This window comes from Electrona antarctica (assembly GCF_951216825.1).
Source record: "Electrona antarctica genome assembly, chromosome: 18".
Classification (NCBI taxonomy): Eukaryota; Metazoa; Chordata; class Actinopteri; order Myctophiformes; family Myctophidae; genus Electrona; species Electrona antarctica.
Genome location: NC_136799.1, coordinates 15,185,283 through 15,307,178, shown reverse-complemented (window position 1 = coordinate 15,307,178; position 121,896 = coordinate 15,185,283). Strand labels below are relative to the sequence as shown.

Genomic DNA, 121,896 nt, shown 5'->3' with positions numbered 1-121,896 from the left:
TGAAGGGACAGACAGTAGGCTGACAGGAAACGGGAGAGAGATGGGGGAAGACATGCAGTAAAGGCCGTGTCGGGCTCGGGAGTCGAACCCGCGGCACACTGCGACTGGATTACCAGTCGGGTGCCCAGACGGTTACGCCACCGCCTGGGATATTAGAGCTATTTAACACATATTTAATGTTTAACCAAAGAAATCACTTACCCTACTTTTTAATGCTGTGGGGGTTATTTTAAGCTCAGTAGCAGCGAACTCCCCCTCTGATACCCTTCCGTTCTCCTTTGTCTCCCCCTCACTGTCTCTCCATCCCCCCCCCCCCCCCCACCCCCCTCTCTCTCTCTTTGCCTCTCTTTTTCTCTGTATCCTTCTCTTTTTCCAGCTGAGCAGCCCAGCCAGCCAATCGGGATGGAGGGAGATGAGGATGGGGCGGGGCGAGTGCGGGAGCTGCAGGAGCAGCGAATGGCAATACAGAAGAAAACCTTCACCAAATGGATCAATAGTGTCTTCTCCAAGAATGGGGTGAGGAGCAGTGGAGTGGAGATAGAAGAAAGCGGGAAGAAAAATTAATGAGAAATAATATTCGTATGAGTTCAGTCAGACAACTCTATAGTATATCTTTAATGAGCATAAATATGATTATAACTATCATGAGCATATTTTGGCGTCAAGGTTCTGTCTCAGGGACCAATGAATCAAATAGAAACAGAGCCCACAGGTGGTTGCTGGAGTGGCGGCCGTGGGAAAAAACAACAACTTCATAGAGCAAAGATTACAGCAGAAACATAGAGAACAAGCAGGGAGCTTTAAATAGCCTGCTCCAATCAGTTGAAGTGTGCATGTGACTTACTGTACCACCTGAGTTGGTGCTAGTAGTAGTAGTACAAATATATGACTTGATATTTTAAAGGTTTTTTTTTGTGGCTCACGCCTTTATTTCATATTTTTTATGGAGGGACAGACAGTAGGCCTATAGGCTGACAGGAAATGGGGAGAGAGATGGGGGGGTGACATACAGTAAAGGCCGTCGGGATCGGGAGTCGAACCCGCGGCACACTGCAAGACTGGATTACCAGCCAAGGTGCCTGGACCGCTGAGCCACGGCCCAGGCATGACTTATATTTTAACCAACCCAGAGTACAGACAGTCCCTGGTTGGACTGCCTGCCCTGTCGTCATGTTATGGAAACATGTGATCTCTGTTGCTATCTGTACAGGTATACAACTAACTGTGTGTACAGGTAAAGATATGTTCCATGGAGGCTATCAGCAGGTGTCTGTTTAATGTTGTGATCAAAATACAGCCACATGCTGACTTTTATGTGTGTGGTCTGGACTTACTGTACTGTATCCTGTTGCTATAGAGGCCCAGTGTTCATTTCCTCTGCCAGGCGAATGTATTATTTGTGGTGCGTGCCTCCTGGTGGAGATTTGTGCTCCATTAAGCACTCCTTAGCTTGTCTTTGCAACAGAATGCTAAAAATGAACCATCGTTTTCATGCAGGGCATGGGAGTCATATACCACTCGGCTGTAATCAGCTGTCAGTCTGCTGACTTTTTTTTTGCCAGGTGCAAAGCAACCTGGCCTACATTTGCACACGCCTCTACTGACGACCGTAAAGACGACTCTAAACACGATCTAGTCATGATTGGCTGCCTCCTAAGCCAATGGGAGTCTGAACGGCATAAAAACCCATACTCGAGTGGCAACAGCAGCTAATGTTATGAATGAGTGAACCAACAAAAGAACGTCATAAACGAACGAAAACGGGCGCTACAAGAGCTTGTTGCACCTGGCAGTTATAACTGAGTCATTTTCTTGTTTTCAATCAGCCACGCTTTTCTACACACCAATCACAGCTCATTCCCTGAACAAGGCGATCCGTTTAAATGCGGCTCCCCGGATCCCTGCTTTTAAAATGCTGCCACGCGCTGCTGCTGGCAAAGCTTATTGCCTCCACCACCACCCTAGCCTCCACTCAGAGTGTTCCTGACTGATGACAAGATCTCATAAAAAGTACTGCGAGGGATCACAAAACATTTGCAAGGTCAGGCATCCCTCTGTGAAGAGGATGTAAACCTGTATTTGTTTACTTCCCATGAAACTTCAGGGGCTCCGAAGCAAATTTGAAATGTTTTTGTGTGTGAAACAAAGTGTACCGAATACAAATTGTTGTGTGTCAGTTTTTGGCCGAGCGCTGAGGCCTGCTGGTTCAAATCAGCTGTGTTTTCCATTCCCACAATCCCTGGGAGCACTCCGTATGATGCAGCAGATTCTCAGCTGCGAAAGGAATGTGTGTGTGTGTGTGTGTGTGTGTGTGTGTGTGTGTGTGTGTGTGTGTGTGTGTGTGTGTGTGTGTGTGTGTGTGTGCGATGCATATGATGTTGTTTATGGATAGAGAGAGAGAGAGAGAGAGAGAGAGAGAGAGAGAAAGAGAGGGTGTGGCGACACTGGTGAGCAAAGGATGCAGTGGATGATGTGGAAGTGAAGTCAGCCTCGTCTCCAGGACCACCTGCTGCCATTACATCAGCTGTGTGTGTGACTGTGTGTGTGTGTGTGTGTGTGTGTGTGTGTGTGTGTGTGTGTGTGTGTGTGTGTGTGTGTGTGTGTGTGTGTGTGTGTGTGTGTGTGTGTGTGTGTCCTCATCAGCACCACAGGAACCAGACAGAGCGTTTATAGAATTACCTTGGTTTCATTTCCTGTTGCCATGGGAGATAAGCCCATTAGTCAGAGCTCATCACATCCAGCACACTAACAACAATAGAAGAGAATAATTGACAGTGGTAAATTATAAAACAGTAAATATTCTCAGGGTAAATTTAATTCTGAGTGTAAAAAGGGCCCTAAGTGGCCCTCTCCTGTCCTGTTCTCTCCGTTTGCTGTCCTGTCCCGCCGGCCGCCATACCTGTCCCTCCTGTCCTGTCTCTGTTCTGCCCGACCCCAAATAGAAGGTTTTTTTAAAAACCTTTGAAAATGTTGAAAAGTTGTTGCCAATTCTGATCTAAAAGAAGGTCAGTATTATTACTGTATGTCCCGTACTGTCTCTGTCCTCACAATCTGGGAACCCATCTGCAAAACAAAGGGAAAACACTGCCCTCTTGACGTGAGACTACTGTCCTCCTAACACAGTGGTTCTCAACCTGTGGGTCGGGTCCCCACATGATTTTTGGGGCGTCCCCAGATGACAGTGAAGTGACAATTTAAGGACTTTTAAGACCTATACAAATAAATACTACATATACCAGTAAGACGCCCTGAGGGCGAGAAGCGTGCACGGCTGCACGCATCCGCCTCGGTGACGGCAGACTGCTGGATAGAGTAGACTCTGGATCCATTGGAGAATGGAGACTGGTGTTCACATAGAGTAAACTCTGGATCCATTGGAGACTGGTGTTCACATAGAGTAGACTCTGGATCCATTGGAGACTGGTGTTCACATAGAGTAGACTCTGGATCCATTGGAGACTGGTGTTCACATAGAGTAGACTCTGGATCCATTGGAGACTGGTGTTCACATAGAGTAAACTCTGGATCCATTGGAGACTGGTGTTCACATAGAGTAGACTCTGGATCCATTGGAGACTGGTGTTCACATAGAGTAGACTCTGGATCCATTGGAGACTGGTGTTCACATAGAGTAGACTCTGGATCCATTGGAGACTGGTGTTCACATAGAGTAAACTCTGGATCCATTGGAGACTGGTGTTCACATAGAGTAGACTCTGGGTCCATTGGAGACTGGTGTTCACATAGAGTAGACTCTGGGTCCATTGGAGACTGGTGTTCACATAGAGTAGACTCTGGGTCCATTGGAGACTGGTGTTCACATAGAGTAGACTCTGGGTCCATTGGAGACTGGTGTTCACATAGAGTAGACTCTGGATCCATTGGAGAATGGAGACTGGTGTTCACATAGAGTAGACTCTGGGTCCATTGGAGACTGGTATTCACATAGAGTAGACTATGGGTCCATTGGAGACTGGTGTTCACAGGACTGTAGCCTGGAAAGGACACCCCATATGGGATTTTAACAGCTTCCTCTTCCTCCTATTCCACAGTATGGAAAGTTAGAATTGAAACAATATGCAGTATACTGTACAGTATACAGCACATTCTACAAGCATTGTTTTGTATTTCTTGCTTTACTGAGAATAACAGGAAAACCAAGAGGGAGATAGTGTAGGAGAGACAGACAGGAAAGCTGTGAGGGACACAGTGTATAGGACATTGATTCTCAAAGTGTGGTCCAGGGATCCCTAGGGGTCCTTGGGGGTGGGGGGGTTCCAGGGGGGTCCGCAACAAAAGTAAAATCACAATAATTTTAACCACTATATCCATTTATACGTTGGCTATTAAAAAATAACAGATCTACAAGCTTGTACATCTGCTTTATTTTTAATTTTTAAACATACATGTTCTCTTCTGGGGGTTCCTGGCACAAAACCTTTTCAGATGGTGGTCCAAATAGATATCAATTTGGGGGTATTTAAATGACTTGAAAAAGTTCGTAGAACCACTGACAGGCAGCATGGGAAGCTGAGAGGTGTAGGAGAGAACAGGATATATGGCTCTTGGCGAAACTGATCCAAGTCCAACTGGGGTAGATGCGATTCCCCAGAAGGGAGTGGAACACATACTATACTGTGGCATTTCTATAGCTCTGTGAGGAACAATGTGTTCTGACCCAGACCTCTGTATCATCAGGATATCCTCAGCAGGACCAGGGACCTCTGTCTATTAATGTACATTTCTCAGTGTTATGTAACAGACTGGAGCCAGCAGATGACTTTAACAGAAGTTTGTTTTCACACGCAGTATTATCTCAAGAAACCTCTTACCTCCACATTCTAACTATTTGTAGTTTTTTCCCGTGAACGAACGCCTTACTTGATCATACTACACCGCCACATAAAAGTATCAGAAGTATAGGCGTATAGCAGATCCACAAGCTCGAAACGTGATGTGAAGAAACTCGTTTTGAGCTTGTAGATCTACTGCTTTTGCTACTTTTGAATTTGAATCCAGCAAAGTAACAGTTTTGGACATTATGAGGTTTCCACCTCAGAGACAATATTACTATTTCTGACCACATAGCCAGAATGACAGAAATTACAGAATGTTTTAAGTGTATAGTTGCCAATATATAAATATGAATAATATAGTAATATGCATACACACACATGCACACATTGTTTGTGTGCGTGCGTGCGTGCGTGCGTGCGTGCCCATGTGTGTGTGTACAAATCTGTATATCACACTCAAACTGTGGCCATTTCTAGACATCTAGAGATGTTTAGAGATGCTGATTGAGTACCTGCTGTATTTTTAACCACTTGACCCATGGCATCCCTAGTCTGCATGTCATATATAACAGGCGAACATTCTGCAAAAATAGCCGATCTACAAGCTACTGTATAGTCGCATTGTGAGCTTCTAGAGTCTAGCTATTTTCAGTGAAGATTTGGTGTGTGGAGGAAAAGGGAGGGCCAAGAAGTACAGAGCGCTGGGGGACCCATGGTCAATGGAGTATATAGGGTCTAAGTACAGAGCGCTGGGGGACCCATGGTCAATGGAGTATATAGGGTCTAAGTACAGAGCGCTGGGGGACCCATGGTCAATGGAGTATATAGGGTCTAAGTACAGAGCGCTGGGGGACCCATGGTCAATGGAGTATATAGGGTCTAAGTACAGAGCGCTGGGGGACCCATGGTCAATGGAGTATATAGGGTCTAAGTACAGAGCGCTGGGGGACCCATGGTCAATGGAGTATATAGGGTCTAAGTACAGAGCGCTGGGGGACCCATGGTCAATGGAGTATATAGGGTCTAAGTGCAGAAGTACAGAGCGCTGGGGGACCCATGGCCAATGGAGTATATAGGGTCGAAGTGGTTAACGTCACTTTGTGTCGATGACATTAACACCATATGGACCTCACTAGTATACGCCCTCAAATGGAATGTATACACATGCACTTATGTGCACTTATGTTCTGTGTATTTTGCGTGTGTTCTATGTGTGTGTGTGTGTGTGCGTGCGCGTGTGTGTCCACTCCCAGCCATACATTATGTGACTCTTAAGGAGGAGGCCTGCTTAGCTTCACATAATAGTACTCCCATAGGAGCAGAGGAGAGGGAAAATAAGAGAGGGAAGGAGGAGAGGAAGGAGAGAGGAAAAGACATGCATGCGCACGTGTGTGTGTGTGCGTGCACGTGCGTGCGTGCATGTGTGCGCGTGCGTGTGTGAGTTGGTGTGTGTGCATGTGTTTGAGTGTTGAGGGTGTGTCTATGACTCTTAAGTCATTCTAGTCATTCAACTAAGTTTCCCCATAGTGAAAATAAATATGTCATTAAAAAGAAGAAAGAAATATTGCAAAAAATACATTATATGGCCTGGTGTGTGTGCCCGCATGCGTGTCGTGTGTGTGTGTGTGTGTGTGTGTGTGTGTGTGTGTGTGTGTGTGTGTGTGTGTGTGTGTGTGTGTGTGTGTGTGTGTGTGTGTGTGTGTGTGTGTGTGTGTGTGTGTGTGAGAGAGAGAGAGAGATAGAGACAGGCACATGACAGTCAGCTGGCCTGTTGGTTTATTATTGGTCAGAGTAACCTACTGTACCTTGAACCTCGCAGGGCGGGGCAGAATCAGAATCAGCTTTATTGTCATATAACAGGTTAACAGAAGTAAATTGTGGATGAAATTCGTTTTTGTGTTCCCATCATATCGTATCGTTATGTCATAGAAGTAAGAAAGCAGGAAGAGGAAGAGGGGGGGCAAGGAGATCAAACTAAACAGATCAAACACGAAAGGTTATAAAAATACAAATACCTCAATACAAAGCATCTCCAAATCTGAGGCCATGGTTCTCAGCAGGAAACGATGGACTGTGCATTCCATGTAGGGAATGAGACATTACCCCATGATCAGGTGAAGGGTCAGTATCTTGGGGTTTTGTTCACGAGTGAGGGGAGGACGGAGAAGGAGATCAGCCAGAGAATCGGAGCAGCAGGTGTGGTATTGCAGTTGCTGTAGAGAGCTGCGCCAGAAGGTAAAGCTCTCTGTCTACCGACTACCGAGCAATCTTCGTTCCTACTCTCACCTATGGTCATGAAGTGTGGGTCATGACCGAAAGAATAAGGTTGCGAATACAAGCGGCCGAAATGAGTTCAGTCACACGAGAGAGACTCGGAGTAGAGTCGCTGCTTCTTCGCGTGGAAAGGAGCCAGCTTAGGTGGTTCGGGCATCTGGTTAGGATGCATCTCGGGCGTCTCCCTAGAGAGGCCCTCGAGGCACGTCCCACTGGGAGGACACAAGCCCCCAGTGAAGCTCTCCAACGTTGAGGCGCTCGGCCTAGTGGTAAGAGTGGGGACTGCAGGTGGACCCGTGGAGTTATGATGAGGAAACCCTGTGCATCTGGGCTTTAACATAAAGTGCTCGTTTGCATGGGGAAGCAGACGGTTCTTCCGGGTGCTTCAAAACGCCACTGAGCAACTTCCACTGAAATGAATTGCGGGGGGGTGGGGCTATCACTCCGGTTCAGTCTCTATCCTTTTAATACTGTCTGGAGCACTCTGTTGGAGCTGTTGCCCCCGCGACCCGACTACGGATAAGCTGGTTGAAGATGGATGGATGGAAATATTTATCTACACTAGACCTGCCCATGTCGGCCACCGGCCTACTTGGGAACGATGCAACTTGGGAACCTAATGATATACGTTGTCATAGCACCCATTTTAACTGTCAGCCGGTGTCCCACATGGAGATCACATGTGTATGTGCCTGTGTGTGAAGACTGCAAACTGAAAAGTGTACTTGGCAATCAATTCAGCCCACTGGCAGAGCCTGATTGATTGAGCCTCAATTGGCTGAGGCAGAGGCTGGAAATTGCACAGGTGAAAGGAGTTGGCCTCATTAGGCCCACTGGCAGAGCCTGGCCCAGGTGAAAGGAGTTGGCCTCATTAGGCCCACTGGCAGAGCCTGACCAGAGCCTTTTGTGGTGGTTCTGGAGAACTGTGGGTCCAACCGACTCGATACCTGGCACTGCACTCCCTGTGGGGGTGTGGAATGTGTGTGTCGAATGTGAAGTCAGTGGGTCAAACGGTTCTCGAGTTACGTGCATTACAACCGTACACACGTATGCATGCACGCACGTATGCAGAGACGTGGCGCATTTATAGTAGGATATTCACATTGTGCCTGAGATAAGATAAAAGGTGCATGAGCATATATAGCAGGTGTATGATGTGCAATGTGCATAGTACTGTACCTAAAGTTTTACTGAGGTTAGGGTTAGGTTTCTGGTGAGTCGATCTAGAGAATATTTGACGATGGGATTCTCAGATTGCTAGGCCCTAAACCCTAGCCTAAACCTATAACCTCAGTAATACTGTGCCTGCCCGGGAGCCAATCAGACACATGGTAAGGCGGGTCTATCTTAGAAGGTGGAGACACGAAAATCGGTGACCCATGCTTTGCGGTCTGTGGTGATTGCGTAATCATTCTAATCTACCGTATTCAATAGGTCACCACCTTTAGTGTGACACACGAATGGTCTTGTTTTGTTTACATTCCTTGCTCGCACGTGTGCGACATGACAGAGATTGAGAGAAGATGGGGAGTTTATCCTTTAGTATTGTATGAAAGGCCATGGAATTATTCAGTATATTTTTGATTTATTGGTGAGAGAGATAGAACACAGAACCACAACACTCTGGTAGGCTGCACTCTTGTGTTTATGTTGTTTACCAAACATCCTAGCAGCAGGTGGGTTTTAATTTTTAATTGTTGGCAAAAATACTTTTATGAGAAGGTAATCTTGTAAGGTAACGGAATACGTTTTAATGGCGTTATGGCGGTAATCCTGTAAGTTTCCATAAGATACATCTACGAGAGTCTAAATCTTAGCTAGGCTATTAAGCTTTTCAGGATCAATGACCTTTTCTGTATTATTGGGATGTCAAACACTTTTTCCTCTCAAGTCAAAAAGTGTGTGAGGGAACAGTCCAGAAGACAATGTGTGATGTCATGTCTTAACAGACAGAGCACTGATAAATAATTAACACCTCCACCCATCGCCCCCCTGTCTGTCTCTCTCTGTGATGACAGATGTAAGGGTTGCATGATCACAGAAGAATTTCATCAGAGGGAAGATGTCTCAGCCTCTTGAACATTGTGCTGTGTGGTGTGTGGTCCCAAGCGGACCAAAACGTCAACATTTGATTTGCAATTTGACATGTTTGTATCTGAGAAGATAATCTGTTCTCTATCAAATATATTTCCTCATGACTCCCTTGTGTACGTATTGACTGTGGGAGTGAATCATGTGCTTTGTGTGTGTGTGTGTGTGTGTGTGTGCACGCGTGCGTGCGTGCATGTGCATGTGTGTGTCTGTGCCTGTCCCTAACTCAGCACTGACCAAAAACACTCTTGTCCTCGTGTGTGTGTCTGTGCGTGTGTGCGCGCATGTGTGTGTGTGTGCACACGTGCGTGTGTGTGTGTGTGTGTGTGTGTGTGTCCGACCGTGCACGTGTGTGTGTGTGTGTGTGTGTCTATAGGAGACATTAAACCTGACAGATGTTTACACTGAACTGAAGACGGGTGTTGTTCTGGTGCGTCTTCTGGAGCTGATTTCCGGGTCGCCACTTCCTCCTCCCAGCAGAAGAACCCTCCGCGCTCACTGTCTGGCCAACAACAGCATCGCCATTAACTTCCTTAGAACCAAGGTAACGTCCTGTACTTAAACACCAGCTTCCCGTCTCTACATGCCAACTTCCTGTCTCTAGGCCTGGGGTTCCCAAACAGTGGGTCGGGACAGTTTGTGTGTTGCAGAACCATTTTTATGGGCCGCGAGTAAACTGTCCCTTTTTCCCTCTCCTTACCTTCAAAAATGAATAACAAATCAAAGAAATTCCATAAATAAGCAAAGAAAACTTTAAGTAGGCATCTGCTATTTTCACTAGCTTGGGTCCCGGGTAGACATAACATTTCTTGAGATTAAATGCTTGGGAACCACTGCTTTTATTTGATCGTCGACTTGCAGGGTTTCATTTTGACATGCTATGTAGGCTACTGTTGCTGTGTCTATCTATGGGTTTTGTGGCCTATAAACACTATTAATGCAGCAACGCACGGGCAACTGACCAATCATGTTCTTGCTGTCAGATTCGGGTAGATCTGATTGGTCCGGAGAACGTGGTGGATGGGGACAGAACTCTGATCCTGGGTCTGCTCTGGATCATCATCCTCAGGTTCCAGATTGGAGCCATCAACCTTGACGAGGTAGGGATTTAAACCAATGACCTTAAACAAGGTAGAGACCTAAAGTTGACAAATAAACTTGATCACCTTAACTATCACCATTTAGATGAGGTAGAAACTTAACTTGCACCAAACACAGCCAACCACCTGGCACTTAGAAGCTTAGGTAAAGAGAGACTCACACTATCGACATTGAGGAGACTGGAATGTAAATAATATCAACCTTGAGTGCCCTAGACTGCTGCCGTAGTAGCGCTCCAGGCAACCAGGCTACAATGTAGCCTGACAGCGTGTCACAGGCTCGAGTCTCTACACCGATGGCCTTTGCTGCATGTCACTCCCCATCTCTCTCCCCATTTCTGTCAGCCTACAACTGTCCTATCTACAATAAAGGCACAACATAAATAAATATATATATAGCATAATCAACCTTGACTAAAAAATAACTCATACAACCTTGGTATCAGGACCTGAACCTGAACCAAATGCACGTCCGCATGAGTTAGGAAGTTGAACCTACATGTTAGGAAGAAGAGGGAATCCAAACATCAGCAAGATTGTTAGGGTCCAAACTTGGATATGTCTCAATATTTGTCTCTCCTCTCCTCTCCTCTCCTCTCCTCTCCTCTCCTCTCCTCTCCTCTCCTCTCCTCTCCTCTCCTCTCCTCTCCTCTCCTTCCAGACCGACGGTGGGAGCGTAGCTCGTCGATCAGCCAAGGAGGCCCTGTTGATCTGGTGTCAGAGGAAGACTGCTGATTACAGCAACGTGGACGTCCAAAACTTCTCCGGGAGCTGGAGAGATGGACTGGCCTTCAATGCACTCATACACACACACAGGTAGAGGAGCACGCACGCATCATTAATAATATATATAATTATATTTAGGCTTCGATTATCGATTATGTCACATGTCTGCATTGCATTGCTGCATGGCTGAATCACGATGCTTTGCTGAATGGATTATTTTTCACACCACTACAACAAATGCTCTGCACTTCAGGCCTGACCTTTTTGACTACGGTCGTCTCCATGGCGACGACCCCAAGCATAACCTGGGCCACGCCTTCTCGGTGGCAGAGAGAGATTTTGGCATCATGCAGCTGTTGGACGTGGAGGACATGTTGGTCCGCCACCCTGATGAGAAGTCCATCATGACCTACGTGTCGCTCTACTATCACTACTTCAGCAAGATGAAGCACGAGCAGACCAGGCAGAAGAGGATAGTTAAGGTTCGTGGTGAACAGACCAGACGGGGTAACATCCTGGGTAACACTTTTCCAAACCCTAAACATAACCCTAAACTCAGTACTACAGTAAATGTCTTGCCTGTCATATGTACTGCCAGGAAGAGTAAAGAGTTTCTCATTGACAATATTCTAATATAGGACTATTCCACCCTCTGCTGGGCAGTTTGGGAACTACAGTTGCCCCATCAGCATGTACTGTAGTGTAGGCTATGAGTTTGCCCAGCTGTCAATGGCTAGTAGCTGGGACTGTTAAACTTTGCGTGTGCGCATGCGTGTGTGTGTGTGTGTGTGTGTGTGTGTGTGTGTGTGTGTGTGTGTGTGTGTGTGTGTGTCATTTCATACATGCACCAATGTGTATGTGGATGGGCAGCCCAGTGTGCATTTGTGCATTTGTGTCAGTCAGTCACATAACATAATAAAATCTATACACATTAAAATAACATTTAACTTGTGCAATATAATTCATATCAACTACACTATCAGTGGTTCAATCCTGTAAGTTACTTCGTCACATTACTATAGTATTACAGCAGCTTAATGCTGGGCATAGAGATAGAACACGCAGAACAGACAGCCCCATCCACAGGAGATTAACAAACAGATAGCCTCCTGTCCACGCTCTCTAGGTCTGTGCAGGGGGTGGAACTAGAGAATGATCTAAGCTAAGCTAATCACATTACATTACAATCCTACAGACTTGTTGCCGGAAGCAAGCATATATACAGTAGTAGGCTACACTCTCCTTTTTAAACATATAGAGACTGTGCACGGTGCGCATTACTTGATGACAGAAGAAGACAGTAATCCATAGAAGGAGTGATCTAGTAGTTCCTATAGGTCAGGGAAGGGGAGTATTTAATTTATCAATACATTGTACTGTAACTCTGTGCCTTGTGCTGTTTAGGACAAGTACCTACAGTAGCAGGTGGATGTAGACTAGAGCATACACAGCACTTTATAATGTCTTTACTCAGAGAGTGCACATAATTATGTAACATTAGTACACTCTCACTTAAATTAAAGTGAAATTAGTGACTCTAATTTGTAGTCACATTTACCCTCAGGAATTTACAGTAAGGAAGGTGGGTTGATGGAGAAAGGTGGTTTCTCTCATTTACAGTACTATATGTTTGGTTGAATTGACATTTTGGCATAATTTCTAAACTGCCAACTCGGGGTAAAACTCCAGAGAACCGGAAACGGAATGGAGAACGTACGCGAGACCGGGTGTCTGCAGGTACTGCACCTACACAGCACCGGGGAACACGTGCTGCAGTGGCGCGTGAGACCCAACAGTAATTTCCAACAGGCCACTGTAGATCTTTGAAATGTAAGCCAACATCTGTTTTTGGAGTAGAATCCCAACCATCATTGCTGGATTCTGTTTTTAGAATATGATCTGATGATGGTTGGTACCCTGACTCGGGTGGCTAGTAGAGTGGACTAGTATACACCATAGCAAGCACAGGACTACATTTCCCAGCAATATGTGGGGGAGGCCAGTGTTTGGAGGCATGGGCAGGTACAAGGCATTTCCCTGGGTACATGCGGCGGGCCTGCCATTAGGAGGAAGAGGCTCACGCGCTTTAAATCAGGTTTGACCTCACTCTGGTTATTCTGTGTGTGTGTGTGTGTGGTGTGTGCGTGTGTTCGTGTGTGTGTGTGTGAGTGAGTGAGTGTGTGTGTTTAAATATGTGCATTTGTAAGGGATCTTTACTTGTGTAGACTCCTTCCATTAGACCACATATCAGCACTACACACTACAGTAGTACCGAATAAGGTATCTTACTGTTTTTTATTATTTTTTATCCAAATGCTGTGTTGATATTGAAACAAATGTGCATGTACTATCACCTTTTGATATTGAAACCACAACATAGTATATTTTAATAGAACATTCTTCTGTTGAAGTTGTTCTTTGGCTGTGATCTCATCAGAACATCTGGACACCACTCTCTCTCTCTCTTTCTCTCTCTCTCTCTCTTTCTGCCTCTCTCTCTCTGCCTCTCTCTTTCTCTGTCAGATTGTGGATATGATGAGGCAGCTGGATGATATGAAAGTCCAGTATGACAGAATGGTTTCAGACCTACTCCAGTGGATCAGAGCCAAGGTAAGGAATATTGTATTACTACTAATAATATTGAGCGTGTAGATCAACTATTTTCACTACTTTCGTTTAAAAAAGAAAAATTCACAGGGGGGCTGCAGTCATGCAGAGGCTATGGCTATTTGGGGTCCTTGTGGGTTTGGGTACCCCTGAGGGAACCACAGAGTTAGCCCACACCGTATAGTGCTTTTGTAGTTCACCCACCTGATGTCAGAAATGTTATGTTAATAAAGGTTCAATATTTATCATAATAAAAGAGCTTATAAGTTAAAATGTTCTCTTTTTTTAAACATGTTGATTCAACTGACTGAATGAATGAAAAATGTACTTGTTGTCTGACTGACCTATTGGTTTTCTGATTCATTCATTCATTGTAGATAATGGAGCTGAATGACAGAAAATTCCCAAACTCTCTGAAACACATGCAGACTCTGGTTTCTGCTTTTAAGACCTACAGGACTGTTGAGAAACCTCCTAAATACCAGGTCTCACACACACACACACACACACACACACACACACACACACACACACACACACACACACACACACACACACACACACACACACACACACACATTCCCACTAGGCAGAGGAAGAAATGCCACATGAACATTTTCAACTCAGCCTCATGGTGGCGCTATAACTGGCTGAAAAGTGTTTTTACCTCTAACTGGGATAACTTTGTATGCCAACTCCCTAGAGGCCAAGGAAAAACCTTTGCCTGGAATTTTTCACATCTGCTCTTTATAGCGCCGACATATGTAAAACACATTTTCTAATATTACTCCTTTCAAATTTCACGCAAATCGGTACACATGCTCTCCATAGTCATGTGATCAAGACGTGTTTGTTTGATTTCTCAGAATCCACCCTCATTGGCTACAATTGGCTTCTAAACTTTTCAGGAGTAGCCTGCTTTGTACCCGTTTTGTACAAATCGCCACAACTACTGCAGCGTCCGATTGTGGTGAAACTGTGCATGCATATTCCCACTAGGCTTTGGAAGAAATGCCACTTGACAGTTTTCAAATCAGCCTCATGGTGGCGCTACAACAGGCCAAGCCGTGTCTCACACACACACACACACACACACACACACACACACACACACACACACACACACACACACACACACACACACACACACACACACACACGTCACACACACACACACACACACACACACACACACACACACGTTTATATTGCTCCTAAACATTTTGCCAAACATCACACACACACACACACACACACACACACACACACACACACACACACACACACACACACACACACACACACACACACACGTCACACACACACACACACACACACACACACACACACACACACACACACACACACACACACACGTTTATATTGCTCCTAAACATTTTGCCAAACATCACACACACACACTCCTATCCTCCTGGTGGAGACCTGTGCCCAGAAGGGCACTTTTTCTAGTTTATTCATCTTTTCTTTCGCTCTTTCTAGGAGCGTGGTGCGATGGAGGCCCACCTATTCAGTCTGAGGACACAGCTTGCAGCTAACAACCAGAGAGCCTATATGCCTCCAGAAGGTACATAATGCAAGCGCACGCTCGCACACAGTAAATTCGCACAGACAGGAAACTTTTACAGTTGATGTGTGTTGATGATGTTTTTTCATGTGCTTACATGCGATGCGTGCGTGCAGGTAAGACTCTCAGTGACATAGAGAAGAGCTGGGTGTTGTTGGAGAAAGCTGAACATGAGAGAGAGCGTGCCTTGCAGGAGGCGTTACTAAGGCTGGAGCATCTGGAACAACTGGCGCAGAAGTTCGCTAGGAAGGTCAGTCAAGAGACGACCTGACGCTCTTTTCTTTTTTATGGTTTTATGGTTGTGGCTTTCACCTTTATTTTATATATTTTAGAGGGACAGACAGTAGGCTGACAGGAAATGGGGAGAGAGATGGGGGGGTGACATGCAGTAAAGGCCGTCGGGATCGGGAGTCGAACCCACGGCACTCTGCCAGACTGGATTACCAGCCAAGGTGCCTGGACCGCTGAGCCACGGCCCAGACCCAAATGTTTTATCTAAGTAAAAGTATCAATACTGCCATGCAGAAACATTCAAGTAAAATGTAATATGTGGTTTTAGATATTTTAGATTTTAGCAGTGAGCCCAGTGTCTCTGATGTCATGGACACTGGGCTCACTTACTTCCTAGACTACATGTTGTCTCAGTAAGACAGCCCTCCCCCTATCCACAAGGAGGAGCAGTGCACCAAAGCATTATGGGAATTGTAGTCCAGGAAGTGAGCCCAGTGTCCATAACATCAGAGACACTGGGCTCACTGCTAAACATTTTTTTTTGCTTTTTGCAAAAAGGGTGAAATGTCTGTCCTCTGGTCCCCCTGCAGGCAGCTTTGAGGGAGAGTTATCTGGAGGACACAGAGGGGCTGATCAGGAGACAGGAAGTGAGGGGACTGAGCAGTCTGGAGGACGCCCAGGCTGCCTCTCGGCGCGTGGAGGGCCTCGGGACAGACGCCCTGGTCAGGGAGCAACGCTTCACCGCCCTCACAGAGATGGCCCGCACCATAGAGACGGGAAACTACCACAGCAAAGAGGAAGTCATCAGGAGGTGGGGCAACTGGGCAAGACATTCACTGCCAGAACATGCAAGCACAAAAACGAAATAAAAAAATAAATCTTCTGCACTTTAAACTTTAAAACGGGTGTGCTCAAATATGCAACAACTTTAAGCTGCAACTTTTAGAACTTATTTTAATGATTAAAATGTTATTATGTTAAAAGAATATAACTAGAACACCTGCTGTGGTTGGAGGTGAGAAATGTCATTTCAACCCTATTGCCGGGTATTGGTAGTTTAGTACATGCATAATGCTGCATTCACATGGAATCAGGCAAGCGGTAGACGGCAAACCAGACTTCATTTTAGTGGACGGGAGCAGGGCGGTAAATGGCACGGCAGCCCGGCAGCCAGAACCGGTGACGGTAACGGCAGACGGCATCAGTGTTAAAATATTTAATCTTTTTACCGCTCCACGCCGTCCAGCAGGTTTTGCCATTTGCCGCCTACCACTTGCCTGATTTCATGTGAATGCAGCATAAGCCCAATATCTCCCCTGCCCTCTTGGATGCTTTATCAACATTTTGGTCTGATCAGCACAGAAACTGATTAGTACAGTTTCCTGTAACAAAATGTATTGAATATCAACCTTTATCAAATTCACTGTACCTCTTGCAGTATATGAACATGTTCTTCTTGCTAACTATTTATTTTCAGTATATAAAGGGCTATAAAGTAAAGTTATGCAGAAGTTTAGAGTCTGATACATCATTTTCTGTAGATAAATATAGCACCACAGGGCACCACTACTTTATGGCCCTCTGGGGAAGCATCATTTAAAAAGGTTGGTGGTGATGGTCAAGGTTATACATTTGGGAATGAAATCAAAGGATGTTCCTCACAAATATAGTGATACCAGTTTGTGTATGTGTGAACTGTGAATACGTGCGTGTGCGTGTTTTCCAGAGAGCTCAATATCAGACATCGATGGAAGGACCTGCTGAAGCAGTTGGACGAGCATAAGCGGATGCTGGCAAATGCAGTCCAAACGTTCAGTGTCCTCAGAGACATAGAGCTGGTCTCACAGGAGCTCAAAGAACTGCAGGTAGCTCAAAGTAAAGTATGCACACCCTCAGACTTGGATGAAGCTCTCATAACATAATTATGTTATGACTAAGTAGGGTATGAGACACATACTGTAACTGTGAGCGAGTCAACTCAGGCATCCAAGACAATTCAGAATGTTGAACCTTCTATAGTAGTTGGTATTTTCATGCATGGTCCCAGGGGTGCATCCCGTGGTGTATCCAACCATTCCCCACTCACCAGCTAACTGTTTGTACAACTTTGCATGCCGGCTCTCTATTACTGAAAAATATCTACTTCGCAAATGTCACTTCAGCAACTAAATCTCAGGAGATATCATGGTTGAGCAATCTTGCCTGACTTTCTATTTTAAATGGCTTTTCCACTGCATTATTCATTTGAAGGAAATAGGACATTCCAACTTTATGACATGTCTGGCATACAGAATAAGACCACGACATTTGGCCTCCCTACATGGCTTCCTAAAACTCTAACTTGGATTTGCAACCCTGAAATTCTACTCCCACTGAACTGTGCCTCCAGCTTCAATAATGTGTGTGTGTGCATGCCTGTGTACCGTTTGTTATGTTGGCCTTGATTGATTTTATTCCTACAACAGCGAAGCCAAAGGTGGTCAATTTTCCACTCCTATCATCTGTTTCCAGGTCCAGGCTAGCTCTACTGAGCAGGGCAAACAGCTAGCAGAGGTAGAGTCTCTGCTCCAGAGACAAGACCTGCTGGAAGCTCAGATCTCTGCACATGGGGAGACCATCACAGCCCTCAGCAACACCACCAGCAAGGTACAGGACACTCACACATCAGTAGTTTTTCAAAAGTCTACATTTTTATCATAGAAACGAGTAAATCTGACTCAGCCAAACTAAGCTTAAGTGTTCGTTCCAGGGGAAGGCCAGGGAGGGCCAGCAGGTTCAGACCAGAGTGAAAGCCCTGAATGCTCAATACCAAGCTCTGGTTGCCCTCAGCAACAACAGGTATAAGACCAGCCACAATATACCTGTATTATTCACCATCAATCTATCATCACTCACTGCCTGATCATCTCATCTCATCTTGATCTTATCTCATCCCTCTTGCTCTTCTTTTCATCTGTGTCCCATCATCTTCTCTTCCTCCATATCTTCCCTTTTATATGTCACCCCCTCTCTTTTTCTCTCTTCTCCCTCCCTCCCTCCCTCCCTCCCTCCAGGAGGAGACAGTTGGAGGGTCAGTTGAGGCTGTTTGAGTTCCTCCAGGAGTGCGAGGAGCTTGAGGCCTGGGTGTATGAGAGGTGGCTGAGGTTGCAGACGGCGGGCCTGGGGAGAGACCTGAGCCAGATCACACTGGCCTTGCATAAACACAAGGTCAGACTCACACAAGCACAAATACAATCTTTCTGGGTCATTCTCTCCCGTCATTAACCCATTAAGATTCTACAAATGCCTGTACTCACACTTTTTTTCAAACACTTTCAAGATCTTTCAATAATGTTCAAAGATAGCAGATGTACAAGCTTGCTGTGAGTTTGTAGATTTGCTATATATATATTTATTTATTTATTTGTATAATAAATACAAAGTGGGGTTCAAGCATTACACCCCCACCCACCAACCGACCCCCCACAATGCATCAGAACAACAGTTGCATATTATGACTCATGAGCGTTTTTCCAGGCAAATATCGGTTCGTTGCACAAAGAACCAGAGACATAAAGAGAATGTCTGAAAGTTGTGTTGTAATGTTTGAAAAATAAAGACAAAAGATAAATCTACAGTCCTAACTCACCATTTATATGATTTTACATGTTATAACTGACCTGGTTCTCTTCCCAGGTTCTGGAGGCCGAGATCCAGTCCCAGGAAACTGTGTTTCAGGGCGTTGTGGGTCGAGGTCAGGATCTGGGTTCTAAACAGGATCAGGTGGGTCAGCGGGCGGTACAGAAGTGGGTCAAAACCCTGAAGAAACAGTGGAGCCACCTGAGAGATGAGGTTGTGACCCGTCGCAACAAACTACATGCTGCTAACACTATCAAACAGGTCAGTATTAGCTAATATGATCACTACAATCTGGGTTAGTATTTATTTAACGACAGCCTAAATACCATCAAACATATTAGTATTAATTAACATTAACAATTAACATTCGCAAAAACAAAAGCAGAAGATTATACTGTGTACATCTTGCTGTCTTTACAAAGGTTAAAATCTAATTAGACATTGTTATTTATGACAAATGCCAGGTTAATTTGTGACCTGGCATCCGATAGGTTGTATAGTTTCAATGTACGGATTTATTTTTTATATTATACTGTTTAGACTGAGGTTTTGGTTTACGATCATAGATTACTGAGGCACTACACTGTCTCTATACATTTGATGTATGTATTTACATTATACCTACGTACTGTAAGTCACTCCGGAAAATTAACTACAGTGTAACACCATCAAACATGTTAGCATGACACTTCATTCTTATGTTATCTTTCCTGCCCTCAGTATTTTGCTGATGTGACAGAAGCTAACTCCTGGCTGGGGGACAGGAAGCCCCTGCTGACCAGCGAAGATCATGGGAAAGATGAGTCGAGCACAGAAGCTCTGCTCCAGCGCCACCTGCGCTTAGAGAAGGAGATGGCAGCCTACGGCAGTGAGATAAAACGACTGGCAGAGCAGGCTAAGAGCGCTGCACAACAAGCTCACCTTACTGTAAGTGCACTGGCCTCTAATCAGTAGTTACTGACATTCACCTGGTGTACCTGGTCTAGTTAGATTACAATACAATACAATACAATACAATACAATACAATACAATACAATACAATACAATACAATACAATACAATACAATACAATACAATACAATACAATACAATACAATTGGATTTGAATCATTATTACATCACATACATTTTCATACACTTCAGCCCTATATACATTTTGGCCATTTGAAAATTCTCGATCTACAAGCTTGTAGCTTGTAGAACTGCTATAGAGCGCCGAAGTCCTGACGTCACTCACTCATCCCCTGGTTCATGGAAGTAATTTCTCTATGGAGAATAACATGGGCTCATCTGGAGGTCCTTTTCTTGCTGTGCCTTCATAGACCATCCTGCTCCACTTGGCTCTGTACTTGATCTGCTCTTATTTCCTTCTACACCAAGGGCCCTATTTTTGCCAGTGTCCCAAAGTGTGCCCCTTATTGAGCTGAGCTGAGCTGAGCTGAGCTGAGCTGAGCTGAGCTGAGCTGAGCTGAGCTGAGCTGAGCTGAGCTCAACACATGTCGATCTACATCGACATGTTGTGAGCTTGTAAATTGGCTATTTGAACTATTCGAAAATGCTTTTCATAATTGTAAAAAAGGGCAAAGAAGTTTAGGGATAAGGGGGAATGCACCGGCGAAAATAGGGCCTCAATCGCACCAGAAATAGCTGATCTACAAGCCCATGATGCGTCAATGTTCCCCTCCAGAATTTGGGGTGCTAGGGTTGTTAAGAGCCACCCACCTCCACAGACATACAGAGCCAGACAGCTAGATGGACATTACATAACCAGATATAACATTATTTAATCATTATTTTGTTCATAATCCTGGTATGAATGAAGTGCCTTTTCTGTCTCCCTCTTCTGGTGTAGGCTGAGGCTCAGCAGAGTAAGATGGCCCAATACAGTGACTCCTCTGGTGAGGAGGAGGGACCAGGAGCAGTGAAATCACCCAGAGCCAAGAGTGCCTCCATTCAGAGCCAGGAGGTCAAGGCTAAAGTCCGCTTCAGATACAGCAGAGGTACAGCTTTACCTCCCTTCTATCCATGCTATATCCCTTTAATTATTCATAATAATTAATCATTTATTACATTTTATATTACTACTAGAAAATACTGTTCCTGTTCGAGTAGCTCGCTACTCAATGATTATGTATTGACCCACATGACTTCACAGGGGGCGGAATAATAATAAATAGTGAGGATAAACATAGATAACGTTATTGTGGGCCCGCTACTCAAACCCACAATAAATAATTAATATCATTTTATAATGGATGGAAGACAATGGGGATCTGACCTGGCTGAAACCTTGCCTACATTTGGAGTCATACAGTACATCATAAGTATGTCATAGATGACTGACGTCGAACATTTTACTGGTTGTACAGTATTTTATATGGTCCTTCCTTGTTGGCATTTTAAAACACTCCTTCTTTCCTGGTCATCAACACCCCCGAGGATAAATTGAGTATTATACAATAGCTGACATTTAAATGGGTGTCTTTGACTTATTTCGTGGATTCTTTTGGGTTCCTGGCAGCCGCCATCATGGGGATTTCCGAAGGGACCCTTCCCTTGATGCTAAGACTCATGACGACGAAGATGACAAGGGTAGATCTTACTACAATGACTATGAGGGAGATCAGCAAGATGCCTTTGATGATGGGTGTGGGTTTGGCTTCAGCTTTGGACCCAGTGGCATCAGACTCCAGTCGCCTGTGTTCGACCAGGTTTTCAGGGAGATGGACGAAATCTTTTCCCAGCTGGGTCGTTGGGAAGGACAGGCTGGGTCTGGACACTTTGGTGGGCCCAGTATCATGCCACCCCCACCACAGGACAGGCCTGGCGACAATCATGGAGAATCCAGTGGGAATGCTGTGAGAGATTTTATGTTGAAACGTCCCTTCCAAGAAGGGCCCCCATCAAGAGAGCCAGGAAGTGATGGCACCCCTCCCTCTGGGGCCCCACACTTGCCCAGGTCTCCATTCCACGACTGGACCCCGAGGTTCAGACATTCAGATATTTGGAGAGGGAGACCAGGGAGGGATCCAGAGACTGAGAGGAGGGAAGACACCGATCTGGATTCTGCTGTGTCCTCGGGAGGGCTGGATCAGGTCTTGGATCAGATTGTGACCCCGCCCCCTTCGGAGTCACCAAATCAGCCGAGGATTCGTTCCTTCTTCCAATCTGTCACGGTCACCAAGGTGGTGAAACCTGACGGGACTGTAGAGGAAAGGCGAACACACCGAACAGTCAGAGACGGCCAGGAGAACGAGGAAACCACTGTACGTTCAGGAGGCCCTGGGAGCCTGAAACAATCACAGGATCACATTGGTCCTCTTGTTCCAGGTGGTGAAAACCCTTTGTCCGACATGCAGGATGATGGGTTTTTCTCAACGTTCTTTGAGGGTTTCAAGTAACTCCAGACTGCGTGGAACATGAAGATATTTTTGAGCTGAAGGCTGCGTCCGAATGTAGTGGACTTCATATTAGTGAAGATTATACACTATACTTCCTATATGTGGATCCAATAAATAATAAACTCCCAAATGATTGTGGATTTCGAATTATTATAGTTATGATAAATACATAAGCCTAATTATGAGGTTTTTATGTATTTGTCGCAATTCAATACAATTATGTATAGATTTTCTTAAATTCATGGATGAATAAAGGAATGAATGAATAAATAGGTTAATGAAAATACGTTTGCAGGCATTCCGGCCTATGTTTATGATAACATTGGTTATTCTCATAACATAACATATTCAATAACATATTATAATGATTATCAATAAATAAATAAATATGTTCGTACAGCAACTGATTCCTCTATACTGCCATGCACTGTGTGATACAATGAGATACAAGCAAGCTGTAGCGCTGCCTACACTACTAAACATGAAAACATATTGCGCGTGCAATATAAAACATTCATATTATCCATATCATCCAGTAATATGAAAACATAATTGCACCACCTTGACAAATATGAAAACATCATTACATCATTATGAACAGCATTAACCACATGCCCGCTATGCCTATTCTGGCCTGGGGGGAATAAGGCAAAAATAGCCGATCTACAAACATTAGGACAAAAATCTACACTATAGCTGAATATAGGAGGGGCTCAAAAATATGTTCATTTGTCTCACATGCAGGTATTTAGGCCTACGTTTGTGATAAAATAGGTTATTCTCGCAAATTTCAGAAGATGGCCTTTAATAGCCAATAAATATTTTCGTACTGCTTCCTCTCCTACCGCCATGCGCTGTTGTGATAGAATGAGATTAGTAATATTATTGCAAATGAATACACTTGTTTTATTATAAATAAAATAAAATCAATAAAACAATTGCAAATAAATGCACAGAATCATTTGTCTCGAGATCTGTAGCTTTGAGACACGCCAGGCGAGGCAGGGAAGAAAAGAGTACATTTGTATGTGTTGTTTTCTATTGCCGGTTCAACTTCTGCCTCAGCTACGTCAGCTGAGCTGGAGCACATGCATGCATATGCAGTGCACGTGCGCATAGGCGTGCATGTGCGCTCAAGAGCGACTCAGCGAGGCTGCGCAATCAATGCATTTTGGGGTAGATGCACTTCGCTAATATTCCAGATGCATTGTGGTATACTGTACTTGAGTGGTATACTTGAGTCCACTACATGTCTGTTTAAAGCCTCAGTTCCCTGGGAGCGCAACGAGATCGTGACCGTCATCTCCACGGAGCCGGACGGAGACAAGGTCCTGGCCAGAGATGGAAGAGGACACCAGCAAGCCATCCCCAGCACGTACCTCAACCTGCTACCTGCTGCGGTACGGCTCCTTATGTAGACAAGCTTCTATACTCAATACCAACTTTACTGTGTTTGCATGCACACTGATATCGTTGCTGTCGGGCAGAAACCTCCTATCTTCATATTTTAACTTTTTGTGTTTTTTTTGTTGTAAATTAACTGGAGCAGAGCAGGATGGAGACAAAGTCCTTCATACCGCAGCGCCACACAAAAGCATCGAAAGTAGCAGATTGTGACGCGTTTTGAGCTTGTAGATCTGCTACTTTTGCAATTTTTGGATTTGAATGCAACAGTTTTGGACGTATGATGTTTCCACCCGACAGACGATATGCTGATCTTACACAATTTAGGCAATAATACTCTGATTATTGAAATTGTCATGTTTTTTGGGTCTTACAAGCCTTGATGGAGAGAATGTATTGATAAAATAGTTGTGGATTTCATTTTTTCAAATGGATTGACACCTGTTGATGCACAGTAAAACTGAGAACAAATGGATCTGTTACTGGAGCTCATACTGAGCTCCATGTATTTTGTACTTGAAAAACAGATTTTCAATCAATTTGATTCTGTGTCAAAAAATATTTGATTAGGTCTACAGCAAAAAAAGGCTAGGCTTTTTATCTACATCGTCGCTTCTAGTCATCCTGGTTCTCCATACATCTGGCCACGCTCCTGCTTCTTTCTTGAGTACATCCATTATGTTAATGTGGGACTTCCTCGTGACCGGTGCCCGTGTGTTTGTTCCAACAGCACTAATTTGCAGGCTGGCAGCTCTTGGTGTCTTTGGCAGTGTCCTGCTAGTCTCGTACTCTTGCATGGCTTTATTAAATATAGTATAATATAATTAAATATTCAAATATTTTATATCAAATAATGCCGTAATGCCCAAACTAAAACCATACACTCTGAATAGGCCGCTCCCTACCCTGTCTCCCCGGTCGCCAACACCGGCGCGGCAGAGAGCCCAACCAGGAAGCTGAGTCGACCGAGGCGTAGGCGGTCGATGCGTCGTGGGACAGCAGAGATCCAGACCACATGGCTGCCAGACCCACACTACCAGAGAGACACCATAGAAACTACACAGGCCACTCTGGATCAGGACTACAACTCCATGTATAACCTAGTTAAGGTGAGAGGAGTGTAGGTGTAGTGGGAGTGAGCCTTTGAAGGCTAGGTTCATATGTTTACCTGGCATCCTACATAGTTTCAATGTGCAGATTATAATTTTTGAGGGGGGGCCATGCATTGTAACCTGACTCGCCAGATGGGGCAGCAGAGAGTACGCCGTTTTGTGGCCGGAGCATCAAGTCTGCCTGAGAGTTCCCAGATGGGAGCAGGAGGGGGGAACCCAGTGTACTCTCTGCTGCGCCATCTGGCGGAGTCAGGTTACATGCATTGGAGCGCCCCTCCAATGCATGGCTTTCATGGGGCGGCCAAGTCTATGGACTTTTAATGTATGTTTAGAGCCTTTTTAACTAAAACAACATTTACCAGCCAAGTCTATGGACTTTAATGTTTGTTTAGGGCAGTAAATGACAACGTAATTACCTTTTTTGTCTCTGTGTGACACATCTAGGGGCCGCAATCTGCATTCAAAGACTTTCCTATAAGCTTTGTCATTGTTCGATTTGCCTGTCTACTTCCTGGTTGGTTAGTCATTTTGACCGGGTTTCTTTTTTCAACCAATGACAAACCTTCTAGAAACATCTTTGAACGCAGATTGTAGCCCCTAGATGTGTCACAGAGACTACATTTTTGGGGGGTTTTACTCATTGCTGGCTGGCTGAATACAAAAAGAAAGAAAGAAAAAAAGGTCATTACAATTTTGACATATTATTTCTTATAGCTACTTTAATAATGGTGGGCAGAAGGTTAACATCTTAGTGTTGAACAGCCTCTGGGTGTGTGTAAAGGGTTGTGTTAAGTTGTTTGGCTCCTCCTAAGTGAACCGTATTGTGTCTTCAGACCAAGAGGAGGACTCTGGAGGAGATGGTGCGTTTGCATCGCTTCTATAACAGCTGCCACGAGTTTGAATCCTGGATTGATGACAAGGAGAACGTCCTGCACACCTTCAAAACCACCCCTGACAACATAGGAGTGGTACAGGCCAAGTACGAGGTACGGACCGACCGTAGGTTGACCAAATCTGAAACAACTAAATCTTTATATTAATTAAGTTTGGGTCTATACTCCGTTATAACCACATTTATAATGCATTATAATGCTCTCATAATTAAGATATTATAACACTTGTTATGAATGGTAATACTTATGCATAACAAGTTAACAACTTATAACAAGGTTTATGAAGTATTATAACTTATAATAATATAATTAAGTGCTGGTCATAATGCATTATAAACTCAGTGGAACAGCACATTATAACTACCAGGTAACACACTAAGTGTAATGAGCTAATGCACTCATAATGCTTCATAACACTCGTTATGCATATAATGCATAATTATGCATACAAACTTATAACAATGACATTTCACAACTAAGTTAAAGTAGTTATAATGTGCTGTTCCACTGAGCATTATGACCAGCACTTAATAATACGTTATAAACATTGTTATAAGTTGTCATACACTATATTATGGCAAACAAAAAGGTAGGAGCGCACACCAAGAGTAGGGAGGTGCTGACCACGGGAGACAACATTTAAAATAGAAAGGAGAGGTCGCACAAATCGTAGTCCCGATGCCAAAAATACACAAGTTGCCCTCTTCAGGGTATATACACTATATTATGAACATTTATAATGATCGTTATAATGCCTTATAAGCACATTGCAAGCATTATTAATGCAACGATTATAATGCATTATAGAACCCGACCATTAAGTTAAGTGTTACCGAATACTGTAGGCCAGCTTAGTGTTGGCATGGTCTGATACATTACATACATACACTATCTTCCTAAAACAGTCACAAAGACAAACTTCTGTCCAGCCTTTGGGGGATGAATTGCCACAGTCACACCGTGTGTATGCGCTGACACACTTGTGCTTAGCATTATCCAGATTCCCTGTCGATATGAAGAGATGGGAAAGCTAACATCTTACACTGATTTCGTCTCCGCGTACCAGAACTTCCTGACTGAACTGGCAAGTGGACGGGCCCAGCTGGACGTCATCATCAAATTGGCAGAGGAGTTGGTGAAGAGCCGCCACAGCAAACAGAAGGAGATACAAGCGAGAGAGAGGCGGGTCTCACTCAGGTAAGATGGAGACAGGTTTCACTCACTCGGGTGGGATAGTGAGACATGCTGTAGGTTAGAGATGCACATCTCACTCCGTTAAGACAGAAAGACATGCAGAGAGACGGGAGGCAATCAGGTCACGTCACAGACAGTGACAGAAGGTGAAAGAGATGCATATTCGAGAGACACAGGTCTCATGCATAAGACAGACAGACAAACAGACAGACAGACAGACAGACAGACAGGCAGGCAGACAGACAGACAGACAGACAGACAGACAGACAGACAGACAGACAGACAGACAGACAGACAGACAGACAGACAGACAGACAGACAGACAGGCAGACAGACAGACAGACAGACAGACAGACAGACAGACAGACAGACAGACAGGCAGGCAGGCAGGCAGGCAGGCAGGCATAAGCAGACGAGAGAGACATGTACCTGTAGGCACATTGTTGTGAAACGATTCAACAAATAAAACATGCAATGCTTATTAATAGTAACCATATTTAATAATACAAATAAAATGTAAACATTAAATATTTTGAAGGCATTTAAATTACATTTTTAACAATCACCTGAAAATGTAAACGTTAAATAACTTCAGCATAATAAACAGGAATGCAATGAATAATGTTGATAATATTTCACTTTCCAATAAAATAAAACAAATAAATAAAAAATGTAAAACCACAGCCCCTCATGTATTAGAAGGATCAGTCATCAGAACCAAGGATGGGTGTTTTCAATGAATGTATCATGGTTTTAAAATGGAGTTACAAACACATTTGAAAGTGAAATAATAGCCTGTCAAAAACTAAAGAAAAAAAGGAGGATGTGAATACCATGCATGAATAAATAACATTGATAAAGGTGAATTGATGTCTTTTTTTTCAGGTGGGATCGTGTTCAGAGGCTGAAGGACGAGAAGGGTCATGAGCTGTTGAGCACAGCTGATGTTCACTCCTTCCTCCAGAGCTGCGAGGAGGCCAGAGGCCAGCTCCAGGGACAGATAGAGCAGCTAGACACCACTGACATGGGCTGCACCCCCACCACCTCCAGCCTCCTGACGGAGGAGAAGAGCCTGGCTCAGGCCCTCAGGGACATCCAGACCCTGGAGGGGAAGATAGCCTACCTGAAGAATGTAGCCAAGATGTAAGGCTCAATCGTGGTTGAGTGTGCCATGATTTCTTTTCACCCTAAAACATGATCATCAGGTCTTATTGTTATATAAGGAGGAAGATTTTTTTCCAAAAAGTGTACAGTATTTGTTAAAATGTCGTTTTTATGTGGGCACCCGCACCAGTTCATTAAGTATGCCTGGTTTGCCTGGGTGGTGATGGGTGGTGATCCACCTGAACTGAAGCCGCACCCACAGCTGTAGTTGTATAATAAAGGGGGAGGGGTTAGGGGAGGGTCAAGATTTCAGCCTCCAGGAAGAAACCCTAAATACAAAGGGAAGACATCATTGCCCATAAGAACCATACCAAGGGGTCTAATGCAGTACTTTCACCTCTTAAACACATGAAATCCATCCATCTTTAAGTCCCACCTATAGTCTCGCCCGTCTTCCATGCCCGTTGAGTGCTATTGCTAGTTTGGACAAATGTCCAGTTGCTCTCATAATGATATATAACAGATCTACTCGGGAATGATGCATGTCGGGAACGATGCAAATTGGGAATTCATTCCCCACCCGGTTATGCAATACCCCTTGTACCCGTCTCTCTGTGTCCCTTTTGTGCCCATATATGGAGTTCTGTATCTGTCTGCCTTCCTGTGTTCCTTTCATGCCCATATATAGAGATCTCTGTATGTCCTTGTCCCTGTTATGCCCATATATGGAGGTCCCTGATGTCATCAGTATATGCCCATATATGGGCATGCCTATATATGGGCATATCGGCAGATCGGTGGTTCTGGGCAACCAGCCGGGCCTCCGTCAGGTCGTCGCGAACGACGTGTGTGCCGAGTTTGGTCACTCGGATGGATCTTGACTCGAGATGCGTAAACTACAGACGGACGTACAGAGACACACATAGACATTTCGCACATTTATTGTAAGATGTACTAGCTACATCCATCCTAGCCTGGTTAATAAACCAGACCGAATCAGCCGTTGGCAAAAAAAAAATTGCCTGCGATATATACATCCATCCATTCTTACTTTAAACTTGGTCTTGGTAAAAAAGTTACATCTTGTGTGCACTCTGTGCAGCATAGTGACTGGACAAAATGTGTTTTGTTCCCCTCCAAAAACTGGGTTTACGTTTAGCTAAATATACTTTATGTATGTTTAGCTATTCTCATGCAGTGTGGTATTTTATGGCAGGTGCTGCTATCTGTCTGGGCCCTACAAAAGGAGCCTACTGGTTGGTCGGTCAGGGACCGATCACAAGGCTGACAATGGATGAATAGGCAGAGCAATATGCACTGCCTAGGTTGGGGGTTCCATTCCCACTAAGGCTACCCATGCTAAAATGTATAAACTATGTTTTTGTGTCCCTGTGTGACAGGAAGCAAGACTGCAGCCCTGCTGAGAGTGCTGCCATCATGGATGAGGTCAGGGGTTTGGAGGCTCTGCTCAAACAGGTGATAATGCCTTTTATCCTGTTACCTGGTTACAATTTTGACGGGCCTTCAGTCGGCAGACAGTAAGTAGGACAGCTGAGCGGAAGACAGTGTATAGGGGAGACAGACAGTCGGAAAGCTTAGAGGGAGACAACAAGGGTCCGACACTGGAGAATAGGCCCTAATGGGATCTTATGCTAGACCAGCAGAGGTCCACATGTGTCTTCTTATTTGAATTTTAAAATAGTCCATTTTTCCTGTTCTCCTGTTTTAGGTGAAGCAGCAGGCTGGTGATAAACAGCGTCACCTGGAGGAGGCCAGACGCCTTCACAGCTTCCAGCTGCAAACCAAAGACCTGCAACTCTGGGCGGGGTCAGTACAGGACCGCCTCCTGCAGGAGGAGTCAGCCACAGATGTAAGCTCCGCCCTCAACCTGCTGGAGCAGCACCAGGAGCTACGACAGGAGATGGAGGAGAAGAGGAGCAGGTGAGGAGAGGAGAGGAAATCAATCGATTGATTGATCGATCAATCAATTAGCACATTAGCAGGCCACCTTTCTGTTTCTCGTGGTTGTATCTCCATCCTTGTCATGTTGTTTTAGTCCATGATCTCTTCTGGTGTCTCACCCCTGATGTTTCTGTAATGCGTCTTGTCTCAGACTGAAGGACATGGTCAAGCTGGGTAAATCCCTGCAGCAGACCTCCGTCGGGAAGAGAGGGGGCGTTGACATACAGAAGATCTTGGACAAGCTCAATGCCGATTGGTCCAAGCTGGAGAAGATGTGGACCAGTAGGAACAGGCGGTTGGAGCAGGGGGTGGAGTTCCAGAGGCTGAACCAGGAAAAGGACAGAATAGAGGCAGCGCTGTCCGGACACGAAGCCAGGCTCCAAGTCAAAGACGTTGGGGTGAGAAAGATCGAGGCCTGCCTGGTTTTGCCTACTTATTGTCAAAACAACATGATCATAGGACTAAGACGCATAATGTGGGAATGCTAGCTGGACAGCCATCATGTTTAAGATACAATATGTGGTCAATAGATATGAACCTAATAAGTGTGTACACAAGTTTCATAGATTTATCATTAGGTGTTCAAACGTATTTGTGCAGTATTCTGTCTTTCGGCAGCGGTTTTGCAAATTCCCAAGAGATGGTACAGTAAATAGTAGACTTACATTACATTTACATTAATTACATTTCCACCAATGATTGGAAGTTCTGTGCTTTACTTACACAGCAAGCATTACCCCACTCGGCCTGATGGGGCCTGATATAAGGTCAAAATGTAGAACTTTGAAAACATGTCATATGTCCAATCTATAAAGAAACTTGCTTGCTACACTATGCTACAGACAACCATACACTCTACAAATAATACGCCATCTTGATGTATTATTTGATGTAATACACACATTGCTGTGTTCTAGGACTCTGTTGACAGCGTCCACAGTCTGCTGGGCAGGCAGGAAGAGCTGGAAGATCTGCTGAAGGCTATGGAACAGAGAATCAACCTGTTCTCTGAACACAGCCAGGAGCTCATCACCAAGAAACACTACGCTGCCAAACCGTAAGACAGACAGACAGACAGACAGACAGACAGACAGACAGACAGACAGACAGACAGACAGACAGACAGACAGACAGACAGACAGACAGACAGACAGACAGACAGACAGAGACTTGTAAATATTGTAGATTTTTTAAGTACTCTGTGTCAGTTTTTGTCTTTTCATTTGTTTTTCAGTATTCAGGAACATTGTGAAAGTATCCGGGACAGAAACAAGAAGCTGTCAGAGAGCAGCAGACAACGGAGGAACCTTCTGCTGTCCTCCAAGAAATACCAGGTACAAACAAACCATGAAAATGTCGTTGAACCATCATACGGTATCGCCACAACAATTCAACTTTTGACGTTTTTTCCCGTAAATTAATGCTCTACTTTACTTCATCATACAAGAGTGTTGCACAAAAGTCAGTAGCAAAAAATATCAGATCTACAAGCCTCACAGTGCTTCGTATCACGACGTGCTGTGAACTTGTATATCTGCTACCCCACCTTGTTTCAGTAATAATAAAAAAGGAACCGTTATTGGACATACAAGGTTTCAGCACGACAGCGGCATTATTCAAAACTAACTAACTAATCTAACTAATTAACCTAACTAATTAACACCAACTGCAAATTTAATTGGCACCTGCTACAAAACTTATATACTTTACTAACACCAAGTACAATAATAACTCCTGCTACAAAAACAGCTGGTGTCTTAGTAAAGTATGTACTGTTGTTGGCTGTTGGACTGTATGGTACTATGTTGTGCATTGTGTGTGTGTGGTAGGAGTTCCAGCGAGACGCTGACGAGTTGTTGCTATGGATGGAAGAGAAGATGAAGGTGGCGGAGGACGAGTCGTACCGTGACCCCACCAACATCCTGCGGAAGCTCAAGAAACACGAGGCGGCAGAGAGAGAGATGCTGGCCAACCAGGTGTGGCTGGACAGACTCAACCAGGTGAGACTCAAACAAGGTGTAGGCCTAGGTTCCCAACATACTTCCATAACAGTGATTCTCAACCGTTTCAAATTCAAGGACCCCCCCGTTTGATATGCAGTAGATCATTTGAATTCGTTAAGAGTCCATTTGGGCCCCTGGTGGTCCCCGGCCAACGTTGAGAACCAGTGCTCTAAAAGTTAAAAAATCTACAAAATGTTAAAACACAGACACGTAAAAGAAAGTTCTGGGAGCAGAAAATGGAGTGCGGATTCTTTTCATTTCTAAACACCCACCCGCGCCTCCTCTTTCTCTCCCATTTCCCTCACTCTCCTCTTCTCTCCCCCCGGCCCTGTCTCCCTACTCTTTCAGCTAGGAGAGGAGATGCTGTCAGAAGGACACTACAGCAGTCAGACTATCCGTAGGAAGTCTTCTCAGGTCAGCAGCAGATGGAACAGACTACAGAACAAGATGGCCGAAAGAGGAGACAAACTGAGGCAAGCTGGGCAGCAGGAGCAACTCATGGAACTGCTGCAGGTATCTAACCAAGGCTGACTGGCCAAAGATCAAGTGGGAAGTGAGGGTTAGTACCCCCAGGTGTGTTTTTTTATTGAATTTCCCCCTGTTCTCAGGATGCTAAACTGAAGACAGAAGCCATCCAGAGAATGCTTCATAACGCCGCCAAAGGTCATGATCTTCGCTCCAGCAGACAGTTGCTCAAGGTGAGGTGACCTTCAGCATTCAGCGCTGTCGTCTCCTCAGCTTCACTACTGTCTTTCTCTCCTACATTGTCTCCTTCCAGCTTTCCTAATACTACTCCCTCTCAGCTTTTCTACAGTCTAACCTCATACTGTATGAATAATGAAAACATTATGAAATGCCTGTTTAGCCATTAGCTGTTCTGCTAAAAACAAATGTATTTTATAGTTAAGTGGTTATTAACTAAGTGAATTGTGGATGATAATGTAATGAGCCATCCATTTCACCACCACCACCATCATCATCACATCCTCATTTTCATCATCGCCATCATCAACATGGTGTCTTCGTCTCTCCAGGAGCATGAACAGTTGGAGCAAGAGGCCAAGGAGCTAGCAGAGAAGATGAACTCTATTGTCAGCAGAGCTAAACACCTCGCTACCAACCACTTCAACTCACAGCGCATACTGCAGAACACAGACACATACCTCAAACTGTGAGTACACCAATAGGAGTCACATGATGTGACGCGATGTCAGCGCATCGATCCTGGCAACGCCGGGCAAGCTTCTCTAGATTTCCTGGAATCTCTGTGTCTGTCTCTCTCTTTACGCCCAAATATGGAGATGAATAATATTATTCTATTTTTGAGTGGTGTAAACCACTCCTACAACTGGCTTTGTTTTGAGTGGTGTAAACCACTCCTACAACTGGCTTTGTTTGTGCAGAAAAAATGAGCATGGTTGCTATGTTCACCCTGTTCACCCGGGTGTGATTTCATTACATCAGACATGATTTCATTACGTCAGACAGGCTATATAATACCTTACACCACTCAGTTCACACGGGTGTGATTTTTAATATACTATATCGGTGTGTCCTGTATGTTTGTAGTTCACGTATCTTGAGAACCGCACTCATCGCAGACGATGAGTGCCATGCCCGGCACTACTCTGGCCGGCACCAAGTCGGCCGGCTAGGCGGTTGTCTAGAACTGCTGACCTGACCGAATGCACATATATAGGCGTATATGGAGATCTTGTTGTCCATTACCGCCGATCCGACAGCTATGCCCATATATGGACATGCCTATATTTGGGCATAGAAGGAACACAGAAAGACAGTCGGGTATCTCGAGTACCTTGACGACAGGTGAAATTGGGTACTCTCAACACACACTAACACTACAGGATGCAGACACATACTGTACCTCAAACTGTTAATCGGGCTAATGCCGAAAAACTGCTGGACCAATCAGCGGAAAATGTCTTGTACACACAGCCTGCACTCCAGTCCATTAGTCTGACGTGTGTATATATTTATTAATGAACTCCGCTAGGCCGGAATAGCCTGCGTGAAACCTTGCATGCACACTCCCAGTAGACCAAGAAAGAGCCTCCACTAAAGTTTTCAAATTGGCCTCTTGGTGGTCCTATAACAGGCCACTTCACAGTATAGGCTACAGCTACACCCTGACAACATATTCCACCATTTAGCTTTTTCTTCAAAAACTCAGGTTTTGCTACTACTCTTACAGATTTTGTCCAAAGTGCGGTACACATTCTCTCTGAAGAATCTTTTCAGATGGGGGTCCATTGCCAAATACAGATCAATTAGGGGGTCCTTGAAGCACCATCCGCTACCATTCACCTCCCTCTCCCCCGCAGTCGTCCTCTTTTTCGCCAGGGAAGGAACGTGCAAGCTCTTTGGTTAGTGTGTGCTGTTGCCCTGCCCATAGGAAGTGTGTCGGCTGTCCCGATTGGTTCTGACCCGGAGGGTAAATGAAGAAGGGGCTGAGCTCCATTGCTAAGGCTGACCTTACCAAGCCCACGCCCCCCACCCGCTCTGAGCAAGGGTGGTACACCCGTCCACTGGCTGGGTGCATGTAGAGGCTCTCTGGCCGGAACGGTACTGACAGCTTCTCTCCTCCACCACAGTAGGACAGTGTTTCCACAGACCCCCCTGAGCCCTGCTGCTGTAACAGGTGCGTAAACACCAGGGGCCGGTCATCACAGCGCAGGAAGTTCCTTTCCCGCCCGCACAGCGACAGGAAGGGGAAGTCCTCCTGGTACCTCCCGCTCTGATTAAAACGCAGGCGGTTGAAGAGGAAGGCCAGGAAGCGCTGATCTTTGAAGCAAGTGACAAAATTCTTCACTTTGGTGTCGTCAAGGAACAGCTGTCCTTGGTGGTCGACGTAATAGAAGTATTCACGGATGCGAGGTTCGGGGCTCTGGCCCTGGATATAGGTGACGTTAGTCCGTAAGGAGTTGGGTGCGGTCACTTTGATCTTAGACAGGCATCGTACAGCCTTTAGTCCACTGCTGACAGCCAAAGCCGACAGCAACAACATGACCGAATGAGTGGGCACACACAGAGATCCGAGCCTGTTACAACTAAAAATACCCAGGAATCGTGTTCCAGGTACGATAAGCAAAACGTAACAAACAGATCACTTCATTTTACGCTGCACTCGATCAGTACAGAAACATTTCTCGAATCATACCGTGTTGCACACACAAACCTATTATCTTACTAGTGCAGTGCCTGTGAGTACTTGGAGTCCAGTCTATGATGTCAGCACTATGATGTCAGTCATCTCCATATTTGAGCAGTACTATGACAGATCCAAATACGGATATGAGTGACATCATAGCACTGAATCTAGCTGCTACTGCAAAGCACCATACAGTAGACCTATATGGAATGGACAGTATGTCATCATGATGTCATGATGACGAGACAGATCTGTTGCCTGTACAGCATATAAGTCTGAGAATCTGTATATACTTTCACACAACTCAAGAAGAATTGTTCAAATTGTTAACTAGTGATTCCACTTGCTCACTGTGCTAACTCATTCGAAATGGCTGCCGCACCTGCTCCTGTGTTCTTAAACATCAGGCATCAGAAGACCACACTCTTCGTAGATGCCCTGGAGACCACCCCTATATATGAGGTGAAGCGCATTGTCGAGGGAATTATGAAGAAGGCACCTGAAGAACAGCTGCTCTACAAAGATGACACATTGTTACAGGACGGCAAAACGCTTAAAGACTATGGCTTCACTCAAGAGAATGCAGGGCCTCATGAGCCACGTGTAGTCGGTTTGGCTTTAAGCAAGAATGACAAGACGTTTGAGAAGGTGCATATTGCCGACTACACCAAACCAGCACAAACTGCCTGAAGCGCAGGCGGGGAGAAGCAAGTACAAGGGATGGACGGACGCGGTGTGGATCTTGTGGAATTAACAGCAATGAAGAAATGGGCAGGGGCCTTGCCCAGCCGACCGAGCACCTTTGCTGCACGTCCTTCCCCATCTCCTGGCAACTTCCGCTCTCCACTGTCGCTAACGCTTGAAAAATGCACCCCAAAAAAGAACAAAATGGGGAAAAAAAGAACAAAGGACGGAGTGCAAAACATACTCTCTCCCCATGCCTTTGGCCTGGTGGAGACAATAATAAATGAAAAAAGTTGTAAAAGAACAAGAAAATAACAAAACAATAGAAATAATGGGCAGGAGGAATTTTCTGTTGAAGTGGGAGACCACATCACTAAGGTATCTAGGGCAACAATTTCAGGGGGTCACGAAGGCCCTGACCGCCGTTTCCCCTGTCCCTCAAAAAGAATGACAAGCCCTGAGGCCTACAGTGGCCTTACATTTTGCCCCAGCTGACCAGCTAATACCACTTTCTCCTCTGTCTCTTTCCTGTCAATATGTAGACACCAGTGTCTCCTGTCATGTAGCTTTTGTTCTGAATTCTTAACTCTCCTGAGGGTCCATCTTTAAACCAATCCAGTAATTTTGATTAGTGCAGGGCTGAGCATGGACCATATTTTTTTCCCTACTGCAGATAGTCTACATGTTAAATGTTAAATCATCCTTAAATTAAATTAGTTACTTCAATCGACTAAATCTTGTTTTAATTGATTCAATTGAAGGCATTGATTCAATGCCTTCCTGGTATTTGGCCTTTGTGCCCTCAAAAGGTGTACACCAAAGGCCAAATGAGTGCCCTTGCTCCTACAATGACAAATTCCAGACCTGAAGGTATCCAAAGGCCAACAGAAAGGCAGAAACTACTGTCTAAAAATCACATGGCAACTATGCAAAAGCAAGATCCAGTAAGGGACACCTGGATTTTTTTTTGTTTCAGTACTTTGGGTACAATATGGAACTCCATATTTGTAGTGCTCGAGACTCTGGAAGTGGGAGTTTGAACATGCGAGAATCACTACCTCAAGTCACAGAGGAAATCTGAAGGTCAACGGAAAGGCGGAAGCTTCTGTCAGAATAACTAAGCACTTCAGCAAGGGTACCTTGATGATGACCTTACAATGGTAAAACACTCCACCAGAGTATAGTTCTGTTTTTTTTTCCGAACACGGTGTACTTTTTGAAGGACTCTACTTACTATTATGACAACAGGTGCGTCGGCGACAAAGCAGCAGACTGCAGACATGTAGAGAGGGAGGGAGACCCGCACACTGTCACTTGCTGGTTCAAGAGCTTTTTATTTAATGTCAAATGCAACGTTTCGGTCTTTCGACCTTCCTCAGGCATGATTCAGAATAGGCTGACACTAAATACATTTCATAGGTATAGACAACCAATCAGAAACGCATGTAATCATCATAACAGATAGCAGCACAGTAGCAGACTGCAGAACAGTCATGTGACTCTTAAAGTTACAGTGCTTCTGTGACATTCCTCAAATACTAAAATAACAAATTACAATAATACAGGGACACATATATAAATATACCATAAAATACAAGAAAATCAACATACAATAAATACGCAAATTAATGTCACATAATTATAAGGTCCTACTCACATGACAGTAGTGGACAAGTAAAAACAACACAAATGGTGCTTGCTGCACCCTGCTGGGCAAGAACTTCGATCAATAGTGAAGTGACAGAGGCATTTAGTATGGATAATTATAGCATGACGTTTAATTGTAGTTCATCATTCAGTCCTTTGGGGTGAAGGGTTTGTAATGTGTGTATCCAATAAGCCTCACGTTGTTTAAGAAGGGCATCATGGTTACCATGAGTATAGTTCTGTTTTTTTCCCACCGAACACGGGACATGGATAGTGCTGCCCTATTGCTTATATCACAGCATCGGCCCACTAAATTAGAAGCATTTCTGCTTTATTTATTTACCCAGTGGTTTCCGGAAGTGGGCTCCGGTGACGCCCAGGGGTCCTTAGAAAAATGTGTTAATACGAATTATTCTAACCAGAGCATATACAGTAACAAGTGTAAAGTGATTTACAATGAAATAGAGATTACAACACAGTAAAATCAGAGAAAATCACAAAAATACTAAGTAAAACACACTGGATTAAAAGATAGAGTAAAAACCTAAAATCACACCTGTGTGAAGTGAGGGGCAAAAGTTGTATATAGGAGGGGCTATAGCGCCCCTCAACAACAGAGAGTGACGTGTGCAGCTTAACATGGGGGGAAGGAAGCCAAGAAGCTTTAGTTTCCCGACCAGTTAACATGTGCCGTGTGCAATTGTAAGCCATTAAGACAGCCCTGCCTAACCCTAATATTAAGTGTGTTGCAGTAAACAAGACAGGTGATTTTAAACTGATCAGGGACATGACCATCATCAAGATGACCTCCTTGGTGGATCATCAAGGACAAACATCACCCAAGTCACAAACTGTTCACCCCTCACAATGCACCCGACAGCTGTCAGATTTCCGAAACATGGCATGAGTCTGCCATCAAGACACTGGGCAAGGCATGAGTCTTGCTCAGCGTCCTAATTGGTGCCTGATGACAGGCAATGCCGATCGGCTGACCTTCTCTTTGCTCTTCCTGAACCTACTGTGGATTATATACCAGGGACCAGTTAAGGAAACCCCGTACTTGTATTGTAAATAAGATAAGAGCGACCCCTATGGCTGTGCTGTTTGTAAATTAGCTAAGAGAAACCCTACGAGTGTGCTGTTTGTGTGTGGAACGAGCTTCTACATTTTCTTTCTTGCCTTGATCTCCTAACACCCCTCCCCTCTCTTCTTCCCTTTCTTTATTTTCTTGGAAAAATAACATGATAACTATGCACAAAAACACATTTCACCCACTTTTTTTGAGTGGTGTAAACCACTCCTACAACTGGCTTTTTTGTGCAGAAAAAATGAGCATGGTTGCTATGTTCAAAATAATTTCTGACGTAATTAAATCACACCCGGGTGAACTGGATGACCGTAGCAACCATGCTCATTTTTTCTGCACAAAAAAAGCCAGTTGTGAAATCACATCCGGGTGTGATTTCATTACGTCAGACATTACGTCAGACCACAGCTGATCATGCTATATAAAACCTTACACCACTCAGTTCACACGGGTGTGATTTTTTACTTGTAAAACTGTGATGTGACAATAGAGATGATTCTGAACTCTGTAAAATATCTTAAGGGCTTAGTAGGATAAAAGTTTAAGCTGGAAGAAAGCATGTTTTGCAGCTTGACATATGGTTCCAGGGAGGTCAACATGGGAAATGTCGGCAGGACCGCTAGGTCGAAACATTGTGCAAATAACAGTGATGGGAGAGGTCAAAAAAAGGGGGTGAGGTACAGTATGTTCTAATGGTGCACAAGTGCTTGGTTTATCCATCCATGACAATTTCCTGGTAGCGCCACCAGCTTTCCTTTTACCTATTATGAGAAATTAAGAGGCTAATCAGCATCACAGACAAAATGTAACTAAAACATCACACTTGTGTGAAGTGAGGGGTGCTCTTATCATCATACATCACATTCCGTGATCAGCCAACCTTTCACTTTTGGCGTCTTCACTTTTCTTGCCCTCACTTTCATCTTCAATATGCACTTTGCTCAGCCAATAAAATCATCGCTATGGGGTGATCAGCGAATCACAAGCCAATGTTAGTGTTCACACAAACCCGGAAAGCTGGGTATAGGAGGGGCTAGGGCCACACAAAAACGAAACAAGATTTTTTTGAAAACTGTACAATATGATGAAGAAAACTGTAATATATTGTGGTAATATATTGTGCTTATTGTATTAATTAGTTTTCTGCGTCACAGAGAGAATACAGAAGCTTAATCTGTTGTGGATATTCAAATCTTGGGCGTCCAGGGGTCTCCAGAATCATAGGGATGTTGTCCAGTCTTGGCTCGTTAACGATGTCTCGGAATGCTGCCAGTCCGATTTTCCCCTTGCCGATGTCCTCGTGGCGGTCAAGGTGGCAGCCCAGCGGACCTTTGGAGTCGTTGAGGTGAACAGCTTCGAGGTACTGAAGTCCCACTATCCGATCGAACTCGTCCAACACAGTCTTCACGCCGTCCACAGCAGCCAGATCATATCCTGCAGCGAAGGCATGGCAGGTATCCAGACAGACCGCTACCCTGCTCTGGTCTCTCACCCGGTCGATGATGCCCCTCAGCTCAGAGAACTTACCTCCTACTGTGTAGCCTTGGCAACACATGTTCTCCAGCACCGTTACTACAGTAGGCACTTGGCGGTGGGCGTGGTTGATGGCCCCTGCAATCTTCTCCATACATTTCTCAGTGGTGATGGTGTCTAGAGAGGAGCCGGGGTGAAAGTTGTACAGGCGGAGGCCCAGGGCGTGGCACCGACCCATCTCGTCTATGAGCAGGGCCTGGCTCTTCTCGGACACGTCTCTCTTGGGTGATCCACAGTTCATCAGGTAGGATCCATGTGGCACAATGTGAGCTGGGTCGAACCCATGAAGCTTGCATTGCTCTTGAAACTTGGCTGCTGCAGTGGCGCTCAAGGGAGGCCTCGTCCATTGCCGCTGGGAGCCCATGAAGAGGGCGAAACTACGGCCACCAATGTCTGTGCAGGCTTGCGCTGCCTTCCATATCCCGTCTGAAATGCTAACATGAGCTCCGATGTATTTGTTACTCCCTCTGTCACCTCGCTCGGCCGCTTTCCTTTTGCTTGCTACTTTCTTTCTGGCAGACATTAGTGAACCCTGCTAATGCTACTGTTCTTGTGCCTCGATGACAAACGCCTCAAAATGCTCAAAGAAATATCACACTATGTATTCCACAATCTTGGTGCAGAGACTGTAACTCCGCCTGGTAAATGTTGAAAACATTTATATAACAACAGTAGGCTACTATGACTGTCACAGTATTTGGAGGCCACTCTGTTGTCAGTACTATGACGAAAGTACTGCGGCAAGTACTGCCTACTCGGGAGCGATGCAAGTCGGGGAAACAAAGAAAGTTGGGAATTACTCCTACCCGGTTATGCAATACCCGTTGTACCCATTGTCAGACTACGTCTGTCTGTGGCCCTTTTATGCCCATATATGGAGATCACTGATCTCCATATATGGGCATCAATATATGCCCATGTATGCCCTTGGATAAGGTCATAATTGTGGTTCTAGACAACTGGATCTCCATATACTGTCCTCTATATACCTGTATATTAAAATTGGTAACCCATTGACGCCTGGTGCAACCTATACGTTGTTCTACCTTTGATGCCGACGCGCTCTCTGTGTCTCATCAGCTATTGCTATACATGTAGCAACATAACTATTTAAAAAAAGAATGAATCAGAATTTGAAGGTTTTCAGAAACCTTAGGTCAGGCCCTAGAAGGCGTTCCCAGATTCGGCCTCAGGCATCAATGGAGGGGAGCCGGCCGGCAGGCAGACCATGCAGGTCCACCGCACTCTGACTCAGACATAGCCTGAAAGTACCCCAGCTTTTCTTGTCATAGAGGGGCGGATTAAACTAGCGCTGTCCAAAGTTTTGTCCGAAGTTCAATATTTTTGAGGGGCGACAGCCCCTCCTATGTCCAGCTTTTGGTGCTAACACAAACTTTGTCCTACATAAACAATACATCCAATAACACTGATTTATGCAAATGTATCAAAAACCTCAAAAATGAAAATAGGTGGTTTCCTCCCGACGGCAACGATATGTATATTTTGTGAATGTATATAAGAGGAAGTCCGATGATCTGGGGATCAAGTGGCTGATGTAGTTAGTGACATGCATCTCAACCCATGTCCCCTCTATATCTCTATATCATAGCTTCAAGTCCCTCCAGAAGCCGTTGGATGGGCGGCGAGCCCAGCTGGAGGCCGCCGTGGTTCTGTTTGGCTTTTACCATGATGTGGACCTGGAACTGAGCTGGATCTCAGAACACTACCCCTCCTCTGGACCCGCGGGGTACGACAACTCCCTGGCTGGAGCCATCAGCCTGCAGCAGAAACACAAGGTACCCTGGCACTGTTCACCCATTTAGACCTTCAAAAATGTCTTCTAAATCCTAAAGGTTTTCTGAAAAACCCATGTTTCTATGTCAGTCCGTCGTTCTCAAACATTTTCATGTCAAGGACCCCAAAAATGATATGTATTTGGCCGCCGACCCCCATGTGAAAATTATTGTTCCAGGGACTCCCCAAAAGCAAATATTTGAGTTAAAAATGTTCACTCTGAAAGAGAGATTTGCGCCACATTTTCACGATTAAAAAGAAAATGCAGACCTACAGGCTCATAGCGCTATGAGCTTGTAGATCTTCTATTTTTCAACAGCTAAAGCATAACATAATGCTTAAAACAGCAGAGAGTTCCTCAGGAGGGAGGAACTCTCTGCTGCCCCATCTGGCGGAGTCAGGTTAAGAGCCATCAGCCTGCAGCAGAAACAGAAGGTACCCTAGCTGGCACTGTTCATTTTTCCTCTACTAAAAACAATGACGAGAAAATGTGTAGTGTAATATCAGGCATTACGACACCATCAAGGCCTGCCAAAATAAATAAAAAATTGTTGACAAAACCAACTAGTGCCAGTACTATAAACACTTTAACCCCCACAATGTGCACCACATAAATACAGTAAGCAGCCATATACTACTGTATTACTGTACTGATCAATGCTTTCTTGTGTGTTCTTTTTTTAATCATCCCCTCAAACTCTTCCCCTGCTCCCTAAAACCCCCAGTATACCAAGAATATGACAAACACACTAGTTATTATAAGTACATAGTACCAGTACAAAGAATCACAAGATAATAGCAGTCTCTGTGTCTGTCTCTCTGTGTGTGTGTGTGTGTGTGTGTGTGTGTGTGTGTGTGTGTGTGTGTGTGTGTGTGTGTGTGTGTGTGTGTGTGTGTGTGTGTGTGCGTGTGTGTGTGTGTGTGTGTGTTCTCAGGAGCTGCAGGCGGAGGTGAACGGCCACCATAAACACCTGAACCGTGTCTTGGAGAAGGGGCGGAGCTTGGCCAAATCCAGCCAATCAGTCCGAGCGGAGATGGAGCAGAGGTGCTTCTAAATCCAGAACATTTTAGTTTGTTCATGACAGAAAATGACTGATCATTATTTATCCGAAGTTGGTATGGTGCAGAAAAGCGGGGGGTTATTAAAAAATAATTGAGCTAACTTGAATTAGTTTAAATTTGTATTGTAATTTTTTTTTTTAGATTTTTTAGTTTTTCATACTGTTTTACTCCCCTGTCTTTATCGTGTTTACCCTATGTAAAAAGACAGGGTAGTATCGCCCACACTCTGTTTACCTCGGCTACGTCTTTGCAGTCTTTAGTGTGCGGGAGCACTCAGCAGCAGGATGCTGCGCGTATGCTAAAATAACCAATAACACTCGTATCATTCCATTATCACTCAGTCACGGTGATATGATATCATCAAACGTCGCAGACAGGTGGAGATCATAAGAGATCTCTAGAATCTACACATCCAAAATTATTTCTGTCTGGTCATGTTAGTTTTTAGACTAACTTTTCGATCGATGTACTGCTCTGCCAAGTGCCAACAGCAGCACACAGTTAAAAGGACCGTAGCTTATCTTAGCTTACTTATCACAATAAGTAGCTTACTTATTGTAGATTGGCTATTTTAACTATTCAAAGATGTTTTTCAAAATAGTAAAATAAAAATCACACCCGTGTGAACTGAGTGGTGTAAGGTCTTATATATAAGCCTGTCTGACGTAATGAAATCATGTCTGACGTAATGAAATCACACCCGGGTGAACAGGGTGAGCATAGCAACCATGCTCATTTTTTCTGCACTAACAAAGCCAGTTGTAGGAGTGGTTTACACCACTCAAAAAGGCAAAGTAGTTTAGGGATAAGGGGTAAGGCAGTGACCAAAATAGGGCCCTTAACCTACTACATAACCTAACCTACTTCTGGACTAATTTGAAAATGTGTGTGTGTATGTTGTACCTGCAGGTGCAGCCACTTGACAGCAGAGTGGGAGGACCTAGAGGAGGCCTGTGACAAGAGGTCAGCTCACCTGAACAAGGCCTTCACCAGAGAACAGGTACACACTGTGTGTGCGTGCGTGCGTGCGTGCGTGCGTGCGTGCGTGCGTGCGTCAAGAAAGAAATGAAGAAAAACACAGCCTGGTGTTTTGTCTTTTGTGTGTCTAAACGTGTGTTTAGACACATTTGTCTTTTGTGTGTCTAAACTGTACTGTCTCTGCTGTCATTGGTAATCGTCAATTTCGTCATACAGTATATGGTGGAGACGCTACTTCTACCTATGAGAGATGATGTGCTATCTATGTTTTGTATTGTGAAGGACTACTAGTCCACGACTCGACTTGATCAATTACTCACACAGTGTGTGTGTGTGTGTGTTGTGTGCGCGTGCAGTTGTTGTTAGACTGTGTCGAGTTGGAGTCCAGACTGACCGAGTCTCTGAGTCTGGTCAACAGCGAGGAGTATGGCAAGAATCACCAAGCAACACAGAACCTCATAACGCAACACCAGGTAACACACAAACACACGCGCATGCACTCACACACACTAGCTCCAACACAACAAGATACTGAGCATAATGTCATTTTTGCCAAGTGCTGGCAATCATTTTTTTTGCTACATTTGACAATCTCCTCTCCTCTGGCAGGTTTTGGAGGGTCAGTTGGAGGTGATAGAGGGGGAGGTGGAGGAGTTAAGGGAGCAGGTGGATGAAGCGGTACACAGATGGAGCCTGGAGGAGCTCAACAGACCGTACAGTCGCCTGAGCAGCCTCAACAAACAGTTACAACACCTGACTGCCATAAGGTTGTAATTCTAGTAATTATACCACAACTGTATTAATTTACCTCCACCAACAAATTTGGACGTGGGTTATGTCTTCCCCATGCACATTCCGTGTGTTAGCAGGGTGTCTCCAAAACGTATGAACGGATTTGCGTTAAACTTTGTAGAAGGGTTTGTCATGAGACGCGGTATCCGAAAAGGGGGGCATGGAAAGGGTCTCAACAAGGCGTGTATCTTCCAAACAGATTCATTTAACACCATGAAACAGGGGCCATGAAGAATCAATTAACTTCACATTGACTGGTGGAAGGAGTGTGTGCTGGTGGGTGTGGCCCACGACAAAAAGGATGGATACAATTAAGACTACAACACTTAAAGGAAAGGTTTGTCTTGGCACAAAGTAGAACTGATTATCTTTTCATACTGACTGGCAGCTGGGTCACTTTGGAAGGTCTCCAAAGGGGGCCTTGTGGGGGGTCATCGAACTGGACTCACCCATGGACTGGGTCACTTTGGAAGGTCTCCAAAGGGGGCCTTGTGGGGGGTCATCGAACTGGACTCACCCATGGACTGGGTCACTTTGGAAGGTCTCCAAAGGGGGCCTTGTGGGGGGTCATCAAACTGGACTCACCCATGGACTGGGTCACTTTGGAAGGTCTCCAAAGGGGGCCTTGTGGGGGGTCATCGAACTGGACTCAACCATGGACTGGGTCACTTTGGAAGGTCTCCAAAGGGGGCCTTGTGGGGGGTCATCAAACTGGACTCACCCATGGACTCGCTGGTTGACCCCTTGGTTATGCCCACTTGTGTTTTTCTCATTTCTCCATATGAAGCTTTGTTGGGTGTCATTGGTTTTGGCTCAGAGCCACTAAACTCATTGTGTGTGTGTGTGTGTGTGTGTGTGTGTGTGTGTGTGTGTGTGTGTGTGTGTGTGTGTGTGTGTGTGTGTGTGTGTGTGTGTGTGTGTGTGTGTGTGTGTGTGTGTGTTGCGTGTTGCGTGTGCGTGCGAGTGCAGGGGTCAGAGGCTGAGGGAGGTTTTGGTGCTTCATGAGTTTACTGCTGAATGTTCGGAGCTGGAGGACTGGATCGGTAAGCAGAGACAGACAGCATCATCACAGGACCTTGGAACCGACTACCAACACATCGTGGTTAGAATTAAATTAATCTACTTTAACTGCCATGTCTTTATCAGTATGATTAACTTAAGGTTCAATTTGCTGTGGGGGACGGGTCATTTATTTTGGGAAATGTCTGTGATGTTTGTGTGTGTGTGTGTGTGTGCGTGTGCGTGTGCGTGTGCGCGTGCGCGCGTGCGTGTGTGCGTGTGTGTTTGTGTGTGTGTGTGTAGTTGCTGCGGGGGAAGTTTGAAGCGTTCGTGAAAAAGCAGGAGGTGGGACAGGAGAGACTGAGGGCCTGTGAGGAGCTGGCACACACCCTGATTAAAAACAAACACCCCCAAACTAACTCCATCAGAGACACACAACAACAACTCACGTGAGTTAATCCGTATGTCAATCTTTTAGTTAGTTAGTTAGTTAGTTATGAAATACAGATCTGTAGAAAATAATATAATTTTAGAGCGATAAAAATAAGCGATTTAGCCTAAGACCCAGTGCGCGCGGTCGGAGCTGCATTCCGGATGTTATGTAATATTTTATGTTAACATCAGATTAAGGTGAGAAAACGGTTAATTTGGAATTCTCCTTCAAGTGGTTAATGTTTATTTTGTATAAATAATAAATGATATGCAAAGTATAACAAGTAACAGAGATGTCAAATTCTGTAAGTAGGTAAGATGGTCACCTTGTGGCCTCTTTGAGTATTGCAACCAGCAGCTTCCAACCTGACTTTAATGCACACATTTATCTTTGCAATCGGTTTACAAAATGATATATGAACCAGAATACTCTGACAAACCTGACAATAAAATGTGAATGATAAGACAAAGTAATGACAAAATGCTTTTGTTGACACCTTTATTGAAAACAATGGCTGCTGCAGCGAGCCCACAATTAAGTCTGTCTGTCTGTGCATCAGGTCCTCATGGGAGGACCTCCAGATGTCGTGTAGGGAGAGACAGGACCAGCTGCAGAGAGCAGAGGAGTGTCATCGTTTCCACAACGATCTGACTGATGCTCTGACTCACATACAGGTAGGTAGCAGGTAGCAGCCTCCAGTATCCTCCTGCTGGGTGCTGGCAGACGCTGTATTCTGATCAGTCAGAACGTTGCTCGGGTCAGGATAGAATTTAGAAATATTTAATATGAATGAAGATAATTATTGCATCTGTCTCTCTGTAGGAGCAACAGCAGAGTATCCCAGAAGTCATAGCAAGGGACCTAAGAGGAGTCACATCACAGACGAGGAAACATGAGGCTCTGCTCCATCAACTGGCCGCGACTGAGCAACAGGTGGACGCACACACATGTGCACACACATGTGCACACACATGCACTAACGCACGCCCACATGCACTAGGACATTCACCAATACAAATTGACATGCACCACAATGGGACCGGAGTCACCGGATTGAATGAATATACACAATGAGCTATAAATTGATGAAATTCACTGCTGGACTTTATGGCATTCGTAGACGTTAGATGACGTCAGTTTTTTTTTGTTACGCTGATTGGCTGAAGGGGGGGTTGTCTGTCAACGTTGTAGTCCCGTAACCCGAGTCAGACTCCATTCGCATGTATGGAAATGCGATTTCGTTTAATATTAATGATATAATATTATCTGCAAAAAAGGCTGAAAAGTGGATCGAGCAAATCATAACAATTTACTCATTAAGAGATCTAAAGGTCAGGGGTCTTTGACGAATGAGTGTGAGCTTCAGTTCCTGAGGGATCCTCACGGCCCGCTTTGTCTGTGTGTGTATTAGCTCCAGGAACTGCTGGATTCTGCTGACTCCGTCTTGGAACTCTGTTCTCCAAACATGAAACTCCGCCTGCAAGAAGTACAACAGGAAGTGGTGGAGAGATGGGAGGAGCTTCGTCTTGTCATTGAGCAGAGGCAGGCGGAGCTAAAGCTAGCAGAACAGAGATACCAGTTCCTCAACATGGTGGGTAATACTGGGTATCCACCATGGCCTAATCAAATGTATCCCGCTGGTCTAGGATAGGATCACATTCCACCAGAGATTATCTTTCATGTGTCTCTCTTATGCTGTCTCCTTCTCAGCTTTCCTACTGTCTGTCTCTCGTACACTGTCTCCATCTCAGCTTTCCTACTGTCTGGCTCTCCTACACAGTCTCCTTCTCAGCTTTCCTACTGTCTGTCTCTCCTACACGGTCTTCATCTCAGCTTTCCTACTGCCTGTCTCTCATACACCGTTTCCATCAGCTTTAATCTCTCCTACATTGTTTCCATTTTAGCTGGTCAACCGTGTCTTTTTGATCTAGATGGGCCTTTGAGTAGATAAAGAGCCAATTTGAAAAACCCACACAAAGACATCCATTCATTTCTGTAATAACACCTTTCTCTGCAGATAGTCAGCATGTTTTATTACTATTAAACGATTGAATTATTCTTTGCATTAGCAGCCTATAATAAGACTTAAAAGCAAGTCAGTTTCAGCATCGACTTGGCTGGTGATTGTACAGTAGATCTCGCCAGCATTAAGAAGTAGATAGCATGACTTAAGATATTGCCCACCCATTGTCTAAAACTTCATATAAGATGGAGGTATAGAGAGTACGGTACAAATGTATGAACATGATGCTATAGGTCACCGTCACAGTAGTAAATTAACCCATTTCGACCGGAGACCAGTTTCTACAAAATGTCTTCTAAATCATGACAGTTTCTATGTCAGTGGTGCTCAAACTATTTCATGTAAAAAAACCCTAGAATTATATGTACAGTATTTGGCAGCCGACCCCCATCTGAAAATATGTTGCTCTAGGGATCCCCCCCAAAAGCAAAGATTTGAGTTAAAAACGTTCGCTCTGAAAGAATATATATATTCAAAGATTTGCGCCACATTTTCACGATTTTTCAAAAATAGGAGCTTGTATTTTTCAAGTATAACATAATGCTTAAAACACCAAAAGAGGTTCCCGTCCTGAATACAATTCAATATAACTCAATAAATGAACCAGAAGCGTACTCTCTTTTACTGTACACTAGTGATGCAAACCTCCCCCTCTCCCTTCAGGTCCAGGACTACTCCCTGTGGTGTGGTCAGGTTTAAACCTCCCCCTCTCCCCTCAGGTCCAGGACTACTCCCTGTGGTGTGGTCAGGTTTAAACCTCCCCCTCTCCCTTCAGGTCCAGGACTACTCCCTGTGGTGTGGTCAGGTTTAAACCTCCCCTCTCCCCTCAGGTCCAGGACTACTCCCTGTGGTGTGGTCAGGTTTAAACCTCCCCCTCTCCCTTCAGGTCCAGGACTACTCCCTGTGGTGTGGTCAGGTTTAAACCTCCCCTCTCCCCTCAGGTCCAGGACTACTCCCTGTGGTGTGGTCAGGTTTAAACCTCCCCCTCTCCCTTCAGGTCCAGGACTACTCCCTGTGGTGTGGTCAGGTTTAAACCTCCCCCTCTCCCCTCAGGTCCAGGACTACTCCCTGTGGTGTGGTCAGGTTTAAACCTCCCCCTCTCCCTTCAGGTCCAGGACTACTCCCTGTGGTGTGGTCAGGTTTAAACCTCCCCCTCTCCCCTCAGGTCCAGGACTACTCCCTGTGGTGTGGTCAGGTTTAAACCTCCCCCTCTCCCCTCAGGTCCAGGACTACTCCCTGTGGTGTGGTCAGGTTTAAACCTCCCCCTCTCCCTTCAGGTCCAGGACTACTCCCTGTGGTGTGGTCAGGTTTAAACCTCCCCCTCTCCCCTCAGGTCCAGGACTACTCCCTGTGGTGTGGTCAGGTTTAAACCTCCCCCTCTCCCTTCAGGTCCAGGACTACTCCCTGTGGTGTGGTCAGGTTTAAACCTCCCCCTCTCCCTTCAGGTCCAGGACTACTCCCTGTGGTGTGGTCAGGTTTAAACCTCCCCCTCTCCCTTCAGGTCCAGGACTACTCCCTGTGGTGTGGTCAGGTTTAAACCTCCCCCTCTCCCTTCAGGTCCAGGACTACTCCCTGTGGTGTGGTCAGGTTTTGGGAGGCATGGCTGCCGAGGAGAGCATCAGAGACGTTGCCACCGCCGTCCTCCAGCTCGACCAGCACCTCCAGCTACGAGCAGAGATGGACGCCCGGCAGACAGCCTACGAGCAGGCCGTCGCCATGGGAGACGAGCTACGGCAACTTGACAGGGAACACAGGAGCGAGGTAAATGGTAAAATGGTAAATGGGGCATTTATATAGCGTCTATATATTGACATAGTTTGTGCATTACCGATTACTGCCCACCGATGGCAGAGGAAACCATGCAAAGGCACCAACCTGCACATCGGGAGCAATTAGGGGTTCAGAGTCCTGCTCAAGGACACTTAGACACTAACTCTGGGAGAGCCCGGGATCGAACTTGGAACCTTGCGGTACCCATCTGGCTGCTCTACCAGCCTCTACCCCTGAGCCACTGTCGCCCCTAAGGTCAGATGAACCCCGAGGTCAGAGGAGGCGACAGGAAGAGGACATTAGAGGAGAGGAGAGGTACTGAATGTTTTTTTTTTTTTTTTTTCTATCAGGTAACAGAGAAGCTGAGATCTCTTCACGCGGAGAGAGAAAAGTTCGAGGAGGAATGGGACAAAAAACACAGCTGGTTAGAAACCACACACCTGGAACAGGTGTTTTACCGAGACATTAGCAGTATGGAGAAGATCAGCAACGCACAGCAGGTACACACCGTGTGTGTGTATGTGTGTGTGTATGTGTGTGTGTGTGTGTGTGTGTGTGTGTGTGTGTGTGTGTGTGTGTGTGTGTGTGTGTGTGTGTGTGTGTGTGTGTGTGTGTGTGTGTGAGTGTGAGTGAGTGAGTGTGCGAGTGAGTGAGTGTGCGAGTGAGCGAGCGTGCATGCACATTTTTGTTAGCGGATCTCACGATAGCCTTACGCATCAGAGCTTGTCTATCAGGTTGTGATTTTGAGTATTTGCCGATAACGATTTTTCCCGATCCGATATTTATATTTTTATAGAACACCATATCACAAGTACAATATCCAAAATCACAGACAATATCCAGTCTAATATCATGATATGGATATAATGTTGATACTAGGGATGTCCTGATCACATTTTCTTGCTCCCGATCCGATTCCGATCATTTGAACAATGACATGATCGGCCCCAATTTCCGATCACGTGATCGGATCGGGACAACCCTAGTTGTTACAGTATAAACCAGCACGACAGCAACGGCACGACTGTACCTTCAATGCTACTACAGCTTAGTACATGTACCTACGTAACAATTAAACACCTTGAACCTTGTATATAGTCATCTGATCAGACCTCTGTGTCTGTGTGTGCGTGTGTGCATGTTTGTGCGTGTGCACATGCGTGTGTGTGTGTAGATTCAGTTACAGAGCAGTGCTTTGGGCAGTACAGTAGATGAGACGGAGGGATTGATCAAACGACATGAAGCCTTTGAGAAACTGATCGGCTCCCAGGATGACAAGGTCTGACCGCCTCAACTGCCCAATACACCATAGACCTGATGTGATGTCGTGTGCCATACCTGTAATACACATATTATGTTCTAATTGTCGGAGCGCCCCCGAACTATGGGACGCCCTCCCTGCGCACCTGACAGCGCCACAGTCAGTTGACTCTTTTAATTAAGAGAGGAGTCAGACGACTAAAGACATACCTTTTTAGCTATGCTGGTTTCTTAGATGTTTTTAATGGTGTGATGATTCTTCTTTATGCAATTCCCTATTGTAGCTCTTTGAGATTTTCACAAATGTAAAGTGCACATAGAATCCATTATTATTAATTATTTACAGTGGTGGAAGAAGTACTGACATTTGTTTCCTAAGTAAAAGTATATCAATACTGAAATGTAGAACAGTAAGTAAAGGTCTGGTAATCGAAATTTTCTTCAGTAAAAGTATAAAACTATTGACATAAATATATACTTAAAGTACCTACATTTAAAGCAGTATGTACAGTTTTAAAATGTGTAAAAGTCATTTAAAATAGCAGATCTACAAGCTCACAACACATCGCTTTGCGATGCGTATTGACCTTGTAGTACAGTATATACTGTATAGGGCAAAAAAAAAAGAAAAAGGAATCCAAATCTACAAAGTAACAAACTAGTAGGCACAAGGTACAATATTTACCTCTGAGCTGTTGTGAAGTATACTTCAATACCATTGTGTTCAAGACAAGTACAGTACTTGAGAGTACTACTTAGTTACTCTACACCACTGATTGTGACAGGCCTGTGTGTGTCTCTGTCCAGCTGTCCTCTCTCAGAGAGCTGGCGGACAGACTGAAGAGGAAGCTCAGCCGAGACAAGACGGGCCAGATCCAGGACAAGCTGCGGACCCTCCTCCAGAGGCGTGATAGGATCAGGGAGCTGTCCGTCAAGCGCAGGGAAGAACTGCAACTCTCCAAACTGCTGTGTATGTTCAACCGCGATGTCGCAGAGGTAACTATGAACTAACCAACCAGAACTAAGCAACAAGCTGCTCACTGACTCAATCTAACCCATACCCTTACTAGCCAATAATGAACTGACTGATCGATTGACTGAAGTCAATGGCTAGCTAATAAAATTAGCCAACTAACTAAATAACTGACTGACTGACTGACTGACTGACTGACTGACTGACTGACTGACCATCTGACTCACTCCCTGTCTGTCTCTCTGTGGGTCTGTCTGTGTTTCTTCAGGCTGAAGCGTGGGTTTCAGACAGGAAACAGAAGCTGTCAGAGGACAGCAAAGCCGACCTCAGTGATCTGCGCACCAAGATGAAGCTGCTGCAGAAACACCAGGTGTTTGAGGCTGAGATATTGGCTCACCGCGACACCATCGCCTCTGTTCTGCTGGTAAGACTGCATGGGGACAGGAAGAGGTGTCTGGAGAGGGACTGACAGGGATGCAAGGGATGGGACGAGTGCAGAGAACAGGGGTAGCCTGACTAATATCACTGCGTAGATATTATTCTGGAACTTCGGTGTGGAAGATTTATTTCTAAGGGGCGGTTACAAACAGATTCCAATGTCACATGCAGCAAAAAATCTCACTTTAAATCTCTGATTCAAAATCAACTCTGATTGGCCACCCACAACTCTGGGGTGAGTGAAATGTAATTCAAACTCAGGAGTGCCAGACCAATCTCTCCAGGATTTTTTTTTCTTCCTGTGGCAGATTCGTCTGGTTTCCAGGCTAGAACAGGAGATGAAGAGGGAAGGGAGGAGTAGAGTGTGGAGGTGAAGACATGAGATGGTACACAAGGAGGTTAGGGTATAGACTAGAGGAGGTGACATACAGGAGAGGAGAAGAGTGGAAAGGAGAGGAGAGGAAACAGAAAAGACATTGAACCGTTAACTGCTCCTCAGCGCTGTATAATTACTGCCCAATGCTCCAAAATATTCCAATTATATGCAAATCTCTCTCTCTCTCTCTCTCTCTCTCTCTCTCTCTCTCTCTCGCTCTCTCTCTCTCTCTCTCTCTCCACCAGGCGGGTGAGGAGCTGGTATCCCTCCAGCACTTGCGCCGCGAGGAGGTGCGGAGGAGCGTGGCGGCCCTGGAGAGACGGTGGAAGGAGTTGAAGGTCGCTGTTGGCGACCGCGGCAAGCTCCTGGAACACAACAGAAACTTCCTGGAGTTTCTGCAGAAGGTTGAAGAGGTGGAGACATGGATCAGACAGAAGGTAAAGCCAGCGACAGCTGTAGGGACAGACAGACAGACAGACAGACAGACAGACAGACAGACAGACTCAAGACGTCTTCATTTGCGTGTGTGTGTGTGTGTGTGTGTGTGTGTGTGTGTGTGTGTGTGTGTGTGTGTGTGTGTGTGTGTGTGTGTGTGTGTGTGTGTGTGTGTGTGTGTGTGTGTGTGTGTGTGTGTGTGTGTGTGTTCAGGAGGTGATGGTGAATGTCGGAGATGTGGGGACTGATTATGAACATGGAGTCCAGCTGTTGAAGAAACTCAGTGAGTTCAGAGGAGCCGCGTCAGGGGTGAGACCAGAAAACACAACACAACACAACACAACACAACACAACACATGACTACAGGTTGCCAATGATTCTCACTAAATTGAGAGAAAACCACACAACCACACAAACACAACACAAACAGAACCTCATAAACACAACACAACAGAGCCACACAGGAGTCTGGATCAATGATGAAGATGATGATGATGGTGTCTCTCTCTACTGTAGGAGGTGACAGTGGATGACGCTCACATCACAGCCATCAACAGACTGGCTGGAAGACTGGAGAACACACAAAACACTAATGAACTGAACACTGTCCGGAAGAGAAAACAACAGCTCAATGACAGGTAGCGCACGTACGCACGCACGCACGCACGCACGCACGCACGCACGCACGCACGCACGCACGCACGCTCGCACGCACGCACGGACACAATTTTACAGATTTTAGATTTTACATATCCACTACTCTCCTCCAGGTGGAGTAAGTTCCATGGAGACTTGAGCAGTTATAAGAAGAAACTGCAGGGGGCGCTGGAGGTGCACTCCCTGGTCAGAGACCTGGAGGAAGTCCGAGACAGAGCGAATGAGAAGGTCTGCCCTGAAACTGTCATCTCTAAAGCTGTCCATCTATCTCTCTCTCCTGCAGGCTGCTCTCAGCTTCCCTACAGTCTGTCAAATTCCCTACTGTGTACCTCTCCTTAATCTGAGTTTACAGAAGTGATAACTCCTACCTGTCTCTTTCTCAGTTTCCTACTGTCTGTCTACTCTGTCTCTATCGATACACTTGTCTCCTCAGCTTTCTTTCGGTCTGTCGCTTCTACATTGTCTCATTTTCAGCTCTCCTACTTTCTCTCTTCCCTACACTGTCCCCTTCTTCTGTCTGTCTCACCTACACTCCTGGTCATTTTTCTGGGGATTTCTCTGACCACAGAAAATGTGTTGTTGTTGTTGATGATGATGATCTCTCTCTCTGTGTGTCCAGCTCCTGTCGTGTCAGGTGGAGGACTGTGGCTGTGACGTGGACAGTGTAGAGAACCTGATCAGACGACACCAGGAGACAGAGAGAGAGGCCGGGGTCATCCATCAAAGGTCAAAGGTGAGGCAGAGCTCCACTTGATTTGGAAACCTCATGTAGGTTTATAGACTGCCCGTGACCAGCATATGTTGTGGACAAAACAGGTTCTGGACAAACAGGCCAGTGACACACTGAAGGCTGGGACGGAGCTGTCTTCAAGACTGAGAGACAAACAGAAGGAAGTCAAAACAGCACTGAAGACACTGGACCAGGAGGTCAAACTCAGGTCAGCGCCATGATGACAATGATGACGATTATTGAACTAATATACAGTATTATAATGAGGACATTGTACAATTTATGATTGCAATTCACATGTATGTATCTTACTCTGTCACAAAATGTATTCACCAGAGGGTGTTTACTATAAGCCTATGTTTGCTCAACTATGCAAAGTTGCCAAAAAAGTTCCCTTCTTTCTACAGTCAATTTTGAAAGCATCAGATGGGCTTATGGGAAATGTTGTTTTTAGGAAGGAGAGACTACAGGGAGCCCATGAGCTGCAGCTGTTTAAAGCTAACCAGCGCCTCCTCCAAGATTGGAGTGTGAAACAGGGACGTGAGATGAAGGAGAAAGGTCTTCCTAAGTCAAGGACCGAGGCTGACAAACTGCTAGTGGAACACCAAGACTGGAAGGTGATAACGGAACATATACTGTAATTATCTCATGTGCACCTTAACGTTTCATAACTTGTTCAAACCTTTTTAGGCTATAATACTTTTGACCTTTATTTTTGTGTAAGGGGAACTGACAATTCTCTTGGACGTCTTCATATGTACTGTTCTCTGTCAATGTTATCTGAATCTGTCTAAAGGTTTACAGAACTGGACCAGCCGCTCTCATGACACCTTCAACCCACACAGGGTACTTGATTAAGGGCCATCATTTAAACTTGTTTTTATATGAATTATCTTCTGTGTTTGTACGTCTTGGTGTGCAGACAGAGATAGATGCCCGGGGAGAACGTATGGACTCCGTGAGGGACTTTGGGCAGTCCCTGGTTCGCTCGGATCACAGTTTTAAGTCAGACATTCAGAAGGCTCTAACCCAACTGGACGAGGCCAGAACTGGACTGACCCAAGCCTGGACAAAACGCAAGACCACTCTGGAGCAGGCCCGTAACCTGCAGGTAGGGTCAAATGTGTTATAATTCTACAATAGAACAGTATCTTGGTACAGTATGTGATATGTTAACATGAAGTTTGTATCATGTATACATATATTTCTCTTCTCTTCTCTTCTCTTCTCTTCTCTTCTCTTCTCTTCTCTTCTCTTCTCTTCTCTTCTCTTCTCTTCTCTTCTCTTCTCTTCTCTTCTCTTCTCTTCTCTTCTCTTCTTCTCTAGTCATTCCTGTGTGCCGTTGAGCAGATTGAGAGCTGGTTCATCAACAGGGAAGCCCTGCTGGACAGCCAGGAACTGGGGGTAAGAACCTTCGACCGCTTTCATCTACCTTTGTATTCCATGTCCACACTACTTTACCTCTTCCTCCTCCTCCTCCTCCTCCTCCTCCTCCCCCTCCTCCTCCAGACTTCTGTATCTGAAGTGGAACAGTTCCAGAGGCAGCAGGTTCAGTTCGAGGAGCTTCTGGAAAACCAGATCCGGCAGTTGGACCAGCTGGAGGTCCTCGCCCAGAACATGGTCCAACAGAAGCACTACGACAGAGAGAACATCACCAGCAAGACCAGTGCACTCTGTACCAGGTAGCGACACACACACACACACAAGCACAAGCTGACTGCTAGTTAACTGATATACTCATACAACCTGACTATTAGTTAGTGACACACTGACACAGCCTCGCAACTTGTTACTGACACGGAGAGTCAGAGACACAACCTGACTAGCAATTACAGACAGACGGACGGACGGACGGACGGACGGACGGACGGACGGAGTAATCAGACCATCAATTTATTATTCCTTGTATGTACTGTAGCCTTACTGGGCTAATAAAACAAATTAGTCTGTTTCCAAACTAATGCCATACTGTGTGTGTGTGTGTGTGTGCGTGTGTGTGTGCGCGCGCGTGTAGGAGGGACAGACTAATGGGGCAGTGTAAATCTCATCGGAGAGCTCTGGATGAGGCCCTGCAACTACAAAGGTTTCTGTCCAGCAGCTATGAGGTACTGTACTCTGTCTGTACTCTGTCTATACTCTGTCTATACTCTGTCTGTACTCTGTCTATACTCGGTCTATACTCTGTCTGTACTCTGTCTGTACTCTGTCTGTACTCTGTCTGTACTCTGTCTGTACTCTGTCTGTACTCTGTCTGTACTCTGTCTATACTCTGTCTGTACTCTGTCTGTACTCTGTCTGTACTCTGTCTATACTCTGTCTATACTCTGTCTATACTCTGTCTGTACTCTGTCTGTACTCTGTCTGTACTCTGTCTATACTCTGTCTATACTCTGTCTGTACTCTGTCTGTACTCTGTCTGTACTCTGTCTATACTCTGTCTATACTCTGTCTGTACTCTGTCTGTACTCTGTCTGTACTCTGTCTATACTCTGTCTATACTCTGTCTGTACTCTGTCTGTACTCTGTCTGTACTCTGTCTATACTCTGTCTATACTCTGTCTGTACTCTGTCTGTACTCTGTCTGTACTCTGTCTATACTCTGTCTATACTCTGTCTGTACTCTGCTCTACTGGTAGACAGTTAGATAGCCAACTTATGAACAGTTTCTCTTCAAGTTTCCTGTCTGATTCCTGCAGGTGTGTGTGTGGTTGACGGAGCGTAACGCTGTGGCCGTGGATGAGAGCTGGAGAGAACCGACCAACCTACAGGCCAAACTGCTGAAGCATCAGACCTTTGAGACGGAGATACTGGCCAACCAGGACAGAGTGGACTCACTGAATAAGGTAGGGTCTAGCAGTTGTGTGTGTGTGTGTGTGTGTGTGTGTGTGTGTGTGTGTGTGTGTGTGTGTGTGTGTGTGTGTGTGTGTGTGTGTGTGTGTGTGTGTGTGTGTGTGCGTGTCTTTATCTATTACAGTAAATGGTACATTTATATAGCGCCTTTATCATAGCTTTACATAGATTGTGCATTACATTCACCCATTCACACACAAATGCCGGCGGAAACCATGCAAGGCACCAACCAGCACATCAGGAGTAATTCGGGGTTCAGTGTCTTGCTCAAGGACACTTCGACACTAACTCTGGGGGAGCCCGGGTTCGAACTGGCCACTCTACCATCCGGCCACTCTACCGCTGATCCACCGCCGTCTTCTGTTCTATTAGCAGTTTCCATAATTTCACTTCCGTGTTTCCTACTCACGTAGGCAGTATGTAGGAAATGTCCATATTGCACCATTGCATGGTCTTGATAAGAACATATTGGTGATTATCGGTTGATAACATTCAAAGCGGGTGGTTATATAGAACCATCCGGATTAGATTTTTGTCAAATCCGTCCGGCGTTCAGATGAGAAAAGTGATTTTTGATCCCATTATGGCAGACATATTACCGTTTCTGGAAAAAGATAAACAACATCGTCAGCTGCTAGACTACAATATGCTTTCGGTTTCGTCTTTGTGAAGCGTGTGACACACACGGAAGCTGGGCTTGATGTTGATGTGAAGCATGGCGCCGAGGTACCATTAGACCACTAGATGGCGCAGCTGTCAAAGTGTTTTAAGGACTGGCCAAGACACCTTGTGTTGTGTACAAAGGGAGTCTATCAAACGCGCCTCAAGCCTGAAACGGCTATAGTCCGGTGCGTCACAGGAACAGGGACAACAGACAACAGTTTAAGGCTTTTTATTCAGGTGCTAGTATAAATAATAACGACTGACTTGTCCGAGCTGCTCCAGCATTTCTTCTTCTGCAACCGTGTGTTGTGTGTTCTATGTGCTGCTTTTTTCATAGTGTTACTTATTGTACAATACATGCGTATGTGTTACATCACATGTTGCATGTTGTCTGTCACGTAGGAGGGACAGAGGCTGTTGTCCAGCGGCTCTGTTTCTGCCAAGGAGAAGGTCAAGTGTAGTCTGAGAGAGCTGACCGACTGCTGGGACACGCTGTTCAACAACTGTAAGGACAAGAAAACACGACTACAGCAGGCCTACCAGGTACACACACAGAAACACACAAACACGCACACACATGCGTGTCCTGCCTCAATATTTGCTTCTATATTTCGCACACCGTTGTTACGTTCTTCTTTCTTTTCAAAATCTTCTTATTCTTAATTATATAATCAGGAAAAATGATCGTAGCAGATAAAGTACAGATTTTTAGATCTATTGTGGTATGGTGTTTGCTGAAGCATGGGCCCGGCACACTATGCAGTTTGTGTGTTGTGGTAGAATGTCATAAACGGGCCCCAGGTCTTATAGAATCTTTTCTCCGAGCTGGCAATTGAGAACCTCAACATCTCCAGGCAAAATCCGTCGTTACGTTTTTGATCATACTCTCAGGAATCGTTTACAGTAGTAGAGGATTATCAATTATCATATAATCGTTTTACTCATAGAATAGGTTCTGTTTAAGTTTCTAACAACAGCCGGTCATAATAATATGACCGGCTGACATTACATACTTCCAATATGGCGCTGCGCTACGTAACAATGGAAGTTTGTTCTTCGATTCTACTCAGTGATAAAAACTCTGAAATACCCAAGATATCCAGTCATCACTCATCAGCCCATTTCTGTCTCCAGGGGCTGCAGTTCCAGCGTTCACTGGATGACATGGAGCAGTGGGTGGGGTCTGTGGAGAAGGAACTGGCCAGTGAGGACTGTGGAAGCGACATACCGTCTGTTAGTCGGCTGCTGAAAGCACTGCAGGGATTTGAGGAAGAAGTTGATGGACACCGAGACAGAATACAGGTACATGTAGAGCACAAGGTGTTTTCTATTCTTCCAACTACCGTACCTAGGTAATGACATTCATTTGGTTTTTGAAGATTAATTTGGTTTTTGATGATTTTCATCATAGGGTCTAATGGAGACTTCTAAGAACTTCCTGTCTGAGGGAAACTTCCTGGCTGAAGAGATCCAGAGACGAGTAACGCACACCATCAGCAGGTAAACGAAACCAACAACAATATTACAAACCAACCATAGACAAGTTCCAATGGTCAACTAAAGGACTATACAAGGTCAGATTTTAAAACAAACAGAAAATGATAAAACAGTTTTAAAACAAGAAGAATTAAAGACAGGAGTAGGAATTGGGCTAAAACAGCAAAGTTATAAGATAGAATCTAAATCTCATCAAATGGTGGTCCGTGGCTCAAATGCTGAATAAATAATGGGCCTTGGCATGAAAAAGGTTGAAAACCACTGCTCTAGGGAACACTGCAATATTATACAATTACAATATCATGTTTCTTTCCCAGGTACAACCGTCTGTCTGAGCCCCTGCAGAGTCGCAGGGAGACCCTGGAGGCCTGGCAGCTGCTGTTCCACTTCTACAGAGACCTAGGGGAGGAGCTAAACCGGATGACTGACAGGCTGCAGAATACCACCAGTAAAGAACTGGGAAACAGTCTGACCACTACTCAACAGATGGTCAAAAAACACCAGGTATTGTTATACCAACAGTAGTATTTTGGTATCTCAAACCCTCACCCTAAACCTAACCTCCCACGGGGCAGCACACCTAAACCTAACCTTAACCCATGTCTAACCAATGACTAGTCTAAACTAAGTATGCACCCCATAATGGTAGATAGCGAGCCATTGTAAAGAACTGGAGTGATATGATCCACGTTCTTGGTGTTGGTAAGAAGCAGCAGTGTTCTCAATGAACTGCAGTCACCAGACCTGTAAAGACACTGTTACAGTAGTCGAGTCTACTGAAGATAAACGCATGGACACATTCTTCCAAATCTTGCCGTAACATAATTTCTTAAAGTGATAGTAGGCTGACTCTGTAACTGTGTTAATGTGGCTGTTGAAATTCAGGTCTGTTTTCTGATTAGTTGATTATCCTACCCCGATCTGTTTATAGGTAAAGGACAGGAAGTCCAGGGTTCGATTCTCGAGGCCGGTGATCCTCTGCTGCATGCCACATCCCAACTCTCTCTCCCAGATTCGGTCTCTCTTCACTATTTTCATGGCAGACCTTTGAACAGTGTCCGTGCATGCCAAGTTTGGTGTGAATTGGAGCAACAGTGTGCCTGTGCTGTGGCCCCCGGGGGCCCTAACGTGGCCCCTGGTGTGACTATTCTCATGGCCTGAAGTAATTGCAGGTGCTGTCCATGGGTCTGAAGTAATTGCAGGTGCTGTCCATGGTTCTGAAGTAATTGCAGGTGCTGTCCATGGTTCTGAAGTAATTGCAGCAGCTGTCCATGGTTCTGAAGTATTTGCAGGTGCTGTCCATGGTTCTGAAGTATTTGCAGGTGCTGTCCATGGTTCTGAAGTAATTGCAGCTGCTGTCCATGGTTCTGAAGTAATTGCAGGTGCTGTCCATGGTTCTGAAGTATTTGCAGGTGCTGTCCATGGTTCTGAAGTAATTGCAGCTGCTGTCCACGGTCCTGAAGTAAATGTCACTGCAGTTGCTGTCCGGCTGCTGTTTGGTTGTTTGTTACTTTTGTAAAGCATCCTTCGGTTCATGACAGGCGCTACATAAATTCAAGCTATTATTACTATTATTATTATTTATTATTATTATTATTAGGGGGCCACTGGTGTAGCTATTCTGATGGCAGTCCGCTGAACAATGTTTGTGCCAAGTTTGGTGTGGATCTGAGCAGCTGTATGCCTCGCAAGTCTGGATGTTATGTTTGTGAATTATGCAGTCGACCCATCAGCTTTAATATAGGATCGTTCCTAGGTGTAAAACGCTTGGTAAGAGAGAGAGAGCTATGAGGACAGATCAAATAATGTCCATTCTGTTTTTTCCAGGCTGTAATGCAGGAGCTCTCTAGCCATGCCCCATTGGTCCAGACAGTCCAGGAGGCAGGACAGAACTTGGTAGGGGACCTGCTCTCTCATGTTTTGTTTTATATCTCCAGGTTACGTTTAAAGAACCATTTTGAATGGTCATATTTTGCCTGAGAGGATAACACTAACAAGGCTTAGAATTGTGACAGGGTGATGAATTGCTAGAGATAATAACGTGAGACTTTCCCTGTGATCCGTTCCTATGTTGTGCTGTGGTTTGAATCCCAGGTGAGAGGCCGCCACTTTGCGTCCCATGAGATCAGCGACAGCCTATCAGAGCTCAGAGAGCTTTACGAAGAGCTCAAGAGAGGAACCGAGACTAGAGGAAGACTCCTACAGGAGGCCCTCAGTATACACACCTTCTTAGCCGAGGTACCACTTTCATTGCTCAACTGATGGCCACTCTGACCTACTTACTTGACTTCTATATCTACAACCAACCAGCTGTCTTAATCACATGAACCCTAGCACCATTATTCTTGGCATGTCATAGTCAAAATAGCAGATCTACAATCTTACAAGGTGTCGCATTGCTATGTGTTGTGAGCTTGTAGATCAGCTATTTTTGGTTAAACATTTTGGTATAGAGGGGGAAAAGGAGGGGTATAGACCCATTGGGGATCCCAGCCAACACAGTATATAGGATTCAAGTGTTTAACCTTTCGCTCTGTATAGGAAAATCATTTAGCTTTTCTGTTTATCTCCCCAGGTGTCGGAGCTGGAGTTGTGGCTGGAGGAGCAGAGGGTGTCGGTGGAGGCTAAGGACTGTGGACGCAGTGAGGAGGCGACGGAAGGCTTGTTGAGGAGGTTAGACACTCTGGAGGTGGAGGTGGAGAGCCAGAGAGAGAGGGTGGAGAGACTCCAGGAGACCGGAGCCAAACTACAGCATCTAGACCACCCCAACAGGTAGAGTCTTACTTACTTATTTTACTTACTTACTTAGGCCTTTAAATTTCCTGAGGAACATAGGTCATTGGTGAAACTCATCCATCCTCTCCGGTCTTGTGCCACCGGTTCAAATCTGTCCATGACAAATCATTTAAAATGGGGAGTTCTTTGTTATTTGTTTGTCCAAGAGATGCCTACTATTTCATTTTCAACAATTGATCCAGACTGAAATGAAATTAAATGTGCAGAAAGTTAACTTATTTAACTCATTTAAGCAAATGAGAAGCATAACTTTGGATGTAAGGTTCGCTGTCAGTTGATCCTAAAGTATCTATTTCTGTTTTATTTTCCTGTCTTTCTACCTGGCTGTCTCTAAGCCACCTGGTGAGCCAGTCTCTGCCTGAGGTACTGGAGCACTATGAGACTCTCCTGCAGCTGTCCTCCTCTCGACGCGCTGCCCTGGCGGAACAAATCAGCCTGTACACCTTCCAGAGAGAAGCTAAAGAACTACAAGCATGGCTGACATCCAGGAAGAGCCTGGCAGGGTCAGAGGATTATGGGCAGGATTTGGAAGATGTCGAGGTAAACTAGAACTGGGATGAGATTGAGAACCACAATATTTTAGTCGCATGAAGTACAGTAATGCCACTCCAGTAGTCATCATTTATGATTTATTCTAAATCTGTACACACTGGGAGCATTTATTTTCTCTGATTAATTCATATTAATTTAAACTGCTATTTGTGTTATGAGTTAACGCGAATATAACAAGACGTTTTTTTTTTAAACAAGGTTGATTTTTCAGCACAAATGTAATCATCCGTCTGTATAAAAGAGCCATACCAAAATATAACTGATGTGAACACATTCTCGTATTATTTATTCACATTGCTCCTGGTGTTTATAAATATCATTAACTGGATTTGAATACAGATGCAGAATACATATTCCTGCCAAACACAGGTATCAAACCCCTAGTCTCCGCAGTGGTAGGCAGTAAGGCTGTCCCCAAACATTCAAGGTTCGAATGTTCGCTCGTTAGGGTTGGCACTCGAATCTTAATTAATGGGCTTGAACCATTCGTTTTATTTATTTTTATTTTTGTATTAAATAAAAAATATTATTATTTTTTCCCTTTTTTTATTAACTCGAAAATATATCTCGGCGAGAATGCGATATGAGCATGTAAAAAAAATTAAGTTTCTAGTGCATTCCTGTCAGAAGTTATTATTTTTTAAAATAAATATCTCCTAGTTATGCTGTCCCATCTCCCGTGCTTGTAATTTGGTGATTGGCCTACAGCTGAGGTGAATTGAATGGAATGTCTGACGCGTCTCTCTCACACACACACACACACACACACACCAGCATGATCGCTGACAGGGGCCATGATATATTAGCATATGCTCTCTAGCATCACATCACAAAAAGTAGGGAACTCTGATCATTGTTAAGCAAAACGGTCACGGAGGATCTGCTTTTGCCCTGTGCCCACTTCACTTCAATGCGCCTCCCAGAATACACAGGTGGAACAAATAACGAGCAATATACGCTGTTTTAGCTGCCTGCCAGCAAGCTCACGTGAGCTTGCAGATCAGCTGTTTTTTCGCGGAGCCACTTGACGGTGTTTGTGTGTGTGTGTGTGTGTTGGGAGAGACGAGAGAGATTGATAAAGAGCAGGGGAGACGCGCTGCGGATATCTCAAAGGTTATTTTTTAAATTAATTGGAAACAAATGGTCCGGATGTTCGCTCGGGAATTCCTGCCGAAGTTCGAGTCCAAAAAAAAGGGCTAAGGTACAGCCTTAGTAGGCAGATAGTACCGCCCTGCACTACCCAATTGACACGTTTATAAATTCATTTTGAACATCCCGAAGACTGACAGACATAGACATATACCAAGGATGGACAATAGACTTAGCTTTATGAACTCAAACGATAATCGAAAGTTTGAGATTTGTTGCTTTTTCTATTTTTTTACTTTTATACTGTGTAAAGTGATTTCTACTGTCCTTCACGTGTCCAGAATCCAGATCCAGAACAGCTACTGAAACAACCCAGTTTCTCGAGAAGGTTTTCATCACGTCGGCGTGTCCCAGACTGTTAACGGTACTAACGCAGTGTAAATCCTTGGCGTCTATAGGTTCTTCAGAAGAAGCAGGAGGAGGTGGTGTGTGAGGTGCGTGGTCTAGGTCAGAGCCGCCTGGCGTCGGTGCAGCAGCTGGGACGGTCTGTTCAGCAGAGACCAGAGGTCCAGAGGAAGCTGCTGGACCTCAGCTCACTGTGGGATGAGATAAACCAGACCATCAAGACCCGACAGCAGGTTAGAAGAACCCACGGAATCCCCCAATAAGTTGAACTATAGCTACAGTTCACTGTTTACAGCACACAACCTACTGTACATTTGTACCCATTGAGACCTGAGGTCGATTCCACAAATTATCTTTTCAATCAGTGGTTGTTGCACTTTTCGAAAATGTTGAGCTATTTGTTGTATTGCGAACACAAAATAAATCTAAAATGACACGGATGCTTTCCTGGTTTTAATGGGTTTTAATGTTACCTGCTTGGGGTGGTGGCTCAACTAGTTAAGCGATTTGATTCCTGCCTCAACATCGATTCCTGCCTCAACACCTGTGTTGCAGTGCCTGCTCTCTATGAACCCGTGCTAAATAAGAATCACACTCGTTTGAAGTTATGGGCGCAGCGAGGGCAGTATTTATATCAGCCAGATGACGTCTGACGTTGTCATTCACTGTCCTAAACAAACATTAAAGTCCATAGACTTGGCTGCCACATGATGTAATTTTGGAAAGCCATGCATCGAAAGCATGATTAAACAAACGTCTGAGCTTCATGTAACAGTACAACAGGAAAGAGGTTAAGACTTCTAGGTCTGTTAAATGTAGAGTGAATAAAATGTTTCCTGTGTTTTCAGAATCTCAGTGCAGCCAGGGAGGTCCACCAGTTCAACCATGACATGGATGAGCTGAAGAGCAGAATGACTGAGAAGGAGGCTGGCCTGGACTCTGAAGACCTGGACCATGATCTGCTCTCTGTCCAGACCCTGCTTAGACAACATGAAGCACTGGAGGTAGGAGACACCCAGGTTAAGTAGCGCTCTCTGGGCATGTGGAGCTATAGGAAAGACTGTGCTAGCACACCTAAACCTAACCTTAACCCATGTCTAACCAATGACTAGTCTAAACTAAGTATGCACCCCGTGGAAATAGGAAAGATCCTGGATTATTAGGCCTATAGGCCCTTATTCCGAATTCTGGAAATAGAATATACCATGCAATTTATAATTTATTACAATTACGATTTAGGCATTTAGTAGACCGACTCTTCATCCATTCACAAGGTAAACACATCTAATGCAGAGAGACAGTGTTAGTGCCTCAGGTTCATAGGTGAACCAAGAACCTTGCATGTAAAAATAAATGATATACAATAGGATGCATGTTTACTGTGTGTGTGTGTGTGTGTGTGTGTGTGTGTGTGCGTGTGTGCGTGTGTGCGTGTGTGCGTGTGTGCATGTGTGCACATGCGTGTGTACGCGTGCCCGCGTGTTCAGAGGGATCTGGCTGTGCTGTCAGAGGAGGTGACCAGGAGCAGAGAGGAGGCCAGGGCACTGGGCAGACGGCAGCCCCAGGCCAGAGCTGCTGTGACTGGGAGGCTGGAGGAGGTGGATGCCTTGTGGGAAAACCTCCAGGACAAGGCCTCCCAGCGCCGAGAGAGACTGGGCCAGGCTGATGCTGTACACCGATACCTGACCCGCTGGACTGAACTCATGTAAGTTCTCTTTATATTATATTATATTATATTATATTATATTATATTATATTATATTATATTATATTATATTATATTATATTATATTATATTATATTATATTATATTATATTATATTATATTATATTATATTATATTATATTATATTATATTATATTATCTTTTGGAACACACGCCAAGTTGTTCGGTGAGACAGTGCCCAAGTATACCCGGAACATTCGCATGCACGCACGCACGCGTGAGTGGGCTGGTTCTAGAGAGAAACGGCGAACCTCCACTGCAGCCATGGTCGGGTGTCCATCAGTGTTCCGTCATCGGCAACGCAGGGAATGTTCCCTCTTTAATCAATGAAGGGTGCTCCACTGCCGACGGTTGCGTTTGGACGGCGTCTGGGCGGTGTCACCCATTCGCCACGGTTAATTTTTTTACGCCGTCCAAATGCAACGCGACACAACGCACTCAGTGGAGCCCGGCCTTATCCGGTCTACTTAACTCTATTCTGCACTTTCTTGGGTTCTCAACAATATAGCACACCTGCCAAGTGTGAAGTTGAGTGGACAGTGACAGACAGACAGAAGATGACATCTATGGACTGACATCTGTTGTCTCTTTGTCTCAGGTCTTGGCTGAGAGAGATGCTGTCTCTGGTGAGAGGGGAGGGGCTAGGAGGGGAGGGGACGGACCTGGAGCAGCTAATCAAAAAGCACGATGAGTACCACCTGCAGATTGAGAGACAGCTCCACAAATCGCAGGCTGTGAAAGATGAAGGGCGTCGAATGGTGCTGGACGGCAACTTCATGAGCCAAGAGGTGAGATGTCTCACAGACACACTACGTAAAGACGTTAGATTGATGCTACTTCTAGGTGGTTTACCAGGTACTAAAAGGAGTAGTTCACCCAAAGAATGACTTATTTTCTATCAATTACTCACCCCATCAAGCCTTGAATTCATGGAGATTTTTGAGGGACGCTAGCCCCTCCTATGCCCCTCCAGCTTTGTGTGTCAGTGTGTACCTACCATAACCATAGTGATGATTTGATTGGCTGAGCATGGAATGTGATGTATGATGATAAGAACGCCCCTCACTTCACACATTTCTTTTGTTCTTGTCTCCTTCCTGAGCCAATAATTGACTCAGGATGACCGGCGGCCTCAGTAGGTGTAGGACCCCTACGTATTTGTAATTGACCGCAGATCCCCATCTGAAAACAGTTTGTGCCAGCGACCAAATCTGAAACATCTCCATGAATTCAAGGCTTCATGGTCTGTGTAATTGATAGAAAATAAGTAATTTTTCGGGTGAAATATATGAGTGTTCTGGCATTGACTATGACTCATATCTGTATATACATCCCTACCAAACATCTTTCAAATATTAAAAATAATTTAAGTACCTGGTACGTTTAAGAAAACTGAATTTTCACTTCAGAATTTCATAAATGTGACATTTTGCTGACCTCTTTGTACCGTAGGTGGAGGAGCGTGTGTGTGAGCTGGAGGATCTGCAGGAGCGGGTGGAGGAGGTGTGGGAGGAGACCAGGGTGGTGTACGAGGAGGAGATGGAGATCATGATGCTGAGGAGAGAGCTGGAGCAGGCGGAGCGCTGGCTCAGCTCCTACGAGAACACCCTGCGATCTGAGGACTATGGGGTGGGTCTCTGGTTGGTTCTATAGAACCTTTTCATATCAAGGTCCCATTATTGTCTCCACCAGGCCGAAGGCATGGGGAGAGAGTATGTTTTGCACTCCGTCCGTCCGTCCGTGTGTCCGTCCGTCCGTGTGTCCGTCCGTCCGTCCGTCTGTGAACAGCTAATCTCTGGCACCGTTGGCTTGATCGCAGCCATACTCTGCACACACACTCCCTGAATGTCAGAGCTGAACCTCTGCCCCAAAGTTTTCACATTGGCCTGTTATAGCGCCACCAGGAGGCCGCTTTGTGCAAAACAAATGTTTTGACAGTACACCTACAGATTTTGTCCAAACATTACGCAAATTGGTACACAGTCTCTCTAGAGCCATTGAACGAAACAGATCTTTCAGATTTTTCAGACTCCATCCTGATTGGCTAAGATTGGCTTCCAAAGTTCGCAGGAGTGCTCCGTTTCAAACAAAATGCTGCAAATCATGAACACATGGTGTGATTTCCGTAACATTTTGCACGCACATTCCCACTAGGTCGAGGAAGAAATGCCACTTGAATATTTTCAACTCAGCCTCTTGGTGGCGCTATAACTGGCCGATTTGTGTTTTTACCTATAACTGCACCGATCTGTGTAAAACCATGTATGCACACTCCCTAGAGGCCAAGGAAAAACCTTTGCCTGGAATTTTTCACATCTGCTCTTTATAGCGCCACCAGGAGGCCGACATATGTAAAACACATTTTCTAATATTACTCCTTCAGATTTTATCCAAATTTCACGCAAATCGGTACACATGCTCTCCATAGTCATGTGATCATGTGATTTGTTTGATTTCTCATAATTATCCATCCTGATTGGCTACGATTGGAGTGTATGTTTTGCACTCCGTCCGTCCGTCCGTCCGTCCGTCCGTCCGTCCGTCCGTCCGTCCGTCCGTCCGTGTGTGTGTGTGTGTGTGTGTGTGTGTGTGTGTCCGTCCGTCCGCCCGTCTGTGGACAGCTAATCTCCGGCACCGTTGGCCCAACTTTGCACACACACTCCCTGGATGCCAACGACGATTTTTCCAGAACGGCCTGTTCTGCGTGAAACTTGGCATGTACACTCCCTAGAGGCAAAGGAAAAACCTTTAATCTGCCTTTTATAGCGCCACCAGGAGGCTGACTTTTGTAAAACACATTTTTTTATATTACTCCTCCAGATTCGGTCCAAAAATAACACAAATCGGTACACAGTATAGATCTCTATAGTCATGTGATCAAGATGGATCTTTCCGATATTTCATATTCCATCCTAATTGGCTAACATTGGCTTCCAAAGTTTAGTTTGCAGGATTGACCCGTTTTGAAACACATTTTTGGAACAAAATACAAAAAACCTCACAACATTATTTGGAGACCCCCAGTTTGGGAACCAGTGACCACTGGTCTAGACCACAATCAGGGTCTAAAACACAATCAGTAGCCACTACAGTACTATCAGTGGTTCTGAAAGTGTGTCCAGGGACCCCCAGGGGTCCTTGAGGGGGTTCCAGGGGGTGCCCAGCTAAATTTAAATCAGTTTAACTACTGTAAACCTATATACATGGCTATTTGAAAATAGCCGATCAGCAAGCTCTCAATGAATCACATTGCAACGCATTGAGAGCTTTTAGATCTGCTATTTGTAACTAGTATCGGGGTCCCTGGCACAAAATGTTTTCAGATGGGGATCTGTGGCCGAATCCATACAGGTAATTGATTTTTGGGGTCCTTGACATAAAACAGAGGTTGCGAACATTATCTGTCGGTGTAAAAAAAAAACAAGTAGTGGATCTAAAACAACACGGGTCGGTACTAACTGCTGACGTCACATTGGTCCTACAGGATTCTGTTTCTGACGTTATGGAGTTGATGAAGAAGCAAGAGGACCTAGAGGCTATGATCCAAGCCCAGAATGAGCGCTTTGCAGCGTTGCAACAGAAGATCACACAGGTAGGACACTCACAACACAGTCCAGTAGTATACTAGATCACCCAGGTAGGACACTCACAACACAGTCCGGTAGTATACTAGATCACACAGGTAGGACACTCACAACACAGTCCAGTAGTATACTAGATCACACAGGTAGGACACTCACAACACAGTCCATTAGTATACTAGATCACACAGGTAGGACACTCACAACACAGTCCAGTAGTATACTAGATCACACAGGTAGGACACTCACAACACAGTCCATTAGTATACTAGATCACACAGGTAGGACACTCACAACACAGTCCAGTAGTATACTAGATCACACAGGTAGGACACTCACAACACAGTCCAGTAGTATACTAGATCACACAGGTAGGACACTCACAACACAGTCCATTAGTATACTAGATCACACAGGTAGGACACTCACAACACAGTCCAGTAGTATACTAGATCACACAGGTAGGACACTCACAACACAGTCCAGTAGTATACTAGATCACACAGGTAGGACACTCACAACACAGTCCATTAGTATACTAGATCACACAGGTAGGACACTCACAACACAGTCCATTAGTATACTAGATCACACAGGTAGGACACTCACAACACAGTCCATTAGTATACTAGATCACACAGGTAGGACACTCACAACACAGTCCAGTAGTATACTAGATCACACAGGTAGGACACTCACAACACAGTCCAGTAGTATACTAGATCACACAGGTAGGACACTCACAACACAGTCCATTAGTATACTAGATCACACAGGTAGGACACTCACAACACAGCCCAGTAGTATACTAGATCACACAGGTAGGACACTCACAACACAGCCCAGTAGTATACTAGATCACACAGGTAGGACACTCACAACACAGCCCAGTAGTATACTAGATCACACAGGTAGGACACTCACAACACAGCCCAGTAGTATACTAGATCACACAGGTAGGACACTCACAACACAGTCCAGTAGTATACTTCTCAGACGTTCTTCGTCAGTTGTTAACAGTTTAGAGGCCCCAGACGGAGATTACCGTCAAGTTCAAGTTCATGGTCAAGTGCCCCAGACGGAGATTGAAAGCGAAAATCTGAAAACGTTCATAACTCGCGATCTAAATCATCCTGTCTAATTATGAAAAAAGATCCTGTCGCGATAGATTTATTCTTACCTCCCGTTGTTGTCGATCGACTCTAGAGTGGTGTGGCTATTGTTAGCTGCTACACAGACATTCACAACAACTGCCGGTGCGCCGGTAAAAGTGGTCCGGGCGCTATAAATGATGGGCACATTTTATTAATGGATTAAATAGGTCCGGGGCCTCAATGTGTTAAAGGGGAATCCCGGACTAGCTGTTTTATATATCCATTGATCACTGGAAGAAGCGGAAAGAAAGAAAGAAAGAAAGGAAAGCTCCACACCGAGTGCTCCTCAGTGATTCATCGCTTCTTAGAACGCTCAAAAATGGTTTTTGTTTTTGTTTTATTTACATCTGTTTTAGATGATGTGGTAAATAAGTCCACAGAATGTTGTCACTCTGTGGCTTCCGCCTTGACCAGGACAGCATTTGACCCCACCTACCTGCTAAAAACCATAACACCATTTATATATTTTTTCGCCACTAACGGTGGTTCATACATACATTATCATCAGAATTCAGTAAAAAACAAGGTTATACTGCAGAATTCCCCTTTAACCGTTTCTCACCAGATGCCAAAGTAAGTTTCTTGCATGATTGCATGTTTGTTTTTGATATTATTCGTTATTCTGTTTTTTTATCCCAGCGGGAAAAGAGACTTGGTCTCCGTGGAAACAAGGAACGCGAAGCTGCGGTGGTCCGCGTTTCCTCCCTGAAGAGGAAGCCGTCAGACCCCAAGACCTCCCGCGTCACTTCCACCTCCCCCAGCGCCATAGTCCGACGAGTCAGCAGCGGCAGGCAGACAGACAGACAGCTTAGAGCAGACAGACGGGTAGACAGACCCAAAGAGAGACAAGTAGAACAACAGGCCAGAAAAGACAGACAGGTGGACACGGATGCCCGAGGAGACAGACGGGTGGACTCACCCGGAACAGACAGACAAGTGAACGGAGAGAGAGAAAGGCAGGCGCCTGGGAGAGCAGCGAGACAGGTAGTCGCTGCCCAGCCCACCACCTCCTCTAGTCCACCTCCTAGAGCAGCGAGACAGGTAGTCGCTGCCCAGCCCGCCACCTCCTCTAGTCCACCTCCTAGAGCAGCGAGACAGGTAGTCGCTGCCCAGCCCGCCACCTCCTCTAGTCCAACTCCTAGAGCAGCAAGACAGGTAGTCGCTGCCCAGCCCGCCACCTCCCCTAGTCCACCTCCCAGCCCGTCTCCCTCTTCTGCCGTGGGCTCTTTCAGAGAGAGGAGGCTGAGGTTGGAGGAGGAGTCACGGGATCCTGATGTGGAGGTGTGGAAGAGCCACCCCTCACCCTCCCGCTTCACTCCTAAACCTACCTCCTCCCTTCCATCCTCCCCCTCCTCCTCCTCCAAACCTTATCCTGTGCTCTCCTCCGCCTCTCCTGATGAAGATGAAAGCCCTAAAGCCAAACCCAGAGTTGCTCCGAAGCCCAAGGTCTCCTGGGGCGAGCAGCAGTTGCCGCTTCCCTCAGATCCCGCCCCCTCTCGGCCAATTAGCCAGTCAGAGATGCTCTGCGGCTCCCCCGACTCACCTCCGCCAGTAAGAAAGCTTGTCACTCCCACCGCGCCTCCACCCCCACCACCACCAATCACAGAAAGCCTTTCAACTCCCACCGAATCGCCCACACCTCCGACGAGGGGACGTCTTACCGACCCACCAATCAGGAAGGACCTTCCTGATTCTTCATCTCCACCTCTACCAGTCACAATGCTGGATGAGGAGCTGTCCCCTGAGCCCTCCCCACCCCCCCCAGTGCTGCGGAGGAAGTTGGAGGAGATCCCGGAGGACGACACCAGTCTCTCTGATGTAAGAAACATATACGGTAGTCTTTGTTTATGATATTGAGACTTGAGGTGAGACTTATTGATTATGTTGACATTCTGTGCATGTGTATGTCTGTCCTTGTGCGTGTGTGTGTGTGTGTGTGTGTGTGTGTGTGTGTGTGTGTGTGTGTGTGTGTGTGTGTGTGTGTGTGTGTGTGTGTGTGTGTGTGTGTGTGTGTGTGTGTGTGTGTGTGTGTGTGTGTGTGTGTGTGTGTGTGTGTGTGTGTGTGTGTGTGTGTGTGTGTGTGTGTGTGTGTGTGTGTGTGTGTGTGTGTGTGTGTGGGAGAAGGCAGGCCTGGTAGTCAGGATGGACGGGATGTTGGAGATCAAACTCAAACAGGGAGGAAACAAGGTGAGACACTCAGACACTGTCTGTCTGTCTGAACGAACAACAGAAACAGTACTGTCCCGAAGCACAGACATTACATCATGGAGAGACACAACTTTGTTCTCCCTCTCAATAATATTGAGTTGTCACTCGATCATAGATTATTATTATTATACATCTTATGGGGGAAATTAAAGCAAACCAAATGAATTGAGCTATTCTTTTGTGATATCTCTTCTATAGCAATGTAAGCCCTCGGGTAATCAGTGTGTTTTGTCAGGGGGCGGAGCACTGGGAGACGGTTTATGCGGTTCTGGAGAGAGAGACGCTCAGTCTGTACAGAGACACACAGGCTGCAAAAGAGGTATGTATGGACACCACATGAGTTAATTAATGCTAGGGTATGTGATATTTTTGGGTGAAAACAAAAGGGCTTTTTTAGTTTAGTTTTGTTTAAAGCACTATATTCTGATAGTAATCATTGCTATAGAGCAGGGGTTCTCAACCTGTGAGTCGCGACCCCTCGGGGGGTCGCCAAATTATTTTGGGGGGTCCCCAAATTATTAAAAAAACTAAAACAAAATTGCAACTACATGGCTGGAAAATGGAAATGAAGAGTTTACATAGTACTTGGTGCATGCATAAACTTAATGATTATATCTGGTTTCAGTATTCATTTATGATATATTTTCTCTATTATTTAGGTTATTTTTGCAGTCAGTTTGTATTGGTGGTGAGGAGGGGCGGGGCGGGGGTCGCGAGACATGGCCAAAGCATTTCCGGGGGTACCCAGCCAAAAAGGTTGAGAACCCCTGCTATTGAGCAGTGGTTTTCAACCCTTTCTCCCTGTCTCTCCAGCTCTGAGGTGCCAATCAGGAGAGAGTACCCATTTATCAGCTTATTTTATAGTGTTACCGTTCCCATTTTTGTATGCTCACATTTCCTTGTGTCATCACTTCCAATTTCACGTGTTTATCCTGTGTCCTGTGTAAGCGTCCAATCCTGACGTGTTTTCTGTTTACCAAACAGCTGCAGAGACAAGGAGACCCCTGCTCTGTTACTTAACAGTCTATACTATAGCAATGAGTGTCATCAGACTATAGAGCTATTTAACACTTATTTAAGCATAAGAATATTACTTACCCTACCTTTAAATACTAAAATATCTCCATTTTTCATACGGTTGTTTCAACTACAGGTCTTTATATAAAGATAAAGACCTCAGCAAGTAACTTGAATTTAGTTGTTTTATCTTATGAATGAAAATGTGTGCTGAAATGTAATACCACAGAAGACCTCTAGATGGCCTCCAATCAGCATGCTGGGAGCAGTGTGTAGGGAGAACCCATACTACCGCAGGAAGGACCACACATTCAAGCTGATGTAAGTCGTTAGGAGTTAATTAGGACCACTGTTTCCCAAACAGTGGGTCGGGACCCATGACCCATTTATATGGGTTGCTAAATATCCCCGTTTTTTTCCGTTTCCTACGTTTAATTTTTTTTAATTAAAAACACATTTTCAAAAGTATTTTTTAAATAAAGGAATCAAATTATTTCCATAAATACATTCAAAATAATCTTTTAATACAGAGCCTGCCCAAACTGTAGTAAGTGTAGAATTACTTTTGTCTTGCAGCCCGCCAGAACCGTAGCCTACGTTTTCTAGGATTTATATTCTTTACCGCTGCTGCTCGTTAGCATAACAGTGTAAGTGGGACAGCGGCCATTTTGAAGATGCGCGCGCATCCACTTGCACTCTATATGCTGCTTTCAATTAGCCTGGTGCAGCCACACTTCACCCGCCCCTATTGCATATGCATATGCCCCGAGGCGGATTTAGCCCAGCGCAGTGGTATATTAGTATCGCAACGCGAGGCTAGCTTTCAATGGCCTGTATCTTCAAATCGGTGCAATGAATGTCAGTTCTGGTGAAAAGATTGTTTTTCAACGGCCGACAGCAGGCGCTGTGATACTCGTGGTCGGGTTTATTCTGCACGGAGCGAGAGAACAACAACCGGTCAAGACACCATGCACACACAGCATTATGTCATCGTAACACCCGGTTACAGATATTTGGCTCTTCAAAATAAGGGTTGCAAGCGGAAAACCTTGGCAATGCGCGATAAATAGATGAATCAATCCTGGCATTAGAAGTAGTGAAAATAGTAGATGTACAAGCTCATAACGTGCCGTCGTGCCGTGATGCGTGGTGAGCTTGTAGATCTTCTATTTTCCCGGGCAAGCGTCGTCTTGAGCTAAAGCATTTGGGAACCACTGCTTAGAGAACAACAAGTAGAATTTGGATAAATGTGTTAAATTCTGTACCGAATTTATGATATATATGAATCTATTATTCTCCATATGAACCTTCAGTCTGGAGGATGGAAGCCAGTACCTGTTTGCCGCTCCCAACAGAGACCTGCAGCTGAGCTGGGTTGGAGAGCTACAGAGCTGTTCCCAGAACAGTACAGACTCGGATGACTCTGGGTAACTGAACTGATCAGAACACTCAACACTTTTCCTCTTTTCCACACAGCCTTATGACAGATTCTAGAGAAGGTCCCTAATATAACAGTGGTTATATTACTATATTATATATTCCCGATTCTTCCTGGGATCCGTCCCATCCAAATACACATTATACACAGCAACGTGCAAACACACAATAGTTCACCAATGAAGGTTAAGAAACAGTTACAGGTACATGATCTAGGAAAAGAAATAGGCCTACATTTCGTAAATTGTACAATTTTACAATATTGTACAATAAAAAAAGATCAATATTGTACATTTCACGATTATAATTTTTCTCAGGTACTCAACACGGTCCTCCACTTAGCCAAATGTGACGAAGCAGAGCACTTATTATCGACCCAGATAGATTACTGATGGTTTTCTGTTCCAGCTGTCAGACGTATATCGGTCTGATCTAGGTCCCCGTGACCTGAGCTCATCACCTCTGCTCTAGTCTAGAGAGCTTTAGGCCAGTATCTTTTATTGTCAATAGAAGCCCTTTCAGCTGGTCATCTCTGTTGTTTAGAAGAGCGTCATCTGTCAACCTGAGCTCTGAGAAGCTATCTGAGGTGGTGGAAGATCCTGTTTTGACCAAACCTTTGGACAGGGCTGATGGACAGCAGAGACAGACATCTACGGAGAGAGAGCCACCTCCCAAACCCCCCCATACCTACTACAACGTCCACCACTACTCTGAGGGGGGAGAGGAGAGGCACACAGGTAAATCACTGAGACTTGGTTCTAAACCTTTAAAAGGGATAGTTCACCTATCTATCACTAATCTATCAATTACACCTCATGGAGATTTTTTTTGGTTTTCGGCGCATTCCTAATATACTGTATAAACTCATAATTTGGTGAGTGGCGGAGACTGACAGAGTCTCCATTGAGTTTCCTGCTGAAGACTCCGCCGGTCATCAAATTACCAATCACCATGAATTCAAGGCTCCATGGTGCCACAAAAAGAGCCCACTGCCAAACAGAAGGACATTGCTGCCCCAACACAACAAAATAAACTTGAGGAGAGCCAAGGCCCCAAAGCCAGCGAAGAAGAAGAAGGCGAGGAGAGAGAGAGAGAGAGAGAGAGAGAGAGAGGGAAATTAAACTTGAGTCCGCTACTTCAGCTACATCCGGGATAGCGCCTGGTCCGTCGCTAAATGTGCTCCGCTGCTATAAATCGCTGGGCGCTCTGATTTAATGGATTAAATAACCCCAGGCGTTTGGTGTGTTAACCCCTGGGGGTCAAAAAACCTTAGGTTTTGTTTTTGGCTATAGGTGACCCAGCCTTCATCCAATCAGAATAGAGAGGGGCCTTCCGCCAATCATAATTGAGCGGGGGCGGGCCTTGGTGTGTGTGCTGTTGGCCTGTCGCGTGTAGTGCGTAGTGCACTGTAGTGCGTGCATGTGCACATCTTGTTACCGGAGCGGACTAGGGGGTTTTCCAAATCACCCAAATCACTGAAAGCTCCTTTAAAAGTAATTTTGCCAAATGCCAAATGTAATTAATACTGTGCCTTTTGGTCCATTGCTGAAGGTGTCGAGGAGTCTAGAAGTCTTCCACGGAGTCTTCACCCGCAAACCCCTCCTCCACCTTCCCCTACCGACCATGGTGTCTCTCAACCGGGCATGCCCCCCCATGGAGCTGATGACCTCACCACCAAGGACAGGTCCAAGAGGAATGTCTTAAGGAAGTTCTTCTCCTCTAAGAAGTAACGCCACGAAAGTGCTTAATTCCCTTGACGATGCCGTGAATCGTGAATAGTAGCTGTACCGGCCTCTGAGATCTGTTTACTTCAAAGGGGCGGAGGATGAATTGTTCTCAGGCTGATTTCAGTCTTTTGAATCCCAGGATGTCTTTCTCTTGGCTTGTATTGTAACACTGCTGCTCTGCACCATTTGGCTGCTAAAGTCAAGCTCTGTAATAATAGGTATTTCATTTTACGATTAAGGAGTATTTGAAATGGTCAGACTAGCAAACATGTTCAGAAGAACAATTTAGCAAACATTTTCAGAAGAACCATCTTCCATCAAACCCTAATGGTCTCGTGTATCAGCATTTCATCAAAGCCTCAATCTGTACATTTCTACAACTGGTTGGCTGTATCTTAGAGTATATATGAATAGAGACGGCACCCGGAGGAAACCCTGAGGCGAAATGGACATAGTGGCCGGATTTGGTATTGCAGCGCTGGGCCAATTCTGGTCCGTTGACTATCATTGCGCACGTTCATGATGACACGTGAACGCTGTTTCATACGTGAACGCGTGCAATGATAGTCAACGGCACAGCGCGTTCACGATTTGGCCCAATTCTTCCCAGAATGCACTCTGTTCCTACTCGGAAGGAGGAGTGAAATCGCCTCATGCGCTTTTGAGCAACTTAATGCAAGTGGATGAGAGGAGAAATCCGGTGCCGTCTCTATTCATATATACTCTAAGGGCTGTATGTAGCAGGAACCCTGTGTAACACATGATATTACCAAAACATAGTCTTACATGTTGTGTGGAGGACTCCTTTCACGGCATTTTGATAATTTTTCGGACTTGGCCTAAAAAACAGTCAATCAGTTTTCCTTTAATCTCTGGTGGCATTTTGCTCAAACGATTTAATTTCATATAATCTCTGATTGTTTGAATCACAGAAATAAAGAAAACATTTTCATTCTTCACACAAGTACGCAAATCCACCTATATTATAAACCCTCTTACAGCAAATTCAGCTGACCGAGTCAGAATTTGACCTTGCAGTGGTGTTCTCAGAAAACAGCATTGTCATCAGTTATTCCAGTCCATAGCAGGGACCCACAAATAGCCATGCGCTCTGGCTGTCATGTTGTCATGTGTTGAAAAGAAAATGATTGAATCATGTTTCTAATGTAATCAATAATCTGCTCATGCTGCTTCTAATGAGATTCAGGCTGTGCCTTAATTGGAAAACATGGTAATAGCTGTATTTATTATACTATAATAATAAATACAGCTATTTCCATGTAATAATGTTATATATTAATGTTTAATGAAGATAGACATCGATAGCTTGTTGTGTTCCTTCTTGATGAGATATGAGATAATAATATCCTGGCATATCATGATTTTATTTTTGTTGACATGGATACATTTAAGGCATTTATTGAGCATGTAACATTTATAATGTTGCTTTCACACTGTAGATTTCAGTGGAACTGATGATGGAAAAATGGAAGAAATAATAGGATTCATTTATTTTTATCACAAATCTCTCAAATGAAATGCAGAGTTTGAACATTTATTTATACATTATAGTTGAATTAATCACACTAAACATTCAAGCGCATGGCTACGCGTGCAATGATAGTCAACGGCACAGCGCGTTCACGATTTGGCCCAATTCTTCCCAGAATGCACTCTGTTCCTACTCGGAAGGAGGAGTGAAATCGCCTCATGCGCTTTTGAGCAACTTAATGCAAGTGGATGAGAGGAGAAATCCGGTGCCGTCTCTATTCATATATACTCTAAGGGCTGTATGTAGCAGGAACCTTGTGTAACACATGATATTACCAAAACATAGTCTTACATGTTGTGTGGAGGACTCCTTTCATGGCATTTTGATAATTTTTCGGACTTGGCCTAAAAAACAGTCAATCAGTTTTCCTTTAATCTCTGGTGGCATTTTGCTCAAACGATTTAATTTCATATAATCTCTGATTGTTTGAATCACAGAAATAAAGAAAACATTTTCATTCTTCACACAAGTACGCAAATCCACCTATATTATAAACCCTCTTACAGCAAATTCAGCTGACCGAGTCAGAATTTGACCTTGCAGTGGTGTTCTCAGAAAACAGCATTGTCATCAGTTATTCGAGGTGTTCACGAACCTTTCCATAGCAGGGACCCACAAATAGCCATGCGCTCTGGCTGTCATGTTGTCATGTGTTGAAAAGAAAATGATTGAATCATGTTTCTAATGTAATCAATAATCTGCTCATGCTGCTTCTAATGAGATTCAGGCTGTGCCTTAATTGGAAAACATGGTAATAATGTTATATATTAATGTTTAATGAAGATAGACATCGATAGCTTGTTGTGTTCCTTCTTGATGAGATATGAGATAATAATATCCTGGCATATCATGATTTTATTTTTGTTGACATGGATACATTTAAGGCATTTATTGAGCATGTAACATTTATAATGTTGCTTTCACACTGTAGATTTCAGTGGAACTGATGATGGAAAAATGGAAGAAATAATAGGATTCATTTATTTTTATCACAAATCTCTCAAATGAAATGCAGAGTTTGAACATTTATTTATACATTATAGTTGAATTAATCACACTAAACATTCAATAAACTAAGTGAGGTTTTCCCACAAGTTGTATCTTTCTTCTTTTACTATTTCATATTTCTAGAATAGAATATAAAGAAATGTATGTGACTCCATTCACAGTTTTTCTAAAACTATGAAACATTTCAAAGATTCCTTTTCAGGCAAACATGTCCACCGTAAGATGAACATTTTAAAGTTTGAATGGGGTTTCTAGGTGTAAGTACTAAGTAGTAGCATGCCAATGTTTGTGCTATTGCCATTGAGAATGCATTGGACGTTTAAGTTAAATAACTCAGAAACTACAAAACATTTCAAAGTAAAAAGTTCCAGCATGTGTGCCCTCAGTAAGCTGAATTATAAAAAGTGTGAATGGAGTTTCTAGGTGAAAGTGATTTTTGACGTGCATATAGAGCTGCCATTGAGCCCCATTATAAATGTCTCAAATTTGAAAGCACTATATTTCTAAAACTATGAAACATTCCAAAGATTCCTTTTCAGGCAAACATGTCCACCGTAAGATGAACCATAGGTTTGAATGGGGTTTCTAGGTGTAAGTATGTAGGACTAGTAGCATGCCAAAGTTTGTGCTATTGCCATTGAGAATGCATTGGGCGTTTAAGTTAAATAACTCAGAAACTAAAAAACATTTCAAAGTAAAAAGTTCCAGCATGTGTATCCACAGTAAGCTGAATTTGAAACAGTGTGAATGCAGTTTCTAGGTGAAAGTGCTTTTTTGACGTGCCAATATCTGCCATTGAGCCCCATTGTAGATTTCTCAAATTTGAAAGCACTATATTTCTAAAACTATGAAACATTTCAAAGATTCCTTTTCAGGCAAACATGTCCACCGTAAGATGAACCTAAGTAGGTTTGAATGGGGTTTCTAGGTGTAAGTATGTAGGACTAGTAGCATGACGACGAGTATAATAAACTGGAAGAAAAGTAACAAGCAGGACCTATAAACCTTGAAGGTTTATAGGTCCTTCTCAGCTCAATCAACAGGACCAGAACACACCTGGGCTGGAGGCCAGGATCACATCCACCAATGGGGAGGCTGTCTGTGTCCTGTCATATGGTTTCTCCTCTGTATTATCTGATTTACATCCACGATAACACTTAAAAGCACTAAAGACACCTTTGATGCACAGCACCATTCAAATGCTCTGTACATGATCCCAAGGCCCCATTTGAAAAGTAACACCAAGAAGAACAACTTACAACCTGAAAATCACTGAGAGCTCAGTGGCACCCTTGTTAAGATGAAGTCCATGTGAGCCAGAGGTTGTGAGTTCAAATCCAGCTGAGTTCCTCCTACTTTCACTCTGCAGCATGTTTTGGAGAATAACATCCAGAAGAGAACTGGAAAGAGATGGAAAGCTGAGGAGATTCTCAGAGAGCATGGTGGCACTCTGTGATAAGCTGCTGTCTATGTGACCCACAGGTCGTGGGTTCAAGTTCAGCCCATGGCCTCAGATGGCATACTATAGCATGCCATTTTTCATCATTTTTGAGGATTTGAAAAAAATACAAAAATCACTCCGAGACCATGGGCTATAGCCCATCGTCTCGGAGTGATTTTCGTCTTTTTTTCAAATCCTCAAAAATGATGAAAACGGCATGCTATAGTATGCCGTCCGATATGGGCTATAAACCATGGTCATAAATGATGAAAAACGAGGATTTGAAAAAAAGACGAAAATGACTCCGAGACGATGGGCTATACTATAGCCCATGGTCTCGGAGTGATTTTCGTCTTTTTTTCAAATCCTCAAAAATGATGGAAAACGGCATGCTATAGTATGCCGTTCGAGACCATGGGCTATAGCCCATCGTCTCGGAGTGATTTTCGTCTTTTTTTCAAATCCTCGTTTTCGTCTTTTTTTCAAATCCTCAGAAATGATGAAAAACGGCATGGTATAGTATGCCGTCCGATATGGGCTATAGCCCATGGTCATAAATGATGAAAAACGAGGATTTGAAAAAAAGACGAAAATGACTCCGAGACGATGGGCTATAGCCCATGGTCTCGGAGGGATTTTCGTCTTTTTTTCAAATCCTCAAAAATGATGGAAAACGGCATGCTATAGTATGCCGTTCGAGACCATGGGCTATAGCCCATCGTCTCGGAGTGATTTTCGTCTTTTTTTCAAATCCTCAAAAATGATGAAAAACGGCATGCTATAGTATGCCGTCCGATATGGGCTATAGCCCATGGTCATAAATGATGAAAAACGAGGATTTACAAAAAAAAGACGAAAATGACTCCGAGACGATGGGCTATAGCCCATGGTCTCGGAGGGATTTTCGTCTTTTTTTCAAATCCTCAAAAATGATGGAAAACGGCATGCTATAGTATGCCGTTCGAGACCATGGGCTATAGCCCATCGTCTGAGTGATTTTCGTCTTTTTTTCAAATCCTCAAAAATGATGAAAAATGGCATGCTATAGTATGCCGTCCGATATGGGCTATAGCCCATGGTCATAAATGATGAAAAACGAGGATTTGAAAAAAAGACGAAAATGACTCCGAGACGATGGGCTATAGCCCATGGTGTCGGAGGGATTTTCGTCTTTTTTTCAAATCCTCAAAAATGATGGAAAACGGCATGCTATAGTATGCCGTTCGAGACCATGGGCTATAGCCCATCGTCTCGGAGTGATTTTCGTCTTTTTTTCAAATCCTCGTTTTCGTCTTTTTTTCAAATCCTCAGAAATGATGAAAAACGGCATGGTATAGTATGCCGTCCGATATGGGCTATAGCCCATGGTCATAAATGATGAAAAACGAGGATTTGAAAAAAAGACGAAAATGACTCCGAGACGATGGGCTATAGCCCATGGTCTCGGAGGGATTTTCGTCTTTTTTTCAAATCCTCAAAAATGATGAAAAACTGCATGCTATAGTATGCCGTCCGATATGGGCTATAGCCCATGGTCATAAATGATGAAAAACGATAATTTGAAAAAAAGACGAAAATGACTCCGAGACGATGGGCTATAGCCCATGGTGTCGGAGGGATTTTCGTCTTTTTTTCAAATCCTCAAAAATGATGGAAAACGGCATGCTATAGTATGCCGTTCGAGACCATGGGCTATAGCCCATCGTCTCGGAGTGATTTTCGTCTTTTTTTCAAATCCTCGTTTTCGTCTTTTTTTCAAATCCTCAGAAATGATGAAAAACGGCATGGTATAGTATGCCGTCCGATATGGGCTATAGCCCATGGTCATAAATGATGAAAAACGAGTATTTGAAAAAAAGACGAAAATGACTCCAAGACGATGGGCTATAGCCCATGGTCTCGGAGGGATTTTCGTCTTTTTTTCAAATCCTCAAAAATGATGAAAAACGGCATGCTATAGTATGCCGTCCGATATGGGCTATAGCCCAAGGTCATAAATGATGAAAAACGAGGATTTGAAAAAAAGACGAAAATGACTCCGAGACGATGGGCTATAGCCCATGGTCTCGGAGTGATTTTCGTCTTTTTTTCAAATCCTCAAAAATGATGGAAAACGGCATGCTATAGTATGCCGTTCGAGACCATGGGCTATAGCCCATCGTCTCGGAGTGATTTTCGTCTTTTTTTCAAATCCTCAAAAATGATGAAAAATGGCATGCTATAGTATGCCATCCGATATGGGCTATAGCCCATGGTCATAAATGATGAAAAACGAGGATTTGAAAAAAAGACGAAAATGACTCCGAGACGATGGGCTATAGCCCATGGTCTCGGAGTGATTTTCGTCTTTTTTTCAAATCCTCAAAAATGATGGAAAACGGCATGCTATAGTATGCCGTTCGAGACCATGGGCTAGAGCCCATCGTCTCGGAGTGATTTTCGTCTTTTTTTCAAATCCTCGTTTTCGTCTTTTTTTCAAATCCTCAAAAATTATGAAAAACGGCATGCTATAGTATGCCGTCCGATATGGGCTATAGCCCATGGTCATAAATGATGAAAAACGAGGATTTGAAAAAAAGACGAAAATAACTCCGAGACGATGGGCTATAGCCCATGGTCTCGGAGGGATTTTCGTCTTTTTTTCAAATCCTCAAAAATGATGGAAAACGGCATGCTATAGTATGCCGTTCGAGACCATGGGCTATAGCCCATCGTCTCGGAGTGATTTTCGTCTTTTTTTCAAATCCTCGTTTTCGTCTTTTTTTCAAATCCTCAGAAATGATGAAAAACGGCATGGTATAGTATGCCGTCCGATATGGGCTATAGCCCATGGTCATAAATGATGAAAAACGAGGATTTGAAAAAAAGACGAAAATGACTCCGAGACGATGGGCTATAGCCCATGGTCTCGGAGTGATTTTCGTCTTTTTTTCAAATCCTCAAAAATGATGAACAACGGCATGCTATAGTATGCCGTCCGATATGGGCTATAGCCCATGGTCATAAATGATGAAAAACGAGGATTTGAAAAAAATACGAAAATGACTCCGAGCCCATGGTCTCGGAGGGATTTTCGTATTTTTTTCAAATCCTCAAAAATTATGGAAAATGGCATGCTATAGTATGCCGTTCGAGACCATGGGCTATAGCCCATGGTCATAAATGATGAAAAACGAGGATTTGAAAAAAAGACGAAAATGACTCCGAGACGATGGGCTATAGCCCATGGTCTCGGAGTGATTTTCGTCTTTTTTTTAAATCCTCAAAAATGATGAAAAACGGCATGATATAGTATGCCGTCTGATATGGGCTATAGTCCATGGTCATAAATTATGAAAAACGAGGATTTGAAAAAAAGACGAAAATGACTCCGAGACGATGGGCTATAGCCCATGGTCTCGGAGGGATTTTCGTCTTTTTTTCAAATCCTCAAAAATTATGGAAAACGGCATGCTATAGTATGCCTTTCTAGACCATGGGCTATAGCCCATCGTCTCGGAGTGATTTTCGTCTTTTTTTCAAATCCTCAAAAATGATGAAAAACGGTATGCTATAGTATGCCGTTCGAGACCATGGGCAATAGCCCATCGTCTCGGAGTGATTTTCGTATTTTTTTCAAATCCTCGTTTTCGTCTTTTTTTCAAATCCTCAAAAATGATGAAAAACGGCATGCTATAGTATGCCGTCCGATATGGGCTATAGCCCATGGTCATAAATAATGAAAAACGAGGATTTGAAAAAAAGACGAAAATGACTCCGAGACGATGGGCTATAGCCCATGGTCTCGGAGTGATTTTCGTCTTTTTTTCAAATCCTCAAAAATGATGTAAAACGGCATGCTATAGTATGCCATTCGAGACCATGGGCTATAGCCCATCGTCTCGGAGTGATTTTCGTCTTTTTTTCAAATCCTCAAAAATGATGAAAAATGGCATGCTATAGTATGCCGTCCGATATGGGCTATAGCCCATGGTCATAAATGATGAAAAACGAGGATTTGAAAAAAAGACGAAAATGACTCCGAGACGATGGGCTATAGCCCATGGTCTCGGAGTGATTTTCGTCTTTTTTTCAAATCCTCAAAAATGATGCAAAACGGCATGCTATAGTATGCCGTTCGAGACCATGGGCTATAGCCCATCGTCTCGGAGTGATTTTCGTCTTTTTTTCAAATCCTCGTTTTCGTCTTTTTTTCAAATCCTCAGAAATGATGAAAAACGGCATGCTATAGTATGCCGTCCGATATGGGCTATAGCCCATGGTCATGAATGATGAAAAACGAGGATTCGAAAAAAAGACGAAAATGACTCCGAGACGATGGGCTATAGCCCATGGTCTCGGAGTGATTTTCGTCTTTTTTTTAAATCCTCAAAAATGATGCAAAACGGCATGCTATAGTATGCCGTTTTGCATCATTTTTGAGGATTTGAAAAAAAGACGAAAATCACTCCGAGACCATGGGCTATAGCCCATCGTCTCGGAGTCATTTTCGCCTTTTTTTCAAATCCTCGTTTTTCATCATTTATGACCATGGCGATGGGCTATAGCCCATATCGGACGGCATACTATAGCATGCCGTTTTTCATCATTTCTGAGGATTTGAAAAAAGACGAAAATGACTCCAAGACGATGGGCTATAGCCCATGGTCTCGGAGGTCTTTTTTTTTCAAATCCTCAAAAATGATGGAAAACGGCATGCGATAGTATGCCGTTCGAGACCATGGGCTATAGCCCATCGCCATGGTCAAAAATGATGAAAAACGAGAATTTGAAAAAAAGACGAAAATGACTCCGAGACGATGGGCTATAGCCCATGGTCTCGGAGTGATTTTCGTCTTTTTTTCAAATCCTCAAAAATGATGGAAATCGGCATGCTATAGTATGCCTTTCTAGACCATGGGCTATAGCCCATCGTCTCGGAGTGATTTTCGTCTTTTTTTCAAATCCTCAAAAATGATGAAAAACGGTATGCTATAGTATGCCGTTCGAGACCATGGGCAATAGCCCATCGTCTCGGAGTGATTTTCGTATTTTTTTCAAATCCTCGTTTTCGTCTTTTTTTCAAATCCTCAAAAATGATGAAAAACGGCATGCTATAGTATGCCGTCCGATATGGGCTATAGCCCATGGTCATAAATAATGAAAAACGAGGATTTGAAAAAAAGACGAAAATGACTCCGAGACGATGGGCTATAGCCCATGGTCTCGGAGTGATTTTCGTCTTTTTTTCAAATCCTCAAAAATGATGTAAAACGGCATGCTATAGTATGCCATTCGAGACCATGGGCTATAGCCCATCGTCTCGGAGTGATTTTCGTCTTTTTTTCAAATCCTCAAAAATGATGAAAAATGGCATGCTATAGTATGCCGTCCGATATGGGCTATAGCCCATGGTCATAAATGATGAAAAACGAGGATTTGAAAAAAAGACGAAAATGACTCCGAGACGATGGGCTATAGCCCATGGTCTCGGAGTGATTTTCGTCTTTTTTTCAAATCCTCAAAAATGATGCAAAACGGCATGCTATAGTATGCCGTTCGAGACCATGGGCTATAGCCCATCGTCTCGGAGTCATTTTCGCCTTTTTTTCAAATCCTCGTTTTTCATCATTTATGACCATGGCGATGGGCTATAGCCCATATCGGACGGCATACTATAGCATGCCGTTTTTCATCATTTCTGAGGATTTGAAAAAAAGACGAAAATGACTCCAAGACGATGGGCTATAGCCCATGGTCTCGGAGGTCTTTTTTTTTCAAATCCTCAAAAATGATGGAAAACGGCATGCGATAGTATGCCGTTCGAGACCATGGGCTATAGCCCATCGCCATGGTCATAAATGATGAAAAACGAGGATTTGAAAAAAAGACGAAAATGACTCCGAGACGATGGGCTATAGCCCATGGTCTCGGAGTGATTTTCGTCTTTTTTTCAAATCCTCAAAAATGATGCAAAACGGCATGCTATAGTATGCCGTTCGAGACCATGGGCTATAGCCCATCGCCATGGTCATAAATTATGAAAAACAAGGATTTGAAAAAAAGACGAAAATGACTCCGAGACGATGGGCTATAGCCCATGGTGTCGGAGTGATTTTCGTCTTTTTTTCAAATCCTCAAAAATGATGGAAAACGGCATGCTATAGTATGCCGTTCGAGACCATGGGCTATAGCCCATCGCCATGGTCATAAATTATGAAAAACAAGGATTTGAAAAAAAGACGAAAATGACTCCGAGACGATGGGCTATAGCCCACGGTCTCGGAGTGATTTTCGTCTTTTTTTCAAATCCTCAAAAATGATAGAAAACGGCATGCTATAGTATGCCGTTCGAGACCATGGGCTATAGCCCATCGCCATGGTCATAAATTATGAAAAACAAGGATTTGAAAAAAAGACGAAAATGACTCGGAGACGATGGGCTATAGCCCACGGTCTCGTAGTGATTTTCGTCTTTTTTTCAAATCCTCAAAAATGATGGAAAACGGCATGCTATAGTATGCCGTTCGAGACCATGGGCTATAGCCCATCGCCATGGTCATAAATGATGAAAAACGAGGATTTGAAAAAAAGACGAAAATGACTCCGAGACGATGGGCTATAGCCCATGGTCTCGGAGTGATTTTCGTCTTTTTTTCAAATCCTCAAAAATGATGCAAAACGGCATGCTATAGTATGCCGTTCGAGACCATGGGCTATAGCCCATCGTCTCGGAGTGATTTTCGTCTTTTTTTCAAATCCTCGTTTTCGTCTTTTTTTCAAATCCTCAGAAATGATGCAAAACGGCATGCTATAGTATGCCGTTTTGCATCATTTTTGAGGATTTGAAAAAAAGACGAAAATCACTCCGAGACCATGGGCTATAGCCCATCGTCTCGGAGTCATTTTCGCCTTTTTTTCAAATCCTCGTTTTTCATCATTTATGACCATGGCGATGGGCTATAGCCCATATCGGACGGCATACTATAGCATGCCGTTTTTCATCATTTCTGAGGATTTGAAAAAAAGACGAAAATGACTCCAAGACGATGGGCTATAGCCCATGGTCTCGGAGGTCTTTTTTTTTCAAATCCTCAAAAATGATGGAAAACGGCATGCGATAGTATGCCGTTCGAGACCATGGGCTATAGCCCATCGCCATGGTCATAAATTATGAAAAACAAGGATTTGAAAAAAAGACGAAAATGACTCCGAGACGATGGGCTATAGCCCATGGTGTCGGAGTGATTTTCGTCTTTTTTTCAAATCCTCAAAAATGATGGAAAACGGCATGCTATAGTATGCCGTTCGAGACCATGGGCTATAGCCCATCGCCATGGTCATAAATTATGAAAAACAAGGATTTGAAAAAAAGACGAAAATGACTCCGAGACGATGGGCTATAGCCCACGGTCTCGGAGTGATTTTCGTCTTTTTTTCAAATCCTCAAAAATGATGGAAAACGGCATGCTATAGTATGCCGTTCGAGACCATGGGCTATAGCCCATCGCCATGGTCATAAATTATGAAAAACAAGGATTTGAAAAAAAGACGAAAATGACTCGGAGACGATGGGCTATAGCCCACGGTCTCGTAGTGATTTTCGTCTTTTTTTCAAATCCTCAAAAATGATGGAAAACGGCATGCTATAGTATGCCGTTCGAGACCATGGGCTATAGCCCATCGCCATGGTCATAAATGATGAAAAACGAGGATTTGAAAAAAAGACGAAAATGACTCCGAGACGATGGGCTATAGCCCATGGTCTCGGAGTGATTTTCGTCTTTTTTTCAAATCCTCAAAAATGATGCAAAACGGCATGCTATAGTATGCCGTTCGAGACCATGGGCTATAGCCCATCGTCTCGGAGTGATTTTCGTCTTTTTTTCAAATCCTCGTTTTCGTCTTTTTTTCAAATCCTCAGAAATGATGAAAAACGGCATGCTATAGTATGCCGTCCGATATGGGCTATAGCCCATGGTCATGAATGATGAAAAACGAGGATTCGAAAAAAAGACGAAAATGACTCCGAGACGATGGGCTATAGCCCATGGTCTCGGAGTGATTTTCGTCTTTTTTTCAAATCCTCAAAAATGATGCAAAACGGCATGCTATAGTATGCCGTTTTGCATCATTTTTGAGGATTTGAAAAAAAGACGAAAATCACTCCGAGACCATGGGCTATAGCCCATCGTCTCGGAGTCATTTTCGTCTTTTTTTCAAATCCTCGTTTTTCATCATTTATGACCATGGCGATGGGCTATAGCCCATATCGGACGGCATACTATAGCATGCCGTTTTTCATCATTTCTGAGGATTTGAAAAAAAGACGAAAATGACTCCAAGACGATGGGCTATAGCCCATGGTCTCGGAGGTCTTTTTTTTTCAAATCCTCAAAAATGATGGAAAACGGCATGCGATAGTATGCCGTTCGAGACCATGGGCTATAGCCCATCGCCATGGTCATAAATGATGAAAAACGAGGATTTGAAAAAAAGACGAAAATGACTCCGAGACGATGGGCTATAGCCCATGGTGTCGGAGTGATTTTCGTCTTTTTTTCAAATCCTCAAAAATGATGGAAAACGGCATGCTATAGTATGCCGTTCGAGACCATGGGCTATAGCCCATCGCCATGGTCATAAATTATGAAAAACAAGGATTTGAAAAAAAGACGAAAATGACTCCGAGACGATGGGCTATAGCCCACGGTCTCGGAGTGATTTTCGTCTTTTTTTCAAATCCTCAAAAATGATGGAAAACGGCATGCTATAGTATGCCGTTCGAGACCATGGGCTATAGCCCATCGCCATGGTCATAAATTATGAAAAACAAGGATTTGAAAAAAAGACGAAAATGACTCGGAGACGATGGGCTATAGCCCACAGTCTCGTAGTGATTTTCGTCTTTTTTTCAAATCCTCAAAAATGATGGAAAACGGCATGCTATAGTATGCCGTTCGAGACCATGGGCTATAGCCCATCGCCATGGTCATAAATGATGAAAAACGAGGATTTGAAAAAAAGACGAAAATGACTCCGAGACGATGGGCTATAGCCCATGGTCTCGGAGTGATTTTCGTCTTTTTTTCAAATCCTCAAAAATGATGGAAAACGGCATGCTATAGTATGCCGTTCGAGACCATGGGCTATAGCCCATCGCCATGGTCATAAATTATGAAAAACAAGGATTTGAAAAAAAGACGAAAATGACTCCGAGACGATGGGCTATAGCCCACGGTCTCGGAGTGATTTTCGTCTTTTTTTCAAATCCTCAAAAATGATGGAAAACGGCATGCTATAGTATGCCGTTCGAGACCATGGGCTATAGCCCATCGCCATGGTCATAAATGATGAAAAACAAGGATTTGAAGAAAAGACGAAATTGACTCCGAGACGATGGGCTATAGCCCATGGTCTCGGAGTGATTTTCGTCTTTTTTTCAAATCCTCAAAAATGATGCAAAACGGCATGCTATAGTATGCCGTTCGAGACCATGGGCTATAGCCCATCGTCTCGGAGTGATTTTCGTCTTTTTTTCAAATCCTCGTTTTCGTCTTTTTTTCAAATCCTCAGAAATGATGAAAAACGGCATGGTATAGTATGCCGTCCGATATGGGCTATAGCCCATGGTCATAAATGATGAAAAACGAGGATTTGAAAAAAAGACGAAAATGACTCCGAGACGATGGGCTATAGCCCATGGTCTCGGAGGGATTTTCGTCTTTTTTTCAAATCCTCAAAATTGATGGAAAACGGCATGCTATAGTATGCCGTCCGATATGGGCTATAGCCCATGGTCATGAATGATGAAAAACGAGGATTCGAAAAAAAGACGAAAATGACTCCGAGACGATGGGCTATAGCCCATGGTCTCGGAGTGATTTTCGTCTTTTTTTCAAATCTTCAAAAATGATGGAAAACGGCATGCTATAGTATGCCGTTCGAGACCATGGGCTATAGCCCATCGCCATGGTCATAAATGATGAAAAACAAGGATTTGAAGAAAAGACGAAATTGACTCCGAGACGATGGGCTATAGCCCATGGTATCTGAGTCATTTTCGTCTTTTTTTCAAATCCTCAAAAATGATGGAAAACGGCATGCTATAGTATGCCGTTCGAGACCATGGGCTATAGCCCATCGCCATGGTCATAAATGATGAAAAACGAGGATTTGAAAAAAAGACGAAAATGACTCCGAGACGATGGGCTATAGCCCATGGTCTCGGAGTGATTTTCGTCTTTTTTTCAAATCCTCAAAAATGATGCAAAACGGCATGCTATAGTATGCCGTTCGAGACCATGGGCTATAGCCCATCGTCTCGGAGTGATTTTCGTCTTTTTTTCAAATCCTCGTTTTCGTCTTTTTTTCAAATCCTCAGAAATGATGAAAAACGGCATGGTATAGTATGCCGTCCGATATGGGCTATAGCCCATGGTCATAAATGATGAAAAACGAGGATTTGAAAAAAAGACGAAAATGACTCCGAGACGATGGGCTATAGCCCATGGTCTCGGAGGGATTTTCGTCTTTTTTTCAAATCCTCAAAAATGATGGAAAACGGCATGCTATAGTATGCCGTCCGATATGGGCTATAGCCCATGGTCATGAATGATGAAAAACGAGGATTCGAAAAAAAGACGAAAATGACTCCGAGACGATGGGCTATAGCCCATGGTCTCGGAGTGATTTTCGTCTTTTTTTCAAATCTTCAAAAATGATGGAAAACGGCATGCTATAGTATGCCGTTCGAGACCATGGGCTATAGCCCATCGCCATGGTCATAAATGATGAAAAACAAGGATTTGAAGAAAAGACGAAATTGACTCCGAGACGATGGGCTATAGCCCATGGTCTCTGAGTCATTTTCGTCTTTTTTTCAAATCCTCAAAAATGATGGAAAACGGCATGCTATAGTATGCCGTTCGAGACCATGGGCTATAGCCCATCGCCATGGTCATAAATGATGAAAAACGAGGATTTGAAAAAAAGACGAAAATGACTCCGAGACGATGGGCTATAGCCCATGGTCTCGGAGTGATTTTCGTCTTTTTTTCAAATCCTCAAAAATGATGCAAAACGGCATGCTATAGTATGCCGTTCGAGACCATGGGCTATAGCCCATCGTCTCGGAGTGATTTTCGTCTTTTTTTCAAATCCTCGTTTTCGTCTTTTTTTCAAATCCTCAGAAATGATGAAAAACGGCATGGTATAGTATGCCGTCCGATATGGGCTATAGCCCATGGTCATAAATGATGAAAAACGAGGATTTGAAAAAAAGACGAAAATGACTCCGAGACGATGGGCTATAGCCCATGGTCTCGGAGGGATTTTCGTCTTTTTTTCAAATCCTCAAAAATGATGGAAAACGGCATGCTATAGTATGCCGTCCGATATGGGCTATAGCCCATGGTCATGAATGATGAAAAACGAGGATTCGAAAAAAAGACGAAAATGACTCCGAGACGATGGGCTATAGCCCATGGTCTCGGAGTGATTTTCGTCTTTTTTTCAAATCTTCAAAAATGATGGAAAACGGCATGCTATAGTATGCCGTTCGAGACCATGGGCTATAGCCCATCGCCATGGTCATAAATGATGAAAAACAAGGATTTGAAGAAAAGACGAAATTGACTCCGAGACGATGGGCTATAGCCCATGGTCTCTGAGTCATTTTCGTCTTTTTTTCAAATCCTCAAAAATGATGGAAAACGGCATGCTATAGTATGCCGTTCGAGACCATGGGCTATAGCCCATCGCCATGGTCATAAATGATGAAAAACGAGGATTTGAAAAAAAGACGAAAATGACTCCGAGACGATGGGCTATAGCCCATGGTCTCGGAGTGATTTTCGTCTTTTTTTCAAATCCTCAAAAATGATGCAAAACGGCATGCTATAGTATGCCATTCGAGACCATGGGCTATAGCCCATCGCCATGGTCATAAATTATGAAAAACAAGGATTTGAAAAAAAGACGAAAATCACTCCGAGACCATGGGCTATAGCCCACGGTCTCGGAGTCATTTTCGTCTTTTTTTCAAATCTTCAAAAATTATGGAAAACGGCATGCTATAGTATGCCGTTCGAGACCATGGGCTATAGCCCATCGCCATGGTCATAAATGATGAAAAACGAGGATTTGAAAAAAAGACGAAATTGACTCCGAGACGATGGGATATAGCCCACGGTCTCGGAGTGATTTTCGTCTTTTTTTCAAATCCTCAAAAATGATGGAAAACGGCATGCGATAGTATCCCGTTCGAGACCATGGGCTATAGCCCATCGCCATGGTCATAAATGATGAAAAACAAGGATTTGAAAAAAAGACGAAAATGACTCCAAGACGATGGGCTATAGCCCATGGTCTCGGAGGTCTTTTTTTTTCAAATCCTCAAAAATGATGGAAAACGGCATGCGATAGTATGCCGTTCGAGACCATGGGCTATAGCCCATCGCCATGGTCATAAATGATGAAAAACGAGGATTTGAAAAAAAGACGAAATTGACTCCGAGACGATGGGCTATAGCCCATGGTGTCGGAGTGATTTTCGTCTTTTTTTCAAATCCTCAAAAATGATGGAAAACGGCATGCTATAGTATGCCGTTCGAGACCATGGGCTATAGCCCATCGCCATGGTCATAAATTATGAAAAACAAGGATTTGAAAAAAAGACGAAAATGACTCCGAGACGATGGGCTATAGCCCACGGTCTTGGAGTGATTTTCGTCTTTTTTTCAAATCCTCAAAAATGATGGAAAACGGCATGCTATAGTATGCCGTTCGAGACCATGGGCTATAGGCCATCGCCATGGTCATAAATTATGAAAAACAAGGATTTGAAAAAAAGACGAAAATGACTTGGAGACGATGGGCTATAGCCCACGGTCTCGTAGTGATTTTCGTCTTTTTTTCAAATCCTCAAAAATGATGGAAAACGGCATGCTATAGTATGCCGTTCGAGACCATGGGCTATAGCCCATCGCCATGGTCATAAATGATGAAAAACGAGGATTTGAAAAAAATACGAAAATGACTCCGAGACGATGGGCTATAGCCCATGGTCTCGGAGTGATTTTCGTCTTTTTTTCAAATCCTCAAAAATGATGGAAAACGGCATGCTATAGTATGCCGTTCGAGACCATGGGCTATAGCCCATCGCCATGGTCATAAATTATGAAAAACAAGGATTTGAAAAAAAGACGAAAATGACTCCGAGACGATGGGCTATAGCCCACGGTCTCGGAGTGATTTTCGTCTTTTTTTCAAATCCTCAAAAATGATGGAAAACGGCATGCTATAGTATGCCGTTCGAGACCATGGGCTATAGCCCATCGTCTCGGAGTGATTTTCGTCTTTTTTTCAAATCCTCGTTTTCGTCTTTTTTTCAAATCCTCAGAAATGATGAAAAACGGCATGGTATAGTATGCCGTCCGATATGGTCTATAGCCCATGGTCATAAATGATGAAAAACGAGGATTTGAAAAAAAGACGAAAATGACTCCGAGACGATGGGCTATAGCCCATGGTCTCGGAGGGATTTTCGTCTTTTTTTCAAATCCTCAAAAATGATGGAAAACGGCATGCTATAGTATGCCGTCCGATATGGGCTATAGCCCATGGTCATGAATGATGAAAAACGAGGATTCGAAAAAAAGACGAAAATGACTCCGAGACGATGGGCTATAGCCCATGGTCTCGGAGTGATTTTCGTCTTTTTTTCAAATCTTAAAAAATGATGGAAAACGGCATGCTATAGTATGCCGTTCGAGACCATGGGCTATAGCCCATCGCCATGGTCATAAATGATGAAAAACAAGGATTTGAAGAAAAGACGAAATTGACTCCGAGACGATGGGCTATAGCCCATGGTCTCGGAGGGATTTTCGTCTTTTTTTCAAATCCTCAAAAATGATGGAAAACGGCATGCTATAGTATGCCGTTCGAGACCATGGGCTATAGCCCATCGTCTCGGAGTGATTTTCGTCATTTTTTCAAATCCTCGTTTTCGTCTTTTTTTTAAATCCTCAGAAATGATGAAAAACGGCATGCTATAGTATGCCGTCCGATATGGGCTATAGCCCATGGTCATGAATGATGAAAAACGAGGATTCGAAAAAAAGACGAAAATGACTCCGAGACGATGGGCTATAGCCCATGGTCTCGGAGTGATTTTCGTCTTTTTTTCAAATCTTCAAAAATGATGGAAAACGGCATGCTATAGTATGCCGTTCGAGACCATGGGCTATAGCCCATCGCCATGGTCATAAATGATGAAAAACAAGGATTTGAAGAAAAGACGAAATTGACTCCGAGACGATGGGCTATAGCCCATGGTCTCTGAGTCATTTTCGTCTTTTTTTCAAATCCTCAAAAATGATGGAAAACGGCATGCTATAGTATGCCGTTCGAGACCATGGGCTATAGCCCATCGCCATGGTCATAAATTATGAAAAACAAGAATTTGAAAAAAAGACGAAAATGACTCCGAGACGATGGGCTATAGCCCATGGTCTCTGAGTCATTTTCGTCTTTTTTTCAAATCCTCAAAAATGATGGAAAACGGCATGCTATAGTATGCCGTTCGAGACCATGGGCTATAGCCCATCGCCATGGTCATAAATGATGAAAAACGAGGATTTGAAAAAAAGACGAAAATGACTCCGAGACGATGGGCTATAGCCCATGGTCTCGGAGTTATTTTCGTCTTTTTTTCAAATCCTCAAAAATGATGAAAAACGGCATGCTATAGTATGCCGTTCGAGACCATGGGCTATAGCCCATCGTCTCGGAGTGATTTTCGTCTTTTTTTCAAATCCTCGTTTTCGTCTTTTTTTCAAATCCTCAGAAATTATGAAAAACGGCATGGTATAGTATGCCGTCCGATATGGGCTATAGCCCATGGTCATAAATGATGAAAAACGAGGATTTGAAAAAAAGACGAAAATGACTCCGAGACGATGGGCTATAGCCCATGGTCTCGGAGGGATTTTCGTCTTTTTTTCAAATCCTCAAAAATGATGGAAAACGGCATGCTATAGTATGCCGTCCGATATGGGCTATAGCCCATGGTCATGAATGATGAAAAACGAGGATTCGAAAAAAAGACGAAAATGACTCCGAGACGATGGGCTATAGCCCATGGTCTCGGAGTGATTTTCGTCTTTTTTTCAAATCTTCAAAAATGATGGAAAACGGCATGCTATAGTATGCCGTTCGAGACCATGGGCTATAGCCCATCGCCATGGTCATAAATGATGAAAAACAAGGATTTGAAGAAAAGACGAAATTGACTCCGAGACGATGGGCTATAGCCCATGGTCTCTGAGTCATTTTCGTCTTTTTTTCAAATCCTCAAAAATGATGGAAAACGGCATGCTATAGTATGCCGTTCGAGACCATGGGCTATAGCCCATCGCCATGGTCATAAATTATGAAAAACAAGAATTTGAAAAAAAGACGAAAATGACTCCGAGACGATGGGCTATAGCCCATGGTCTCGGAGTGATTTTCGTCTTTTTTTCAAATCCTCAAAAATGATGCAAAACGGCATGCTATAGTATGCCGTTCGAGACCATGGGCTATAGCCCATCGCCATGGTCATAAATGATGAAAAACGAGGATTTGAAAAAAAGACGAAATTGACTCCGAGACGATGGGATATAGCCCACGGTCTCGGAGTGATTTTCGTCTTTTTTTCAAATCCTCGAAAATGATGGAAAACGGCATGCGATAGTATCCCGTTCGAGACCATGGGCTATAGCCCATCGCCATGGTCATAAATGATGAAAAACAAGGATTTGAAAAAAAGACGAAAATGACTCCAAGACGATGGGCTATAGCCCATGGTCTCGGAGGTCTTTTTTTTTCAAATCCTCAAAAATGATGGAAAACGGCATGCGATAGTATGCCGTTCGAGACCATGGGCTATAGCCCATCGCCATGGTCATAAATGATGAAAAACGAGGATTTGAAAAAAAGACGAAAATGACTCCGAGACGATGGGCTATAGCCCACGGTCTCGGAGTGATTTTCGTCTTTTTTTCAAATCCTCAGAAATTATGAAAAACGGCATGGTATAGTATGCCGTCCGATATGGGCTATAGCCCATGGTCATAAATGATGAAAAACGAGGATTTGAAAAAAAGACGAAAATGACTCCGAGACGATGGGCTATAGCCCATGGTCTCGGAGGGATTTTCGTCTTTTTTTCAAATCCTCAAAAATGATGGAAAACGGCATGCTATAGTATGCCGTCCGATATGGGCTATAGCCCATGGTCATGAATGATGAAAAACGAGGATTCGAAAAAAAGACGAAAATGACTCCGAGACGATGGGCTATAGCCCATGGTCTCGGAGGGATTTTCGTCTTTTTTTCAAATCCTCAAAAATGATGGAAAACGGCATGCTATAGTATGCCGTCCGATATGGGCTATAGCCCATGGTCATGAATGATGAAAAACGAGGATTCGAAAAAAAGACGAAAATGACTCCGAGACGATGGGCTATAGCCCATGGTCTCGGAGTGATTTTCGTCTTTTTTTCAAATCTTCAAAAATGATGGAAAACGGCATGCTATAGTATGCCGTTCGAGACCATGGGCTATAGCCCATCGCCATGGTCATAAATGATGAAAAACAAGGATTTGAAGAAAATACGAAATTGACTCCGAGACGATGGGCTATAGCCCATGGTCTCGGAGTGTTTTTCGTCTTTTTTTCAAATCCTCAAAAATGATGCAAAACGGCATGCTATAGTATGCCGTTCGAGACCATGGGCTATAGCCCATCGCCATGGTCATAAATTATGAAAAACAAGAATTTGAAAAAAAGACAAAAATGACTCCGAGACGATGGGCTATAGCCCATGGTCTCGGAGTGATTTTCGTCTTTTTTTCAAATCCTCAAAAATGATGCAAAACGGCATGCTATAGTATGCCATTCGAGACCATGGGCTATAGCCCATCGCCATGGTCATAAATTATGAAAAACAAGGATTTGAAAAAAAGACGAAAATCACTCCGAGACCATGGGCTATAGCCCACGGTCTCGGAGTCATTTTCGTCTTTTTTTCAAATCTTCAAAAATGATGGAAAACGGCATGCTATAGTATGCCGTTCGAGACCATGGGCTATAGCCCATCGCCATGGTCATAAATGATGAAAAACGAGGATTTGAAAAAAAGACGAAATTGACTCCGAGACGATGGGATATAGCCCACGGTCTCGGAGTGATTTTCGTCTTTTTTTCAAATCCTCAAAAATGATGGAAAACGGCATGCGATAGTATCCCGTTCGAGACCATGGGCTATAGCCCATCGCCATGGTCATAAATGATGAAAAACAAGGATTTGAAAAAAAGACGAAAATGACTCCAAGACGATGGGCTATAGCCCATGGTCTCGGAGGTCTTTTTTTTTCAAATCCTCAAAAATGATGGAAAACGGCATGCGATAGTATGCCGTTCGAGACCATGGGCTATAGCCCATCGCCATGGTCATAAATGATGAAAAACGAGGATTTGAAAAAAAGACGAAAATGACTCCGAGACGATGGGCTATAGCCCACGGTCTCGGAGTGATTTTCGTCTTTTTTTCAAATCCTCAAAAATGATGCAAAACGGCATGCTATAGTATGCCGTTCGAGACCATGGGCTATAGCCCATCGCCATGGTCATAAATTATGAAAAACAAGGATTTGAAAAAAAGACGAAAATGACTCCGAGACGATGGGCTATAGCCCACGGTCTCGGAGTGATTTTCGTCTTTTTTTCAAATCCTCAAAAATGATGGAAAACGGCATGCTATAGTATGCCGTTCGAGACCATGGGCTATAGCCCATCGCCATGGTCATAAATGATGAAAAACGAGGATTTGAAAAAAAGACGAAAATGACTCCGAGACGATGGGCTATAGCCCATGGTCTCGGAGTGATTTTCGTCTTTTTTTCAAATCCTCAAAAATGATGGAAAACGGAATGCTATAGTATGCCGTTCGAGACCATGGGCTATAGCCCATCGCCATGGTCATAAATGATGAAAAACGAGGATTTGAAAAAAAGACGAAAATGACTCCGAGACGATGGGCTATAGCCCATGGTCTCGGAGTGATTTTCGTCTTTTTTTCAAATCCTCAAAAATGATGGAAAACGGCATGCTATAGTATGCCGTTCGAGACCATGGGATATAGCCCATCGCCATGGTCATAAATTATGAAAAACAAGGATTTGAAAAAAAGACGAAAATGACTCCGAGACGATGGGCTATAGCCCACGGTCTCGGAGTGATTTTCGTCTTTTTTTCAAATCCTCAAAAATGATGGAAAACGGCATGCTATAGTATGCCGTTCGAGACCATGGGCTATAGCCCATCGCCATGGTCATAAATGATGAAAAACGAGGATTTGAAAAAAAGACGAAAATGACTCCGAGACGATGGGCTATAGCCCATGGTCTCGGAGTGATTTTCGTCTTTTTTGCAAATCCTCAAAAATGATGGAAAACGGAATGCTATAGTATGCCGTTCGAGACCATGGGCTATAGCCCATCGCCATGGTCATAAATGATGAAAAACGAGGATTTGAAAAAAAGACGAAAATGACTCCGAGACGATGGGCTATAGCCCATGGTCTCGGAGTGATTTTCGTCTTTTTTTCAAATCCTCAAAAATGATGGAAAACGGCATGCTATAGTATGCCGTTCGAGACCATGGGCTATAGCCCATCGCCATGGTCATAAATTATGAAAAACAAGGATTTGAAAAAAAGACGAAAATGACTCCGAGACGATGGGCTATAGCCCACGGTCTCGGAGTGATTTTCGTCTTTTTTTCAAATCCTCAAAAATGATGGAAAACGGCATGCTATAGTATGCCGTTCGAGACCATGGGCTATAGCCCATCGCCATGGTCATAAATGATGAAAAACGAGGATTTGAAAAAAAGACGAAAATGACTCCGAGACGATGGGCTATAGCCCATGGTCTCGGAGTGATTCTCGTCTTTTTTTCAAATCCTCAAAAATGATGGAAAACGGCATGCTATAGTATGCCGTTCGAGACCATGGGCTATAGCCCATCGCCATGGTCATAAATGATGAAAAACGAGGATTTGAAAAAAAGACGAAAATGACTCCGAGACGATGGGCTATATATAGCCCATGGTCTCGGAGTGATTTTCGTCTTTTTTTCAAATCCTCAAAAATGATGCAAAATGGCATGCTATAGTATCCCGTTCGAGACCATGGGCTATAGCCCATCGCCATGGTCATAAATGATGAAAAACAAGGATTTGAAAAAAAGACGAAAATGACTCCGAGACGATGGGCTATAGCCCATGGTCTCGGAGTGATTTTCGTCTTTTTTTCAAATCCTCAAGAATGATGGAAAACGGCATGCGATAGTATGCCGTTCGAGACCATGGGCTATAGCCCATCACCATGGTCATAAATTATGAAAAACAAGGATTTGAAAAAAAGACGAAAATGACTCCGAGACGATGGGCTATAGCCCATGGTCTCGGAGTGATTTTCGTCTTTTTTTCAAATCCTCAAAAATGATGGAAAACGGCATGCTATAGTATGCCGTTCGAGACCATGGGCTATAGCCCATCGCCATGGTCATAAATGATGAAAAACGAGGATTTGAAAAAAAGACGAAAATGACTCCGAGACGATGGGCTATAGCCCATGGTCTCGGAGTGATTTTCGTCTTTTTTTCAAATCCTCAAAAATGATGGAAAACGGCATGCTATAGTATGCCGTTCGAGACCATGGGCTATAGCCCATCGCCATGGTCATAAATGATGAAAAACGAGGATTTGAAAAAAAGACGAAAATGACTCCGAGACGATGGGCTATAGCCCATGGTCTCGGAGTGATTTTCGTCTTTTTTTTAAATCCTCAAAAATGATGAAAAACGGCATGGTATAGTATGCCGTCTGATATGGGCTATAGCCCATGGTCATAAATTATGAAAAACGAGGATTTGAAAAAAAGACGAAAATGACTCCGAGACGATGGGCTATAGCCCATGGTCTCGGAGTGATTTTCGTCCGATATGGGCTATAGCCCATGGTCATAAATGATGAAAAACGAGGATTTGAAAAAAAGACGAAAATGACTCCGAGACGATGGGCTATAGCCCATGGTCTCGGAGTGATTTTCGTCTTTTTTTCAAATCCTCAAAAATGATGGAAATCGGCATGCTATAGTATGCCGTTCGAGACCATGGGCTATAGCCCATCGTCTCGGAGTGATTTTCGTCTTTTTTTCAAATCCTCAAAAATGATGAAAAACGGTATGCTATAGTATGCCGTTCGAGACCATGGGCAATAGCCCATCGTCTCGGAGTGATTTTCGTATTTTTTTCAAATCCTCGTTTTCGTCTTTTTTTCAAATCCTCAAAAATGATGAAAAACGGCATGCTATAGTATGCCGTCCGATATGGGCTATAGCCCATGGTCATAAATAATGAAAAACGAGGATTTGAAAAAAAGACGAAAATGACTCCGAGACGATGGGCTATAGCCCATGGTCTCGGAGTGATTTTCGTCTTTTTTTCAAATCCTCAAAAATGATGGAAAACGGCATGCTATAGTATGCCGTTCGAGACCATGGGCTATAGCCCATCGTCTCGGAGTGATTTTCGTCTTTTTTTCAAATCCTTAAAAATGATGAAAAATGGCATGCTATAGTATGCCGTCCGATATGGGCTATAGCCCATGGTCATAAATGATGAAAAACGAGGATTTGAAAAAAAGACGAAAATGACTCCGAGACGATGGGCTATAGCCCATGGTCTCGGAGGGATTTTCGTCTTTTTTTCAAATCCTCAAAAATGATGGAAAACGGCATGCTATAGTATGCCGTCCGATATGGGCTATAGCCCATGGTCATGAATGATGAAAAACGAGGATTCGAAAAAAAGACGAAAATGACTCCGAGACGATGGGCTATAGCCCATGGTCTCAGAGTGATTTTCGTCTTTTTTTCAAATCTTCAAAAATGATGGAAAACGGCATGCTATAGTATGCCGTTCGAGACCATGGGCTATAGCCCATCGCCATGGTCATAAATGATGAAAAACAAGGATTTGAAGAAAAGACGAAAATGACTCCGAGACGATGGGCTTTAGCCCATGGTCTCGGAGTCATTTTCGTCTTTTTTTCAAATCCTCAAAAATGTTGGAAAACGGCATGCTATAGTATGCCGTTCGAGACCATGGGCTATAGCCCATCGTCTCGGAGTGATTTTCGTCTTTTTTTCAAATCCTCAAAAATGATGAAAAACGGCATGCTATAGTATGCCGTCCGATATGGGCTATAGCCCATGGTCATAAATAATGAAAAACGAGGATTTGAAAAAAAGACGAAAATGACTCCGAGACGATGGGCTATAGCCCATGGTCTCGGAGTGATTTTCGTCTTTTTTTCAAATCCTCAAAAATGATGGAAAACGGCATGCTATAGTATGCCGTTCGAGACCATGGGCTATAGCCCATCGTCTCGGAGTGATTTTCGTCTTTTTTTCAAATCCTCAAAAATGATGAAAAATGGCATGCTATAGTATGCCGTCCGATATGGGCTATAGCCCATGGTCATAAATGATGAAAAACGAGGATTTGAAAAAAAGACGAAAATGACTCCGAGACGATGGGCTATAGCCCATGGTCTCGGAGGGATTTTCGTCTTTTTTTCAAATCCTCAAAAATGATGGAAAACGGCATGCTATAGTATGCCGTCCGATATGGGCTATAGCCCATGGTCATGAATGATGAAAAACGAGGATTCGAAAAAAAGACGAAAATGACTCCGAGACGATGGGCTATAGCCCATGGTCTCAGAGTGATTTTCGTCTTTTTTTCAAATCTTCAAAAATGATGTAAAACGGCATGCTATAGTATGCCGTTCGAGACCATGGGCTATAGCCCATCGCCATGGTCATAAATGATGAAAAACAAGGATTTGAAGAAAAGACGAAAATGACTCCGAGACGATGGGCTTTAGCCCATGGTCTCGGAGTGATTTTCGTCTTTTTTTCAAATCCTCAAGAATGATGGAAAACGGCATGCGATAGTATGCCGTTCGAGACCATGGGCTATAGCCCATCGCCATGGTCATAAATTATGAAAAACAAGGATTTGAAAAAAAGACGAAAATGACTCCGAGACGATGGGCTATAGCCCATGGTCTCGGAGTGATTTTCGTCTTTTTTTCAAATCCTCAAAAATGATGGAAAACGGCATGCTATAGTATGCCGTTCGAGACCATGGGCTATAGCCCATCGCCATGGTCATAAATGATGAAAAACGAGGATTTGAAAAAAAGACGAAAATGACTCCGAGACGATGGGCTATAGCCCATGGTCTCGGAGTGATTTTCGTCTTTTTTTCAAATCCTCAAAAATGATGGAAAACGGCATGCTATAGTATGCCGTTCGAGACCATGGGCTATAGCCCATCGCCATGGTCATAAATGATGAAAAACGAGGATTTGAAAAAAAGACGAAAATGACTCCGAGACGATGGGCTATAGCCCATGGTCTCGGAGTGATTTTCGTCTTTTTTTTAAATCCTCAAAAATGATGAAAAACGGCATGGTATAGTATGCCGTCTGATATGGGCTATAGCCCATGGTCATAAATTATGAAAAACGAGGATTTGAAAAAAAGACGAAAATGACTCCGAGACGATGGGCTATAGCCCATGGTCTCGGAGTGATTTTCGTCCGATATGGGCTATAGCCCATGGTCATAAATGATGAAAAACGAGGATTTGAAAAAAAGACGAAAATGACTCCGAGACGATGGGCTATAGCCCATGGTCTCGGAGTGATTTTCGTCTTTTTTTCAAATCCTCAAAAATGATGGAAATCGGCATGCTATAGTATGCCGTTCGAGACCATGGGCTATAGCCCATCGTCTCGGAGTGATTTTCGTCTTTTTTTCAAATCCTCAAAAATGATGAAAAACGGTATGCTATAGTATGCCGTTCGAGACCATGGGCAATAGCCCATCGTCTCGGAGTGATTTTCGTATTTTTTTCAAATCCTCGTTTTCGTCTTTTTTTCAAATCCTCAAAAATGATGAAAAACGGCATGCTATAGTATGCCGTCCGATATGGGCTATAGCCCATGGTCATAAATAATGAAAAACGAGGATTTGAAAAAAAGACGAAAATGACTCCGAGACGATGGGCTATAGCCCATGGTCTCGGAGTGATTTTCGTCTTTTTTTCAAATCCTCAAAAATGATGGAAAACGGCATGCTATAGTATGCCGTTCGAGACCATGGGCTATAGCCCATCGTCTCGGAGTGATTTTCGTCTTTTTTTCAAATCCTCAAAAATGATGAAAAATGGCATGCTATAGTATGCCGTCCGATATGGGCTATAGCCCATGGTCATAAATGATGAAAAACGAGGATTTGAAAAAAAGACGAAAATGACTCCGAGACGATGGGCTATAGCCCATGGTCTCGGAGGGATTTTCGTCTTTTTTTCAAATCCTCAAAAATGATGGAAAACGGCATGCTATAGTATGCCGTCCGATATGGGGTATAGCCCATGGTCATGAATGATGAAAAACGAGGATTCGAAAAAAAGACGAAAATGACTCCGAGACGATGGGCTATAGCCCATGGTCTCAGAGTGATTTTCGTCTTTTTTTCAAATCTTCAAAAATGATGGAAAACGACATGCTATAGTATGCCGTTCGAGACCATGGGCTATAGCCCATCGCCATGGTCATAAATGATGAAAAACAAGGATTTGAAGAAAAGACGAAAATGACTCCGAGACGATGGGCTTTAGCCCATGGTCTCAGAGTCATTTTCGTCTTTTTTTCAAATCCTCAAAAATGATGGAAAACGGCATGCTATAGTATGCCGTTCGAGACCATGGGCTATAGCCCATCGTCTCGGAGTGATTTTCGTCTTTTTTTCAAATCCTCAAAAATGATGAAAAACGGCATGCTATAGTATGCCGTCCGATATGGGCTATAGCCCATGGTCATAAATAATGAAAAACGAGGATTTGAAAAAAAGACGAAAATGACTCCGAGACGATGGGCTATAGCCCATGGTCTCGGAGTGATTTTCGTCTTTTTTTCAAATCCTCAAAAATGATGGAAAACGGCATGCTATAGTATGCCGTTCGAGACCATGGGCTATAGCCCATCGTCTCGGAGTGATTTTCGTCTTTTTTTCAAATCCTCAAAAATGATGAAAAATGGCATGCTATAGTATGCCGTCCGATATGGGCTATAGCCCATGGTCATAAATGATGAAAAACGAGGATTTGAAAAAAAGACGAAAATGACTCCGAGACGATGGGCTATAGCCCATGGTCTCGGAGGGATTTTCGTCTTTTTTTCAAATCCTCAAAAATGATGGAAAACGGCATGCTATAGTATGCCGTCCGATATGGGCTATAGCCCATGGTCATGAATGATGAAAAACGAGGATTCGAAAAAAAGACGAAAATGACTCCGAGACGATGGGCTATAGCCCATGGTCTCAGAGTGATTTTCGTCTTTTTTTCAAATCTTCAAAAATGATGGAAAACGGCATGCTATAGTATGCCGTTCGAGACCATGGGCTATAGCCCATCGCCATGGTCATAAATGATGAAAAACAAGGATTTGAAGAAAAGACGAAAATGACTCCGAGACGATGGGCTTTAGCCCATGGTCTCGGAGTCATTTTCGTCTTTTTTTCAAATCCTCAAAAATGATGGAAAACGGCATGCTATAGTATGCCGTTCGAGACCATGGGCTATAGCCCATCGTCTCGGAGTGATTTTCGTCTTTTTTTCAAATCCTCAAAAATGATGAAAAATGGCATGCTATAGTATGCCGTCCGATATGGGCTATAGCCCATGGTCATAAATGATGAAAAACGAGGATTTGAAAAAAAGACGAAAATGACTCCGAGACGATGGGCTATAGCCCATGGTCTCGGAGTGATTTTCGTCTTTTTTTCAAATCCTCAAAAATGATGGAAAACGGCATGCTATAGTATGCCGTTCGAGACCATGGGCTATAGCCCATCGTCTCGGAGTGATTTTCGTCTTTTTTTCAAATCCTCGTTTTCGTCTTTTTTTCAAATCCTCAAAAATTATGAAAAACGGCATGCTATAGTATGCCGTCCGATATGGGCTATAGCCCATGGTCATAAATGATGAAAAACAAGGATTTGAAAAAAAGACGAAAATAACTCTGAGACGATGGGCTATAGCCCATGGTCTCGGAGGGATTTTCGTCTTTTTTTCAAATCCTCAAAAATGATGGAAAACGGAATGCTATAGTATGCCGTTCGAGACCATGGGCTATAGCCCATCGTCTCGGAGTGATTTTCGTCTTTTTTTCAAATCCTCGTTTTCGTCTTTTTTTCAAATCCTCAGAAATGATGAAAAACGGCATGGTATAGTATGCCGTCCGATATGGGCTATAGCCCATGGTCATAAATGATGAAAAACGAGGATTTGAAAAAAAGACGAAAATGACTCCGAGACGATGGGCTATAGCCCATGGTCTCGGAGGGATTTTCATCTTTTTTCCAAATCCTCAAAAATGATGGAAAACGGCATGCTATAGTATGCCGTCCGATATGGGCTATAGCCCATGGTCATGAATGATGAAAAACGAGGATTCGAAAAAAAGACGAAAATGACTCCGAGACGATGGGCTATAGCCCATGGTCTCGGAGTGATTTTCGTCTTTTTTTCAAATCTTCAAAAATGATGGAAAACGGCATGCTATAGTATGCCGTTCGAGACCATGGGCTATAGCCCATCGCCATGGTCATAAATGATGAAAAACATGGATTTGAAGAAAAGACGAAATTGACTCCGAGACGATGGGCTATAGCCCATGGTCTCTGAGTCATTTTCGTCTTTTTTTCAAATCCTCAAAAATGATGGAAAACGGCATGCTATAGTATGCCGTTCGAGACCATGGGCTATAGCCCATCGCCATGGTCATAAATGATGAAAAACGAGGATTTGAAAAAAAGACGAAAATGACTCCGAGACGATGGGCTATAGCCCATGGTCTCGGAGTGATTTTCGTCTTTTTTTCAAATCCTCAAAAATGATGCAAAACGGCATGCTATAGTATGCCGTTCGAGACCATGGGCTATAGCCCATCGTCTCGGAGTGATTTTCGTCTTTTTTTCAAATCCTCAGAAATGATGAAAAACGGCATGGTATAGTATGCCGTCCGATATGGGCTATAGCCCATGGTCATAAATGATGAAAAACGAGGATTTGAAAAAAAGACGAAAATGACTCCGAGACGATGGGCTATAGCCCATGGTCTCGGAGGGATTTTCGTCTTTTTTTCAAATCCTCAAAAATGATGGAAAACGGCATGCTATAGTATGCCGTCCGATATGGGCTATAGCCCATGGTCATGAATGATGAAAAACGAGGATTCGAAAAAAAGACGAAAATGACTCCGAGACGATGGGCTATAGCCCATGGTCTCGGAGTGATTTTCGTCTTTTTTTCAAATCTTCAAAAATGATGGAAAACGGCATGCTATAGTATGCCGTTCGAGACCATGGGCTATAGCCCATCGCCATGGTCATAAATGATGAAAAACAAGGATTTGAAGAAAAGACGAAATTGACTCCGAGACGATGGGCTATAGCCCATGGTCTCTGAGTCATTTTCGTCTTTTTTTCAAATCCTCAAAAATGATGGAAAACGGCATGCTATAGTATGCCGTTCGAGACCATGGGCTATAGCCCATCGCCATGGTCATAAATGATGAAAAACGAGGATTTGAAAAAAAGACGAAAATGACTCCGAGACGATGGGCTATAGCCCATGGTCTCGGAGTGATTTTCGTCTTTTTTTCAAATCCTCAAAAATGATGCAAAACGGCATGCTATAGTATGCCGTTCGAGACCATGGGCTATAGCCCATCGTCTCGGAGTGATTTTCGTCTTTTTTTCAAATCCTCGTTTTCGTCTTTTTTTCAAATCGTCAAAAATTATGAAAAACGGCATGCTATAGTATGCCGTCCGATATGGGCTATAGCCCATGGTCATGAATGATGAAAAACGAGGATTCGAAAAAAAGACGAAAATTACTCCGAGACGATGGGCTATAGCCCATGGTCTCGGAGTGATTTTCGTCTTTTTTTCAAATCTTCAAAAATGATGGAAAACGGCATGCTATAGTATGCCGTTCGAGACCATGGGCTATAGCCCATCGCCATGGTCATAAATGATGAAAAACAAGGATTTGAAGAAAAGACGAAATTGACTCCGAGACGATGGGCTATAGCCCATGGTCTCTGAGTCATTTTCGTCTTTTTTTCAAATCCTCGTTTTCGTCTTTTTTTCAAATCCTCAGAAATGATGAAAAACGGCATGGTATAGTATGCCGTCCGATATGGGCTATAGCCCATGGTCATAAATGATGAAAAACGAGGATTTGAAAAAAAGACGAAAATGACTCCGAGACGATGGGCTATAGCCCATGGTCTCGGAGGGATTTTCGTCTTTTTTTCAAATCCTCAAAAATGATGGAAAACGGCATGCTATAGTATGCCGTCCGATATGGGCTATAGCCCATGGTCATGAATGATGAAAAACGAGGATTCGAAAAAAAGACGAAAATGACTCCGAGACGATGGGCTATAGCCCATGGTCTCGGAGTGATTTTCGTCTTTTTTTCAAATCTTCAAAAATGATGGAAAACGGCATGCTATAGTATGCCGTTCGAGACCATGGGCTATAGCCCATCGCCATGGTCATAAATGATGAAAAACAAGGATTTGAAGAAAAGACGAAATTGACTCCGAGACGATGGGCTATAGCCCATGGTCTCTGAGTCATTTTCGTCTTTTTTTCAAATCCTCAAAAATGATGGAAAACGGCATGCTATAGTATGCCGTTCGAGACCATGGGCTATAGCCCATCGCCATGGTCATAAATGATGAAAAACGAGGATTTGAAAAAAAGACGAAAATGACTCCGAGACGATGGGCTATAGCCCATGGTCTCGGAGTGATTTTCGTCTTTTTTTCAAATCCTCAAAAATGATGCAAAACGGCATGCTATAGTATGCCGTTCGAGACCATGGGCTATAGCCCATCGTCTCGGAGTGATTTTCGTCTTTTTTTCAAATCCTCGTTTTCGTCTTTTTTTCAAATCGTCAAAAATTATGAAAAACGGCATGCTATAGTATGCCGTCCGATATGGGCTATAGCCCATGGTCATAAATGATGAAAAACAAGGATTTGAAAAAAAGACGAAAATGACTCCGAGACGATGGGCTATAGCCCATGGTCTCGGAGGGATTTTCGTCTTTTTTTCAAATCCTCAAAAATGATGGAAAACGGCATGCTATAGTATGCCGTTCGAGACCATGGGCTATAGCCCATCGTCTCGGAGTGATTTTCGTCTTTTTTTCAAATCCTCGTTTTCGTCTTTTTTTCAAATCCTCAGAAATGATGAAAAACGGCATGGTATAGTATGCCGTCCGATATGGGCTATAGCCCATGGTCATAAATGATGAAAAACGAGGATTTGAAAAAAAGACGAAAATGACTCCGAGACGATGGGCTATAGCCCATGGTCTCGGAGGGATTTTCGTCTTTTTTTCAAATCCTCAAAAATGATGGAAAACGGCATGCTATAGTATGCCGTCCGATATGGGCTATAGCCCATGGTCATGAATGATGAAAAACGAGGATTCGAAAAAAAGACGAAAATGACTCCGAGACGATGGGCTATAGCCCATGGTCTCGGAGTGATTTTCGTCTTTTTTTCAAATCTTCAAAAATGATGGAAAACGGCATGCTATAGTATGCCGTTCGAGATTATGGGCTATAGCCCATCGCCATGGTCATAAATGATGAAAAACAAGGATTTGAATAAAAGACGAAATTGACTCCGAGACGATGGGCTATAGCCCATGGTCTCTGAGTCATTTTCGTCTTTTTTTCAAATCCTCAAAAATGATGGAAAACGGCATGCTATAGTATGCCGTTCGAGACCATGGGCTATAGCCCATCGCCATGGTCATAAATGATGAAAAACGAGGATTTGAAAAAAAGACGAAAATGACTCCGAGACGATGGGCTATAGCCCATGGTCTCGGAGGGATTTTCGTCTTTTTTTCAAATCCTCAAAAATGATGGAAAACGGCATGCTATAGTATGCCGTCCGATATGGGCTATAGCCCATGGTCATGAATGATGAAAAACGAGGATTCGAAAAAAAGACGAAAATGACTCCGAGACGATGGGCTATAGCCCATGGTCTCGGAGTGATTTTCGTCTTTTTTTCAAATCTTCAAAAATGATGGAAAACGGCATGCTATAGTATGCCGTTCGAGACCATGGGCTATAGCCCATCGCCATGGTCATAAATGATGAAAAACAAGGATTTGAAGAAAAGACGAAATTGACTCCGAGACGATGGGCTATAGCCCATGGTCTCTGAGTCATTTTCGTCTTTTTTTCAAATCCTCAAAAATGATGGAAAACGGCATGCTATAGTATGCCGTTCGAGACCATGGGCTATAGCCCATCGCCATGGTCATAAATGATGAAAAACGAGGATTTGAAAAAAAGACGAAAATGACTCCGAGACGATGGGCTATAGCCCATGGTCTCGGAGTGATTTTCGTCTTTTTTTCAAATCCTCAAAAATGATGGAAAACGGCATGCTATAGTATGCCGTTCGAGACCATGGGCTATAGCCCATCGCCATGGTCATAAATGATGAAAAACAAGGATTTGAAGAAAAGACGAAATTGACTCCGAGACGATGGGCTATAGCCCATGGTCTCTGAGTCATTTTCGTCTTTTTTTCAAATCCTCAAAAATGATGGAAAACGGCATGCTATAGTATGCCGTTCGAGACCATGGGCTATAGCCCATCGCCATGGTCATAAATGATGAAAAACGAGGATTTGAAAAAAAGACGAAAATGACTCCGAGACGATGGGCTATAGCCCATGGTCTCGGAGTGATTTTCGTCTTTTTTTCAAATCCTCAAAAATGATGCAAAACGGCATGCTATAGTATGCCGTTCGAGACCATGGGCTATAGCCCATCGTCTCGGAGTGATTTTCGTCTTTTTTTCAAATCCTCGTTTTCGTCTTTTTTTCAAATCCTCAGAAATGATGAAAAACGGCATGGTATAGTATGCCGTCCGATATGGGCTATAGCCCATGGTCATAAATGATGAAAAACGAGGATTTGAAAAAAAGACGAAAATGACTCCGAGACGATGGGCTATAGCCCATGGTCTCGGAGGGATTTCCGTCTTTTTTTCAAATCCTCAAAAATGATGGAAAACGGCATGCTATAGTATGCCGTCCGATATGGGCTATAGCCCATGGTCATGAATGATGAAAAACGAGGATTCGAAAAAAAGACGAAAATGACTCCGAGACGATGGGCTATAGCCCATGGTCTCGGAGTGATTTTCGTCTTTTTTTCAAATCTTCAAAAATGATGGAAAACGGCATGCTATAGTATGCCGTTCGAGACCATGGGCTATAGCCCATCGCCATGGTCATAAATGATGAAAAACAAGGATTTGAAGAAAAGACGAAATTGACTCCGAGACGATGGGCTATAGCCCATGGTCTCTGAGTCATTTTCGTCTTTTTTTCAAATCCTCAAAAATGATGGAAAACGGCATGCTATAGTATGCCGTTCGAGACCATGGGCTATAGCCCATCGCCATGGTCATAAATGATGAAAAACGAGGATTTGAAAAAAAGACGAAAATGACTCCGAGACGATGGGCTATAGCCCATGGTCTCGGAGTGATTTTCGTCTTTTTTTCAAATCCTCAAAAATGATGCAAAACGGCATGCTATAGAATGCCATTCGAGACCATGGGCTATAGCCCATCGCCATGGTCATACATTATGAAAAACAAGGATTTGAAAAAAAGACGAAAATCACTCCGAGACCATGGGCTATAGCCCACGGTCTCGGAGTCATTTTCGTCTTTTTTTCAAATCTTCAAAAATGATGGAAAACGGCATGCTATAGTATGCCGTTCGAGACCATGGGCTATAGCCCATCGCCATGGTCATAAATGATGAAAAACGAGGATTTGAAAAAAAGACGAAATTGACTCCGAGACGATGGGATATAGCCCACGGTCTCGGAGTGATTTTCGTCTTTTTTTCAAATCCTCAAAAATGATGGAAAACGGCATGCGATAGTATCCCGTTCGAGACCATGGGCTATAGCCCATCGCCATGGTCATAAATGATGAAAAACAAGGATTTGAAAAAAAGACGAAAATGACTCCAAGACGATGGGCTATAGCCCATGGTCTCGGAGGTCTTTTTTTTTCAAATCCTCAAAAATGATGGAAAACGGCATGCTATAGTATGCCGTTCGAGACCATGGGCTATAGCCCATCGCCATGGTCATAAATGATGAAAAACGAGGATTTGAAAAAAAGACGAAAATGACTCCGAGACGATGGGCTATAGCCCATGGTCTCGGAGTGATTTTCGTCTTTTTTTCAAATCCTCAAAAATGATGGAAAACGGAATGCTATAGTATGCCGTTCGAGACCATGGGCTATAGCCCATCGCCATGGTCATAAATGATGAAAAACGAGGATTTGAAAAAAAGACGAAAATGACTCCGAGACGATGGGCTATAGCCCATGGTCTCGGAGTGATTTTCGTCTTTTTTTCAAATCCTCAAAAATGATGCAAAACGGCATGCTATAGTATGCCGTTCGAGACCATGGGCTATAGCCCATCGCCATGGTCATAAATTATGAAAAACAAGGATTTGAAAAAAAGACGAAAATGACTCCGAGACGATGGGCTATAGCCCATGGTCTCGGAGTGATTTTCGTCTTTTTTTCAAATCCTCAAAAATGATGCAAAATGGCATGCTATAGTATCCCGTTCGAGACCATGGGCTATAGCCCATCGCCATGGTCATAAATGATGAAAAACAAGGATTTGAAAAAAAGACGAAAATGACTCCGAGACGATGGGCTATAGCCCATGGTCTCGGAGTGATTTTCGTCTTTTTTTCAAATCCTCAAGAATGATGGAAAACGGCATGCGATAGTATGCCGTTCGAGACCATGGGCTATAGCCCATCGCCATGGTCATAAATGATGAAAAACGAGGATTTGAAAAAAAGACGAAAATGACTCCGAGACGATGGGCTATAGCCCATGGTCTCGGAGTGATTTTCGTCTTTTTTTCAAATCCTCAAAAATGATGCAAAACGGCATGCTATAGTATGCCGTTCGAGACCATGGGCTATAGCCCATCGCCATGGTCATAAATTATGAAAAACAAGGATTTGAAAAAAAGACGAAAATCACTCCGAGACCGTGGGCTATAGCCCACGGTCTCGGAGTCATTTTCGTCTTTTTTTCAAATCTTCAAAAATGATGGAAAACGGCATGCTATAGTATGCCGTTCGAGACCATGGGCTATAGCCCATCGCCATGGTCATAAATGATGAAAAACGAGGATTTGAAAAAAAGACGAAATTGACTCCGAGACGATGGGATATAGCCCACGGTCTCGGAGTGATTTTCGTCTTTTTTTCAAATCCTCAAAAATGATGGAAAACGGCATGCGATAGTATCCCGTTCGAGACCATGGGCTATAGCCCATCGCCATGGTCATAAATGATGAAAAACAAGGATTTGAAAAAAAGACGAAAATGACTCCAAGACGATGGGCTATAGCCCATGGTCTCGGAGGTCTTTTTTTTTCAAATCCTCAAAAATGATGGAAAACGGCATGCGATAGTATGCCGTTCGAGACCATGGGCTATAGCCCATCGCCATGGTCATACATTATGAAAAACAAGGATTTGAAAAAAAGACGAAAATTACTCCGAGACGATGGGCTATAGCCCATGGTCTCGGAGTGATTTTCGTCTTTTTTTCAAATCCTCAAAAATGATGGAAAACGGCATGCTATAGTATGCCGTTCGAGACCATGGGCTATAGCCCATCGCCATGGTCATGAATGATGAAAAACAAGGATTTGAAAAAAAGACGAAAATCACTCCGAGACCGTGGGCTATAGCCCACGGTCTCGGAGGTCTTTTTTTTTCAAATCCTCAAAAATGATGGAAAACGGCATGCGATAGTATGCCGTTCGAGACCATGGGCTATAGCCCATCGCCATGGTCATAAATGATGAAAAACGAGGATTTGAAAAAAAGACGAAAATGACTCCGAGACGATGGGCTATAGCCCATGGTGTCGGAGTGATTTTCGTCTTTTTTTCAAATCCTCAAAAATGATGGAAAACGGCATGCTATAGTATGCCGTTCGAGACCATGGGCTATAGCCCATCGCCATGGTCATAAATTATGAAAAACAAGGATTTGAAAAAAAGACGAAAATTACTCCGAGACGATGGGCTATAGCCCACGGTCTCGGAGTGATTTTCGTCTTTTTTTCAAATCCTCAAAAATGATGGAAAACGGCAAGCTATAGTATGCCGTTCGAGACCATGGGCTATAGCCCATCGCCATGGTCATAAATGATGAAAAACGAGGATTTGAAAAAAAGATGAAAATGACTCCGAGACGATGGGCTATAGCCCACGGTCTCGGAGTGATTTTCGTCTTTTTTTCAAATCCTCAAAAATGATGGAAAACGGCATGCTATAGTATGCCGTTCGAGACCATGGGCTATAGCCCATCGTCTCGGAGTGATTTTCGTCTTTTTTCAAATCCTCAAAAATGATGAAAAACGGCATGCTATAGTATGCCGTCCGATATGGGCTATAGCCCATGGTCATAAATGATGAAAAACGAGGATTTGAAAAAAAGACGAAAATGACTCCGAGACGATGGGCTATAGCCCATGGTCTCGGAGTGATTTTCGTCTTTTTTTCAAATCCTCAAAAATGATGGAAAACGGCATGCTAGAGTATGCCGTTCGAGACCATGGGCTATAGCCCATCGTCTCGAAGTGATTTTCGTCTTTTTTTCAAATCCTCGTTTTCGTCTTTTTTTCAAATCCTCAAAAATGATTAAAAAACGGCATGCTAAAACCATGAAACATTTCAAAGATTCCTTTCCAGGCAAACATGTCCACCGTAAGATGAACCTAAATAGGTTTGATTGTGGTTTCTAGGTGTAAGTATGTAGGACTAGTAGCATGCCAAAGTTTGTGCTATTGCCATTTAGAATGCATTGGGCGTTTAAGTTAAATAACTCAGAAACTACAAATCATTTCAAAGTAAAAAGTTCCAGCATGTGCCTCCACAGTAAGCTGAATTTGAAACAGTGTGAATTCAGTTTCTAGGTGAAAGTGCTTTTTTGACGTGCCAATATCTGCCATTGAGCCCCATTGTAGATTTCTCAAATTTGAAAGCACTATATTTCTAAAACTATGAAACATTTCAAAGATTCCTTTTCAGGTCCACCGTAAAATGAATCTAAGTAGGTTTGAATGGGGTTTCTAGGTGTAAGTATGTAGGACTAGTAGCGTGACGACGAGTATAATAAACTGGAAGAAAAGTAACGAGTGTGTGTTCTGGTCCTGTTGATTGAGCAGAGCAGGACCTATAAACCTTGAAGGTTTATAGGTCCTTGTCAGCTCAATCAACAGGACCAGAACACACCTGGGCTGGAGGCCAGGATCACATCCACCAATGGGGAGGCTGTCTGTGTCCTGTCATGGTTTCTCCTCTGTATTATCTTATTTACATCCACGATAACACTTAAAAGCACTAAAGACACATTTGATGCACAGCACCATTCAAATGCTCTGTACATGATCCCAAGGCCCCATTTGAAAAGTGACACCAAGAAGAACAACTTACAACCTGAAAATCACTGAGAGCTCAGTGGCACCCTTGTTAAGATGAAGTCCATTTGAGCCAGAGGTTGTGAGTTCAAATCCAGCTGAGTTCCTCCTACTTTCACTCTGCAGCATGTTTTGGAGAATAACATCCAGAAGAGAACTGGAAAGAGATGGAAAGCTGAGGAGATTCTCAGAGAGCATGGTGGCACTCTGTGATAAGCTGCTGTCTATGTGACCCACAGGTCGTGGGTTCAAGTTCAGCCCATGGCCTCAGACGGCATACTATAGCATGCCATTTTTCATAATTTTTGAGGATTTGAAAAAAAGACAAATCACTCCGAGACGATGGGCTATATATAGCCCATCGTCTCGGAGTGATTTTGGTCTTTTTTTCAAATCCTCAAAAATGATGGAAAACGGCATGCTATAGTATGCCGTTCGAGACCATGGGCGCCCATCGTCTCGGAGTGATTTGTCTTTTTTTCAAATCCTCGTTTGTCTTTTTTTCAAATCCTCAAATTATGAAAAACGGCATGCTAAAACTATGAAACATTTCAAAGATTCCTTTTCAGGCAAACATGTCCACCGTAAGATGAACCATAGGTTTGAATGGGGTTTCTAGGTGTAAGTATGTAGGACTAGTAGCATGCCAAAGTTTGTGCTATTGCCATTGAGAATGCATTGGGCGTTTAAGTTAAATAACTCAGAAACTACAAATCATTTCAAAGTAAAAAGTTCCAGCATGTTTTCCCAGTAAGCTGAATTTGAAACAGTGTGAATGCCGTTTCTAGGTGAAAGTGATTTTTTGACGTGCCAAAATCTGCCATTGACCCCCATTGAAAGCACTATACATTCCTAAAACTATGACATACTATAGTTCATGCTTTCGAAAGACATACTATAGTAGTAGTAGTCGTCATTTTTCATGATTTTGAAGGATTTGAAGGAAAACCGTTTTTGGAGGATTTAAAAAAAATACATACTATAGTTCATGGTTTCGGAAGACATACTATATATATATATATATATATATATATATAGTATGTAATTTTTAATGATTTTGAAGTTTAAAAAAAAATGAAAATACGACATACTGGTTCGTGGTTTCGGAAGACATACTATAGACTACTACAGGGGTATTCAATTAGATTAGGCCGGGGGCCACAACTGTAGAATGAGTATGTGTGGGGGGGCCACACAGTGAACGCGAAGATTTGTGGGTTCTAAAAATCCATTATGTGCACAAAGATTTATGTATATTTCCACACAGTAATGAGCAGGATATTATGTCTATACAGGTATATGCTACCTTAGAATAGATGTAGACCTAGACCTAATTTGACAGTGCATAAAAATCATTGCTTTGACATTAACGAGCACCAGCTGGACACAGTTCAGAAACCCATCCACCAGTGACATCATCGTTATAGCATAGGCAGCACTTACAAATTATAGGCACCACTTACTTCACAGTTCACACGGGTGTGATTTTTTATATATAAAACATAGAAAATGGCAGATCTACAAGCTCACAATGCATCACATACAACAGGACAAATAGTGAAGCCAGCAGGGCAACGCAGGGAGTTGAACCCCATCCTGGTAAACCAGGAGTACCATATACCGGAGCCGTTTGCTGCAACACCATGTCCTTCCATCTATATAGTGGTGCAACCACTTCATTAAGCAGCTTTGTGTGTGCCTGGCTGCCTGCCTGGCTGGCTGTGTCTGAGCACGGAAATAGCATTTGGTTGGTTTTCAAAACCAAGTGTCACTGTTGTGCAGCCTAACACACAGCCTACATATTAACTGTGTGTGCGTGCGTGTGCGTGTGTATATATATATATATATATATATATATGTGATGATGATTTCAGGTGTAACAGTACAGGGAGCCCCACACGGTAACTGTCATTTCTCAACTGTTTCGGACGCGGGGCGGCTCGACGGAACCGGCCTGGCCTGCTGGGCGCGTTCCTGCAGGTCTGGAAGTTCCGGGGACCCCTGTAGGCCGTGAGCCAGGACCCCAAATCTGGGGTCATCTGTACCGATGGGGTGAATAAGTCTCATAGTGATTTTTGGGAAGGTTTACATCCCTAGTGCTAGGAAAAATGTGATAGCATTGCATCTGTGGTAGCTTTCTGTGTGTTATCACTCCATTTATAACCACATGCCAAAACTCAATTTTCAAAATCCGAATGGAACATTCTACTTCAAACTGATGGTTCTCTCCTATTATTGATCATATATCTTTGAAGAATGGTTGGGATACAGCTCATACTATATATTTCTCTGAAAAGTTGTTAAAATTAGCACATCTAGAAATGTTATCTATTACAGTAGAGACAACATATAGGGACTATATATTACATGAGACGTACTTCTGTTTTCATGAAAGATACAGCACAAAGGTTCCCGGATCTGTAAATAACTGTAAATATTTAAAACCATCTTAGAACATAAATTCTAATGAAATGTTTGATGAAATTCAATAAACTAAATATAGTGTAAGTGTACAGTGTAAGTAATGCATAAGATAACTTTCCGTTCACCATTACATCACCTTTTAGTCCATTTGACACTTCTATCTGTTCAATACCAAACCTAATAATGCTGTTTCATATTACGTTTTTGTTGTTGATTTGTATTTGGGGACAATTTTAGCTTGGTTGCCCAAACTTTGGTAATTGGCATAATCAAAAAAGGCCTTTATATCAGGTCAATCTCACATGTTAAAGGTCTGGTCAATGAAACAGAAACAACTATTTATATTTCTATAACAACTTATACTTATACATTTGTAATAATAGCATAAGAAAATATGATAATATTTTTTTGCAACTACATTCAATATCTGTAAGCTTCAACTCATAATCAGGAACATAAAATCAACCTACCACATCCCCCTAGCCCTCCTGATTGGCAGCAATATCTTACCCAAATCCTGATCTACCTCATTGTCAAAAGTATATCCTCTTTATTATCAACATCACTTCTCATTTGTAGCTTCAACATCTCATCAGGTGTCAGGTCACCCTTAGCAAAATGTGGATCTCCCATCCAAATTGTGTGACATCACCTGAACTTTCAAATTGAGCTTGGTGGTCTGCCACATTCCACTTGTATATGAGTACAACTGTCGTGGTACAACAGCAGCAACAGATTGTTACATTGTGACACCCAACTCACCCAGCACATCAGGGTAGTCTGGGAAGTTCCCTGCCAGCAAAGTATTTTGTGCTCTGATCTTGCCTTTGCACATGGATATGAGGTTGCACAGGACTGTCCCATTGAAGGTCGTTAATGTCATGGCAATTATGTTTATGCACTGTCAAATAGGTCTACATCTATTCTATGGTAACATATAGCTGTATAGTCATATTATCCTGCTCATTACTGTGCACAAATGTATACATCTTTGTGTTTGAGCACAAATGCATTTTGAGAACCCCCACATTTTCAGTAAAGCGTGCACGCTGTGCGGCCCCCCACACACCATCATTCTACAGTTCAATCTAGTTGAATACCCCTGCTGTAGGTTACAACAACAAACAGCTGCATATCAATGGTAAGGTGAATACTGTGCATGTCAACCAGTGACCATACTGTATCTGCTGCATGCTTGGACACACCTGCTTATGAGACAGACATTGACCTGACCTTTAGCACATAAGATTGACCTACTTATAAGAAATTGATTTTATGTGACAGTTATTCTGTTCATTTTGTAATTGTATTGTTTTTACATAATGCAGTACAATAGAACATCACTTTGGGTGTGGTATGGACACCATTTTGGATTTGGCAATACATAATTAACTAGTGATGGGAGATTAATCGGCAAACACATCGGTATCGGACGATTTGAGTTGTTTTTAGATTAATCGGCATCAGTTTGATTAATCAGACCGATTACGTTTTTCAATAAACTTTTCCCTACTCCTTTTTCGAACATAGTAACTGCGAGAGTGAGGTCTAGCCAACACCAACTCAGGATTCCTGGATCGCTGCCCTCCACAATGTCCTATCCAACATCAGGTTATTGAGCTCTGCAGAGTTGTCGCGCCGCAGCATGTCTACATAGGTGGTACGCTTCTTTCCCCCCCTTGGCTTTGCCCTGGGTTTGGCTCCCATAGTCAATTTACTTGCCTCAAGTTCTGGGTACCTGACGCAGTGCCCTGCCAGCCTCATCCTTCTCTCTCTGACTTTGTCCGTGACCCGTGGTAGGTCCCCATAGAAGAGGTCCACATTTCTGATGTGACACCTAGTGCCATTCGTAGCATTCTTGTGTAGACTCCATCCAGGGATTTTTCCTGTTGTACTGTGAGGGTCCATGTCTCGACAGTATCTATGAACAGCCGCCTCTTAAGGTCTTCTCCCATGTCTGATTTCCACACTCTCCTCATCCTGTGCAAGGCTTTCCAGGCAAGTGCTCTCCGAACCTTCAGATCCTTTTCAGTTGAGGCAGTCCAGGCCCCGAGGTACTTGAAGTCCTCGACTCGCTCGAGCACCGTCCCGTCTGCAGTGGCAATGGTTTTGTGTTGACTGTCATTACCTTTGTTTTCTTGGTATTGAGCTTGAGGCCGAACTTGGACCTTGGCTCGAGTCTGGCTGTAGCTTGACTCTATCATCTGGACCAACTTTTCTGGAACTCCGTAGGCACGTAGAATACTCATGAGTTTCCCCCGGTGGATGGTGTCGAAAGCCTTTTGGAAGTCAATGAATGTGATCACCGCTGACAGGTTGCGCTCCCATACCCCTTCCAATATCCTCCTCAGTGCCAGTATCTGCCCGACTTTCGAACATAAACATAAGTTAAGGATTATGAAAGATCATTATTATTATTATTTTTGGACGTTTATTTCGTGTCTTTTCTCATTTATATTTTAACATAAGGGAGACAAAATGCCCCCCGGTCCTCGCCGCTGGGTCAAAACACGTCATTGGGGGCTGCGGTGGCGATCGGTGGGCCCCGGTTGGCCAGTCGGCCTCCCATTCGCCATCATTTCTCTTTCTTTCCTTCTTTTTTTCATTGTTGGCATCCAGGGAGTGTGTGCTGGAGATTAGCTACACGGACAGATAGATGGACGGACGGACGGACACACGAACGGAGTGCAAAACATACTCTCCCCATGCCTTTTTATTGTGGAGACAATAAAAACAAATGCAGAAGCACATTGTGGACCAACAAGGCAATAACCAATAAGGCAGTCAGGTCATTTAGATCTCATGTGACTGTACACAGTGGAGAGATGATAAGAACCAGGATGCAGAGTTTACCAGCCAGCAGTCAGAGTACATAACATTGTGCCTAGCGGTACCAGGACGTCTTATGAATCACCTAAGTGCCAGCCTCAGTGACGCCCATTGCAAACTGTGTTGTGTTATCTGTCCTGTCACACATGTCACACACTCAGTCACCTTCAAAGCTGAAAATAGGGGCGTTAGATCACTCTTTAAATACGTCTAATCGTAATAACATCAGGAAAAA

General features: G+C 43.7%; 3 protein-coding genes across 3 annotated transcripts; 1 reads left to right on the top strand and 2 right to left on the bottom strand.

Moving 5' to 3' along the window:
- Positions 1-402: 402 nt before the first annotated feature.
- sptbn5 (spectrin, beta, non-erythrocytic 5) lies at positions 403-79,121 on the top strand (the record flags this gene model as incomplete). The annotated part of the gene is made up of 82 exons (XM_079528623.1): positions 403-516; positions 9,538-9,705; positions 10,145-10,261; positions 10,923-11,077; positions 11,241-11,469; positions 13,511-13,597; positions 13,972-14,079; positions 15,095-15,179; positions 15,296-15,429; positions 16,001-16,221; positions 17,137-17,275; positions 17,922-18,056; positions 18,160-18,248; positions 18,464-18,617; positions 19,086-19,289; positions 19,749-19,955; positions 20,882-21,029; positions 21,551-21,887; positions 21,989-22,359; positions 23,700-23,830; positions 24,728-24,943; positions 25,780-25,932; positions 26,906-27,036; positions 27,919-28,176; positions 29,538-29,613; positions 29,867-30,078; positions 30,251-30,497; positions 31,017-31,156; positions 31,334-31,433; positions 31,929-32,099; positions 32,451-32,615; positions 32,711-32,800; positions 33,137-33,273; positions 41,832-42,018; positions 42,952-43,061; positions 43,988-44,078; positions 44,413-44,529; positions 44,666-44,823; positions 45,818-45,950; positions 46,151-46,296; positions 46,840-46,954; positions 47,103-47,213; positions 47,692-47,871; positions 49,861-50,064; positions 50,424-50,573; positions 51,248-51,352; positions 52,141-52,329; positions 52,575-52,730; positions 53,366-53,557; positions 53,769-53,864; positions 54,072-54,193; positions 54,326-54,440; positions 54,832-54,945; positions 55,029-55,150; positions 55,397-55,559; positions 55,865-56,053; positions 56,269-56,346; positions 56,452-56,624; positions 56,957-57,047; positions 57,639-57,785; positions 58,858-58,998; positions 59,590-59,757; positions 59,867-59,955; positions 60,270-60,456; positions 61,780-61,848; positions 62,047-62,190; positions 62,528-62,724; positions 63,084-63,288; positions 64,848-65,027; positions 65,643-65,798; positions 66,282-66,499; positions 67,119-67,308; positions 67,973-68,149; positions 70,005-70,112; positions 71,895-73,073; positions 73,380-73,442; positions 73,699-73,782; positions 74,710-74,801; positions 75,794-75,907; positions 76,461-76,654; positions 77,469-77,657; positions 77,700-79,121. 81 exons carry the CDS (start codon positions 403-405, stop codon positions 77,645-77,647), a joined length of 13,317 nt encoding a protein of 4,438 aa, XP_079384749.1. The 3' UTR covers positions 77,648-77,657; positions 77,700-79,121.
- On the bottom strand, positions 34,417-35,127 carry LOC306942617 (UPF0598 protein C8orf82 homolog; the record flags this gene model as incomplete). The annotated part of the gene is made up of 1 exon (XM_079528625.1): positions 34,417-35,127. The coding sequence occupies one exon, from the start codon at positions 35,125-35,127 to the stop codon at positions 34,417-34,419; it is 711 nt and encodes a 236-aa protein (XP_079384751.1).
- On the bottom strand, positions 39,825-40,745 carry LOC306942616 (putative endonuclease 4; the record flags this gene model as incomplete). The annotated part of the gene is made up of 1 exon (XM_079528624.1): positions 39,825-40,745. The coding sequence occupies one exon, from the start codon at positions 40,743-40,745 to the stop codon at positions 39,825-39,827; it is 921 nt and encodes a 306-aa protein (XP_079384750.1).
- Positions 79,122-121,896: the final 42,775 nt, after the last annotated feature.